Source organism: Nelumbo nucifera, chromosome 2 (assembly GCF_055504915.1).
Source record: "Nelumbo nucifera cultivar China Antique chromosome 2, China Antique-T2T, whole genome shotgun sequence".
NCBI classification, from domain to species: Eukaryota; Viridiplantae; Streptophyta; class Magnoliopsida; order Proteales; family Nelumbonaceae; genus Nelumbo; species Nelumbo nucifera.
In genome coordinates, this window is record NC_142650.1 from 30,958,448 (window position 1) to 31,102,626 (window position 144,179).

At 38.8% G+C, this 144,179-nt stretch overlaps 7 protein-coding genes, 1 long non-coding RNA gene and 1 other non-coding gene across 22 annotated transcripts in view; 1 reads left to right on the forward strand and 8 right to left on the reverse strand.

The window, feature by feature from the left end:
- Positions 1–8,883: 8,883 nt before the first annotated feature.
- Positions 8,884–14,132, reverse strand: LOC104603346 (two-component response regulator ORR23-like). Of its 2 annotated transcripts, none has more exons than XM_010267359.3 (6): positions 13,526–14,132; positions 12,885–13,037; positions 12,104–12,499; positions 11,908–11,984; positions 10,498–11,826; positions 8,884–9,311 (listed from the first exon to the last, which is right to left on the reverse strand). In XM_010267359.3, the coding sequence occupies exons 1-6, from the start codon at positions 13,668–13,670 to the stop codon at positions 9,240–9,242; spliced, it is 2,172 nt and encodes a 723-aa protein (XP_010265661.1). In that variant the 5' UTR covers positions 13,671–14,132; the 3' UTR covers positions 8,884–9,239. The 2 variants fall into 2 exon arrangements, with proteins under 2 accessions (XP_010265661.1, XP_010265660.1); XM_010267358.3 differs by having other exon boundaries at positions 12,095–12,499; positions 13,526–14,131.
- An 11,606-nt stretch (positions 14,133–25,738) lies between these two features.
- Positions 25,739–53,021, reverse strand: LOC104603345 (alpha/beta-Hydrolases superfamily protein). Its single transcript, XM_010267357.3, has 5 exons — positions 52,227–53,021; positions 51,155–51,191; positions 50,678–50,914; positions 50,503–50,550; positions 25,739–26,394 (listed from the first exon to the last, which is right to left on the reverse strand). Exons 1-5 carry the CDS (start codon positions 52,523–52,525, stop codon positions 26,137–26,139), a joined length of 879 nt encoding a protein of 292 aa, XP_010265659.1. The 5' UTR covers positions 52,526–53,021; the 3' UTR covers positions 25,739–26,136.
- On the reverse strand, positions 41,500–41,571 carry TRNAT-GGU (transfer RNA threonine (anticodon GGU)). Its single transcript has one exon. It is a non-coding gene; the product is annotated as a tRNA-Thr (tRNA).
- Positions 53,022–63,422: 10,401 nt separating the features above from the next.
- Positions 63,423–72,054, reverse strand: LOC104603343 (Calcineurin-like metallo-phosphoesterase superfamily protein). 3 transcript variants are annotated; one of them, XM_010267355.3, is made up of 9 exons: positions 71,897–72,054; positions 71,602–71,652; positions 70,138–70,159; positions 69,784–69,898; positions 66,911–66,943; positions 66,306–66,431; positions 64,307–64,413; positions 64,127–64,198; positions 63,423–64,057 (listed from the first exon to the last, which is right to left on the reverse strand). In XM_010267355.3, exons 1-9 carry the CDS (start codon positions 72,032–72,034, stop codon positions 63,693–63,695), a joined length of 1,029 nt encoding a protein of 342 aa, XP_010265657.1. In that variant the 5' UTR covers positions 72,035–72,054; the 3' UTR covers positions 63,423–63,692. The 3 variants fall into 3 exon arrangements, with proteins under 3 accessions (XP_010265657.1, XP_010265658.1, XP_088755325.1); XM_010267356.3 differs by having other exon boundaries at positions 70,073–70,159; positions 71,897–72,036; XM_088899199.1 differs by lacking the exon at positions 71,897–72,054 and adding an exon at positions 71,744–71,831 and having other exon boundaries at positions 70,073–70,159.
- A 12,345-nt stretch (positions 72,055–84,399) lies between these two features.
- LOC104603422 (uncharacterized) lies at positions 84,400–88,413 on the reverse strand. The gene is made up of 2 exons (XM_010267443.1): positions 85,365–88,413; positions 84,400–84,752 (listed from the first exon to the last, which is right to left on the reverse strand). Exons 1-2 carry the CDS (start codon positions 88,411–88,413, stop codon positions 84,400–84,402), a joined length of 3,402 nt encoding a protein of 1,133 aa, XP_010265745.1.
- Positions 88,414–117,663: 29,250 nt separating this feature from the next.
- LOC148802071 (uncharacterized) lies at positions 117,664–123,365 on the forward strand. Of its 3 annotated transcripts, none has more exons than XR_016081957.1 (4): positions 117,664–118,209; positions 118,332–118,435; positions 118,709–118,846; positions 122,794–123,365. It is a non-coding gene; the product is annotated as an uncharacterized LOC148802071 (long non-coding RNA). The 3 variants fall into 3 exon arrangements; XR_016081958.1 differs by lacking the exon at positions 122,794–123,365 and adding an exon at positions 120,058–120,139; XR_016081956.1 differs by lacking the exon at positions 122,794–123,365 and having other exon boundaries at positions 117,666–118,209; positions 118,709–119,028.
- On the reverse strand, positions 120,926–124,240 carry LOC104603342 (respiratory burst oxidase homolog protein F-like). 8 transcript variants are annotated; one of them, XR_016081953.1, is made up of 5 exons: positions 123,494–124,240; positions 123,299–123,394; positions 122,083–122,164; positions 121,401–121,609; positions 120,926–121,266 (listed from the first exon to the last, which is right to left on the reverse strand). XR_016081953.1 is itself a non-coding variant. In XM_010267352.3 (4 exons), the coding sequence occupies exons 1-4, from the start codon at positions 123,507–123,509 to the stop codon at positions 121,084–121,086; spliced, it is 369 nt and encodes a 122-aa protein (XP_010265654.1). In that variant the 5' UTR covers positions 123,510–124,224; the 3' UTR covers positions 120,926–121,083. The 8 variants fall into 8 exon arrangements, 2 of the variants coding, with proteins under 2 accessions (XP_010265654.1, XP_088753121.1); XR_016081954.1 differs by lacking the exon at positions 121,401–121,609 and having other exon boundaries at positions 120,926–121,258; positions 122,064–122,180; positions 123,494–124,224; XR_736208.3 differs by lacking the exon at positions 121,401–121,609 and having other exon boundaries at positions 122,064–122,180; positions 123,494–124,224.
- Positions 124,241–126,952: 2,712 nt separating this feature from the next.
- Positions 126,953–128,478, reverse strand: LOC148802072 (class V chitinase CHIT5a-like). The gene is made up of 2 exons (XM_088897185.1): positions 127,297–128,478; positions 126,953–127,193 (listed from the first exon to the last, which is right to left on the reverse strand). The coding sequence occupies exons 1-2, from the start codon at positions 128,417–128,419 to the stop codon at positions 127,165–127,167; spliced, it is 1,152 nt and encodes a 383-aa protein (XP_088753311.1). The 5' UTR covers positions 128,420–128,478; the 3' UTR covers positions 126,953–127,164.
- A 14,937-nt stretch (positions 128,479–143,415) lies between these two features.
- The window catches only part of LOC104603341 (calmodulin-binding protein 60 E), an 8,023-nt gene continuing 7,259 nt past the window's right edge, over positions 143,416–144,179 (reverse strand). For both annotated transcript variants that reach the window (XM_010267351.3, XM_088898550.1), the window contains exon 7: positions 143,416–144,179. This exon is cut by the window's right edge and continues 124 nt beyond it. In XM_010267351.3, the coding sequence (XP_010265653.1) occupies positions 143,584–144,179 (596 nt within the window). In that variant the 3' untranslated portion in view covers positions 143,416–143,583.

Here is a 144,179-nt window from a genome sequence, read left to right on the forward strand (position 1 = left end):
AGGGTTCGCTTTATTTTATCATAGAATAGGGATTGAGTAATAATGATATAAAAAGCCATCGGGTGTCCTGTAACCACTTGGGGAACCCTAACAAAACCCTAGCTGGTACAATGTTGTCATACTCGGGCAGATTGGATAGTTGAACCAGTGACGGTGTTCTTTCTAGGTCCCTGTTATTTGGCTGAATAGTACTGTTTAGCCAGTAAAACCGTGACTCCCTGAGCCTCCCAGTTCTGTTCTGTTGTCCAGTCCGACGAGTCTGATAACAATCAGGTTCGGTTTCTTAGAATTTTTATGATAACAATCTGATCATAAAAATTTATTTACATTTGTATCAAATATATTGAAGTTTATTCTCAAAATTTTTCTTTCTTGTTAAATTTTTATCCATTTCTACCCTTGATGCCTTCTAGTCATTTATATCACTGAAGGTCATTTGTTTCTACTTTCTGGTACAAATTTCACTTCCTTCCATAAACTTAGTATAAACCACGAGTTCTTCCCAATAGTTTGACCATTTATAATTGTAATTAGAAATTAAATTTTATAAATTATAATAAATTAATATGTTTTTTTAATGATTATAGATTTCTAATTAACTTTTCTTTGATGATGTCAACTTAAAAAATAAATAAATCAAAATAGTTAGTGACGTGGTGGTAAACCTGGTTTGGATTAGATTGCCAAATGGATCAATGTTGAGCCGAGGGCGAGAAGTGCCACATGATCAGAATGAGAGGTCAGGTGAGCAAAGAACAATGATGTCGCATCCTTTGAGGCCACCAAGTGTGGATGGTGAACACAGGGCTAGTGCTAAGAAACACTGCACATCTTGGACATGATGGAACACATGGCTAGTGCTAAGAAACACTGCACATCTTGGACATGGTGGAACACATGGCGAACATTGGCCAAGCCTCCACCAACTGCCAAGGTCAGTGCTAACCCACATTTGCTACAACAATGTCATAGCCCTGCACTGAAACATTTAAATCAATGGCCCCACCTTGAATTAAATGAAGTGACTTCTTGGTGGGGACACTATCTAAAGTCACGATTTTCAGTTTTAGCCTTGTGCTACGACAGTACGGTAACAAAAGTGAATGACCCTCAATCTTCTTCTCCATGTCCCACCTTTGGTGGGCCATGTCATGTCACTTATGCCTCCCAACAGCCCAAACGTGTCCCCTGACCAAGGAGCATGATTCTTTTGAATACCTATATTTAGAGTTCAGATCTGCGCTCCACAACGTCTCACAGTAAATCCCTCCTGTGCATTGGGAACATCTTTCGATGATAGTATCATGATGTTATCATTGAGAGACGTTTTCGATACACAGCGGGGATGCTGTGGGACACTGGGGCGCTCCTTGTGGAGCGCAGATCTGAACTCCTATAATTAAGACATGTCACCCAAGGTGAGGCTCTCTTGGCACTTTTTCTACCCCAACTCTCTAACCACCCTAGTTCACTTATTCCCTTCAGCACTTCAACTCATACCACTAGCTCAACTCGTCCAGCATAATTTGGCCTGACCTATTCATTTGTTGGAGTGCTCCTCCCCAAAAATTCACCTCAGGGCCTTTGAGCATCTGTGCTCGCGTCTCCCAGGCCATTGGGTCCAGCTCTGTTCGTTTAGCTCATCCACGGATGGATTGCTTATTTATTTTTTATATTTTAAATAAGGCTTAAACAAGATCATGCAACATTTAAATGTATCAAACCCTTAACTAATGATTTCATATTACTGTAAATTCAATAGCCAGAAAAAGAATATCGTGGATTGATGTCAAATTTACAGACAGAATGCGATTTAGAAGAGGGGCTACTAGTAAACTATAAGGGATGTAATTCAGAATTCTGCATTGGGCTGCAGTGTATTTAACCTGTTTTTCTAACTTAATTGTTAGGGTCATACTCAGGCCGTTCGCATTGCCACATAGTTGCTACCGTGTCCTGGGCTGCCCAACCTCATTGACCACATCAGTAGGCTAAACATCACGCAGCAAAGTCAATGGGCATACCTTTAGGCAAAAATCTCGTAAAAGAGCAGGGTACATGATTTCTCTACCTCACCAATATGCATCCCACCGAGGAACACGGAATCATCCGAAGTCCTCTCTCAAGTGCTACAAGGGACATGATCAAATGCACCACGGCACTCGGCTATTTAAAAGCATCTCCCCTCAAGGTATGGGCTCTCTTCAACCCTTTTGACTCTCTAGCCTCCCTTTTCTCTCCTATTTTCTCAATCCTGTTTGGCCCAACCAGCTCACTCTCAACAACTTGGCCGAGCCGACTTCTTTATCTCTTATTATCTTAAACCTCGGAGTTCCTTCCCTGAGAACATTCTCTCGGGACCTCTGACTGTATTTGATTGCAGGTTCTACTTTTTTTTTTATCAATATCACTTTCATTAAATCATCAGTAAAAAATTTACAGGAGGAAGACAAACACACTTATCTTCCAAAAGCCACAAAGAGCCTCATGAAAGGAAAAAAGAAGAAAAAGAGAAAAGAAGACACTAAAGTTACAGTTTAGCCCAAAACAGTGAATCCCCTGACCCTATTTTCATCCCTAAAAACACCTCCAATCCTCGATTGTCCCGGATTTCCCCTATTACAACCATCAAAGTTTAATTTCAAGAATCCACTAGGTGGGGGAGTCCAAGCCACATTCATTACTGACTTGGTATGTGTGCAATTTGCAATTTCACCCCACTTCCTCAACATGTCATCCATAGTGTAATCTGTAAATAGTTCCAAAGATTTTAGCCACTGTACCGTCCTAATATGTATGATAGCCCTCAACCTCTCTGGGTTTCTAAGAATATCTTAGAGTTTCTTTCTTCCCACTGTATCCGACATACTGCAGCCCTTAGTCCTCTCCACATTATCCTTCCCCTTTTTATCCGCCACCTGAAAAAGGTAGGGGAGAAAAGGCCCTGCAAGTCTGATGGGGGATTCCAGCTGCATCTAAACAAGGAGGAAGCCCAATCCCAAGTTGACCTTGCAAAGTGGCAAGACACCAGTAGGTGAAAACCAGTCTCCCCATCCGCTTTACATAGAACACACTACTGAGGTGACAAGCAAGTATTCGGTCTCTTCTTTTGGAATAGATCACCAGTGTTGATTCTTTCCAGATAGGCTTCCCAACAAAAACTACCAACCCTAGGAGGTATTGCTCTGCACCAAACCTCACCAACAGGGAAAGGGGGGAAGGTAAGACTGGTGGACTGGCTTAAGACTTTGAAGAACGAAGCACAAGAGAAGATGCCATTGGGGGGTAGGTGTCCAAATTCCAGAATCCGCCCTAGTGGGGTCTAAGACAACGTTATCAAGAAGTGCAATAAGGCTCGAAATACTATCGAGGTCTGAGTCCCTTAAATCCCTTCTTAGACCCAAGTTCCACCCAATCCCAGAAGTTGAAGAGGACGGGGTGGTGAAAGACGAGACTGGCTCATTTTTCAAATAAGAAAGAGAATACAAAGAAGGAAATTGATCCTTTAAAGGGGCGCTCCCCACCCAGGTTTGTTCCCAAAATTTTATGGAGTTACCGAAATTCAAGTCATACCTGATATTATGGGAGAAAACTGGTAGTAGGTCATGAATGGCTTTCCAAGGAGAATTGCTTGTGGTCCTAGCTCTGATTCCAACGTCCTATCCATTGTGCTCCAGCCCATGTATACTTGCCACTATTCTAGCCCATAGCTTCTCTTTCTCCATAGGGAATCTCCACAACCACTTTCCAATGGAGTCATATTCCTTCTCCTGATACTCCCAAGCCCCACGCCACCACAAGACTTACTCCTACATACTATCTCTCAGCTAACTCTGTGATCCCTCTTCTCCTCTCCTGGCTCCAACAGGAAATCTCTCATTAGCTTCTCTAATCTGTTAGCAACCTTTATTGGGATTTTAAACACCGACAGGAAAAAGATGGGTAAATTAGCAAGTGTGGCCTTAATAAGTGTAATTCTCCCACCGAAAGAGAGGTAGTTCTTTTTCCAGGATACCGGTCTTTTTTCAAACATTTCCACCACCGGGTTCCAAAAGCTCTCTCTCATAGGATTATCACATAATGGAAACCCTAAGTAGTTCAAAGGCCACCCCGAAACTTCACACCCCAACACTTCAGCACTCTCCCTGATCTCTCCCTCCTCCAAGTTTACCCCCACTACACAGCTTTTCCCAAGGTTAACCTTCAAGTTAGACATTTACTCAAATAGTTGTATCACCAACTTCAAATTCCTGATAAAACTCACATTATCGCCTTCACAAAATAGAATCGTGTCATCAACAAACTATGAGTGAGGGGGGTTTCCACCCTCCCAACTCTCCAACCTCTAATGAGCCCCATAGAATCTGCTCTGTGAATCAGTTTCCCCAAAACCTCCGCAATTAGAATGAACAAGAAAGAAGACAGGGGGTCTCTTTGTCTTATACTCCTACTGGCTGGAAAGAAATCTACCACTGTTTCATTCACTAGCACTGAATAATGACAACTCCTGACACAACCCATGATCCACTTGCACCATCTAGCCCCAAACCCAAATTTAGTCAAAACTTTCCTCAAGAAATACCAATCCACGAAGTCATAAGCCTTTTCCAAGTCCAACTTACAGACCACTCCCTTCTTCTTATCCCTCTTAAAGTTCTCCACACTCTCATTAGCAATTAAAATATGATCAGTAATTTGTCTTTCACTCACAAAGGCTCCTTGATAGTGTGCAATGATATCGGGTAGTACCTTCTTTAGCCTCAAAGACCACTTTTGCAATGATCTTATACAAGCTATTAACCAAGCTAATTGGCCTAAAATCCTTTGGGTGGGATGCATCTTTCTTTTTTGGAATTAGGGCTATAAATGTAGAGTTCACACCCGGATTGACAATTCCTCTCCTGAAAAACTCTTCAAACACCCGCAAGAGATCATCTTTCAAGATATCCCAACAGTCCTGATAAAAAGCCATTATGAACCCATCCGGCATTGGAGCTTTTGTTCTATCCATAGAAAACACAACCTTCTTGATCTCTTCTAGAGTAAAGCTTCTTTCCAATCTTCTCCTATTTTCCACCTCTACATCTGGCCAATCCAAACTTTCTACCCACACCCTTCTATTCACAGGCCTTCTTGGAATAGATTTGAAGTGCTCCACACAGGCCTTGGCAATCTTCTCTTGTTGTACTAACTCGACTCCATCTATTACCAATTTGGAGATAAAGTTCTTCATTCTCCTGCCATCTACTAGAGAATGGAAATACCTAGTGTTTCTGTTTCCCTCTTGCAACCACTTACACCGAGATTTTTGCCTCCAACTAATTTCCTCCTTGTGCAGACAATCCTCTAGCTGTCTTCTCAAATCTCTTCTGAGATCATTGTCTTCCTCTCCAAATTCTCCCATTTCTTCTTTAGAGTCAAGGCTTTCAATCTTATCCATCAGATCTCCCTTTCTTTCTTCTATCCTCCCAAACTCCATCAAATTCCACTCATTGATTCTTGTTTTTAAGAATTGTTGTATCTCATGGAATCTCATCCCCTCCCATTCCACCAGTGGGTTACAGTCATGCCACCACTCCCTCACTTTGTTAGTAAACCCTTGATGAAGTAACCGTATATTTTCAAATCTAAATGGGGTAGGACCTCCACACCTTCTTTCCTCCTTACATAATACTATGGGCTAGTGATTTGAGGTCACCCTTGGGAGAGCTCTAGAAGCCAAGGTTCCCCAATGTTCTTCCCAATCCAATGAGAACAGAAATCTATCCAGTTTAGAGCAAATGGGTCTAGATTGGAGATTTAACCATGTAAATGTCTTATGGGTTAGGGGAATCTCTTTAAGCTCAAAGGCATCCACAAAACTGTTAAACTTCCTCATGCTTTTTGTCACCCTCTGGTTAACCTTATTGGATTCCTTCGAGAATCTGATCACATTGAAATCCCCACCCATGCACTAAGGCCCATCCCACAATCCTCTAACATCAACCAATTCCTCCCACAACTCTCTCTCTCTATAGTCATTCGGTCCGTAAATATTTGTGAGCACCCATGTATAGTCATCCTCTTGCTGCTTAAACTTCATAGAAACTGAGTACTTTCCGATCAACTCTTCCAGACCTTTCACCACATTCCTCTTCCACATTGTTACAATCCCCCCAGAAGCACCCCACGAGGGAGCAGCCACCCAACTAATTCCCCTGGCTTTCCATACACTCCTTGCCCATTTATCATTAAACTCCATTCTCTTAGACTCTTGTAGCAACACAATATCTGGGTCACACCATCTTATTACCTCTTTTATTGTCGCCCTCGTCCTTGCACTCCCAATTCCCCTCACATTCCAACTAAGAATCTTCATTCCGCTTCTTTTTAAACCCCTTGCCACCTACTACTACTTTCCCCTTTCCTTCTATCTCCATTTACCCCCAACTTCCCTACAAATTCTGCTATCCTGTCTTCTCTCACCGAGTCCACCACCCTTACCCTTCCTACAGAGTCCCCTCCATCTCTATCCACCTGCCCTTTCTTCCTCTCCTCTGGTCCCACCTCTATTCTTTCCTCTCCATCACCTCCCTCCATCCCTACTCTCTCCCCGTAGTCATCTCCATCTCTACCCTTATTCCTTTCCCTCCTCTTCACTAACCCCTCCCCTCTTCCTACCTCCCCTTCCCTTCTCCAGATCAGCTCTCATTCCACTTCCTTAAGAACTCTTTCAATAATTTCCCACACTTTTTCACTCCTATACCTTCCTTCCGGCACCTTCCCACCTTCCTTCCTTCCCGTCTCCCCCTCCTCGGAGAGCCTGTCTGCTAGGTCAACTACATATTCATGGGCTACAGAACATGGAACATGAACGAAATCTAGAACCAAAGACACTAGAGACACATTAGTAGCACAAACCGAAATCACTTGGTTACCTGGGACTGATGGACAAGCTAGAAAAGGGCTGCTCCCTGCCTTCCTCTCTTGTTCCAGAGGTTGGTAAATATTTATCTCACTGAGTTGGTTGGGAAGTACTTCTGTCCTTTGGTCACCTTGGTGATCTTTCCACTCTACCCCTGATTCACCCCTTGATGGTTTGTTCCTGCTTCGCTTCCGGTTCTCCAAGTCTACCCCTTCTGATACTCTTTGCACACTCTGTGGTCTTGGGAGTAAGTTGAACCACTTACAATCGTCACCCTGAAATAAACTTGCAATATTCCACCCATCTATATCACCTCCAGCGCAACTACCTTCGTCGTTTACACTGCCCATGCTAGTACTATCAACAGAATAGTCCTTTGAATCTTCATCACCTTCATTGCACTACGCCCAACCTTCATCCTTCTCTTCCTTCTCTTTAGTTCTTCCCCTAACGTAACTTGGCTTCGGCTTCTCTGAGGGGCGTCACAGGGGGTTAAGCTCCTTCAACCTTCATCGGGAAACCCACTGCAGATCGAGCTTCTTCTCCACTTTCTGGCGCTACGCGTGTTCCCCCCTGTCTCACGACTGGGGACAATGATAGACCATTAACATCATCTATCATAGTCGTGTCCCCAGTCACGTGATTTATTAAAGCTCACACGCCTTTTTAAAACACTGGATCAGGCCCGCTGACCCAAATGGGCCTTTAATCGCACCCAAAACATTTCGAATGGGCTTTGGCTTTGGCCCATTCTTAAGCCACTGCGACCTCACGTGACTTTTAAAAGGGTCACACACGTCCAACCCTAGGCTCGGTTTGGTTTTAACCGGTCTAGGTCCAGTTCTTCCTTGGATTGGCTCCTTTTCCTTATTCAAACAGATCAGATTGGCGCTGGTTACAACCTGTGCAAAAGACCTGCCACCCTCCAGACTATTCACTGCTCCCACACGCATAAAACCCACCCCTGAATGTTACCCTTTTGTTTCTCCAGCCTTTGTTTTCCCATTTTAGTGAAAGTTCTTTTCTTATTTGAATCAACCAATCCCTTCTTACCATGCAGTTCTTCTTCAACCTTCTCATCTCCCTCCCTACGAGCCTCTTTCCAAAGCACCGATTCAGTGGATGAAGCCAACCACAATGAATAACAAAGCCCTTCAACTAGCACCTCTATCTTCAGAGGAATCTCCTCAGGTTTTACACCATTCAATAAAATGGAAGCTGAACAAAAGTCTCCCAAAAGGCACCTGCTAAAGATCCTCCACTTCATCCTTTCGATGCACCACTTCATCCTTTCACCTCGGCTCGTTCAATTTGGCAAGACTTAATCTATTGCTCGTCCACCTATGTGGGTTTGGAAAATGTGGATTTGAATTTGAGAGCAGACATTTTATGCAAAACTCGCACACACACCTTGAATTTGAGAGTATGAGGATTACATACTTGACCTTTTTTCTTTACAATACCAATACCTTGAACTTTGTTAATGACACCAGGGAAAAGGAAGGATTCAGTAGGAGTGCATATATCCTTTCTTGTAGTGCAGTTGAACACAAGGAAGAAAGTAAAGGTACAGGCTACCATTACTGAAAAAATAAAGAATGAAAAGAGATCTGTAATTGATGATTCTGGGACTGTTAATCTTGAGGCAGTAAAGCACCAGAAGGCACAGGCTACCCCTTCTCACAGAAGGAGCTAACTGAAACTGGAGGTGTTGATAGAGGATTGCCTTGCTTCTCCAATATCCATGCTTTCTCTCACTTTACCAAATTGTAACGAACTAAGCAACCAACTCTGGATGCCATGGCCATGCCAAAAAAGAAAGGAAGAGAAAGAAAGGCTTGAATTTATTTATTTTCTTGATAACATGCACCACCCTTAAAGTGTTATAACAGCATGGATGCTGGCTTCCATCTTGTATTTTGGTTCCGAACATCAAAAGTGATATACCTTCAGAGCTTGTACATTAGACCATCCACAAGTTGCCAAAATCCAGTATAGGAGCTATGGCGTAACGACTTGAAATTAATTGCATACAAACAGCTTCGACTTACTATTTTACATAATATAGAAGAGTGGGAACCACCAGAAATAAGAAGGTTGATGGTCTCTCATGCCACTGCTTCATCATCAGGAAATAAAATGAGGATATTGAAAAAAAACAAGAGTAAGAAAATTGGAAAAAGCAAGTAGCAAGTGGAACTACCAAATGGAATTTGATGACATACAGATAAGCAATACATAAAAGCAAAGAGATACATGATTATACAAACTCCTCAAGGAGGCATTTATAATGTTGCAGTCTTTTCTCCTCTATAAGTTGGTAGCTATCAAAGTTTCACATACATGTTCCAAGGGGATAAACATCACAGCCAATGTCTCCATCCATTAGCGTTACCTCATCCCTTTCCTGCACAAATAAATCCAATTTTGTCATCAATGAAAAATGTATAGATACAGATTTTGTAACAACTGTAAAATTTATTTGAAAAATAAATGTTAATACACAATGGGTTCCTTGAGAAGCATACAAAAGGTCGATATTTCTCTTCCTCATTATTTCATCATTTAATAAAGCTCATTGATTACTGTTACTCATAAAGAATTGATTATACAACAGAACAACGTAGTAAAAAGAAACTATTAAAGGTTTTCTTGCCAGAGCAACATCAATTTGTATTCAATACATATATATGTGATATATGTCCAACAGAGGGTAATATTAAGGAGGTCACTCATCGGTGAATATGATGTTGCCACATTTATTTATAGCAAAACAAGTAAATTGTTATAGCAACACCAAGTTAAAAATTCCAAACTATTCTAAGAAACACAACAATTCTTCTGAGAAGCTCAGGTGTAAACAAGAAAATATGCACAGATGGAAAAGAGACATTAATATAAATACTATATTTCATATGTGATCATACAAGACTGACATAGATCATGCACTACAGGGCATGTAAAAAGGAGAATCCATTTTCTGAAATACATGCCAGTCATTTTATTTAGATAAAATTTATGCTATTATGTGTCAGTGTCTCTGGTTTCAAACTGTATGACATGTACTTGTTAACGTCAATAAGTTATTTTACCGAAAAATGTCAATCAGTTCTTCCAATTATATAGTTTTCATCTCGAGTAGCTTGGAAATAACTCTTACTCCAAGTACCATTTTATATTGCACGCTTAAACAAAGTTGACGTAAAAACATGTGTCATGATATAAACTAACGTATCTGTTCACTCTTCTGAATTGACCACATCAGACAGATGTTATATCAGTTTCCTACACTGTTACATGATGACATCCTTGTCTCTTAACTAATCCACTGCTAGGTGGCCTTTAGAAGTCTCAAGTATGATAGCTCTAAAGTCTGATTACATCTCATTCAAATTAGAACTTATTTTTATGTCTGAACTATTTGCATCTAAGGTCTGACTAGATCATCATGTCAGAGTTAAGTCACAAGTAGATCCCTAGAGTTTACTGGTTAGGAATGATTCACAAGGATCATAAATACCCAATTAAGGCTGTAGGAATATATAGAAGAGAAAGACAAACAAACAGTAACCAAGCAAGTTCTTGAAGTTTACCCGTTTAATCATTGCACTAACTAAATCTTCCAAGGAGCCACAATTATTAGAGATGTACTCGCCTTGGGACCTAGATTGCTCCAATAAGTTCAACTTCATGGTTGCGTCCATAACTGACTTCTCAATCTCATTATTCTGCAATATAAATGGAGCACCAGTATTTGATTGGCCAACCAAATTGGCATCTGTGTTTGTACTGCAGACCACACTATTCTGTCCCAAGCTCTGGTTTAAGGGACTCACAACACCATGGCTAGGCAAAGAAGAATTTAAGGATCTGAACATAAGATTTGAGCCATGGGTGTAATCTTGTTTATGGTCTTCCCATCCTTGCTTTGAGGGATAGGTCATACTCTGGCTTATACACGAACCAAAACCTCTGAAGTTCAAGAATTTTGGGTTATCATGTTGAACACTGTTACCAGATGGGCTACCTGCTTGGCATTGTACATCTCTTCTTGAATCCTGCAATGATGCAGTTACTACACTGGCAGTAGAAACATTGAGTGGGTTGCTCCCAAGATGAGAACCATTTGATGAATTATCATCTCTCAAACAACTAGAAGATAAATCTCCATTGTTAAAAGGATCACTTAGTGGCAAAGAGTTTGATGAAAACCCAGTTAATGGAACAGCACTTTGCCAGTTACCATTCAATCTTCCCTGATCTGGCAAGTGGGAAGAAACGCTACCACTAACATCAAAAGGGTCTGCATTCAGTGGAGCCACTCTAACAGAGGATTGATTTGTCAATCCTCCTCTATTTTGTGTCTGTTGTTGGTGTCCTTGTAATACCAAATGATTATTTGCAACACCGAGAAAAGAGTTGCTTGAGCTACCAATGGCCACCCCATTGTCTGAAAAGCTGCTGGCAACTGGAAAAACTTTTGGATCCCCAACTGAACTAGAAAACTCCCCAATGCAGGAAATGCCCTTGCTCTGCTGCAGCTGATCAAGATCCAAAGATGTTGGCATCCCATGGAGTAAGTTACCTTTTTGGTTTCCAGATAGGCTAACCTGCTGGAACTTCCCAAGATCATTGGAGTTGCTGGGGCTTTGAGAGCGACCTAGTTGAATCATTCCAGAAGAAGCAAGCCCACGCAAGCCTAATCCAGCAGGGGTATTCAATCTATTAAGCATCACACCTGGTGGGAAGGAAACAAGCGAAGAATTTGAGAGTTGTGTTGATCCATTCATGGAGTGAAAGTCTCCAAGTCCATCCAGTGAACTCATGCGCAAATAGGATGGATCTTTGACCCCTAAAGCAGCAACCATGTTTGCTTGCTGGTTTGCTACACAACTGATCCTTTTCAGGTAAAGCCTATATTTCTGCAACCATAAAATTTGGTAATGAGTTCTGGAAAAAAAATCATCTCATAAAAATAAGAAAGAAAACAGAAGGTTTTGTACCTGAAGGTGGCTTGCCACATTTTCTCTAGTAAGCCTTTCTACATTCATCAAGTCTAGAATCCGCTTTGGTACAGCCTCTGCAGCAAAAGGTAAAAGGCCAAAAAAATAAGAGAAAGATGGACTTAAGACATTAGCATATATAAGTTACAATGTATTATTGAATATTGATGAGGGTAGAAGGACATACTGTCAATACCCAATTGGTTAACAGCCGCAACAAATTTGCGGTGCAGCTCCACAGACCAAACAACCCGAGGCTTCTTCTGCGTGGATGGATCTTCATTCTCGTGCCCATTTTCCTCAGACTCCTCATCCTCATCCTCATTCTGGTCCTTCCGTTTCCTGTTGAATTTCCCATTCCGTTCTGTGTTTCCAGTTGCAGTTGGCCCTTGTCCACCTTCATTGTCTCCATGATGAGGCTTTTCTTGATGGTTAGAATTATTGTGACCCTTGGAGTCAAACTTCTTTCTCCTGACTACATGTTGCCATATGTTCTTGAGTTCCTCAAGTCGAACCGGTTTCAACAAATAGTCACAAGCACCATGAGTAATCCCCTTCATCACGACATTGGTATCACTATTTGCTGACAACACTAGGACCATTTCAAAAGATCAAAAAATTGATGTCAAAACTCTGCCAGTTGGCTACATGATACAATCCTTAATTTCTACAGAAATACTACAAATTGCTTAAAGTTGAATTTATAAAATTGACACAATAAAGTACAATTTTGATCTCGGTATACAATTAATAATCCAAGAAGCTCAATATCATAGGCTAATTACTTTGAAGCAAAATTCGGATTCATTATACCTACCAAAAAATGCAGATTAATTTTTGGGGGTTAAGTAAACTGCATAAGTTTTATTCAGTGTAAATATATCCCTTCAACAAAAAACCACATATACACACAAGAAAATGGGGACAAAGAAAACATCATTCCATATAAAAATCTGAAACAGGGTCCCTGGGCTTACTGATGACAGGTAGGTCCATTTCGAGCCCCACAAGTTCGAGAAGCTTAAAGCCATCCATGTCCGGCATATGGACATCACTGATAACAAGGTCGAATTTGTTTCTGTTTTCTCTCAACATCTTCAGTGCCGTGATAGCCTGGCTGGTTGTTGTAACTGCAAAAATCATAAAGCACCAATTTTTAGCAAAGCAACGCCACAACCATGTATAAAAAGATAAAATCTAACTAATACAAAACCAAAGACTTATCTGCAATGGCAAAAGGAACATATACCAGAGTTCAACAATAAAATGAAACTAAGCATCAACCCACTTGATAAAACTAAGAAATTACCATAAAGCCTCCTCAGTTAAGAAAGAGAGAAAGCCTTGAAAATCAACTTAGAGAGAGTCTATGATAAAAAGAAGAGAAAAAAGCAGAAAAGAAAAAAGAGAAAAAAAAAATGATTACATCAGAGAGGTCTAAACGAAAAGAAATAAAAATTTCAACCTAGTACTGAAGCACTTAAAATATTCAAACAAAGATAATGATAGAAACACCTGAACTAAGAAAGAGTGAAACATGAACAGCCCATTTACAAAACTTCACTTTCAAAAAAAAAAAAAATGAAAAGGGAAAATAGTAAAGGTTATAAGAATCGACCATTGTACTGGCATCGACGTAGCAGAGTATCTAATAACCTCAGACAAGTGGGATCGTCATCGACGGCAAGGATACGCATGCCCACCGGAAACTGATCCCTCGGTTCATCATCCCCGACAATTCCCAATCTTTCTTCAACCGTCATTCTTCAGTAACAGCTCTCTCCACAGACAAACAAGAACGGAGAAACAAAAACCCAGAAAAGAATCTTTCCAACCTTCAAGCTTCAGCCCTGAAGAGACCCACACCAGAACTATCTCTCCTCAGTCAAGTTCACCGAACTGGGAAATCATATAAGAAGAAACCCAGAGCAGAAACAGAGGCAAGGATAGAGAGTAAAACAAAAGCAGAGTCTAATCAAATGGGTAATCGAGGGGTGATAGAAAAGATTGACAGCAAAGAATGTCTTAGCAGAACAAGACGATTAGAGTCAGCAACGGAGCACGCTGGAGGACGGAGAAAGCGGAGAGAGAGAGAGAGGGAAGGAGGGAGAACTGAAGGCTTTTAACCCGAGAACACAGAAGAAATGAAAAAAAAAATAAGGAAAGGAATACAAAATAAGACAATAATCTCTGTATACATCTCCCATTTTTTTGCTCTAAAAATGCTTGTGAATATAGTAAGTTTAACAGAGACTTTTGGGGAGATTTAACCCAAGAGCATAATTAATTAATTATTTCCTTCTCTCTTTTTTTTTTCATTTTTTTCTTTTACGAATTTCAATGTTTTTGCAGGGTTTAGTTCTGGTGCTTCTTAATCCGGACACCCCCAATGGTCCATAGACCCCATCTTCCCACTATCATTTAGCTGGACCCACAACTTCATTGATCTTAGCCATTGGATTGGTGGCTGGTGGGCCACAGCTAGAAACTAGAATCATTTAACTTTATACAGCCGAAAAGAGAATGGAAATGATAGGGACATATTGTCTAAACTTTTGACAACTTTCTGGCCGTCCGATTGAGATCCTGGTTGTGGCCTTGCATGGATGCATTGGATTCCAATCCGAAGGTTACTGTACATTTTCTTGTGACAAATGTCATGGAACCCACATTAGATTGATGACTGGATGGGCAAGCAAGTGGCATGATATGAGAAGAGGCTTAGAGACCATTGCGCGTGATGGGCCAGTCTGATTAAATTAATTAATTAAAAAAGATTAACGAAAACAAACTCTAGAGGGGTATAATGGTCAAAGGACGGAATCTTCGACATAATTACGCTGAAGGATCCACACAGAATCCTGCCATTATGTTAGCATTGAAGGGTAATAATAAATTGCATTTCTTTTCCAGGACGCCATTTATTTCCTCTAATCATCCAGCGAAGCACTCCCATGCCATACAGTACGGGTTAATTAGTTATTAATTAACTATTCATTAATTATTTAGTGGTTCGTTCGTAAATACTTCGAGTATGAAGGTGCATTTATATTGAACGTACAAGAGCCTACACGTAAGAAGCTGCATCTTGCCACGTTTCGACACCTTATTTGTTGGATGGTCCAACCTGGACTTAATGAGATTCCAGGTTCAGAAAGATAATGTTGGGACGGATTTTGTTGGGAGCTCCGTTTGAAAATTGAAAGTGACATGTCGGCGTTGCGCCGTGTCGGCCGTAAAGAATGGAATGTAGATAAGACACGGCATCTACCGATCCGACTGTATCGGACTAGAATCGGTTATATCGTATCGGAATTTATGGGTTGGTGGACAGGACCAGTCAGAGACCCTGGGAGAAGGCTCTGTTGACGAGGGGGCTGAAGGCTGAAGGCTGAAGGCTGAAGCAGACACGCGTACGCGTGCTTCGCGGCTCTTAGGCCAGTATAAGCGGCCCATTAAGATAATAGTTGTTTTCGCTTTTCTTTTTTCTTTTTTGCCTTTTTAGGTTTTCCCTTTCCTCTGTGATTTGTGAAGCCTTCTGTTTTTTAATTAATAATAATAAATTTGAGTGCATATCGGTTCTGAAAGAGTTAAACCGATATTTTTTTTTTGTTTGTGCCGGTTAGCTCTTTGTTCCCAGTAAGGCTTCGTTTGGGACGGCTTCCGATAAGCACTTCTGTACCTTATTGCTTATTAGAAGCCAAAATCATCTCAAAAAAGTTGGGAATGGTATTCGGTGAAAAAAGAAATAAAACATTTTGGGGGAAGATCTACCCCCGTCTTGCGTAGCTCTTTTGATTTCCCATAAAAAAAAAAGAAAAAACATTTTTTGGCCCAAAAAATCCAGAAGAAAAAAAACCCATGTGAAAACTTCATTTTGGAGTAGGATTGTTCGCGGGTCAGGTTGGGTCAGTTTAATAGATTTTTTTTTCAACCAACCTGACCTGGTTGGGTTACTTAAAGAGCAAGTCGAAACTGACATGCCATTAAGCAAAACCGACCCAAACATAAAGGGTCGGTTTTGGTTGGTTTGTTCGGTTTGGCATTGTTTGCAAACGACCCTATATTTGGTGTAAAATTTCTTACTCAAAAAAAGAAAACAATCCTAAAGACAAAAGTAATTCTCATTTAACTAATGTTTTATTGTTCTTTAATGTTAAAAATAAATAACTAACTAGAAAGAAGAAATTAGGATAGGGATTATCTAATTAGGAAAAGACTAGGAAATCAGAAATTAACTCAGTTTGATTCAGTTTTCGATTGAAACTGAACCGAATTATCGGTTTGTCCCTCTTTACAACCCAAAACCGACTAGTGGTGAAGAAAAATTGACCAAATTGGGTTGGGTCGGTTTGGCATTGTTTGTGAACAACCCTATTTTGGAGAATCCTTTTTACAAAGAAAATCAGGTTTAGAACATTACACCAAATGCTCAAAATGCACTTATCTAACAAGTGCTTATTATTTTAAACTGCTTATTTAAAACCCATTTAGAAGAGAAAAATTGCCAAACACCACCTAAATATCAAGAATCTACTCCATTAATGGTAGGGTTGTTCATAAGAAGGCCCAACCCGACCAAACCGACCAAACCGACCAACCCGGACCGACCCAACCTGAGTCGGCCGGGTTTTCATCAGCACCGGCCGGTTTCAGGTTGGGCAAATTCATAAACCGATATATCGAGTCAGTTTTGGTTTTCTTGTGTGAAAACCAAAACCGACCCGAATCGAACCGAGCCAACTAGTCTTCTAGTTCGGTAGTTCCTACTTAACTAGTTTTCTAGTTCCTACTTAACTAAATTGTTTCTATCCTAGTTTCTATAGTCTTTTACACCAAATAGGAAACCTATTAGGCAATTACAATTAGAATTATGTGTCCTTTTTTACCTAGATTAGAATTTAGAAAGTTTATTGAAATATAAATATTTCAGCCTTCTTTCTATAAAACAGTTTGACTTTCTATTTTATCGATAACTTTTGTCTTCTCTTCTATTTTCTAACTTGGTTCGCCCCCCTCAAGTCCTCATTACGCAATTACAATTAGAATTAGGTGTCCTTTTTTACCTAGATTAGAATTTAGAAAGTTTCTTGAAATATAAATATTTCAGCCTTCTTTCTATAAAACAGTTTGACTTTCTATTTTATTGATAACTTTTGTCTTCTCTTCTATTCTCTAACTTGGTTCGCCCCCCTCAAGTCCTCAACTCAAGACATCATTTGATTTTTGAACTTGGCTCTCCCAACTTTCCCATCTTCTCAAATAAATTTCCTTCTAGTTCTAGGCTTCTCTGTCCTTTTTGTACAGGAGCAAAACCGAAACCGACTCAAACCGATCCAACTTGACTCAAATCGACTAGGTCGGTTTTGCCTATCAGTGGGCCAGTTTCGGTTTCCACCTCAAGTAATCCAACCAGGTCTTGTCGGTTGGAAAAACCCCAATAAACCGACCCAACCCGACCCGTAAACAAACCCTAATTAATGGGTAGAGATTCTATGGTAAGTGATTTTCTGGTTTTTAAATAAGGGTAGGGATAGTGTTAATACAAAGTACACCGATGTATTTGGAAAACGACCAAACAAGTCAGCGCAAAAGATAAATTGATCATGTGTTACTTTTACACTGTTGTTTGTTTGGAAGATCAATATAAATCATGAGAGTATTTTCTAATTGTGTTTGGCATTAACATGAGTGTAAAACAAACAAATATATTTTGGGTTGTCTTCAGATCTGAAACAAGTTGACATCACTCCCTCAAATCTAAAGGACAACGTCTAGATCTAGCTTGGTGTGTATCTTCTTCTTGTTTTATTGCAAGATGGGGATGATGAGATGTCTGGGAGCGTCTTCTGTGTTCTGCGTTCAAACCTATCACAATGAGAACAAACAGTGAGAGAAGAAGAAGAAAAAAAAGAAGAAGAAGAAGAGAAACCTGTCACAAGGAGAACAGACACTGAGAGAGAAGAAGAGAGAGGGAGAGAGAGGGGGAGTGGAAATGACGGTGGTGGATGGTGCTAGCAAATGAACTTGTACGATGAAGTAAAAATTGACGGTAACAGAGATAGAGAGAGAGGAGGAGAAGAAAGGGCTATTGCTTTCACATCAAGTTACTTTGATCGAGTTTTTACACTGAAAAAATTAATGTATTTTATATATCGATTGTCGAAGTAAAAAGGCTTTGAAGGTGAAGTTTTACATTGATGTTCGGTGTGCTTTTACACCCCATCCAAACAGCTGCAAACTGGACCAGAGTGTAAAAGTACACCGAACCAACTTTTACGCCGCATCCAAACGAAACCTTAGGAACCCAGGTCCTACCCTACTAATAATATTTTTGACCATTCGATTTCTTCTAGTCAAAAACTCAACCGGATCTAAGCCCACTATTTATTTTCTGTATCATTGTGGGTCTTGATATCCTATACTTTTTGCGTAAAAATTGATAGGTGGGATGTATGTAGGCAAAGCGTTGCATATCCGTATGAATTCAACGAGGTGAATCAACCAACATAGGAAGAGTAAAAGACCAGGACAGTCGGATCGGTTTTGCCACCGTTTTTCATGATTTCCACGTGTTCTGCACGAGAAGCTAGAATGGTAGGCTTTATTTAATTTTAGTTTTTTACTTTTCAAAGCAAAAGCAAATTGTAGCATAACAATGAGTTGACTCGGATTCAATGGCCTCCTAGATGACAATGCAAAGTAGAAACAGTGAGGTTGGCTCTTATAATCAATGTCCTACTGTCCTTGTCCTAAAGGTTATATATAGCTTGGCTTGAAGTGTTTGGCGTATTGGTCAAATACATAACACAGTGTCGTAGGACTTGGATTATCGGTTGTTACAGTTTTTAGGTGGTTATGTAGTGTCTTAAAAATTGATCCGAAGGATGATCCATTCTTTCTAGGTGGTGTATATGTTGTTCAATCATTTAGCTCAAATGGATTAATCTATTTTCTTTTATGAATTAATAAGAAATCTAAAAGATGAAATTAAGACCACTGAACATTAAAATTTTCATTATACAAAATTATGATTTCTGAAAGTTTTCTTGTAGTCATGACTGATTGATTATGTCAAATAGGTTGGTTTGAGGCTGACACAAATTAGAATCATGACAAGGGGCAGGTGGAATGGTTTAACCAGATGGGTCAATGATGAGTTGGAAGCGTAGTGTCAAGTTCTTAAAAATGTGACTTGGCAAAACCTTTCTTTTGCATGTATGTATTATCAATGTTCAAAATATTTGGTATGTATCGGGTCATATATCGGCTGATATATATCATATCTTGGACTTCCTGAAACGTAGTGTTTCGGGGTCTCATCCGATTCAGGGGGTGAGCAGACATTAAACTGATCCCTTTGAATCAGATTTAAAAAATAAAAAATAAAGAAACAACTACCGATACACTCCAATAAGCCTCTACTAGCAATATTGATATTTTGAACCTTGTGTATTATAATCTGCTACAATTAACAATATTTATCATTTTAAGTTCATTTAAAATAAAGCAGCTTTAAAACATAATCTTATTTTTTTGGATTTCTTTTCTTTTCTTTTTTTTTTGCACTTTTTTTTAATTTTGCAAGTTAAATAGCAGATTTACTGAAATTAGTTAAGAAATATTAGTGTTTCATGGTTAAATTTCTTTTTTGGATATCCATAGCTAATGTTCTATGGCGTCTTATATTTTCACTTTCAATTACATCTAACATAGGTTACTAAGGAGAGTTCTTCATGATTTTTTTGAAAGTATCATTACAGTAAAAAGACTCATAAGGAACCACAAAGGCCTACCTTTTCTTCTTTGAAGGTGGAAGTGTAACAAACCATAATTTAAAATAATAGAATTTTCTAACATTTTATCTAGATTTAAACAAATTTAAAAATTACTAGTGGTATGGTAGCATTCCAACCAAATTGTAAGGTTGAGAGAAAGAGATGGGAACCCAGGTTCAAATATCAAAAGCACAAAGAGTATTATAGGAAAAGCAATTTTAAGAGGCCTACCAGGATACACATGGATACAATGGAAAAAATAAAATATGCATGGATTCCTTAGGAATATTTAAATAAAAATCCCAAAAAAAATTACATCAATAACACTAAGATTGTGTTTGACTCAATAGAAAATAAGAGAAATTATATCAAACCAAACATAGCCTAAATCTAACTTTATCTAAATCTTAGATAATTATAAATAAGGTATATACACATAAAAGCATACTTTAATAACTTACATGGAGTTTGGACTATTGAGTGTGGTGTGATGGTGGATTTCTTTTTAACAAACAAAAGGAATTCAATTTCTTAGGTTTTTTTAAAACCATAAAAATAATAGGACAAGAGTTGATAAGGGGAATTTAATAGAGTAAATTACAGGATAAAGGATTAATGAGAGGAGAGAAAATAGGAATAAGAGTTAATTGATGGAAAGAAATTTGAATTCAAATTTAAGTATCTTAAATCAAGTTCAAAGTATCAACACGTATTGGTCTATATTAGCCGATATGTATTGTATCGGGAGCACCCTGATACGCCCCTATAGAAGGTGTATCGGGGTTCTGACCGGTTCAGGGGGTGGAAGAGCCTTAAACCGCCCCCCCTGAACCAGTTTTGAAAACACCCCTACTGATGTATTGGGCGTATTGATATTTAGAACCTTGTCTTAAACACAAGAAGTTAATGAAAAAGATTGAGAATCGTGTGGTGGTTTGGGGTTTGGGAGTATTAGGAGAAGGAATATGACTCTATTGGGGAAGTGCATGTGGAGGTTTCCTATGGAGAAGGAGAAGCTATGGGCTAGAATAGTGGCAAGTATACATAGGCTGGAGCACAATGAATGGGACGTTGGAATCAGAGCTAGGACCACAAGCAATTCTCCTTAGAAAGCTATTCATGGCCTACTACTAGTTTTTCTCCCTAATATCATGTATGACTTGAATTCCGGTAATTCCATACAGTTTTGGGAACAAACCTGGGTGGGGAGCACCCCTCTAAATGATCATTTTCCATCTTTGTATGCTCTTTCTAATTTGAAAAATGAGTCGATCTCGTCTTTCACCACCCCGTCCTCTTCCACTTCTGGGATTGGGTGGAACTTGGGTCTAAGAAGGGATTCTAGAATTTGGACACCTACCCCCAATGGCTTTTTCTCTTATGCTTCGTTCTTCAAAGTCTTAAGTCAGTTCACCAATCCTACCCTTCCCCCTTTCCCTATTGGTGAGGTTTGTGCAGAGCTATACCCCCTAGGGTTGGTAGTTTTTGTTGGGAAGCCTATCTAGAAAGAATCAACACTAGTGATCTACTCCAAAAGAAGAGACCCAATACTTGCTTGTCACCTCAATGGTGTGTTCTGTGTAAAGCGGATGGGGAAACTGGTTTTCACTTACAGGTGTCTTGCCACTTCGCGAGGTCAATTTGGGATTGGGCTTTCTCCTTATTTAGATGCAGCTAGAATCCCCCATCAGACTTGCAGGGCCTTTTCTCCCCTTCATTTTTCAAGTGGCGGATAAAAAGGGGAAGGACAATGTGAAGAGGACTAAGGACTATAGTATATTGAACATTGTGGGAAGAAAGAAACTCCAGGATATTCTCAGAAACTCAGAGAGGAGCAGCAGATCTGAGGGCTATCATACATATTAGGGCGGTACAATGGCTGAAATCTTTGGAACTATTCACAGATTACACTGTGGATGACATGTTGAGGAAGTGGGGTGAAATTGTAAATTGCACGCAAACCAAGTCAGTAATGAGTGTGGCTTGGACCCCCCACCTAGTGGATTCTTGAAATTAAACTTTGATGGGTGTAGTAGGGGAAACCTGGGACAATCAGGGATAGGGGGTGTTTTTAGAGATGAAAATGGGGTTATTTCTGCTATGTTCTCAGGCTCAATTGGAGTGGGTGACTCCTTTAGAGCTGAGATCTTTGCAGTTATGGAAGGAGTCTGGAAAGCTAAGGAATTGAACATCAATAAACTCATAATTGAAGGGGATTCAGAGGTGGTGATAGGGTGGCTGACTAAATATCAAAATGATTTATGGAAGTACAATAATGAGATGAGGAAATTCAAGTGGCTGGTGCGGGAGATGGAAGTTAAGACATGTTGGATTAAAAGATCGGCTAATTCCCTAGCTGACGGTTTATTTAAACAAAGGACAGAAAGGGATTCATTGTTTTGGGCTAAGCTGTAACGTTAGTGTCTTTTTCTTTTTTCCTTTCTTGAAGTTCTTTGTGACTCTTGGAAGATAAGTGTGTTTATCTTCCACTTGTAAATTTTCTACTGATGAATTAATAAAAGTGTTATTGATAAAAAAAAAAGATTGAGAGTCAATGAGAGTTGTATCAACGATGCTTCAAAGTTTAAACTTTAACATTGATGGGAATAGGGATCAATGCTTCTTTTCGGGTGGCTGGTTGGAAAAGGCTAAGTGTAGAGAAAGTCAGCAAATCGCAGAGGACTTGAATGCCCACTCCCTTGTTTGTGAAGTGGGAGTGGGACTACTTGGTGTTGGTGGAGATAACTATTGAAATATCAGCTATAAATTAAAGTCATAGGACTTCATCAGAAGGGGAAACTTCGGCTGTTTGAAAGCTTTCTCATTTGGTTTCTTGCTTGTCTTCTTTACTAAAACAATTTGGTTGAAAATATTCTTTTACCCCGAATGTGCCATGGACAGGAAGCTCTATCTCAAACAGTGGAATTGGAATCACCTTGGTCACCGATTTTTTAGTCAGTACTACCATCCAGTTTGAACAGATGACATATTTTAAATTAAAAATTAAAAAAAATGGTCAAAAATCGTTGTCCGGATCAAATGGGTCAATAGTTTGATTGCCCAGGTCAACGAATCACTAACCAAGTCAATGGTTTTTAGCCAAAGAACAGATTAGGAGTGAAACGGAATTGATATTCAATGACGATTCAAAAACACTGTTCAAAACAGCCAAAGTAGGGATGATTTGTTTTCAACCTGTTGTTCACTCAACCAGCCAGACCAATTAACCCACCACCTAGTTACAATTCCGGTTCAGGTGAACCCCTAACTGTCCTAACCCACCGTTTTATAAAAATTGTTGACATGATCAATAACCCTTAATTCAAATGGCTGAAGTCGCCAATTTTATCAATTTTAATGATTTGATGTTTTTTGTACTTACTATTTTATATTTTCTTATTGTTTAATATTGTTTTGACATCGTGGTTGACCCAGAGAGTTGAACCACTGACCCATGACCCAGATGATCCAGGTTTTAACATTGGTTTTAATCTCAATGAGTTTGGTCCCCTCTGACTCCCTTAGTCTTCTTAGAAAGCTCTATCCTAGACTTCAAGAGCCTTTACTTAGAATCATAAAGACAGTCACTCTGGCTTTACACCCAAAACAGACGAACCAATCATTAAGACAGTCACTTTGGCTTTACACCCAAAACAGAAACATCAACCCCACAAAATTGCAAGCTCTCTATGGTATGGCCAGTGGGCTTTATCTGCACCCTGCTTTGTCCCCATCTATGCATCTCTATTAACCAAATACTGATCAAAACTCAAATCTTCCCTTCTCTAGTCTAGGAAATGTTTTATCTGTTCATCTCAGTAAAAGGTGTAAAGCAACAGATTGAGCGAATAACGCAATGCCACATGTCAAAGTGAACGATACAAATCGACAGCATGCTGTCATGCCACATTGATCAACCGAAAGATTACATCTGGCATTGGGTTTGTCATCCTGACAAAAATGCAAATTGCAAGATCAAATGGGCAATGGACTAAATCACACAATTCTGTTTGTGTTGGCTTTGCATAGACAGATGCACACATTTGATAGATACATTGAAATATTCTAGCGCCCACACAGGATTAGCATTTGACTACTTGTGTAATCCATTATCAATCTTGTGTTGAAAGGAACTTAACTTATTTCCCCAAGAACTCTAAAAGAAAACAAGATACCCCAATGATCTCCTGATCTTTTTTGAAGGCATCATTGGTTGACTAAACATTGAAGTTCAAAAAGGGTTCAAAGTATTCATAAGCAAAAGCTAGCTCTCATTGTCTTGTTTATGTTTTAGACAATGCTGTTAGGTGATTTAATATTTGTTGTTTTACACAGAAAACTGTTGTTTATATATTAAAATATATCTCTGGAGGATTCATTCTGAGTGTAAGATCTAAGATTCCTCGCTTTTTTAAAGTCACATGACATACCTTCAGTGTGAAATAAAGTAGTGGTTGCAGAGAGGTGTACATTACTTGGTAAAATGCATATATCTTCCTAGTCTACACAATGCTGTCTCCCACAAGGATAAATACTCAATTTAAAAAACAGTTGGGTGACTTCCTACAAGCTTCCTTTATGTTATTTAATTTCCTCAAATCTTGCATCATCACATAGTTCATAGTTCATACCATTGGTTCCATTTTGTGCACATTTATCAAAACCTAACTCACAGTTACCCATGTTGAATTTTGAAGTTATTGGGGGTTGGAGATGGGTCCCATAGTCTGCATAAAGAGTCCTCTTGGTCAGGTGATCCTATTTTTTCTTGTTAAACCCTCAAATTTACTCAGTTTCTTCAGTTGAGGTATTGACACTCCAGAAGATCCTAATTGTTTGATGGACAAGAAAATACAAGACCCCATGAGAAAAACAGACAAGTTGGGTTCTTGAGAGTTATGACAACCCAAAGACAGAATCCATCAAATGGACAAATTTTGTGGTTTATAGTGGGTCCAATATTGCACTGTGAGATTTGATAGGAAATTGCTCTCCTACAATGTAAGAGACATAAATAAATAATATCTTCCATGCATGTGATAAACGATAGAGGTCCAGTCACATGTGTGAGGTGTCCCCATAAGTTTGGCTTTTTTTTTTTAAATGATTAAGAGTGGTTAAGTGGAATTCTGGCTGCTTACAAGGGCATCTTCATTATTATCTATTATAGAAATCCAACTTGATGTGTTCTTATAATCTATCAAAAAAAAAAAAAACAAAAAAATATTTGATGTGTTCTTGTATGGGATATTCCTGGGATTGTTGGATGCCCTGTATTAAGTTGAATTCAAACTAGAATGAATTCTTAACTCTAGAAAGAAAACGTCTCAGGCTTCAATAATTTTTCCCAGCTAAGCATTTGTACGAACACCTTAAATGTAAAATACAGAATATGAAAATTAAGAAGAATACAACTTGGCCGTGTGGGTCCAAAGCATCATAGAAATCCTACCCAGTTGCAGCTGAAAGGCTGAAAGCCTGAAACACAGTGCGGACATGGACACTGAAAAATGTATCAGGTTTTAACACCACCCAATAGGCCACCTTGTTTGAATCATGAATTGCAAGTTTGTTTTTTCTTCAAATTTTTTTTATTTACAATTCAGTAAGTTACGTACCTACCCACCACCACCACACACGAAAATAAAAAAAAAAAGAAAAAACAAACATAAGAAACTTGGAAAAGACAAAAATGATACGAGAAAAAAGTTCTGTAATAAGATTGGCTTTTTCCAGCTAGAAGAGTGTCAGAGTGTCTGCTTCACATATGTGCTGCATTAATTAGAGACATTCAAGGGTTATCAGACATTAGGTGGAATGCCAAAATCTTATTGTATAAGACCAAACACATTGATTTTATGCTTGGTGACGACAAAATGAGAAGACCTGTTGAGGCTTGGTTGTTCTGAGTTCACATGCAGAAGAATACATGAAATTCACATGCCCAGCGATATGAATGGCGCAAGTATAGCATCAAAGATATCACATGGAGAAAAAATAAAAAAAGAAAAAAAAACAAAGGGGAAAGCAGGACAACCATCTGGGGCAGGATGGAACAAAAGAAGACAAATGGAACCTATGTATTTGCTTTTTAAATTTGTAGTCTTTACAAAGCATTCAGTGTGGCTAATGATACATCAAATCCAGATTCAGAACAATATCCTGCATCTTGATATCAAACATTCGTCGACTTGTATGGTAATCACTAATCAGAGAGCATGAGTTGCCTACTGAGCATCAAAATTGGCGCTTGAACCTTATCTGGAGTCTGGACCAGACATCTACATACGATTTCTATCAGTTCCCTTGACACAAACAACCAAAGAAACTTGGCTGTTCAACACTGGATTCATGAGGAAAGCAAGTTCGACTTACCCTCTTGATGATGGCCCACTTTGCAAATAGGAACTGCTCGTATGTAATGCCTCTTCAGGTAATTAGAAAGAACCAGTTATCTTCCAAATCTCAAGCACTTGTTATGTTTTGTGTCAGTTATAGCTGGGTTGGGAGGAAGATTTGGTTTTGCCTGTTGCGCAAGGGAGATTTTTTCCATTGCATTTATGAACTTTCGCAAGTGCTTGATATACTCAGGATATGTTTCTAGGTTGCAATGACCACCACCTTTGATCCATAGTGGGTCATATTTTTCCTTTGCGAGTTCCCACAAGCGCTTTCCATGAGACAAATCAACAATGTCATCATTTGTTCCCTGAAAAATATCCATTGAGAGCAATATATCATTACAGACAGCAAAAATGTTGAGATATACTTGCAAAGAGTTTATGTAAGCCAAGACAGATAACTGCACAAACAAAAAACTCGGCTTAAAGATACAGGGAACAATTGAACGATTTTGCAATATCAAGAGGACAACTATACTGTACAATCAACCTTTAGATGATTCTTAGGTTGGATGATATTGCCACCAAGATGTAAAGTTCTGATATCAAATGATCAAGATCCAGAAAATGTAAAACAAGCATTCCATTTGCAGGCTTTAGGAGTTATTAATAGGTTTATGTAGCAACTCTTGCTTCTCAGTAAAGGGGCTCTTAATCACCATGGTTGGTTGTATCTTGATAATTTTTCTTCAGTAATAGCTACTCCCATATAGATGATGTAATAGATTATTCAATTCTTAAGGCTCCCATTCAGCACTCACAAGTATCACCATAAGTTGCAACAAAGGAAATTCTCACTAATAATATCTTTACCATATAATATTGATACTAGCCTTGGCCTCAAAACAGGTCACCATTTCTTTAGTCCATCAAATTTCCTCTCAACTATATCCTCACTACCCTTACGCGTGCAAAATTGCATCTACAACTGAACTAGTCTAAAACTAGCCTTGATCTCCTAAAAGCAAAAGCTCTGAGAGCACCACATCCAGCCACACATCAGGAATATCTCCCGTACATATATGCTAAATTCATGGGCAAATGTTCCCAATGTGTCCACACAGTGTTGGCATTCAGGAGATCCTGTCTTGTCCAAAGCAAGTTCAATCACTTGACTTTTTTTGAATTTCAACTTTCAACATATTAAGAAGTTACTTTTTTTAATGAAAAATAAAGTATGTTGTATTAATGATGAAAAGGAGATAAACCCATTACAGTAAGTACAGTAGGAAACTGTAGAAGCAGAGAGAATAAACAGTATTTCAGATAATGTAATAATTACAAAAAGAGGGTTTCAGTTCAGAGATTGTAAGATTGGAAGCATAAGCCCAAGAAAATTTTTTTTGCCAAAATGTTTTGAAACAATTCATTAATTTGAGAGGATTTGTCATAAAAAACTCTGCAGTTCCTCTCCACCCACCAAAATATATCCATGGCTTGTTTCTGTTGCAAGACCAGACCTTCAAATGGCCTGTGGATTCATGTCCATCCACCGAAACATATCCATTTTTTTATTGTTAGTCTTGAGTTTCCAGTGATTTTTATTATAGTATGATGCACACTAACACCATACAATGTTGTGGATATTGTTGGAATAATGTTAAAATAACTTAGTTGCAGGTGTTAGGGCCTGTTTGGCTAATTAAAGTGCTTTTTTATTTCGTTTTTTTTATTTCTGTTATGTCTGTTATTGTACTCAGGGGCACAAGGGTTTTTTCCCTTGTTATTTCTGTCGCCCTATATATAGTAAAATAAACACTGGCGCCGCTAGTACTGTTACATTGCAAACCTTCTCAGTTCTCTCCTCTCTTCTCTTCTCTTCTCTTCTCTTCTCTTCTCTTCTCTTCTCTTCTTCTTCTCTTCTCTTCTCTCCTCTTCCACTTATCTCTGGCCGGCTACACTGTCAAGATGGTATCAGAGCGGGAATGCTGATTAAAAGAGAGCAGATCGATCAACCCTACTATCAAGAGAAGATCGATCAACCCAAAGAACAGATCGAACAGACTAGCAGAAAAGAAATCTGATTCTGGACTACAGAATAGCTACAACTGGTACAATTCTCCCTATTTTTTCTCTTCTTTACTCTCCTTGGTCATGTGCCGAGTGAAAACCCTATGAATCTGGGGCGGCTGAATGCTGTCGAACCTGTGTAACCCTAGTTTTCTTGGATCGTGTGATCCTGTTCATGTGTTAAGACAACTGTAGGTCAATGCTGACCTGTCTTCTCAATGGTTTGAGTTGACTATAAGTAAGAAGGATCTCTCCTGCTGATTAGTGGCTGTTAGACATTCTAGAATTCTGGTAGGTGGGGACTGATAAAACTATACAGGTCTGAAATCTGCCGAATATCACCTCAGTTTTTGTCCGGAATTTGTTACTGTTTGTGCTCAATCTGGTTGGTAAACCCAAGTGTGTGGGTGTGAACTGAGTGGAGCATTGTTTTGTGGAGTAAGGAGGGGTCCTAAGTCCGGTGTTTGGGACTGATTAACTGCTTGACCATGTCGACTGAGAATTCTGCTACTTCAGAGATCTCAGGGAGACACAATGGAGTGAGTGGGGGAATGGATATGAGCTTTCCCATGGCTGTCATTCCCTTTGATAGTCTGAATTACCTTGAGTGGTCTAGGGGGATAAAACTCTACATCACTGCTAGGGGGCGAATAGGATACATCAATGGGAGAGTAAAGGAACCGAAGTATGGAAGTGCTGAGCATGATAGCTGGAACCAAGAGAACAATATGGTGATGTCTTGGCTCTTGGTTTCAATGCTGCCACGAGTAAAGAAGACTTTTATGTGGGCTGAAACTACTTGTGAGATATGGGAACAAGCGAAGTCCACTTATTCAGAACAGAGACACTATGCCAAGATATATCAACTACAAGCTGAATCTTCTACTTGCAAGCAGGGGGAGAGGAGTCTCTCGATGTACTATTCTGATTTGACATCAATATGGAAAGAACTTGATCACTATCAGAATGTGAATTGAAAGTGTGATGAAGATGCAAAGGCCTATAAGTCACTTGTATCACAGCAACGCATGTTTGCCTTCCTCCTAGGGCTGAATTTGTCATATGAGTCCATCAGGGTACAGATCTTGGGTAGTAAAGACTTGCCATCAGTCCAGGAGGTGTATGCCTTGGTGCAGTCAGAAGAAAGCAGAAGTGTGATGAATGGTGTAGAAGAGGAGTCAGTTGCCCTAGCGGTCCGGGGAAATTCAGATACAAATGTCAGAGGTGGCTTTAAAAGGGGTGACACTCAGAAAAAATCAGAAGATAAAAGCAAGCTTTGGTGTACTCACTGCCAGAAGACACGACACATTAAAGATACATGCTGGGATCTCCATGGAAAACCTAAATGGGCACAGGATTTGGATAAGAAAGCAACACCGGATCAGGGCAAGAAACCAGGCCAGCAGAATCAAAAAAGGTATAACTCAGCTAATATGGCATCGACAGAGACTAGTTCTTCCGTAACTCAGGAGAGACATCCCGGTTCTGACCCTAAGGAAGATATTATCAACTCCTTCCGTGAACATTTGGAATTGTATGGTAGGACTCTCCGCCAGGTGGATTCTAGGCCTACTCCTACCTCATTTGCGTCTACATCAGGTAATGCCACAGCCTTCCATGTGTCATCTCATACTACTGATTCACCTTGGATTATTGACTCCAAAGCCTCAAATCACATGACCGGTAAGTCAAATTTGTTCCAGACATATAACCTTCTCTCTAGGAGAGATAAGGTAAGACTGGCTGATGGTTCTTTTCTACCATAGCTGGCTGAGGCACCATATCTCTCCCACTTGGCCTTACTCTTCCTAATGTCCTGCATGTTCCGAAATTACCTATTAATTTGCTGTCCATTAGTAGTATTACTCACTCTTTGAACTGCTCAGTCACCTTTTTTCCGTCTACATGTGTGTTTCAGGATTTGACCTCGGGGAAGACGATTGGTAGAGGAAGCATGGTGGATGGTATCTACGTGTTGGAGAATAATGCTGGTCTAGTGGCGACTGAGTCCACAAGTTCGTCGAGTGAGAGTCAGGCCTATTTATGGCATAGTCGTTTAGGTCATCTTTCTTTTGAGTTGTTAAAAGTTATGTTCCCAAAGTTGTTTGAGTCCTTGTCAGTGAGTCAGTTACAGTGTCAAACTTGTCAGTTGAGTAAGCATTGTAGAAGTTCTTTACCTTTAAGAAATAAAAGATCTGAATTTCCATTTCATATTGTTTACTCTGATGTTTGGGGCCCTGTTACTCTACCTACTGCGGCTGGCTATAAGTATTTTGTTACTTTGATTGATGATTATTCTCGATACACTTGGGTTTACCCTATGCGATCTCGAGATGAAGTGCCACAAATTGTGAAAGATTTTCAACGCATGGTATTCACTTAGTTCCAAACAGAAATTCATATTTTCCAGTCGGACAATGCACAGGAATATTTCCATAGTGATCTCACGAAGTTCTTTGCTTCGAGTGGGTCACTTCAGCGAAGCTCTTGTGCCAGGACACCCCAACAAAATGGTGTGGCTGAACGAAAAAACCGTCACCTTCTCGAAGTTTCTCGTGGCTTGCTGATTCATATGAATGTGCCAAAACAGTTCTGGATGGATGCAGTATTGTGTGCGGCATATATCATCAATCGCATGCCCTCTCGGCTACTAGAGTATAAGGCCCCACATCAGCTCTTGTTCCCTACAGCCCCGCTGTCCACCATTCCAATGCGTGTTTTTGGGTGTCGTTGTTTTGTCCACAACCTGTCACCTACTCGTGGTAAACTTGACCCTCGGGCTATTCCTTGTGTTTTTCTTGGTTACCCTTCATCTCAAAAGGGGTATCGTTGCTATGATCCCATTGCCCGCAAGTACTATGTTTCCATTGATGTCTCATTCTTTGAGAGTCAACTGTTCTTCTCGGTTTCTCCTCAGGGGGAGAGTAGGGTTGAGGAGAAACAGGCGACGACTCAGATTCAACTACCTCCTTTACCCGATTCTCCTCCGTTCCGGGTTTTTCATCGTCGCCATAAGAGCCAGTAGAGTTCAAGAGCCGTGGAGCCGGACACTATGCAACCAACATCATCGGATTCACCCGAGGCAGATCTGTCTCATCAGCCAGGTACACTTGCTCCCATTGCTCCTTTAAATGTTGATTCACCTGTCCCCAATGATCTTAATATTCCTATTGCTAAGAGAAAGGGTGTTGGATCTTATACCACTAATCATCCTATCTCTAACTTTGTGTCCTATGAGTATGTTTCACCTTCGTACCATACCTTTCTCTCTTCTGTGGATAGTGTCCCCATCCCTAAGACCGTGGCAAAAGCTTTGTCAAAACCTGAATAGACAGATGCAATGCAGGAAGAAATTGATGCCTTACACAAAAATGGTACGTGGGAGTTGGTAGATCTTTCTGAGGGGAAGGAACCGTGGGGTGCAAGTGAGTGTTCACAGTGAAACACAAAGCTGATGGAACTATTGAAAGGTACAAGGCTAGACTGGTAGCAAGAGGCTTCACACAGGTATATGGAGTGGACTATGCAGAGACTTTTGCTCCAGTAGCAAAGATGAACTCTATCCGGATTCTCCTTTCCTTGGCAGCAAATCTTGACTGGGATCTTCACCAATTGGACATCAAGAATGCCTTCTTGAATGGTGACTTGGAAGAGGAGATGTACATGACCCAACCCCCAGGGTTCTGTGCCAAAGGCAGTGAACAAAAGGTGTGCAGGTTAAAAAAGTCCCTATATGGGTTGAAACAATCACATCGGGCTTGGTTTAGTAAGTTCCATTTAGCAGTCCAACAGATGGGATTCAAACAATGCCAGTCAGATCATACCCTATTTGTAAAAAGAGGTGAAGGTAAAATTGCAGCTCTTATTGTGTATGTGGATGACATAGTGATCACAGGAGATTGGGAGACTGAAATCCAAAGACAAAAAATTCTTAGCCACTAAATTTGAGGTGAAGGATCTAGGCCCCTTACGATACTTTCTTGGAATTGAAGTTGCCCGCTCTCACAAGGGCATCTTTATTTCCCAACGGAAGTATGTACTAGATCTACTAGAAGATACAAGCAAGTTGGGGGTAAAACCATCTGATTCACCTATTGAACCTAATCACCATCTGGGAGACAGTCAGGGAGAGTTTTTGAAAGATGTAAAGATGTTCCAGAGACTCGTGGGGAGACTTCTGTATTTGTCTATGACCAGGCCTGATATTGCCTATGCAGTGGGTGTTCTTAGTCAATTCATGCACAGCCCGAGGGCAACTCACTTTGAGGCTGCAGAGAGGATCTTGAGATATCTCAAGAAGTTTCCTGGAGCTGGTTTGTTGTTCCAGAAACACAATCACTTAAAAGTGGAAGTATATACTGATGCAGATTGGACAGGAGCAGTCAATGACCGAAAGTCTACCAGTGGTTATTGTGCCTTTGTAAGAGGAAACCTTGTCACATAGAGAAGCAAAAAACAAAGTGTGGTGGCTAGATCCAGTGCTGAAGCAAAGTATAGAGCGATGGCTCATGGGGTTGCGGAAATCATGTGGATAAGAAATCTGTTAGGTGAACTGGGTTTCGCAGTAAGCAATCCTACGTCACTCTACTGTGACAATAAAGCTGCCATCAATATTGCTGCTAATCTAGTTCTGCATGATAGGACGAAACACATTGAAGTAGACAAGCATTTTATCAGAGAGAAACTTGAAAGTGGAGAAGTGTGCACACCATATGTCAGCTCGGAAGAGCAACTTGCAGATATCTTCACCAAAGGTCTTCATTATGTGCGGCACAAAGATTTGTGTGACAAGTTGGGCATGATTGACATCTATGCTCCAACTTGAGGGGGAGTGTTGGAATAATGTTAAAATAACTTAGTTGCAGATGTTAGGGCCTGTTTGGCTAATTAAAGTGTTTTTTTTATTTCACTTTTTTTTGTTTCTATTATGTCTGTTATTGTACTCAAGGGCACAAGGGTCTTTTCCCTTGTTATTTCTATCGCCCTATATATAGTAAAATAAACACTGGCGCCGCTAGTACTGTTACATTGCAAACCTTCTCTCTTCTCTCCTCTCTTCTCTTTTCTTCTTCTTCTCTTCTCTTCTCTCCTCTTTCACTTATCTCTGGCCGACTACACTGTCAAGAGATATTAATCAATATTTGTGGAATATCTACTAAATCTTGGCAAAATCTAATTCTACAAGGGTTTGCTAGCAACAGGGGGACCTTGACAGCATACACCTATTTGTTTTGTTGATTGAACCCTAACAAATAAGAAAAATAAAAAAGACACATAAAACTACAAAATGAACAAACATTGCACAATAAACCCAATGTTCTGAAAATTGTAATCATATCGTAACTCGTACAAAAAGCTGAATTGAATGAAATTGTGAATTGCATCATAAGTCATAAGATTATTTCTAGTTTTCACAAACTTGTCAAAAAAATAAACATAGATACTAAAAGGCTATATATGCATATAGAAAAAGCAAATTTACTATTTTTAACCCATGTCTACCATATGTGTACCCAAAACAATAGAATTTGCCACGTGTGCAATAGAAGCCTAATGATATGAGCAAGCTTGACTTGGAAGTCATATAATCCACACAATGGCTCATTAACCTACATATGAAATGAACTAAATATGTGGTCTTAAGTAAGACAAATAAACCATTTTCTAGTAAGCGTTTTAAAACAAGTGTCTAGATGACAAAGGAGAGATGATTCTTAATTGAATTGATTTGAATCACAATGAATCATAGGAATTGTATAAATCATAATATTTATGAATCAAATAACAAGATTCCAACAAAAAATCATAGAATTTGCCACGTGTGCAATAGAAGCCTAATGATATGAGCAAGCTTGACTTGGAAGTCATATAATCCACACAATGGCTCATTAACCTACATATGAAATGAACTAAATATGTGGTCTTAAGTAAGACAAATAAACCATTTTCTAGTAAGCGTTTTAAAACAAGTGTCTAGATGACAAAGGAGAGATGATTCTTAATTGAATTGATTTGAATCACAATGAATCATAGGAATTGTATAAATCATAATATTTATGAATCAAATAACAAGATTCCAACAAAAAATCATAAGATTTTTTGCGAAAGGATGCAAAACTAAGATTCAATGTTAAGGGCCCGAGAGTAGGATCTCGTCACGGGTCGGTCCACGGGGAAAACAAAACCTTGTTCTTCCCTTTTCTTGAAGAACCTATCTTGCCGCCCTAAAAAGGTGATTTGTTCAAGAGATCACCTAACTCTCCTTGCTCTCTTTCTTGACTGAAATTTTCGATGCCATTATTCAATATTCTCAGCTCCTTAAATAGGAGATTACAAGATATAAGAGTCCTACTTTTAGGAAGATTCCTTGCTAATTAAGAAGACTCCCTACTAATCTATCCTACTGAACTGATAAGATAAGACTCCCTTAATCTCTATCCTACTGAACTGATAAGATAAGATAAGCCTCCCTACTAATCCATACTATTGAACTGATAAGATAAGAACACTGAATAGATAAGACTCCTACTAATCCCTACTACTAAAAGCAGATAAGGTAAGAATACTGAATAGATAAGATAGGATGAGAACACTAAATTGCTGCTGCTGAGAACACTAAATTACTGCTGCTGCTGCACTAAATTACTGCTGCTGCTGCCAGCGCCCACATCATTCAAATTGAGAATCATGTCATAAATTATAAAATTTTGACAATATTTCAGGAAACAACAAGACCACTGCAGTTTTGTTGCTAGTTTCTATTGCAAGTTCCAATCTTTAATGTTGTTGCCACTGGTTCTTAAACCATCACTCCGTACCTCTCTCTCTCATGAATGGGATTTTTAGGTTTTCCATTTAATATTTTAGGTTTTTACTTTTCAATATAGACAAAAAGAAGTTGAACAGCCTAAAACTGCCACCAGGTGAATTGTCTAAACAATTAAATCGTTGGATCAGTTAGGTTGACAACTCACCAGGTTGCAATTTAGTCTGTTGCACCCAAATTCTCTGACCAAGACAATAGTTCCTTATGACTTGGCAAGTTTGGGATTGAACCAATTTTTCCCAAGTGACAAGTCAAAACCATCTGAATCAACAATGGGTTGGAAACATTGATTTGCTTTGATAAGCATGGTTGAAAAATTGATAGTCATCTTAAAGTAACCATATATAAGAGGCATAGAAGATCAAAATGAAGATGATACCCAACAACAGAGGGAGAAAAAGAACATAAGCACCCACCAAATTGGTGGGTCAAGACCTAAAGGCCCCAACCCTTTAGCGGAAAATCCATAAACAATTTTGACCCAAAAGCAACCCATGACACTAGAAATACCACCAACCTCTACAGTCAACCAAAGCTAAGAACCACCATTCTTAACAACAGTCGATCAAAGCTAACATTTTTTATATATCAGCAAAAGTACATTTAAGGGAGAAAAAATATGTAATACAAGACTACTCTCCATGGAGACGGGATCTCCTGAAAGTAAAAAATCATGTATACATCCTGAGAGCACGGATCTACCTGTACATGGGGAATATCTCCCTATGAATTTTACATAAAAGAATGGGAGATATTCCCAATATGCAGCTGGATGTCATGTTCTCAGGGGTGTGTACATGATTTTTGCTTTCAGGAGATCCTTTCTCCTCCTCAAGATACTTAGAGAAGTAGGGTAGTGAAAGCATAACAGCCATTAGCTGACAGCAGCCTGCACTACAATATAAATATAGTTAAAATTTTCCCCTGGCTCCAGCAGTCACCATTCTTTTTCTTTTTTTTTCTTGGTATTGCATATTGCACATCATAGGGGAATAAAGGGGTAGAGACAGAGCAAGGTGCATGCGAGACCCACTGACCTTACCACAGAGAGCCTGCAGTCACCATTCTAGCTCTTTTGTTGACAACTACCCTAGCTAAACCATCTGCTAGGCTGTTGGCAAACCTAGGGATCCAACTAAATGAGCAATTTGGATTGGAGGATAATGCTGCAGGTTCTCTACTTTGAGGCTTTAAGATCCTTCTGATTTTGAGAAAAGTTGACTAACCACTACATGACCATAGTTGTCAAGTGTAGGTGATTCTGGGCTATAGTGGGGTGCCTAGTCATTTAGTTGCCAAGGTGGTATAACATGCATATTAATTGAACAAATAGCAATTTCTTTTATTAAGAAAATTAAATTTTCTCTCAAAACACGGCAAATCATCATATCTAGGACAATGGTATTTCATAAATATTAATTTCAATACTTCAAAAATAATACTAAACTAATTATTTAATGGAGCAATTTCACATCAAATAGCAACTAAAGAAGGCTATAATTTAAATGATAAAATTTAAGATAGAAAGAGAAAAATAACAAGGATGGAGCCACTGTTTTATTCAACGTAAGAGAAAGGGAGAATAGGAAAGAAAGCTCTTTATATTTCTACTCTTTCTTTCTTTTTCTCTTATTGAACCCTTGGATCTTTCAAATTTCAATAGTAAAACATTAAAACAAAGTATAAATAACATGATAGTATATAATAGAATGTATTAGTACACATATTAGAAGATGGAACAATGTGAAATAATAAGGCATCCACCTTGTCATCTTTGTTGCCTTGGTGGGCACCTTGTTGCATAGATGGGCACTGTTGCTATAAACAAGGCATTTTAGGCATGGCACCCAGCCAAGAGCACCTAGTCACCTAGGCAACACCTTGACAGTCTCCTTCAACAATAAACCCACTTCACCTCTGTCACATGTTAATTCAGCCATTGAAGAAGTCCTAACAGTTCTGTCCTTAATGACTTTACCATTCCATCTGGGCTTGGATGGCTCAACAAGTTGTCAAATTGATCTCTAAAATTTCTGATATTCTTGATAGGATTAGGTTTTGTTTTTGATAAATTGGATAGACCTAGGTTCCTCAGAGAGCTTCCATCTCAATCAATTCAAACAATCACCAACACCACATTATAAAAATGCCAAATGGCACCAAAACATGGAAAGCAAAAGGTTACTAGAACCAAACATAAAAGCCCACAAGTCCAAAAGTTCACCTCACAAGAAAAAGTCATATACTTCAAATTCGAAGACTCTACACATCCTCTGCATCCTACTTTCTCTTCTCCACAATATATATCAAATCAACATTCTCATGCTTATCAGGCCAAGATTTTACCATTGCACCAAACAATAGCCCCTGAGAGAATACAACTATCTGTAGAGAGAAAAGAAACCTAACCCTTATTGCTAGCCAAACAACCTAATATAATAAAAAAATGAAACATATTCTAGGCATATTCCTAGAATGTTCTTTTTTTTAACCCTATTTTTTATCAAGTTCTTTTTTTTAACCCTTCCACATTGGGCTTGCTGTGCGTGGCAGGCCTACAAGTAGAACCCACTAAACTTCACAATATGAATGGTAAGGAAGTTCCATGTGTATGGAGACCCATGGTTCAAATGAGTAAAACCCACTCATGCTGCATCAATTTCCCTCCTAATTGGAAAAAAACAAACAAACTCAATGTTAAATTTTGAAATAGGGAAGGAGGAGCAAAATACCCCCACCACCCTTGCTGTTTCCTTTACTCCATTGTCAATGCCTTAACCTCCTGTATAGGGGCTCACTAGGATTACTTCAGTTAAGGGGCTTAGGCCTGTCCAAATACTCGGACAAATTTATCCATAGCCAGACTAGTGATAATCCCTCAAGAGTTTAGATCTTTTTTTTTCTGTTCTTCTTCTTCTTTTTTTTTTTTTTTTTTTTGAGAAAGGGTAAAGTAACTTTAGTAGAAAATGAACAAGAGATTACAACAGCAGCCCCACAAAAGGAGCCAAAAAGCTCAAAGCTCTAGAACACATTAAAAATCTAACAGACTTCTAGTCCTCAGCTGAGCTCCAAGAGCCAACGTCTGGAGAACTCTAGCAGCTGCAATCCAAGAGACCAGCTTACCAAAAGAAAAGGAGACTAGACAGTCTGATCCTTTAGCACACTCCAGGAATATTCTTCTATTCCTTCCTGTCCAGATGGTACTAATCACTGCTACAGGAATAGCCAACCAAACACTTTTAGCCAGCTTGGACAAACCATGGAGTTCCCAACTCCAAAGCAGATCCAAAACAGATTTCGGTACAACCCAAGATAAGCCCAAGGCAGATAAAAAATGTCCCCAAATAGCAGAGGCAACAGTGGAATGGATGAACAGGTGATTGCTATCCTCTTCGACTTGGCCACACAACACACACAGCAGATCTTGAATCTGTAATCCTCTTCTTATGGGGCTGGCTACATGAGTTTAGATCATCATCATCATCATCATCATCCAAGCCTTATCCCAACTATATGGGGTCGACTACATGAATCCTGTTTCACCATTCCATTCTATTAATTCCATATCCATTGTTAAATTATCAGCACTTAAATCATTTCTTATAACTTTGACCCATGTCCTTTATGGGCTACCCTACCCCTTTAAGCCCCTTCAACTTGCAATAGATCAATTCTTATGGGTGCTGCCAAAGGTATTCTATACACATGACTGGACCATCTTAGTCTACTTTCTCTCATTTTATCACCTATTGGAGCTACCCATAGGTTCCTTTGAATGACTTCACTTCGGACTCTATCCTCAAGAGATTAGATGCATGTCAAAAAGTCCATAATCTTGATCTGGAATTCTGGATAGACAACATAAAATACCATACATGCGCTTGGGGGAAACAATGAAAGCTTCCAAGGGAAAAGTCTTTTGTGGCATAGGCAAACTGGAATATCCAATATCCTGACAACCACTTCCTTGGGGTTCTGGTCAAATACTGACCTCCCCAAGGATTTACCTATTGACTTACCCCTAATAGTTTGGAGTTGAGTTACTGATTCCACCCCTCCACTAATTTGCCATCAATTTTAGTGAACATAACATTTAAAACTTTTTAAAAGTCCACTTTACCCTTTTATAGCACCTACTTGTATATTATATGGGACAAAAGTAGTCTCATTTATATTTTTTAAGGGGCAATTTTTCTGCCATAACATTAAGGTGGCATTAAAAGTTGAAAATGGGTTCAAGAAAAATAAAATAAAGTACAATAAAAAATTGAAATGGTAAAAGTATACTGGTTTTTGTAGATGAGATTACTATTATCAACTTCAAAAAAGAAATAGAGGCAAAACAAGATATTTTATTATTAAGGGCATTTTGGTAAAATACTTGTTTCCATCTTAATTCCATCTCTTCCATTAACAAATGCCCTGTGGTTTCATGGTCACAGGGGTATAAGTTACCAAATAAATATCAGGAGAGGTTTTAGCAATGGACTAAAACCCCAGCAGAGGTACAATAATTTACCCATATTAAATTATTCAAAATGACAAGAACCCCCCCCCAATGGGCTGATATTACATTCAAGTCCCTAACTATATGCTTTCTTCTAAAAATAACCCTCCCTCATACAAACTAACTCCAACTCTCCCCCTTAAGCTATAACATTTTCTTGCTTAAAGAAATAGTAAAATCTTGGTAGCAATATTCCAGAGCTTCTCTTAAACAAAGCAACTTGAAGATTCCAACATGGTGGCAACTAGCACCTATACGGTTATACCATACCCACAGGATCTAATTAGTAGTTGCGCTTACAATGGCACTTTTGGCTCTTACCCATCACAAGACAAGTCTTCAACTGATATAATAGTACTTATGGTGACTTACAATTCTTTACTTTTTTTTATCAATAACTGAAACTTTCATTAAAATGGTGAAATACAATACAATACAAATGGAGATAAAATGGCATGATTTAGCCCAAAATAATTAATTTCTCCCAACCTCTTGTTTTGCCAATTCGTCATCTATACTGTTAGCTGCCCTTTGGGTCCACTGAAATCTCATATCCATATCCCTAAGAAGTCATTTAATTTTCTTTAACTCATTACGATGGGAAAATCTATGATGCTAGAAAGACATGATACCAGAAAGGATTTGACCAATCAAAACTCAGTGAATTTTGATGAAAACCCACCTGATTGTTTACCACTTTTATGATGCCAGTTGATTGGCTATAAATTTTTCCAGTATCATGCCTTTCCGACATCATAGTCGATCCCCATTATGATACTTCCAAAATTCATTTCCTTTGTAACCAATTGATCCCCAACCGGGAGTCTCCTTCTATAATCAACCTGTGCAGGACCAACTCCTTTACTTTATCTACCCCCTAACAATTGCCATTAGTTCTGCCCTCAAGGAATCCCCATGACCAATCAAACTCAGTAGAAATCACTATTTGCTAATTCAGTCAAGTTTCTTGTGAAATGAAAGAGGGGGAAGATGAAGATTTCAGCATTAGAGAAGGAAGGAGAAGAATAAAAGAGTAGGAGGTCAAGCAGGATTGTGAAAAATTAACCCTAGCCGCCTACCTCTCATTATATTTATATTTAACTTAAAGATGAGATATTACAAGGATGCCCTTAGTAGGGCGGCTACTAAGAGTTGAAAAGTCACAACTTAAAAAAACATAAACTAATGAGCCTAAGGCCCAACAACTTCCTAACTAAATAAAAACAAACCGGACCACTCAACACTCCCCCTCAAGTTGGGAGTAAATATCACACATTCCCAACTTGCATAGATCATGCTCCAGCTTGTTCTTTGCAACACCTTTTGTGAGAACATCAGCGAGTTGCAGATCAGAAGCAATGCATGAAAGACAAACTTCTCCAGAAGTTACCCTTTCTCTGATAAAATGTCTATCCACTTCAATGTGCTTAGTTCGGTCATGCTGGACTGGGTTATGGGCAATGTTAATTGCTGCCTGGATATCACAGTATAGCATCATGGATTCTTCTGCCTGTACACCAATTTCTTCTAACAGAGAACGGATCCAGAGAAGTTCTGAAACTCCATGTGTCATGGCCCTGTATTCGGCTTTAGCACTTGATCTTGCCACCATTGTTTGTTTCTTACTCTTCCATGAGACTAAGTTACCCCCAACTAGGGTGCACACTCCTAAAGTTGATCTCCTGTCATCAAGGCAGCCTACCCAATTTGCATCTGTATAAGACTCTAGTTTCAATTATCCATGATCAGTAAACAATATGCCTCTACCCAGGTGTCCCTTCAAATAAGCAAGAATCCCGTCAATTGCCTCCCAATGCTGGACTCGTGGAGAATGCATGTATTGACTTACTACACTCACTGCATAGGAGATGTCTGATCTTATCATACACAAGTATAGCAACCGACCCACAAGTCTCTGATATCTCCCAATGTCCTTTACTGGTTCACCTTCTGATGCATTGATTCTATGGTTCTGATCAAAAGGGACAGTTACTTTTTTTATTACAAATATAAAATCTCTATTCTCCGCTCAAAAAAAAATGAAGACTAAGACTGGAGTTTTTTGAAAAAAGCCCCTTACCGGATTTGAACCGATGACTTACGCCTTACCATGGCGTTACTCTACCACTGAGTTAAAAGGGCTCATTTGATTTCATTCTTGAATGAGCCACTAGACACTATGAGTCTACCGCATGTACCTATGTATATAATATATGTACATATATATATATATATATATCTGCATAGTGACTCATTCAGGAGCAAGAAATCTTATTCTTATTTACTTGGAAAATCTAGGGTAAAATGGTTACTTATATTTAATTGATATTTATCAAATTAAAGCTGATTACCTTTGTTCCAAGCTTCCCTGTCTCTTGAAGAAGGTCCAAGACATACTTCCTTTGAGAGATAAAAATTCCATGTTTCGATCTTGCAACTTCAATGCCTAAGAAGTATCTCAGTTCTCCAAGATCCTTAATTTCAAATTCTTTATGTAGGTTCCTTTTCAGACTATCAATCTCACTCAGATCATTCCCGGTGAAAACAATATCATCCACATAAACAATTAGGACTGACACCAAAGATCCCCTGCGCTTCATAAATAAAGTGTGATCGGATTGAGTCTGTGTAGCCAAAAGCAATCAAGACCTTTCTAAATCTGTCAAACCATGCTCTGGGAGATTGTTTCAAGCCATAGAGTGACTTCTTAAGCCTGCATACTTTTCCCTTTTCAGTATCATTGTAAAAACCAGAAGGAAGATCCATATACACTTCTTGCAAATCCCCATTTAGGAAAGCATTCTTCACATCAAGTTGAAACAAGGGCCAAGAGTATGAGATAGCAAGAGAAAGAAGTATCTGAACGGAGATCATCTTTGCAACTGGCGCAAAGGTCTCTAAGTAATCAATGCCATAGGTCTGTGTGTACCCTTTGCCTTGTACCTTTCTATACTTCCATCTGCCTTATATTTTACTGTGTAAACCCATCTACATCCAACTATCTCCTTGCCTTCTGGTAGGTCCACAATGTCCCATGTCTGATTCTTAATCAAAGCTTCCATCTCTTCCTGCATAGCCGTTTTCCACTCAGGTTTGGAGAGAGCCTCACTAACACCCTTGGGTATAGACACTGAATCAAGAGAGGAGAGAAAAGCACGATAGGAAGGAGAAAGTCCACTGTAGGATAAGTACTGTGAAACACAATGAGTAGTACACTTTCTCTTCCCTTTTCTGAGAGCAATAGGGAGATCAAGGTTATTTGTAACAAAGTTAGTAGGATCAATGGGAACTGAAACAGTAGCAGGACCAAGAGGAATACTTGAATCCATGTCAGCCAAATCTGGAGTCTCCAAGGAATCGACAGGAAGTGGTGTGAGTTCTGCTGTAGTGGAATCAACCACCTTGTGAAGTCTCTATTGTGAGTAATGCTGAGAAACAGAACGCAAAGGAGGTGGCAAGGTAGGTGCCACAAGGTGATGGTCAAGCACAGGAGTAGACACAGGGACTGGAACCGGGAGAGGAATAGATTGTTGACTCACTTTCCCAAAACACTTCCCCTGAGAAGGATTCTTTGAGAATAAGTACGTGGATTCAAAAAATGTGACATCCATGGTAACATATCGGCTCCCAAAGACTGGATCATAACAGTAGTACCCTTTCTGATTCTCTGCATATCTAAGGAAGACACACTTCTTTGCCTTGGGATCAAGCTTCGAGCGATGAGGACCAAGGATATGTGCAAAGCAGACACACCTTGAGAGGAATATGAAACATCTCCCCCTGAGGAAAAAGGAGACTGAATGAGGTGCTGAATCCAAGTATACGAGAGGACACCCTGTTAATCAGATATACTACTGTGAGAACTGCATCACCCCAAAACCGAACCGGAACTATAGATGTGATCATCATGCTTCTTGCAGTCTCAACAATGTGTTTATTCTTCCTTTCTGCAACACCATTCTGCTATGGACTGTAGGGGCAACTGCTCTGATGGACAACACCATATTCTAACAGATATGTGGCAAGGTATCTTTCAAAATATTCCCTAGCATTGTCAGATCTGAACACCTTTATTCTTGTTCCAAACTGTGTTAGTACCACCTGATGAAATTGCCTCACCAAGGATGGTACCTCATCACGGGATTTCATCAGGTAAATCCAAGAGTATCGTGAGAAATCATCCACAAATAAGAGAAAATAGCGATAGCCTCCCATAGAAGGAACATGGTAAGAGCCCCACACATCCGAATGAATAACATCAAAAGAAGATCTTTTATTACTAGGTTTAAATGAATGTCTACAATGCTTTCCAAGTTGACAACCTTCACACTCCAGACTTGATAGGCTAACAGACTCAAAAAGTTTTTGAAACAAAAACCTCAAAGAAGAAAAAGGTAAATGACCCAAACGATTATGCCAAAGCATAATTTGACTCACAGATCCTGACTCACTATCCCTGCTGACATGATGACTCTGGTGAGGAGGAAGTACATCCAGGAGGTAGATTCCATTCACTTCATAACCACTCCCAATCGTCCTCTTTGAATCCAGATCCTACAAAATACGACCAGGAGAAAATTACTGAGCAATTCAGGTTCTTAGTCAAACTACTAACAAATAATAGATTAGTGCTCAATCTGGGAACATGAAGGACAAAGGGTAAACAAATAGAATCACTAATCTTGACAGATCTCTTCCCAGCAATAGGAACATGGGATCCATCAGCTGCGCAGACCCTATCTCTGCCAGAACAGAGCTGGTAAGAAGAAAAAATAGTGGAGCTATGGGTCATGTGCTCTAAGGCTTCAGAATCTATAATCCAAAGAGGTCCCTCCTTACCTGAAGTGGAAACATAATTTGCAGTGACATGTGAACTACTTGTGTGAGCAAAGGAGCTGGAGTGGACTCCACCAGTGCCACCTGTACCTTGCTATCCGCTTGCGGCTGAACTGGAACTGGTTGTATCCCGCTAGTTCAAAAATAACCCATACCTCTCAAGTTCGGCCCTTACTGCAGCATCTGCAACAGAGTCCAGAGCAGCTGTAGTAGAAGGGGCCGGAGTATCACCAGTAACTACCATGTGCGCATTTCCCTTCTTATTTTTCAATCTACTCGGCACAAGATGTGGGTGAAGCTTCCAACAAGTATCTCTTGCATGTTTAGGCTTCTTACAGTAGTCACAGATCAAATCTCTTTTATCTTCCTTCTTGATTTCACTGCCACCTTGTTTAGATTTTACAACACTTACCATAGCAGACTAATCAGAAATAAGGTTTTACATCATCACATCCCTCCTGCATTCCTCCCCTGACACAAAGGCATATGCTTGGGAGAGAGTGACACTGTCCCTGGAAAGAAGATGTTGTCGTGCAATATCATACTTAGGATTAAGGCCAGCAAAGAATTCAAACACCCTATACTTCTCTAGATGTTTCTGATAGGTAGCTGCATCCTTAGTGGTTTCCCAAGCAAATGTCTCTAAATGGTCAATCTCTTGCCACAGGGTTTTAAGGACTGAAAAATAGGCTACAACAGATCTATCTCCCTGCCTTGTAGCAATAATCTGATTTCTCAATTGATAAGCCCTAGCAACATTCTCCCTCTGTGAATAGGTTTTTGCAACCCCATCCCATATCTCCTTAGTTGTATTTGCCCATAAAAAAATTTTACTTATATGTGGCAACATGGAATTACACAACCAAGTCATCACCATATAATTCTCTTGTACCCACCGGGAGTTGCTAGTTTCGGGTTTCACCTCTTCACTGGTGATATACCCTAATTTCCCACGAGCACCAATGGCCACCTTTGCAAATTGTGACCATTCCAAGAAATTTGCACCATCCAACTGTAGTAATGGTCCCAGCCCCGAAGGGGTCTCCAACACCTCCTCCCACTGGTCCCATTTCACTCCCGGGCTTATTTTCAACTCCGTGGCCCTCCATGCTTCTCAAAAAAGGTAAAGGAAATAACTAAAATTTGCAACAAGATCAAACAAAACACCTTTTGGAACCAACAACACCTTCCTAGTGTCCTGGACTTTCTCCCCACAAAAGATTCCTTTTTTGTGGGATGGGAGAAGAGAGAGAAGAGGCAGCCGCCCTCTCTAGAAGCCTCCAAACCAGGTAGGACTTGAATCGCCCCTTACAAAAAACTCCAAGGAGCCCTAAAAAATTAGGGCGTCACTTCCTAAGTCAAAAATGAAGAGTCCAACAAAAACAAGATTCTTCCCCTTTCTCCAGATTTTCCTAATTTTGATGAGAAACCCTAGACCAGCTACAGGGCACACAGATCCATAAAAAAAATCCAAAAACTGGGCTTACCTGAGAGCTTCGATCAGCCTCTTAAATCACCATGCAATCGGCCGATCTAGGGCTGCATGAGAGAACTTCAAGAACCTTTGGCCCACTCTGATACCAAGTAGAAATCACTAATTTGCTGATTCAATCAAGTTTCTTGTGAAAGGAAAGAGGGGGAAGATGAAGATTTCAGCAGTAGAGAAGGAAAGAGAAGAAGAAAAGAGTAGGAGGTCAAGCAGGATTGTGAAAAATTAACCCTAGCCGCCTACCTCTCATTATATTTATATTTAACTTAAAGATGAGATATTACAAGGATGCCCTTAGTAGGGCGACTACTAAGAGCTGAACAGTCACAACTTAAAAAAACATAAACTAATGGGCCCAAGGCCCAACAACTTCCTAACTAAATAAAAACAAACCGGACCACTCAACAAACTCAAGAAAAGTACCACCACTTGACCAAGTTCATTTCTAAAGATGCCTCCAATACTAGAGGGTCCTGGACTCCCCCTACTGCTGCCATCAAAACTCAATTTTACAAATCCCTCAACCAGTGGAATCCAGAACAAACTATTTCTAGGTTTCACTATTGAAGGGCTAGCCACCTCCAGCCATCTTCTGAAGAGAACATCCACTGAGAAGTCTGAAAACAGCTCTAGGGATTATAACCAATGAACAACCCTGATGGTTATGCATTCTATCACAGCTTCCTTACTTCGTTCTCCTGAAAAATTCTTGCATTTCTCTCCTCCCAAATAGTCCAAGTTGCTGTCGCTCTAAGGCTTATCCACATGATTCTCCCCCTCATTTTTGGCTAGACAAAAGAATTGGAAGTATAGCGACTTGAGGAGGGATCCACCTGCAACCAAACAAAGCCAGAAACCAAACCCAAATACCAAAAGCAAAAGGGCAGGACGGAGGAGATTAGTAAGTGAAAGCAGGTTTCTCCATTTGCCCTGCAAAGGACACACCGATGTGGAGATAAGAAGGAGAAAGGTCTCCTTTTCATAGCAAGTCACAGGTATTAATATTCTCATGAAAAACCTCCCAATTAAAAGCTCCTACTCTCAGTGGAATTCGTTTAGCCCAAATTTCCTTAACTGGAAAGTGATGTGAAGGGGACAAGGGATTGGTCAAAGTCTTGAAAAATGAAGCACACGAGAAAGAAAAGTAAGAGGAACACTAAGGCAACCAAGTCCACATTTTAGCAAATTTCCCAGTAATAACAATATGCTACTAACTTAACAAAGACCCAACCACAAAAATAACAGTATAAGGAACACCCTACTGAAAACTTTAACATATCAAATACTTCAATGACACAAAAACAATTAAACGATGAATGGCCCTTAAACATGACAAAGACTCCCTCTTAATCAAAATTTGTAGCCTTTCAAGAATTCTATCAAACACATGCAACTAACAACTTGGACAATTCAGCAATATGCATCACTAAGGATCTTCAACGATAATAAATGTGCCCATGATCAGAGAACCACTCCTATCCTTTTAGTTTTTAGTTCTGAAGTCTCTCCAACCTACAACTGGACATTTGGACTCTTCTTTCTAGCACTCAAAACAAGATTGTGATAAAAGACTTTGTTTTAGAATATTTATCAAATGCCCCCAACAATCTCAGGGAATTTCCAGAATAATTATTCCTTGATCATCAAAAAGCTGAAATCTACCCTGGCACCAAAATAAAGAGAGAAGTAGGAGGTGCTCACTCAGTTCTTTATAGATCCATCAAAACTTGAATTGGTGGATCCAAAAACTTATAAGGTTAAAATAATCTAGAGAATCTAAAGAGACATATTGGATATAGACAGAAAGCATTAGACAAGAAAAAATCGTGTTCCTTGATTTTTCTTGATTTTTGGGAAGAAATCTCTAGAACTCTTTTCTAGGCATAAAAAAACTACTTGAATTTTTTTTTCCAAAATCCTTAAAAACCAGGTTATTCAAGAATGACACAACCAACCAAAAACAATTCAACAATGACAATCAATAGCGCAAAATTCCTACTTATGGTATTTGTAGTAAAATCACAATTTGTTATTTATAATAAAAAGCATATCTAATAAAATAACAAGAAGAAGCTGAGATTAAGAGAGCAAACTAACAAGTTCAATCCTACTTTTAACACCTAACTTGGTTTAAAATATTTCAATCCCCTTTTTTCCAATGACCCAGTAGTTGATTTGGTCACTTGGCACCTTCCAAATAGGGCGTGCGGGATCAAATATGCGGAACCGAAGGGTCTTTGTCGTATGGCCAGTGGTATGTGTAATATGCAATACCAAAAGAAAAAAAAAATCCCCTTTTCAAATTATGTCATAACCATTCTTTGAAAATTCTTAACAGTCATATGTTTTTATTTCTAAATGTAAATAAATACAACCGAGTAAATAGGAATAATCATTAACAAGTAAAATAAACTATAATATGAAAAGGATCTAGTTTTTTTCTTTTTGCAAAAAGAAAAAATGTAGATTTACAATGTTTGGATAATTGACATACTTATACTAAAGACTAGAAACACTTACTAGCTTAAAATAATTATTGAAACATCTTCAAAAGCCGAAAAAGATTAGTGGATTAACCAATTATGCTATAACTTCATTAGACACAAACTACAGTTTGAAAACAAATGGACAAGACCATAGGACCGACAAACTATGGGTAAAGTATCCACTAGGTAGATTCCATTCGTTTCATTAAGTAAATGAAAGAAAAGATACACTTACATTTTGCAGTATCAGTGAAACACCTAATTATTGCATAATTGTGAAAATTAAATAAAAACAATAAGAAAGTATCATGTGCTTAAATCTTATATTACACAAAAAAATGCTAAAAATACAAGTAAAACGCTGTCAAACATAAAATGGTGAACCAATTCACTACTGAAGCATAGTAGTGGGTAATAGGGCTGGCAATTTTTCAACCCAACCTGTTAACCCACCCACTAATTAATGGGTTGGGTTGTATCCATTTTGTCTTGGGTCATAGCGAGTTGGGCAACCCAATAAAAGGACATTTGATGGGTTGGGTGGGTTGGGACATGGTTATCCAGCGGGTAACCATTAATTTGTTTCTCTCTCTCAGGTATCCTATGCACTACTTTCCAATTCTTAACCGATACCCACTTTCTGAAACTAAGGAATGACCTTCAGTGGATTCCAATGGAATGCATTCCTGATTACAAAAATTGCAATGAATGATAGCTACAATGATACAACCTCTACAGAAACAATCCTTAGTCAAGCTTCTTTTCCAATATCACCCCTCTATAATTCAACCATTTGTGCCTATACTCGATTAGGTACCAAGGAAGAACTCTTATGATAAATTTCAAGTGTTTTGCAGAATTATCATGACTTCTGATTGGAAAATGTATTTATGAAAGAGTTCAAGAATTGGATTGGAATATGATTTGTATGTTGGGACTTCATTGATTGATGTACACGTAAAATGTGGTAAACAAGGCAATGCTCATAAACTGTTTGACAATATGCATGTGAAAAATGTTTTATCATGGAATGCTTTGATTGCAAGTTAAATGAAAATGGAGCAATGCAAATTGAGGATGTGTTGTTCGAAAGAATGCCAAAATGAAGGATTGCTTCTTGGACTACTAGCTATGATATCTGTGTGCACTTTCGTGAGCTCTGAGTTTGAGGAGATGTTAAGGGTGGATTCAGAGGTAAATCCCAATTGGTTCACTCTCATGACATGAATATCCTTCCAGCGTGTGCTAATTCATCTGCAATGGAGTATGGGAAAAAGATCGATAGTTATGCAAGTGAGATTGTTTTGGGCATAAAATTTTCTATCATGTTTATATTTTTCTATAATTTATACTATTTTACGCACTTCTGTTCTTTATTAATAACTTTTATTTTTTTTTTTTTTTGCAATTCCTAGTCTTTAATGGTTTTCTATATTTTTCTGTAACTTATGTTATTTTTCTTCATTTTCTGTGTTTTTCAATAATTTTTGTTATATTTATTTTGCAATACTGTTTTTTCACATGTATAGAAAGGACAAAATGAAAGTTGCAAATTCTGTTTTTTTTTCAAATTTTTATGTAATTTCTATTAATTTTATGCATTTTGTGTTTTTGTTTAATTTCTATTTTATTTCCTGCAATTTCTATTATTTTTGTGTAATTTTCATTATTTTATCTAAATGGGTTGGGTTGGGTTCAGGTGGGTTTGGGACTTTGGGTTGAACCCAACCCATTTAATTCTATCTAATTGGGTCATTAATGGGTTGGTGGGTAAGATGGGTTGGGTTGAAACTCAACCCAAACCGAACCCAACCCAACCCGCCCAATTGCTACCTCTAGTGGGTAATAAGCATTAGCTTTTAAACAGTCTAAACCTATTTGTAGTTTATTGCATGGATGGAATTTATTCAGCTTGTAATTTCAACCATAGAGCAGATTGACAAAAAAAATTCACATCATCTGGGCAAGTAGAGACTTCCTTTTATCGGAAATAGGTAAGCTAACTATTTCATTAATGAAGATGGCAGAATATATAGTATGCCCTTTGTACAAAACGATTCTGTACAGAAAACAGAAATGAGCCCAAAACTCACTTTGAAAAATAATACAAAAAAGACTTTTTTTTATTTTGAGAAGATATAATAGAAATTTCATTAAAGAAAAAGGAAATAAATGAGGATGTACATAAAGATGAAAACAGGGATGTTCTGTCTCAGAAATCCCTGAAAATAGACCAATCAAGCAAATAACTTGGAGACTTACATGGATAACAAGAACAGGACAGCTGACATGCCGTATTTTGTCAATATTCTGAAAATAATGAGAAGAATTAATTATCTAAAAAAAGAAATAATGAGAAGAATTTAATCCATTCAAAACTAAGCATTTTATGCATGAACCACAATGAAAACAGAAAAAATACCTGGTTGAAACTTACTTTAAAAATGTCAAACCAAAATGTCATCTTGACAGGGTACAACACCCGTATGCCTGAAAGTATAGCACTGTGAAGAACAACAGCCCTCAGCCTCTGCAAACGTGCAGCCAAATGTAGTGTGGGTCCACTACCAACCGATTGTCCATACAGAATTATATCCTCCTGCTTAATTCCATAATCTCTCTTCAAACAAGTGTATACTGCCTCTATGTCAAAGTATGTGTTTTGCTCGGACGGCTATCATCATTATCAAGGAAACCACTTGTAAGGATCATCAACTGCTAAAAAGTTTGAATTTGATAAATAGATGGGATCAGGGAGAAATCTGTTCCCCTCTCCCATTCTCTTTTTGTTTCTGTTTCCCTTTCTGCTTGGTGGTATAAAGCTGTCTAGGAGAAGGTTCAGAGCTTATATTAAATTTTTACACCAAATGAACAGGAATAGCAAATAAGTGCCACACATGGGGCTGTGGCTTACCTTGCCGGAGGAGGCTCCATAACCCGAATAATCATAGCTGTAATAGGAAAAAAATAAGAAAAGTCAACATGAAGAAAAGCTTCTTACTTGCAGTGAGCGAGTGTTAAATACATTCTAAATCCCACAAAATAATATCCCCTCAGAATTTGTTATCCAATAGAAGAACCTATCATTTTCAAGATTTTGGAATGCTTGGAAGTTGGAACTACAATCTATCGCCATCTAAAGTCATCCTTGAGAAGCGTACCCACTGTTCCCAACATTATCAGGCAAAAATCATGACAATTAAATATAAAAGTCAACATGGGTATGAGCTTCAATCTGGTACAAATTCATACAAACAATACTTGAATTCTTAAATGGGTTTAAACCCATAAGACCTTAAGCAAAGAAATTGGCTTGGATATTAAGCAAATGTTGAAATTGACTTCAGACGCACCACTGCCATCACAATATCATTCTGGAAAGAACTATTACCTCCATTTCTTCACTAACAATGTTGTTGAGGCTAAAATTTCGGATAGAAATATAGCATACGTGTTATTTTGACATTTTGACACCATTCCCTTACCAAATTCTAGCAATGCAAGAAATTATTCGGACTTTTATTAAGCCCCCTCCCCCCAGAGTAGGCATGAAAAATCAAACCTCAACCAGGGTAAAAAAGAAAATTAAAATAAATTAATAAATATCGCAAATTAGCTAGCTATATGGATATTAATTCCCACTCCACTCTCAAACCTCAGACAAAATGACAATCATCCCAAGCCCAGAAATGCAAAAACAACCAGAGCAAAAGACAAAACCTATAAAACCAGCAAATCTTCGAAACAAAACAAGTAAAATGAGTAGTTAAATATGCAAACAAAGCTGATTAATACAACAAATCCGATCCCAACCACCAAGGAACAGAACAAACCAGAATAAGCAAAAAACATCACAGAAAAAACAAAAACAAACTCAGCAAAACCCGCATTACAAAAACATTAAAAATATATAAAAAAAAAGCATAAAACACATTAACTCAAAGCAAAAACAAGAAAGAAAAGGAATAAAAGAATAAGCGAAGTACCTCATAACATTGACACGCAGGTGTGCTCTAAGCTCAATGAAGAGTTCCTGCATCTGACCCAAATCAGCAGCGTTGCCATGAGAATACAAAAGCGTAAATCTTGCATGTGGGTGTCTCCAAAAGGTCGCGACGATCTTGTTTCCTCCCTTAGTATCTAGCAAATGTACATCCACGTTCTTATCAGCCGAGAGTCCAGACAACAGAAGCCTCCCATTTTCTTCTCTGCGCACATCATAGGTTGGTGGGTCTGGAGGAAAAAATGCGAATCTTGCAGCAACGCTGGAAGTTACATTGCCCATTAAAACAAACCCACCTCAAAACAACAGGCAGAAAACAGCAACGACTACTTCATTAACGATTTGAATGTCTCAAACTCTCTCTTCCTCCGTTTCTGTCTGTGTTTCTCTTTTTCTTCTCTCAGAGGCGAAGGCGATAACATTCCTGCAATTCTTATTCTTCTACACCCAATAAAAATTATTAAAGAAAATCGAAAAAAGTTGGCATTTTACTGCATTTAATGCAATCCAAGTGGCGTCAGATAAAATTAAATGTTGAGGGTGGCAGGAAATAGATCCGATCCATGGGGCTGAGCTGGAACTCCAGGATAAACAAAAACAAAATGCCCAGAAATTAAGAGAGAAAAAGAAAGTAAAAAAAAAAGGGGCTAAAAAGAATGGATCTCGGGCTGGGTGATGGACGGCTAAGATACGGTCAAAGGCTGCCGGAAATTTGATGAGAAATTCAGAACGAGGAGTCAGAGTCAGACATTCTTCGTTTGCTTTGCTCAGCCCATGGTCGACAAAGATGGCGGTCGGCGGTTGGTGGTTGATTAGCCCGCTAAGCCTTGGTGCTGCAGTTCTTATTTCTTAATAAATGCCACTCTATTTTCACCTTATTACCAAGATGCCACTGCTTCGGTGCTTCGTCCAAAATTACAATAATGCCCCATGCGAGTTCCCGCCTTTCCCGGCAAAAAAAAAAAAAAAAAATTAACAACGTGACAATTGGATTGGTCTGACTGACGCTGACAGGTTTAAAAACGAAATATAAGACCTGGCCCATTCTTTCGCAGGATACGGCCCATACAATTGCCAAAGCCCATTTTTCTTGGATTTGAACTAGTCATGATGTCATATTTCATACGCTTGGTTGTAATTAGAAATTACCATATTGTAGTAGAATAAGTTGCAACCTTGCCAAGCCCAACTGAGAACTAACTCCCAATTCTTGTATTGGGCCTTGGGCTCTCTCAACAGAACCATACCTGAAGATGGGCTAGCCTGGCCAGGCTGCCGAGTTCCAGCCCAACAATCTGAACCGCTTCCGTCAAAAGCTCTTGTCATCTTATGAGTTGTGAAAGTAGGTATTGGGCGTTTCATTTTTCCCTTTTGATTTAATGAGTGGAACGTGATGGACAAGATGATTAGGTTCACCCAATTGGGTGGATTACAAGTGTGGCTGCAGAGTTTGGACCCATCCAATTATGGGCCCTGACCCACAATTCGTGCCACACAATGAACGGGCTTCTTTCAACCTCATTATCATCAGCATTGAATGCTTTGACCTTGCTATTCAATCCATTTCACTTTTGTATGAAAATCCGCTGTTTGGAAGTACCAATTTTGTTTTTTTCTCTCTACGATATTTGTGGCCTTTTAAGAAGCTTGTTTAGCAGTTACAACTAGTGATTGAGCATGGCCGTGGGTGGCCTTTTTGTATGAACGGGACACTCCCAATTCTTTTATCTTTTATCACAAAAAAATAAAAATAACACTCCTAATTCCGGAAAAGATTATCATGTACTTATTATTATTATTATTATTTGCTGAAACGTTACCCTCAACATTTGTCGGTGCATCCAAACAGGCCCTGGTAAGCATCAGTAAATATTGTCACCAACTTCCGCGTTTGGTGAGTGGGTAGTGGGCCGTGGGGAGTTCGGATCTGCTCCTCACACAGCGCGCCTCACACCGATTTCAAAGAACATTTCAGCCGTGCATCTGGATCATTTTGTATTTGTAAATTTTTAATTCATGAGGAGATGCTCCAGATGCACGGCTAAAACATGCTGTGAGGTCGGTGTGAGGCTGGCTCTGTGAAGAACAGATCTGATCTCGGCAGTAGGCTAAATTTGCAATTGCATCAACTGGTCACCACAATTTTTGATGTGTGAAAAGAAAAACTTTTTTCGAATCCTTGTTAAAAACAAACACGTATTTAGTACGCATTTGGGAGGGCTTTCACACAGCAGGTTCCGGCACCCCAGAATTCTGTGAGTTCATGCTTGGTAAAAAATTGAAAAAGCCAGAAATCAACTCACATAAATCACAAAATTGACTTTTCTGGTGAAGCTGTTTTAGGTAACTTTTTGAAAGTGGTTCAGTCAATACAGCTCAATCAATGTGGAGACCTGGCAAATGGGCCATTAGTTTGGTAGATTTAACTACCATGTATTGCATTAGGTTATTTGGTCAAATCCATATTTCTATTTTTTACTTTTTTTTGGGTGTTTGGTTTCGTTTATGTTTATGGGTGGCTATTTATTTGTGCTTTTTTATTTTAAACGTGTCCTATTTTTGTTGTTTGATTGAGCTTCACTTTAAATGTTTTTTATTCTTCACCTCAGATTAATACCCATTAAAGTGTGATACATTAACATTTGATTTCAAGAAACACTGGGGCATTGGGGAAAACAAGAATTTGGCTCTCCAAATGCCCTATACACAAAAATCTAAGCGTTTATTTGATAAACTATAAAATCAAACAATTGTTTCATTTTGTTTCATATGCAATAAATGCCCACACCTATGTGACGCTGATGTGATGGCATTTTTTCAATAAACGCCAATGAACAACACACAAACTGCAATCGCACTAAATGTTTTAGCCATCTCACCCCCAAACAACCCACTAATTTCGGCATACAAGTTTTCCTCCACACCATATCTCTTCCCATCCCATGTTTCTCATTCCAGAAAAAAGTTCTACATAAGCATCTCTATCTTATCACATATACTATTCGATAATGAATGAATGAACCAACATAATATACGTAGGTAAAGCTGAAACCACACTATTAAGCAAGACTGTTCTTGCTTTCCATCCACTCAAGTGGGATTTAACTCTTTCCACCACCTCTTTGATACACACATTTCCAACAAAAGCTTTTTCTTCCTGCCAATCTGACCCACACCCATACTACGTGCCACCATTCTACAATGTCTAAAAGGAACATTTTTACTAAAAAAATAAATAAATATTTCTGACTTAATGAAATTTATATTCTATCCCGAACACCGTCCAAATTCTCTTAAAATTTTGTATACCACATAATATGAAAAGATCATCTGCAAATAACAAATGAAAGATCATTGAACAACTGCCATGATAGGACGTTCATCCCCAAAATAAATAAAAAGGGTGACAAGGGATCATCTAAGCCCCCGATTAGGAGTAAATCTCTTTGATTCCTCCCCATTAACTGGTTGAGTTTTACTCGTCATAGCAATCAAATACTTGTTTGAAAATAAAACTTCTACGCCTAACCAATTTCTCCATGTCAACACCAATCCTCCACTTCGTCCTTCTGCACCCACAATCTCCATCAACTTGAATCTCGTTCTCCTTAACACACAGTCACACCAATTGTTATTCATTCTAGTCTCCATCAAGAACATAACTTTGGGTTGATGTTGATGTGTGATCCATTGTAATCCTCATGACCTCAATACTAGCATTTTCTCCTTCATACCCGGAAGGTCCATGTTGATCACCATGAGTTGTGACCATATCATTTATTGCATTTGGCTTCCTAAAAGAAGACCTCTTCCTCTCTCTCCACCATCCAAAATAAAATGTTAACCCACTCAGAAAGAAAAACAAGTTGTAAGATGTTTATATGCATGGTCCACAATTAACTTAATATAATTTAATTTAGTACCAGAACCTCAAAGTTAAACTATGATTACAACAAAAGAGATTGCACCAAAACTTCTAATGAGGAGAAGGATTTGAAAATTACAGCAAAATGCATCACTCAGCTCATTAGACCATTCCAAAGTAAAGCCTTCTCTTTGGGTTTACCATTTTTTAGCAATTCCCGGAGAATTTCAATTCCCCTTAGTTTCTCTTGAAGCTTTATTGTTTGAGAGTACGTACGAAATTTGCTAATAAAAATGTTAATGGATGAAAAATGCTAGTATCCATATAGGTGATCAAACCATGCTTATTGCATAAAGTGGTCTTGAAAATAGGAATGGCAACGGGGTGGGTTCAGGGCAGGGATTACATTCCCCATCCCCGACCCCGACCCTCAAATCACCCCCCATGCCCGTCCCCGATCCCTGGTGGGGAAAATTGCCACCCCTACTTGAAAACTAGATGCAAATATGGTTTGACCAACCAAAATGGACAGAATGGCCGAGGATAAAAAACATATGTGATGTAGGCGCTTATGGAAGGCTAATGGCACTCCGGCGTGTGGTAGAGGGTATGCGGACCCAATAGGGGCGTCACCCAGAGCAGAAGTCGGTGCACGATGTGGGCCCAATGGCACGACCAAACATGGCAACCTCGGATGGTCGTGCGGCAAGGTCGGATTGCATCCTGGTCGTCCACACCCACCTACTCCCAAGCGGTCTCAAGTATAAATAGGGGGTGACCCTCCACAGGTGAGGGACCTAGACTCTTCGTTCTTAAGAATTCACTTATTCTCATCATGACCTCATCGAAGCTATCCCAGTTCAAGCCTCGTCTACCTCTCATCACACCCTCACTAACTTGATTGTCGGAGTCCCCACCTCGGATTAGCACCTAGGGCCTTTGATGTCTTCTCTCTCTTCATAAGACTGACCTACAGGCCCTCAACCACAATGGACCTTTGACTCACTATTGGCCCTCGGCTCGAGAGCGAATTTACCTTGTTGCCCTCAGCCCATCCAAGGCAAAAACAATATTATATATGTCTAATATGATAAGAAAGAATGTAACATGCAAGAAGAAAAGAAAATCAAAGATTCTACTACCTTTGACATCTAGAAAATATATATAGGCAGCCACAAACGTTACTCATCCTCAAAATTGTCATCCAAAACAGCCAAACAAGTATGGAGTTCCACTTCATTTTCCATGAGGATGCTCATCAGGTCACAAGTTACACTAGGTCATTTTTTGAGTGACAAGATTTGTGTTGAACATTAGAAACAATATGCTTGTCCCAATATTGAGAGAGGAAAGGACAACAAACCCATAAATCCTGGAAATAGTAAGCCCCAAGAAAGTTGGATCCATAAGAAATCCAAACACAACTCGATCAAATAAGGTGGTGGTTTGCAAAGTGTTAACCAATTGCAACGTCTAACTTGACAAGGAAGCATGATAAATTTTATGACATAGTCAAGAAGACTATTTAAACTTCAAAACCATATATATTTTTTTTAAATCCTCTTTTCAAGTTTAGAGGTTTATGTCACTCAAGTGGTCTTGAAGAATCTTCTTTTCCTTTAACAGATTAATTTACACAAAAACTCAATCTAATGCTAAAAAGTGAAATAGAAATTATATCAAAATTGTAGTTCTATACCTCTCTCCCTATGTAGTGCTTGACCAACATTTCATCCCAGTCAATCTCATCATATCGAAACATATAATAGAGTGAAGAATAAGCTCCTTTACTTATTAATTTAGAAAAGGGCCGGTCGAGACCTATTACCCAACCAAAAATTCAACATGTCCATACGTAAACATAAAAAATTAATGTTGACAAGTAAATCCAATTGTCATAAACATCCCAACAAAAAGTAAGCTAAGGTTAGGCAAGGTCGACATTATAAACTAATTCAAAACCTTTTGCATCATAAATGATATTTAGTTAATTGAGGATCTAGAGTTGACATAAAAATTTCCTCGAGAAGATTCAAAGTGAGAAGCACAACTATACTTTCTATAAAAGAACAAATGCCCCTTTTTTCTGGAATTTTCGTTAGACGTTTTTTGTCCCCTTTGTCTAAACATACAATGGGCATAAAGAGGGCATATATGTCCTTTACTCTCATTTTAGAAACTGTCCACTTATAATTGTTCAGAAACTGTCCATTAATTATAAATAATGAAAATCAACATAGATGCCCCACCAACTTGGGGCATTCCAATTGGAGAAAGGGTCCACCACACTTCAATATTGGAGACAATAAAACTCGTACAAGTATGTGATATATGATTTTGGATATGGTCAAGAAGAACCCACCCATGCAAGAATTTGAGATAGTTAGATAATATAATTTGTGGATCTAGTTCCCATTTCCCCAAATACCTTGTCACACCACCATCATCATCATCATCATCAACCAAGCCTTGTCCCAACTATATGGAGTTGGTTTAGTGTGTCATTGTTAAAGAAAAGATAAATTGGGATACATGACCCAAAAACTATGACAAATGTTTTAATGTTAGCTACCAACCTAACACAACCTTTATCCAGGATTGGGATTGGTGGTGTAAAACAAGTTCACACAAGTGGAATTTCACACTGGAAGAGTTAAGTTCACACAAGGCTTGTCATATGTGAACATGTAACACTTGCACTATAGGATCTCAAGCTTTGGTTAGAATTTCACACTGGTGTAAAACAAGTTCCCCTTTGTTGTGCTTGGTATAGATAGGATCAATAGTCAAGCTACCAAAGGCCATACTTTTTATCCAGCTATAATATTCAAATGAGCAAAACTGTGAGGAATCTAGGAATCCTAATTAATGCTTCATTTGGTTGGTTCTAGTATGAAATCAACAAACAACCGCATTGAGCATGGCAAAGTAGTGATATTTAGGACAAAAAGAAGCTTCTAGCAGGAAAGCCTCTCTAAAAAGTTCTAGTAAGAACAAAGGTGTCAAATAGATCGGTATGAAGTGTTCATTGACCAATGTTGTTCGAGTCATTGCTAAGCTGGCCCTAAGAGACACGTGGTCACCCAGCCATCGCCCAACCACGTCAGCCTAGCACAGCCACGTCGACATAGCTCGGCCGAGCTATGCTATTATTGTGGCCCCCCATCTTATCCTTTCAGCCACGTTAACTACACGTCACATGGATGAGCACAACTACTGCTAAAGAAGAGTAAGGAAGACAACTCTGCTAGGGAATGAGACTTTATCCCAAATACCTCGACGGCTAACCTCATCTCGATAACCCTGGAAGCCCAATCTGACCAGGACACGGATCTTCGGTTATAAAAAGGTACTCCATGCTCAAGGTAAGTGGCCCCAACTTCTGACACCCGTACTGCTACTTAGCTCGGACCAGCATTCTTATAGCTCGACCCAACCACCTACCACCCCCTACTGACTTGAGTGTTGGAGTACTTACCTGGGGATAACTCCTCGGGCCTCTGACATCTCCTCTCTTGATCGCAGGTCTTGAAGCGCAGCCTCGTCCTTGTAGCTTGGCCCCACCCTACCAACAAAGACCATCTGGTTGCTCTCCCCAGTTCGTGCACCACCTCGGATTGTACAACATCAAATGCATTGGTTATTAACAAGAAAATTAGATTAACCCAACATATGTATAGTTGTCATTGTTGGGTGATAGCTGAACAACTGTCTCGTAGTAGTTTCTTAGGTGATTATCTTTCATATGAAAAAAAAGAGTGATTTTAGTTTCTTTTCCACATCTCTTAGACTACAAAACATTAATTGTTATCAATAACACAAAACAATAAGATACATGAAGGCAGAAGGCATCAAAATAGATCACAAGGAAGCGTTTGGGGAGAGGAGATGTCCAATTTCAAAATATCATTATTGATGTCTGATACTTGATCATTGTGATCAGTGCCTTGGTGTAGGTACAAGATTATACTTTGTTCTAATAATTATTTCGTAAAGCAATAATTCCCATTCTCATTTACCTAGCTACATATTGACCAATTCTCTGAAAAAATAAAGGTGTAAGGCAAGTCACTAGGATCATGTTATGCATGAGGCATAAGCCTCATCATATCTCATTCTCTCATGAAAAAAAAAAGATTAACTAAATTGAGAAAAAAAAGGTATCAAAACAATGAATAAATGGACATATATAGGCTTGGGGCCTAACAACTTGCCACCTATCTCCTGTTTCGAGAATGAGGGCTTGCCATGAATGTGTTCCAACTTCCAACTAAAACTATAGTTGTACCATAAATCAAGGATCAAAAGAATTGAGCAAAAAAGTTTAGGTGAAAATAGTAGCCTTTACACTATAGAAGGGTACACGTTTAAGAGCCTCTCAAATTGATTCAGATAATGGTCATTACATGACAATAAAGAATGGTTTGAAAACATAATAATGTCATAAAATAACATTAATTACAATGACAAAGAGTTCCTAGTATGCAACTTCTATCATTGCATCCTACTGTTGACCAAACTATCCTCTATTTTGTTATGCTTTCTCCAAACCCCCCAATGAAAGTCGTTCCAAAACCCCTTTGATTTCATATCTATTAAATTTTGCATATAAGATGAAATGGTTATTTATCTATTCCAGTTCATGAGTCTGCATTACAACATCCTTGTAAAATGCAGGGAGCTAGGGAGGCAAAACCATCTCAGCTTTCATAAGACATAAGGGGTGATAAAAAACATAGGTAACATAGGACTAAATTAATGATCTTACAATTATAGGCAAGGCATCGAGGTGAAGCTAGGCAATAGTAGGGTGCCCTATCACCAAGTCACCTAGGCAACGTTGGGTTGCTCAATTGTGATTAGACATGTTCACAGGCTGAGCTTCAGGGCTGACTTTACACTGTGTCATGCTCGGGCTTCGAGCAGGCCCATTCAAATTTTGGCAAAAGCCAAGCCCAAGCCTGGCTTATTAATAGGTACAATTGCAACTTGGGTGACCAGGGATCAAATCTTGGAAATAGCCTCTTTATATGTGTATGGATAAGGATATGTATATCTGTCCCTCTCCAGACCCTGCATTGGCGGGAGCCTCATGCACTAGACTGCCCTTTTAAATAAATAACATAAATCCTAGGACAATCCCTCAAGTTCCATAGAAAGCAACAACCATCTTTCACCATTAATTGTTTGTAATCTTCATAAAAAATGTATAAACTTCATTCAAAACATTGAAAAGCAACATATTCATGAAAAGAAAAGGAAGAAAGAAAAGAAATTTCAAAAAATAGAGGGGGCAAACCTCTTTTGTTTCCATTTCATTCCTTAGCTCCTATTTCCATTCCTTTTTGTTGCTTAATGGTTATGGTGTTAGAATGTGGGTAATTTTTCTGAATTTCTAATGTTTTTACCATCCATCATGTCATTTTCTAGATCTATTCATAGGATTGTTTCTTATAAACCTAATATTTGAATTTACTTTTGTTTAACAACCAGTTGGTTATTGGTTTGGTCCATTTATTAGTTTCTGTTTTGCCCTTTGGTTTTTTGATCATTGGTAGTCATGTTATGCTACAGGGACATTAACAATCAAGGGATTTTATTTGTTTGATGTTGGTGGTGTTATTGTTGATGTATCTCATCTAGGGGTATCAATGTATTCAAAAATCAGATTTTGAATTCGAAATTCGACATAATCGAATCGGATTTGGATAATTCGAATATCTAATCGGTTGAATTTGGATATGACCTGATTTGATTCAATAAATATCCGAATTCAATCGATTATTTAAATATTATATATAATAAATAAAATATTTAAATGTCTAATATAATTTATATAAATAATTATTAAATTATATGAATAACATTGAAGGTAGTTAAGTTGAACTGCTATCATAGCAGTGCTATGTAGTAGATGAGAGAACAAGGTGAAAAATGCAAGGCATTTAGATTAAAGCAGGTTTTGTAAAACTTGCTCATCCAATAGGGTGAAGATGACAAAAAGGAGTAAGCGCTGGGTCGTCTTCTTCTCCATGACATATTCCAGCCAATTGGGTGAAGAAGATGATAAAAAGGGTTCTATCTATTTTTATCTCTATTTCTATGCACCTTTCAAATACATGCATTTAAACTTTCATCAATATACTAAAGTATTAATGTTTAAGTTAAAACTTAAATATTGAAATAAGATGAATAAAAAATATCTAAAATACTAATAAGATAAAATATAGATAAGTACAAATTAAATAATAAAAGTAAAGTAATAAAATTTAATAATTAATTAAAAAATTTATTACATTTATAAATAATATTTTAATTTTGTAATTATAAAATCTCTCCCTCTCTCTGACATTTTGGGCCCCATACATCATTATTTGTATTGATGTTGAAATTTGGTAAACACTAGAGGTGGGTCAAGAAAATATAAAATTTTAATTACCAATTTGAGTAGATCTTGATTGATCGATTTGGTTTGCCAAATCTGCTATATAAACTTTAGAAAATGTCTTGAAAATAATTATTAGAAACACTATTAATTAACATGTTTTTGTTAAAACATTACTTTTCACTATTAATTCAATTTTATATAAAATATTTTTTCTGTTATATTTTCAAAAGTTAACAATTTTAGCAAAACTTATTTTATTAGTTAAAATTGATACAAATTAATAAAAATTATTTTTTTAATTTAATTTAATAAAAAAACAACTCTCCCTCTTTCTAATTTCTTCTAGATTTTTTTTTGATTTATTAGAAAATACATAACCCAAGAATAATGCTAAAATGGATAGTGTTCAACTTGGCCCAATTAACACCCGTGCATCACATAGGGCCTGATTAATATGTCTGTATTTATTTGAGTGGGGCTTGGATCAAGTTCAAGTTACCTAAGCTCAACCCAAGTATGTACTTTTTTGTGTTTTTGATAATTAGGTCAAACTCAGGTAGCCCGCTCAAATTGCAGCCCTAATGTCACATTCATCTCCTTTCATATGATATTCATTGTTAGAAGTTAATTTTTATATAAAATAGCTTCAAAGACAATATCATAGATACAATATTGCATCTAAGGAGAGGAAAGATGGCATTTATCATTAAAGGGCATATTGGCAATAATAAAATCTAAAGGTAGCATCCAATTATTTGGAAGATAAATATCTCTAACAAAAAGGCATGAGAGTTATGATGGAGTGCCGACTGCCAACCTGATGCAACCCTCTTCCTTTATCCAGGCTTAGGACCAGCAGTGTAACACAAGCTCACACTAACAGAGGATTAGTCTAGGAAAGAGAATAACCACAGTAGAGACAATACTTGGTAGGCAGCAGAAGCAATAAAACTCGCTCTTTCTTGTGTAAGCGTGGCTACATATGTTCATTCTTCGTATGATACATACCCATGAAGGGTCTGGGAAAAAAATGTCTGAAACAATATTGTACACGAGTCAGCTTATTAAATAGACCAATATCCTTCTTAGAGTGGGCATTTGCGGTTCAACCGTTCAAAAGCAATTTACACTGAAGGATTTGAGAGAGGAATTCAAGAAGGCTAACGTTCAGAGTTGAGACAAAATTAGGGGTCCCATCAAGATGTCCACTCAGTACTACTCCTGTATAGTATATGCTCCTCCTCTATTGCCATTTTATCTCCAATAACTGAAACCCAGGTCTCTGCAATTCTTACTAGTTTTCCATCTAAAATCTCAACTAGAGTGAAGGCTCGCACTGTGCCGGTGGACACAGGTGCATATGTTGAGGTTTCCTCTTTCATAAAGCTTCTCACCCTTGGCACAATGGCTCCATTGAGGTAAATAGTGTTGTCAGCACCCACCACGAGCATCTTCCTAAGACCATTTCCATATGCAAGCTCTTTATGCATGTGTCCAAACACAACCAAAGGGATAGAGAATTGGGTGGTTTCTTTCAGGAGGGATATAGCTCTAGCGAGATCTGTCACCATAAGACAAACGTTAAATTGTAAACACAAGAATCAAATATGAACCGAGAGAAAGTATTTACCAGGATCACCATGATCACCACCACCGAACACCCAGTCTTTCCCACAGATATCATTGATATCGGATCCTAGCCCTGCACACAGCGTAAAGGTTCTAGTATTTAAAGGGGGAGAAGGTACTCTATCATCATGCAACAAATATCGTATATTAAAATTGAATTAGAAATGATGATTTTATATACCTATGGGTCCATTGTGTGCAAGAAATACAATGGAAAGACCCTCTGGTGTCCCTAAGGCAGCTTTATAGATCTTCTTTGCACTCCCATCCATGTCATCAACTCCATATCTAACAGAATGTTTCAAATTGATAATATTCAATTATATTATAAGGGAAGGGGGGGGGGGGGGGGGTTCAGTAAACATCTCTAACAGTCTTGCAAAGCCTTGACCTAACAACAATATGGGATCAGCTACACAAATCATGCTCCACCATCCGACTCTGTTCAGTGCCATCCCAATACCTTTTTTTTATCAATAAAAGGAGATTTTGTTAAAATCAAGTTGAGGTATTACAAATAATGGGGAAGATTTCCCCATCCCACAGACTGATATATAATTTATAATGTTGCCCAAAACATTTAGTGCCATCCCAACACTTTTGCTCTATATAAAAATGCTAGCCTTACAAACATTTTCCAAGTATTTTACCCTGATCAAAATCAATATTTTAGTTGTTATCAAACAAGAAAAGCTGATTTTGATTTCTGACTCCATGTTAGGAATGAAAAGAAATCAGTCACTGTAAAGAGTGAACAAGGCATCATAAACAAGGTGATGCATGGAAAAGTCATAATAAGAACAATCTAACCTCAAGGAGCACCTGAGAACCTCCCTCGATCTCAATCCTCTGGAACCCAAACAGAAACTCAACCTTAGGGGCCTGATGATATTTCAATTCTGTTAAAAGTCTATTCTCCAAGAGGTCCAAGGCAAACCAAAAATGATCAACCCACCAATGACAACTAAAAGCTTTAATGATTCCCAACTGCCTTATGTTCCTTGGTCCTTACTGAACTACCATCTAAACTGAGCTTACCATATTCTCCACCCACATATGAAGGGCCAAGTTTGCCAATGGAACATCCACCAAAATTTGATGTACCCCATCTCTGTGACTTCCAACCATTGGATACCAGCTGTCCTCACGTGCATGGCTAGTCAATGATTGCAATCCTGTTAAAATAGCATCCACTCAGACCCCTTTGAAGTCATCCTTACTAAGCATTCAATGTACCATCCTTACTTTAGCTGGACCAATGAGAATGTTAGCATCCTGGCTCTTGACCTAAACACCCTCTTGTTTCTTTTCTCCAATACACTCCAGAAAATGGTAACTCTGTTCTCCTTTAGAGAAAATTTCCATGTTTGGTTGGTGGGGAAAGAAAGTGAGGCCCAAACAAGTATATTGTTTCATTTTAGGGGAGTCCATAATGCACCAAAGGGGGGAAAGAAAGTTTTCCAAAATGTTTGTGGTGAAAGACCAATGCAAGGATAGGTGGTTGGCATTCTCATCTTAATGCACAAGTTAGGAGATAAATACCACAGCCTTCCCATTAATGTTGGTATCTCATCAATGTTGATAATCTTAAGCATGGATTCCCAACAACAGACTAACTTTTGGTGGAGCTGTGACCTAACCAAACAACTATAATTGAGACCAGGGTGGTGATAAGAAATGTTAAGAAGAGAAAGAGAATGTTCCCTGTGAATCAGCAGTTTCAACCCGTTTATCTCCTCCTAGTTCCTACTTGTTAAAGGACAGCATCCCTAAAAACCTAAAGTAGGGAAAAGACTTACTTTCAAAGTCTCCAAGTCCCCTCTTATAACAGCAACCGCATGAAAGACACAATGGTGAAAAGAAAACTTGTGAGAATATGAATCTACTTTTATGAAGGGAGATGGTGTAAAGTCTAGGAAAGAGGAGTTTCTCCTCACCATAGAACTTCCCAGAACCTTACACTTGAACCCATTACGGTCATACCTGATTTCTTGTCAAACCAAGTGTGGAACAAGCCAACATAAATACCTTAAAACAATTTAATCTAATAAAGAACAAAGTAAATGCAAGTAAGCCAAAAAAATAAGTACAAATAAAATTACGAAATGGGGATCATGAATCTTAAGCCAAAAATAAAATAAAACAAAAATCAAGGAGCTTGCTTAATACATCTGACTAACCTTGCTGACAAAAGCCTTTTCCGAAACAAACTTTCACCTCCACAAGAAAATGGGCGTCCACCAACAACACTCATCTTTAACATAGGAAAGTCCAAACGACTATAACCTACATGCTCTTCACCAAGACTGAACAGGAACAAAAATCATGTATTTTGTAAAATTTCATACAACTCTAAAAGGTCATGCTTAGAAATCAAGACAAAAAATCCCTCTCTCTATTATTTTTTTTTTCATATGGAGAAAGCAATATTGTGCCTATTTCTGAATGTGCATTTAAATTAGCCATATGAATGAATGACAAAATGGGATTATACCAGATAAAAACATTAATACATCTCGAAGTTAAGCTAAGGTCCTCCGTCCTACTCACATGGGAACCTTGTCTGATTAATTAGGTTCCAGATTCCAACAACTTACCTAACTAACCAGACAGTGGAAAGAGAAATGCTATGGCACTGCCAATTGTCAACTATCACGTAACAACAAGCAACATTATAGCAATTAAAAGTTTAAAACAAGAGATAAAGAGCACTAAACATTAAATATGGCATGGTTGTGGAAATTCTCCAGACTCAGAATCTTTACACGACATTGGTGATACTCACCATTCCAGCTGAAGTTGGACATGATCTTTCCCCCTAATATTCAAACGAAAAAAAATAATAAGAATAAGAAATATACATGAAGAACCAGAACTTGGTGAAATATACATAGCATATATAAATCAAATACTGTGAAAATCATCAAATTATTATGCAGAAAAGGTAACAGAATCAAAATTTTCTATTTCTCTTTTCTAATTCATAATAAAAAAAAGAGTAAATTACAAACTCCCCCTCCCCCTACTTAGGGTCATGTGACACTTAACCCCTTAAACAGTTTTTGCACATATCTTGGACATTTGTGTAATAATAGGTGATCCTCTTCCCTAGGATTCTATTAATGGAATAGATTGTATATCCCCATGTGCATATCACTTGCTTTTTTAGACATTTCTAATATCATAACAACTTTGCCTTTCTCATACTCCTGTTTCTATCGGATATAGGAAATATAATCACATTGCTCTCTTATAATATTAATATAAAATCAACTATTTTATTTTGTTCTTTCTGTTTTTCTTTCTCCTATTTTTGACCAGATATCACTATGTCTAAGATGATGTACATCCAGCCTTTAATGTATACTAATCAATGTTTTGAAATGTGGAGGCATAACACAAGGCATTTCACTGCCTGGAGGCATGAGGTGTAGTTTAGATTAAGAGAAGGGGATGGGGAGGAATAAGGAAATGGAAGAAGAAGAGGAACGAGGATCTCATTTTTTCTTTTTTTCTATGAAAGATATCTTGTATTAAGAAGAATGAAGAACATGCATAACACTAGCTGAAAGGGAGGGTCTTGTCGAAGCCAAGGCAAGTGAGCAGCCATGGGGGTCTGGGGGCGAAGCCCCTGGCCCAAACTTTCTTTCCTCCCCTCCCCTTCCCTTTTCTTCTCTTTCTTTTCTCTCTTTCTCTCTTTCTCTCTCTCTTTTTCTTTCTTCTCTCTTTCCTTCCCTTTCCTTTCCTTTCCCTTCTTTTTTTTTTTTTTTTCTTTCTTCCTTTTTTGTATGATGTGTGCACCTATGGACCTGAGGTCTATGCCTAAGAGGCATCAGTGCCTCTGGAATATGCCTCAAGGCATTTTTGGGGCACCTCATGTGGAGGCGCACCTCCAGGTGTACACCTCCCATGCCTTTAAAACACTGATACCAATCAAGGGAATCCAGGTAGTGAACCAAAAGATATAATCATGTATCAGGACCCAAAATGGTGTACCAAGATCCAATTGTTGATTAGAGCATCTGGAAGGTCTACCAATATTTATTTATCTAAGCAGTATACTAACTTCACAAAATCTAACTGGCTCAATGTGATGTATCGGGAATTTCACTTTCATAATGATGTGGTAACCATAAAGATTTATTTTTTGATCAATCGTGATAACCATAAAGATCCAGTTGGCCATGGGTGTTTCAAGATCTAACGTCCAAGATGAAGACTGCAATCACAATATTGAACAGACCAAGTTGATGACTGCAATAAACAAGATCTATGTTCAACACAATGACTACAATGAACACATTCCAACTTTCCAAGTGGCATGCTAAATCCTATTCAATTATCATTCTCATCTATGTTACCCAGATACGACAAGGACACAGCTGGATGTGGCATCGGATGTGAAATTTATACCAGAAATTTAAGTTTCTGACATGAAGTGACACCTTTATACAGGTATCTAGGTATTATAGGTTCTCACATGCTAAGATCCAACAATTGACCAGGTCTTTTAAGTCATTGTCAAGTATCAATCTCCAACCATCTAGTCCATCCAAAGAGATGACCTAAGAACCAATAGACGACAAGTTTTTTTATTTGCACCCAAGTTAAATCAGCAAGTTCGTCTATGAGGACTATGAAATGGTATTACTAATATCTTCATTATGTTTTCACTTTTTCTCTGGTGCTACAGCTAGAGGTTCTGGAAAGTGGAAACCCTGCTAGAAAAAGGATCCCACCTATATACATGCAATGGACCCCCACTCACCATCCATGAAAACTTCTATCAACAGATACCATGCTATGCCAATTCTTCATTGTCACTGTTAATGTCCATATTATGCCATTTTAACTGGGTTCCGTTTTTCTATCACTGTTACTCTCACCATTTCCTATGTCTCTACTATGCTTAAACAACTTTCTTTTATGTCCCATGTCACTCACCTTCTCAAATCACCATCCTTATTAGCATCTCCTCCGCCACCTATTCTACTCACCTCCATTATTCCCACCTTTTGTTCTCCCCTACCAATCCTACCTTACCTTGTCCAAGGTAGTCAAATGAGAAAAAAGTTGTTCGGGGGGAGGAAGGGGGCTAAGTGTCATATGAGGATTTTCTTTTAACTCTTTACATTACCCTGAATTTTTTTTAGTTATCCGGATAGACAGATACATGATACATGAGTGGAAGTAGGTCTGGCAGTTGGGTTGTTTATTAAAGAAGTCTAATCCAGAAATCTACAACATGGCAAGATGGTTTGGGCCTCAAAAGGATAGGGAAGACTTCAGCCTATAGCCCCTTGGTATGTGGCCAAAATAACCATTTCCTTTAGGGAACTTATTAAACTAAAAATGTTGGAAATTTGGACAGACTAAATTACTCAGAAAAAACTCAAACAAAAGGTGGGGTACAGAGCTGATGTGACTGGGGAACCATATGACTTGTCCAGAGGGTCATGAATCCACTTCTCAGTTGAGATTGTTGTGTGTGTTTTAAATTATTAACATCAAGGATTAGAAGGTAACCTTTCAAAATCTCTCCATAGAAGCAACAACTCCAAATCACAAAATTTGTACCATAGGAAATCTGCAAATGACCATTTTTCTCAAGATAAATGAAATAAAAGGTTGAACAGTGAAAAGGGCATGGAAGCTTACTTTTTGGAAAACTGTTGGGTATTCCAAGAATCATGATTTCCCAAAATAACTGCTTTTGCAATCTTAAGATCTGCAATACTTCTTACAAGTTCAACATTCTCATTACCGAAGTCACCTGCAAGTCCTCTTTTTGTCAATAACAAAATGAATGCATGAAGAATCCCACCTATTATAATGAACAAAAGATACGTGCAGTTTAAGGGCTGGTTAAATTTTCTCAAAAAAAAAATAATAATGGACAAAAGACAACCCAGGAAGATACAAAAGCTATAAATTCAAAAGACAGAACTGAACCAAATGACAGTCCTCATGGTATATCAGGTTGATAAATGGCATGCAGTGGATGACACCTGCCTGTAAATAGTACCAAATCTGGCTGCATTCCATAAAAAACCATGTCAGATCAGTAACATGTGCGGTTAAAAGTAAAGAAGCTAAAGAATCAACCCTAGTGAGTGAGTGAGAGAAAGGGAGGGGGACATGATAAGGAAATAGACTATGAAGTATTAATCACCATTGGTGCAATTGAGCAACTGCAAAATCAAATTGTAGAATGAAAAAACATCATCTTGTAGATTAGATTACATTCAGTTCTACTTGACTTAAGTCCAATTAACTTGGGTACAACTTTTGGTATTAGCCATTTTGCATCATGCACCATTGTTCTCACTGCTATAAAATGACTTACGATTTTCCCAACTCACCATGTGAACCACACATTTCACAAGTTCATCCTTTTTTTTTTTTGAGATGATCAATTATTACAATTTTTTATGCATTGCCACCACAACAATGACTGCCTTCTTAGACAAATAATTAGAGACATAAATTACTTTAACCATGAATTGAGGATAAAGGTCCACCTAACAGAGCCATAAAGAATGGCCAAGAAAAAGAAATGCCACAATTTGGTTTAATTGTCTGTCACTCTGTCTAAAATGACATGCTCCAGTTAAAAGCAATATATGTTTTAGACACATTACTTGGGTAGCATCTTGCTTATTTTTTGCATAGTGACACCATGTGACATTACACTGCATTATTTTTCCAGGGTAAAACTTCTCCGAACTATTTTGATACAATTTTCTTTTTTTTCTGGTAACTGCAAATTTCAATCATATTGTTCCAATTACAATTTGATTATTACATATCTTCCTCTGTATAATTGTTTGCTTGTGGTGTCTTGTGATGTTGTTACAATGCTAAAATATTGCACTTCTTAATGCATTTAAGTTCATTTTTATTTTAATTTTGTTTCTTTCTTGGTTGTGCAATATAATCTTGTTTTTCTCCTTCAATACTCAAAAGGGCGGTGATGGCATCCTCCTTAGGATGATAACACTGATTCAATTCCATAAGCTGAAAATCATGAGATTAGCACTCATAATTTAGGGACTTGACATAATGTATTCATGCTTCATTGTAGGAATACCCCTTCGCAGATATTGAAGATTCTAAACACACGTTCTTAATTCTTTAGAAGGGCCTAGATTCCTAAAATAGCATCTGTGATGTCTTGTATCAACTCCCTGATTGAGAAATTCCAAACAGGCAATCTTAGACTTCAAGGGACAACCTCAACTGTCCTCTTATTTAGGACATGTTGACGACCTTATTCAAGACCCATGAAATGTATACCACAGTTCAACTTAAGGTTAAAGATTAGAAATTCAATCTATACAGACAATCATTATCACAACTGGCAAATTTTTAAAAATAAGTCTTTTCACAGAAACAGCTCAACGGAAGAAATCTATAAAAAGAAAAGCTCAAACTATTAGGGAAATTAAGTAGAAAAAAGAATAAGGAGAAAGATACCTGCAAAAACTGAAGTGCTCTTTCATCTTCTTGTAGGTTCCAATCATCATGCTATAACAACCAAAAGTTAATTTCAATAACAAAACTGTGAGGTATCCATCAAATGATTCTCAAAAACCAAATTTGGCATCCAAATGAATACCAATTAAATCATAAAGTGTAGATGAACCCTAGAAAGTGGTTCTGAAGCTAATCCATTTCTAGCAATTGAGCTTCATGATAAGACAGATAGGGTTTCTAAGAGAATTTCCAATAAGATTGAGAGAGTGTGTATTTGTATGCCGACTATACTTACAACATCTCCAACCACTGCGATTCGAACTGAGCTAGGCATGCTTACACGGTTTCGTTGCTTCGAAGAGGAAGAAGTGGAGAGAGAAGCGAAGAAACAACTGGTAGTTGACGCGTGCATTCTCACCCATGTGCGCAGCATAACCCTCTCCCGCGCTTAACTCAACGAGAATCGTTATTCGAGTTCAGGTGATTAGCTTCGTTAGATTTGTTAACTCTTTATTAAATAGATTCTAATCTGACGCCACTAATCAAGCCATATCAGCCTTAGGTGTCTTTTTTGAAAAAAAATTGGGTCATTTACTAAATGATCACATGGCCACTAAACCATGGTCCATGGGACGGGCGTGGGCCAAAGGTTCTTTTCAAAAGAATCCAATCAACCCATAACACTTTTTTAAATAGAAAATAAAACTGGTCGAATATATTACCCAAACAAACTGATACCAATGTTTTAAAAAACGAAATTGAAATCGTTTTGGCCACCGGTTTTTGGGTTAATAGTTTGATTGTTTGATCCGAATAATTGGTCTATTTTAATAAAATAAATTATAAAATTAAAAATTAAAACAGCCAAAAACTATTGAACGGGTTAAACAAATTGATAGTTCGACCACGCGAGTCAATGGGTTATTGTCTGATTTAATAGTTTTTAACTATAAATTAGGTTTAGGGTAAAATGGAACCAATTGCCTGAACAGTTCTCAGGCTGAATAGTCTAGATCAACGGTGGTTCAAAAACCATAACCGATGTAAATAAAGTGGTCGTTCATGTTTTATCAAAAAATTTTTATTTTTATTTTTTATTTTTCAACTAAATTTACATTAAGGTCAAAACCATCATTTGTCATCAACAAAATCAATTTATACCACCCTTTGGGCTGATGGGTTGAGACAATGAGTAATTTGGGTACGAGGATCTCCCAATCTTCCTAAACATATGAAGCAAAATGAAACAGCTATTTGGTTTACCGCTTATCAAATAAATGGTAGAAAATTGTAACACTTTGATTTTTGTGCATGAGGCATTTGGGGAAATGTCAAATTCTTGTTTCCCCTAATGCCCCAGCGTTTATTGAAAATAAATGCTAATGTGACACACTTTAATGAGTATTAATCTGAGGTGGAGAGTAAAAAATGTTTAAAAGTCAAGCCAAACCAAACAACAAAAACAGAAAACATTTAAAGTGAAAAGTATAAATAAACGTTTAAAGTGAAAAAGTATAAATAAACGGCCTATCCATAAACGCCCATAAAACCAAACACATACTTGTTTATTACACATGTAACACAACACACAATTCCATATAATCTAAACTAATACATTTAACTTGTTTAATTCTACACTAAATGACACATATGACTTGAATTAACACGAAGCCAACACAATTAACCTATTAAAATTAAATAATAATGGATTTAAATAGTAAAATAAAAATTCAATAATCCATTATTTAAATAAATTCATAAAAACTACTCAATATTATTTCATCCAAATATACATCTATGATCTAATACTTGAACACAGGTCATGTCAAATGTTATTAGCCTAGCCCAAACCCGTAAACATGGTGAAAGCGAAATTCGATGCCAACTTTTTACCAAAGCCGGTTGGCACCTTTAATAAGTGAATTAACTAGTTATGGATTTTTACCCATTCCATGCCATCCATACAAAGGGGCAGCAATTAGAGATGTTTATGGTTTGATTTGGAGATCTCATACTATAATAATATAAATCACGGTTTAAGAAATTCTCAGACCACCATTTTAGTAAATAAACCAAATCCACAAACCATTTATTATGGTTTGATCCAGTCTCTTGTACAGTTTGGGCTATTTTATTGGGCTTAACCTAATTAAAAAGTCCAAATAACATGCATACCTACATAAAAAACAACTATAATTCAAATATCAAACTGAAATATATTAACAAATGTTACCTAGTAGGCTAGTACTATTACATAAATTACATTCACACTTTTTCAAGCATAAATATTTCATTGGGCATCAAATTACAAATTACGAATTGAAACAAACAGCAACAATGTATGAAATGTTAAATGAATATGTCCGTACATATGTATTATATATATATATATATATATATATATATATATTATATAAATCGATAAATGTATTATTAATAATTTAGTTCACGATTTGGTCTAATTTTTAAAATTTAGAAAACCAGACCAAACCAGAAATTTACAATCTAAGGAATTCTTAAAACCAAACTGTGAACTAATGAATGCCTCTAGCAACAATGATCTACATTGTTTGTCAATGCTGGTGCCACTTGAAGCTACTATACGTTTCCCATGCAGCTCATCTGAGGTCAATCCAATGAAATTACTTTATCAAGAAACAGTGGGTCTGGCATGATAGATAAGAGTTAGTCAGGTTAGCCAAGAGACTTGCCTAGTAACCACGTAAAGCAATTCTAAGACGTGGTAGAGCTGTGCCTTGGAGGACATAGGCAAGTCATTCTTGGCTACCAAACACTCTTAGCTTCATGTAAGACCACCTTCCTTTCAATCTGTCATCCATGAGTGGTCTGTGAATGCTCAGGCTCTTTATTCCCACATCACTTGTATCCAAGAAAAGTAGGTCTGGCATGAGAACAAAAGTTTGTCAAGTTAGCCAAGGAACTTGCCCATGAACCATGTAAAGGGGTTCTCTGTACACTTGAGAGACCCCCTTCCAAGGACATAGGCAAGTCATCCTTGGCTACCAAACAAACTCTTGCATTCATGCAAAACCTCTCTTCATCTCATCAAGTCCTGTGCCATTCCACGGGATCGATGCAAATACTTTGGATCCTCAGCTTCTATTTGAAGGCCAAGAAATTAAAGTTGGTCTAGCATGAGATATGAATCGGTCAAATTAGCCAAGAGGCTTGCCTATGAACCGTGTCAATTGTTTCAAGGACAGCAGAGGAGCTCAGATCTGCTACCCATAAAGACATTACCCACATGTACCCATAAAACATTACAATCGTCTTCCTATAGATGAAAACTAAAATGTTCCTGTTGTATAGCAGTAGTGTCTTATAGATAGGCTTGGGAGGACATAGGCAAGTCATTGGCTATTAAACCGACTATGATCTTCATGCAAGACCAGTACTCTTCTTCTCAATGCGTCTTCTATCCTCCAATGAGATGCCAATACTTGGTCCATGGGTCCCTATTTATAGCAAATGAGGAGTGGAGATTAGATTCCAATTGCAACAAAAATTAGCACTCAAAAGTTTGCAAGGCCATTTGACATGTACTAGTGGGGTGTCAATGGGGCGGGCAATCGGGCCGGGTATTTGACATTTTCCTACCCTATAGGGGACCGGTTTGCTATAACTCACTGATCCAACTATTCTGACACAAAAGGGAAAAAAATATATGCAATCTATATCGGGCATAAAGTCATGAAGATTTTTAAATTCTGTTAATATAGATTTCAGGTGTTTTTTCCCCATTATTTTCTTATTTATCAATAATTTTATTTTATTCTTCCTTAATTTCACGCCCTAAAACTACCCTGCCCTACTTTAAGTATATTCTAGGGGCAGAGCTGGTTAAAATTTTGTGAGAGGCCAAAATGAGTGCAAATCGGGTTGCCCGAACTGAAAAGTTGCAACTGCATCGGGCTTGGATTTATTTGTGCTTGGGCCCGTTCAAAATTTGACAAAAAACTCAACCTAACCCAATACAAGTTGCACCCTCCATTTGTCCAAATTTAAAATTTAATCTGATTAGAATGATCCGAATTTGATAATGGGATTGAATATAAAACCACCCCAATCATCCAACAAGAGCCAAATATTAACTAGTGTAAAGGGTACAAAATGTAAGAGTAAAGATATAAGTTGATATTATAAAATTAAATTAAATTTTTATGACCAACACTAAAGCTAAGACAATCATCTACTTTATAATAGTATATATAGATATATGTTTGTATTCATGTAAAACTAATTTTCATGCATTAGTTTGAATACTATTTTAAATTCATTAAAGGAGCTCAGAGATCTGCTACTCTCAAAATGCTACTTATACCCATATCTATATTAAATTCATGGAGAGATGTGCTTAATATGCAGTTGGATTCCTATGGTTGGAGAGTGTGTGAATGTAGGTAACCGTTAGTGAGTAGTGTGATAGTGTCCATTGTCTAGATTGGACTCTCATTAAAAGGTCATACTATATACGTTGAAGTACACTGCACTCCACTGCAGAAATTTGAAATTACAGTTCCCCATAGTCTATTAGTAACCCTCTTATAAATCACATCTTACTCATGGATTTGGCATCGATTCATAGTCAAAATTCATCCCACTTGTATGATGGGACTAAGAATTCTGAGGTGGGCTGAACAGTCATTCTCCCAATTGTTTTTGTCATTTTATTCATGATGTAGGCTATCAAAGCCATTTCTAGCTTTTTTTTAATGTTCATTATATTTTAGCAATTTTTAGTTTAATTTATTAGCGGTATGCAATATCCAAGTATGACATGAATCCAATGGAAAAGATTCACATCAACTCTAATTCCTAATGGATCAAATTTGGAGCTAAATAAATCCAATTAGAATCAAGTTATATTGCAGTATTAGGCTGAGTTTAGGAGTATAGAGTGCAAAACCTCATATTTTGTATGTATTTATGCTGCACATATTTGTATTTACTCTTTCCAAACTGATCCTTAGTTAAAGCCCAACCAATACCAAATCCGACCTATTGTTATCCCCAGCAAGTGTTGCTATCTTCTCAACATAGGTGAGTCTAAATGAACAAGATTAGTGTCAATCGACCAATTTTGGATTGGATCCAATCCGGTCCAAACTTTAACAAATTGGATTTGGACAGTCTATTATAATTATTGGATTGGGCCAATCCAAAACAAATTGGTCCATATTCTTATTGGTTTGAATTGGACCTAAACCAAAATTCCAATAATATGATCATGAGGCCAAACCCTTGTTCAATTTGAAGCCGATCAAAACTGAAGCCGACAAAAAATCACTTTTATGAAAATACTTTTACGAAAACAATTTTACAAAAGCACTTTTATAAGAATAATTTTATGGAAAGTACTTTTATGAAAGCAAGCACTTTTACAAAAGTAGTTTTATAAAAGCACTTTTATGAAAGTACTTTTACACGAAAGCACTTATATGTAAGTACTTTTACGAAAAAAAATTTATAAAAGTATTTTTACGAAAGCACTTTTATGGAAGTGCTTTTATAAAAACACTTTTATGAAAGCACTTTTATAAAAACACTTTTATGTAAGAACTTTTACGAAATCATTTTTACTAAAACACTTCTACGAAAATACTTTTATAAAAGTACTTTTACAAAAATACTTTTACAAAAGTACTTTTATAAAAATAGTTTTACAAAAATGCTTTTTTAATACCAAAAGGGTATATTTTTATAATTTTCAGATTTTTTTCATTTTAATATATTTTTATAATTTTTTATATGTTATGTTTTTTATATAATTTTTAATATTTCATTCGATTTGGATTGGATCCAATTCAATCCATTTACATTTTAATAAATTTGATTGAATTTGGACTGAATTGGGTCGAATCTATTAGTAAGAAAACTTACATTGGAATGGATCCGTTTGGACCAAATACAGGCCAAATTGATTCTTCTAAGCAAGATAGTGTTTTGATATATAAAAAGAAAGCTGGGTCACATTTCTTTTTATAGAATTGACGTGGCACCTCCACACTGGCTTTGCAACTTGCAGTATTCTATTTGGACCTTTAGCTCTTTCAAGAGCCATCACTTTGTTCATTTCTCTCGTCACCCTTCATAGGATCTTCTGAAAAGCAAAACCGAAAGGCGCGTGAAACATGGTGAGAGCATGTCATCCAGACAGCGCATCAAGAACATGAACCTCTTTCCATAAATAAAAATATAGAATATAAACATGATAAAGAGTACATTTTAAATCAAGGTTTTAAAAACGGATCGAGAAACAGTGGTTCAACCATTTGGATCAAATTTGATCTGTAATAAATTAATTTTTAAAAAATAAACCCCCTGTTATACTAGTATTAGATTCATATTCCAATTTATAATTTTTGTTCCTGTGGTTCTATTAAAATTGATTTTTAAAATTTAAAAGCCTATATTAACACATTAATTATATTAGGAGATAGGGGACTAGCTAGGGGAGAGGTCAAAGGGGGGGGGGGGGGGAGAGAGAGTGTGTCATTGATTGATCAAAAACCTGTAAATTAACTGCTGCCCAGGTTAAACAGTTGAACAGTTTAACCACCCAAGTGGGTGAATTTTTTTACAAAATCAACATATATTTTTCGTAAAAAGTGGTCCAACCCACAATCAGACCCAAAATTATGATCAATTTCCAAATCCATCTGATGGTCCAGTCCGAATTCTAAAACAGAAGTAGAAATATCTTCCCATAAACTTAACATACAAGTAGAAAGCTATTCAACGATGGGTAAAAGCTTTAAACAGATCCAGGCTCCCTATCTTCATGTTTGAATTATAACCCGACTCAGAAAAGAAGATGCCAAAAATTTCAAGCAATATCACTTTATGACCGAATCTAATCGTTATTCTTGGTGGAAAACCCTAGAGAGATGATATGGTCTCTTGCCTGCCTTTTCTCTACATCTTCTCACTTTTATTCTGTGCCACAACCATCACCAATATCATTTAATATGTCCAAGTCAATGCATGCTTTTTATCATTTAATATTTCATTCTCTTGATGCATTGAACCTGCAGTTTTCAAACCATGCATAGAATTAATTTCACTTTCAAAATAATATACGAAGCTTCTTCACCATAAAAGGCACCAAAATGAGATCAAATTTAATTTTCACATATCTAGCTTCATATGCTTTGATTTTGATCCTCTCTACGTGGAATAAAAGAAAGGTGACCTTTTTAACTACAAGAATAAGTAGTGATCTCTATACATGTTTGTATAAATAGAATTTTCAGCCCCAACTTGTTATGACCTCTTTTTAATACTATTAAACAATTGATGAGTGCGTGGGGAATATTGATTAAGAAAGCAATACATCAATTGATGGATTTATGGGCGCCTAATTACATGTTCTTTGAACCAGAGATCATTGGCTAGTTTATGGATCTTGTAGGATGTAAAGAGGAGTTAGGATCTCTTGTCCACATAAACTCTGCCCATATTTATCCAGTTACATATAGAAAATATCTCATTCTCTGAATACTATTATGTAAAGGGAGATGTTCTCAATTCATAAGAATAATGTGTTGTAGATAAACGTGAACAGGATTTTCATTAATTAGACAGTTTGGACTACCTGTCAGACTGCGGTTGTAAAAGATCTGAGCTCGTTCGTCTGGAGGAAAAAATTCAGCGATTTTAGCGTTGGATGTTTCTGAACTGATTGGTCTCTAATGTTCCTGTTTTTTTTTTTCAATGTACCTGGGGTTGAGGAACTTTTTTTTTTTTTTTAGTTTCTCATTGATAGGCCAAGCTTAGTGGTGATTTAATTAATTTGGTTTTGGGCCTTTGTTTGGTGGGTTCTTGGGTGTTTTAATGTCTTTATGACAACATAGATTTTCCCTAAACTTATATACCTTTCTTAGAACAAGCAGCTGGGCTTCATACGCATGAACTGAGAGCTGGTAATCTCGTTTATCTTGGGTGGTGTGACTTACATTGGGCAGGGAAGCATGTTCAATGATAACCTTAAGGGGGTATTCATTTTTTGGATTTTGAGAGGAATAAAATTGGTCAATGGGAATCAAAATCCCATTGACCAAAAAATCTATATTCTTTTTTCATATTTATTAGTAATTAAGCAGTGCAATATTTGTACATGAAAATTTTAAATTATAAAACAATTATTATTATTTGGGTTCTTTAACAAAAAAATAATGGAGTTTCATGAATTTACAAATTTCAATATGTATATTACGAAAATAACGAGCGGGACAAGAAAATCATTTTCTTGGACCAAATTGCCCCTTTTATAAATCTGCAAATTAAATTACTGTTCATCGTCTTCCTCCTCCCAACACTTAGGTATAGAACTTGGTGGGGTAAGCCTTCTTCTCATCTCATCTCCTACTCTCTCTCTCTCTCTCTCTCTCTCTCTCTCTCTCTCTCCCTTCCTTCGTCTTCCCCTATCTCCACCCACCGCTATAACTCAAGCCAATAGCCAACAATGATCCTTCGGTCTGTCACTATTGCCACTGTAATGCTGGAAATCCAAACTTATCCACCATCAATCTCTCTCTCTCTCTACATCAACCGAACCAGTCCCCTCATCGCCCTACTCTATCTCTCATCGTCGCTGCAATTCGAATCAATAGTGACGCTAGAAACCGACCCTATTAGTTATCCTCTCTAGCTTGTTTTCCACTGGTCCCCTGTGATCTTTTTTTTTTTAATTTCCCACCTTTTCCTCTATCCTATGATAGCATAGTCGCCCATTCATTATCAACACCTCCCTGTACTCCAACTTCCTCATTTTTGCTTGCCGCTACAACCCAGATTAACAAAAATGATAGAATTTTTTTCTCTCCCCAGTAACTCGATCATTTACCATCAAGAACTGAGTATAATGTGTTCTTGTCACTATTGGTGTCGTTTAGAGGAGGGACATGAGATTCAGGAATTTGGTGGAGTCAAGACGCTAGTTCAAGATTCTAATGGTGGTTTTGCTATAGCGAGAATGATGGGGAGAAGAAGGGGCAACCATCGGACTGATTCAATGGTCACCATGCTTGACGGTGCCAATGGGAAAGAAGAAGAAGAAATATAATGAGAGAAAGGAAGAGAGAAAATCAGAATTGGGGAGGTAATTTGGTCCATAAAAGTTAACTTTTTGCCGCTCACTATTTTTGTAATTTGTTTGTAAACGTATCTGATTTTGTTGATTCAATCAACTTTTATATTTCTGTAAAAAACCCTTATTATTATTATTATTATTATTATTATTATTATTATTAAATTTTGTATTTCATTTTAACATAAATAAAAATAATTTTTATTTAATATGATGAATATACAACATTAGAAATGTTCCCAAATGTTTTTTATAAAATTTTATACTTTTTCATTATTTGTGTTCTATCTTTTTTAAATATTTATTATTCAATTATGACATCATGAGTTTCTTTGAAAAGTTGAATCATTGACCCACCACCTAGATAATAAAATAGCTTTGCTTTTTTATCAGTTTTAAATTATATATTTTATCTATACTATATAAATAATTACTTATCACACTTGATTTTTGTTTGACATAATTAATATATAATTTTTTATATATTCTTTGGATTACTTATACTTTTTTTTTATTTTTTAAAGATTTATTATTTAATGATCATATCATCGACTAATCTATTTGACCCAAAGTACTAACCCACCACCCAAAAAGAAAAATAGTTTGATTTCTAGGTTGACATTAAATTTTGTACTACATTTCCATCATTGATAAAATTATTTCTTATGTATAATGCTAATTTTTGTTCAATATAACGAATGCATAATATTAGAGATATACCCAATATTTTATTTTTTATAAATATATAACATTAGATATGTGCCCAAAATTTTCTCTATTTTTTATTTTAGTATTTTTTTGTATTTTCTATTTTTAAAAAATTTATTATTTGACTATTACATCATTTTATTTCTAAGTTGATTTTAAATTTGACATTCCATTTTCATCATTAATAAAAATACTTCTTACATTTCATACTTATTTTTTGTTTAGTATAATAAATATACAATATTAGAGATATGTCAAATTCTTTTTTTGTACTATATATTTTATTTATTTATTATTTAATTATGGAATTATTTATTAAACTATTTGACCCCAAATGGTTGAATACGTGAATTGCTTACCCACCACTAGGAGGGAAGAAAATGATTTTGTTTTCAAATTACTTTTCCAAATATTTATTTTTATACTAGTAAAATTAATATTATAGATTTAATTAGTAGAATTTAATGGTAAGAAAAATATATCTTAAATATAGGATTTAATGAGAGAATATACCTTAGATATGATATTTAATGAGAGAGAATAGGAAAATAGTTTTATATCTAATTGGTTTTAAATTTTATTTTCCATTTCCATCATTAAGAAAAACAAATATTATTATTCATACTTATTATTGTTTAATATGTTGAATATATGATGTTAAAAAATGTTTCCATTGTTTTAATTTAAATATTTTTTATATTTTATCTATTATTGAATTTTATTATTTAATTGTGACAACATGGATTGGCCCATTTAACCCAAAATGGTTTAATTTTTTACTACCTAGACTAAAATATTACTTTTTCTATGTAGATTTTAAAAGTATAAGTTTTTATGTTATTGAAATTATTAGTTTATTATGTATGAATTTGATTAATAGAATTTAATGCTGTGAAGAAACAAAAATATGTTAAATATATGATTAAATGAAGGTGAATGCAATTTAATACCTTAAATGTTGGATTTAATAAGAGAGAATTGAATGAATTGAATATATTAAAATTACCTCTTTTCAACTCATTTAATATCAATAACAAATTATCCTATTTGCCCTCATTTTTTATCAATAAATTTAAACATGGAGGGGTAAATTTTGTCCTCAAAAAATTCTAGAAATATTATTGATCCTATTAGTGCTTTTTAAAATAGTATAGATGTGGGGACAAGGGAGAATTTACTTTCTTGAGTATCACTTACCTACCCATCTCCTAGGTAGGTAAATAACTTTTCCACTTAGGGGGGAAGTTGCCAACACTTGAATGAGACAAATAATGCCCCTTTTAATAATGAATTTTTATGGCTAAAATGGCTAATGCCTTATTTACATGGGAAATAAAAGAGTATGGGGAAATGCACTTACCCAGTTAAGTTTTTGTTGAGAAACATTTACCTGGGTAAGTAACTTATCGAAAAACAAACGTTGCCTATGAAATGTTTGAATTTGTTTATTCTTTCTATTGAATGAGAGAAAATTATTAATAGGCGTTGGAAGGATAAGTTGCTTTTGTGGCAACCAATATTCAGAGGAATGATATTGAATTTGTTTCTATGAATGACCCTCATCTTTGGCGAGATGCTTATTACTATTTTCTTGGCTGCCATTGTTTCTGTTTATAAAAAGATAAATATTTAGTAATAAAGTTATTATCATATAATATAGGGAGAATGACGGTTCAGCCCAGGGTCAGAATTTGTTGGCTCAAAGTACTGTTGGGGTAGGTGCAGGCTCGGAATTGATGCCAATTCATGGGCGGGCATTGATGTATAGAGTGTGGATTGTTGACATTTTGAATGTTTATAGCTCTACAATGGAAATCAGAAATCTGCATTGGGCCTGTCCGTACCTTTCCGTATAATATATTTGATATTATGAAATAATATTCAATAATAATTGATGTTTAAAATGCATCTAATTCTGTAAGACATGAAAGCAGGTCTTATCGATTCAGACCTGAATTTGTGTTTCAAATCCTCTAATAAGACCCAAACTCAGATGTAATTGCATTTGAAAAATCAAAGTTTTCAGAGCTGACGTTTAAAAAGTATTTTCAAATGCCACCTCAGAACTGACTATGAGGTCTTGAGAGTCCTGAAACAAGAAGGGATCTTGGTTGCTGATAGAGATGTATTTAGTTCTGATCACGCATTGGCTTGTTGGTTCTATCTTCTATGGTTGTCAATGGACCAGATATCGGTTTATTAACAGACAAAATATATATGAAATAATCGCAAAAGATAAAAAATGCATAAAATATAGTGAACAAAATATTTCTTTTAGTTTGTATACGGTTGAAATGCAAATTTATTTGCATTGATGCAAAACCGTGGTAGTGCATGCAAATGATTTCAATGTAAATTATGATTTTTTTTTTTTGATTTCAAAATTTTACCTTATTTTGTTTGGTTTCAATACAAACAAAGTAAATTAAACCCAAAACAAAATTAAATCAGAATTTGCATTATTTTTTATCATCTGCACTCCCAAGCATTTGTACTAGTGCAAATAAAATTGCACTGTAACCAAACACCGCCTAGAGAATTTAAAAAATATGAATACTAAAACTAGAAGCTTTAGTCAGTTGCATTTGTAATAATTATAATTAGCTGTTAAAATATTAATACAAATAAAATAAGCTACACATGTGACAAAAATGGTATTAAAATTTTTGTGAAATTTCTGAAAATTATCTCTGATTCAGAAATAAAAAAGAGGTGATTTTTCAGAAAATTAAAAACCTTTCAGCAGATGACTTCCACACCGACTTGTGACAAATATTCTTACATGGTCTCTTTATTAGGTACAATATAGTATAGAACAGGAATTCAAGGAAGACCAAAAGAGAGAATTTAAAAATTAAAGAAAAACAAAAGTACAATTCAACACCAAATTTGATGGACAATCCAATCACGGGAAGAGGAAATTGAATTCTTTCCCGTTATTACTGATAACTAGAAGCCATGATTAAAGACTTACACACGCTTCAAGCATTTCCATGGTTAACAAACTGCGTTTTGATTTCAGTGAGTCTAACAACCACCTGTTTCATGTTAATTCTCTGGTCAGGTGACTCTCTAGAGCAGTCCAGAGCTAATTCCATGATGGATGAAAGACCATGTTGTATCACCATCATATCGTTTTCGCTTCTGTTAAGAAGATCTGTATCCACAATGTCCATTACTGCATTAGGAAGTGAAGCTTTCACCCATTGCTTTAGGCTCAACTCTCCAGCAAACATGGTATCTGTAGGCTTCTTTCTTGTAAATATCTCCATTAACATGATCCCATAGCTGTAAACATCACTGCTTGTTGATGCTTTTCCTTCTGATCCGTACTCTATTTGTGCAATTTCATACATCAGGAAAGTAGAAAAACAATTTAAAGGAAATGCATGTAATAATTCTTCAATTACTGAATCTACATGATTCAAGAGAAAAGACGACAACAAAGTAGATGGGAACAATAAGAACAACCTCATGCTTCACACTTCATCACCAACATTTTTTGTAAACCAAACAAGTGGTTGAACTAAATGACTTATTTCTTTTCCCTTTGATAGAAAATATTTAATAATAAAATATTCAAGGGTAGTTATCAAGGTTTACTCAATTGGATCAAACAAGGGTAAAATGAGATTTCACCTCAAAATAAACAAAGCACAAACAATAAAAATCTCCTCGCTGTTTAACCAAAAACAAGATAACAGTTCTCCCACAGTAGTTCATGCAGCTTAAGCTAATTTTACATTTTTAGAAACTAGAGTTGATAGAGGTTTCTATATTCAAAAGAGCTGGTGGAAAAGCCATCCCAATAAGAGATGGAAGAGGATTTTGTATGCTTTTTTCAAGCTCTCATCTTCTTAATTAAAAGAAAAAGAATAATAATGAAAGGGCTAAATTAAAATGGCAAATATAAGGATTAAAGACAACATAAAAGCAAAACTCTTACCAGGAGCAATGTATCCTATACTGCCAAGAGTCTGGGTTTGTACTGCACTCTTGTCTGTAGCTAATATCTTTGCAATACCAAAATCACCCACATGTGCCACAAGCTCCTCATCAAGGAGGACATTGCTTGGCTTCAGATCACAATGCACCACTGGCTCTGAATAGTGGTGATGTAGATATTCCAATGCCAAGGCAACATCTCTCATAATGTTTATCCTTTGCAGGAGATCCAAGGAATGATTGTCAGAATATAACCATTTCTCAAGGCTCCCATTTGGCATAAACTGCATCACCAGAGCTCTGAAATTGTAGTTGGAACAAGTAGTAATTAGCTTGACAAGATTTCTATGTCTTACATTGAGCAGTACTCGACATTCTGCACGAAAACTCTCAAGTGTTCCTTCAAGCTGCAAATTCAAGACTTTCACGGCAACTATCATTCCATCAGTCAACGTTGCTTTGTATACTTCAAGTATGTTTGCACCATGGAAGTTGGTGGTTGCTTGAAGAATCTCTTTGTATGTAATTGTTTTATGTGTCGCTGGAGCTGATGGATCAACCTCTAATGGAGCATGTGCCTGTTTCATTCCATACTTCACCAGTAGAGAGCAGGAGACAAGGAATGTGATAAAGGCAAATGCAAGAACGATTAAAAGAACATGTTCAAGTTGATGAGAATTTGTTCTGGGCTTTGCACAGGCTGGGATTTGATGATCTTTTGACACACCACACAGTGCTTCATTCCCCAAGAAAGATTGCACTGTAAAGTTTGCAAATGGTCCTCCATTGGGAATTTCTCCTTGGAGCCTATTATATGAAAGATTCAAACAATTGAGAAGCAGAAGTTTCTCCAAAGACGTTGGAATCTCGCCTGATAGACTATTGTAAGAGAGATCCATGGATTCCAGACTAATTAAATTGCCCAAGGGTTGAGGAATGGAGCCATGTAACTGGTTTCGTGATAAGCTCAAATGATTTAGTCTTTGGAGGTTGCCTATGGTATATGGAATGCTACCAATCAACTGATTCCAAGACAAGTCCAGTTCTTCTAGGGAATTCAAATTTCCCAATTCCAGAGGCAGATTTCCATGCAAAGAATTATGTGTCAGATTCAAAACTAATAGACTTTTTAGAGCCCATAGACTTGAAGGTATTTCAGAAGTTAACAGATTGAAGCCTATGTTGAGGCGATATAGATCACTAAGATTTCCCATGCACTTCGGTATCTGCCCAGAGAGCTTATTTCCCTCAAGATTTAGTTCCCCCAATCGCACCAGAGAACAAAGATCATTTGGAATGGACCCTTGTATGCTGTTATATCTTAGGTCTAGCCTTTGTAGCTTTCCTAACCTTCCAATTGTTGATGGAATGGTTTCACCAATTTCATTGCCAAAAAATTCAAATGTAATTAAATTGCTCAAGTTTCCAACTTCTTCAGGAATGCCACCCTTAATCTGACACATATCTCCCATGAAAATTTGAAGAGAATTGGAGAGGTTCGCTATTGAATTTGGTAAGATGCCATTCAATTGATTTTCCCCTATAATCAAATACTCCAAGTTTCTACAACTTGTTAGAGTTGTGAGAAATGTAATTTCTCCACTCCTAGTTGCATGGTTAGTTAATTGATTATCCCCAATATTGAGAATTCGGAGATTTTGCAAATTCCCCAGGGAAGTAGGTACTGGACCAGTGAAGAAGTTATTACCCATGTCTACAGCACGCAGCTGAGAAGCATTTGAGATAGAATTGGGTATTGGTCCACTAAGATTATTAGTATCTAGATATAGTTCTTTAAGATTGGGAACCAATAATCCAAGGGTTGTTGGAACATACCCTGAGAGAAGATTATGAGTGAAGGAAATCACTTGAAGACTCGATATGTTAAGAATCTGTTCTGAAACTGATCCCATGAAATTGTTGAAGCTCAAACTCAAGATTTGCAAATTTTGAAGACGACCCACTTCTTCAGGAATGACGCCCATCATGTTATTGTGTTCCAATTCAAGTACCAGCAGGTTTGAAAGGTTACCCACAGATGGAGGAATCATACCCGTGAAAGAATTATAGCGGAGATACAACCCCTCGAGGCTAGACAAGTTCCCAATTTCTTCAGGCAAGGCTCCTGTAAATTTGTTCTTAGACAATGACAGATATCTCAGCTTTGAACATTGGCATCCACTAGATGGAATTCCACCACTGAGTTGATTGCCTCCAAGATCAAGGTATACAAGGTTAGGAAGGAGACGCCCGATATCCATTGGGAGGCTACCGGATATGCTATTGTTTGCGAGCCAAATGCCTTTTAGAGATGAGATATCAAATATGGAAGAAGGAATGGAGCCCGTCAAATGGTTTTCAAAAAAGATTAATTCCTTCAAGCTGAGTAGATTACCGAGCTCGTTGGGAATACTTCCTTCCAGGTTATTGGATGATAAGTCAAAGGTCTCAAGAAACGATAGGTTGCCAATGGAAGGTGGGATAGTGCCAGTGAGAATATTACCTGCAAGAGATAATAGACGGAGCTTAGTTAGGGTTCCAAGCTCTGTAGGCACAACTCCACTGAGCTTGTTGTTTGACAGTGACAAGGCTTCAAGTTCCCGGCATTCCGACAAGCTAGCCGGAATAACTCCTTCCAACTGATTCTGTCCCAGGTTTAGTACCTTCAGACGGTGTAAATGGCCAAGCTCGTAGGGTAGGTGGCCCTGGAAATTGTTGTTGCTGAGGTCAAGCACTGTGAGGAATGAGAGGTTGCTCAGCTGGGGCTCGATGGTGCCCACGATGCCCATAGAGGAAAGATTCAAGACAGTGATTCGTCGACCAAAATTGTCACACGAGACTCCAATCCAATTGCAGAAGGAAGACTCTGAAATCCAATTGTTGGCCAAGATATTATCAGAATCAAGGGTCATGCGAGCTTTGAAGGCCAACAAGACAGACTTCTGATCAGTGACGTTTGGCGAAGATGCAGCCACCCGTGCCATGCATGAGCATGAATAAACGAACAAAGCTGTTACCACAAAAGACACCAATAAGCCAGTCTTCTCCATGGCACGAGATAGAAGGAAATAGAATGGAGATCAAGTATCTAATTAGTATCTAACTTTATATGATCTAAGGGGTTCGTTTCATGGCTCCATCGATCAGCCATCAAATTGAGAGCCCACTTTTTTTCCCGTCATTTTGCTATTATTTTATGATTTATTCAGTTTACTAATTTCCAGCTCCCACTTGTTTTGTTCTTTAGCAAAAAAATTTCCATGCAAGAGAGCTGGGTTACGTTCTCTTTTTGTCTCAACGTAACCCATCATTTCATCAGATACAGTGAATGTATAATTGACTTAATAAAAAAAGAAACTAAACTCCATAAAAATTTCCATGCAAGAGAGCTGGGTTACGTTCTCTTTTTGTCTCAACGTAACCCATCATTTCATCATATACAGTGAATATATAATTGACTTAATAAAGAAAGAAACTAAACTCCATATAAATATTAGGCCCTGTTTGGCGTGTTTTTTTGGGCAGTCTTTGGATGGTTTACAAGTCAGATAGATTGATTTTTGGTCTATTCCCATTTGGTTCACGGAAGATTTAAACCATCAAAAGTTAGAGTGCCGAAAAGACGTGAAAAGCCCATTTTACGCTGATTCCAGGAAGCTCTGAGTAAAGCTTTTCACGTCTTTTGCATTTTATTCTCACGTGGAAAGATAATAAAGGACACACGGAAAGACGTGTATTTGACAAATTAGCTTGGGCTACTCAGATCTTCACGTAAAATTTCAATACGTCTTTTGACTGTTATAACTACTAAAATTTCTTTATAAAAAGATTTATTAAAAGGCTCCTTAATTTTAGACCTGTTCATGGGCCGGGTCGGGCCGGGCTTTCACTTGTCACTAATGAAAATATACTAGGCCCGAGCCCGAGCCTGGCCCGACCAACGGGCCTATAACTTGGGCCCGAGCCTGGCCCTGGTAAAAAGCCCGAAGCCCGAGCCCGAAGCCCGACCAAATTGAAAAAAAAAACAATTTTCCCTATTCAAATTAGAATTAAAATTTCAGATAAGTATTTTTTTTCTATTTAAATGAACAATGGGCCTACAAGATGGTATTTTTCCCTTTCTTTTATATTTTAAAACACAATTTTACATTCTTAAATCAAAAAAAATTATTCAAATGGACATAATCACATAAATAATTTTAAGTTTAATATTAGGTTGGGTCGGGCCGGGCTATTTTGACAAAACCCGAGCCCGGCTCGAATTTATTGCGGGCCGGGCTTTTTGGCCCGAATTTAAGCCCGCGAGCCTATAAAAATGTCCAAGCCCGTCCGGGGGTCGGGCCGGGCTGGGCCGGCCCGTCGGGCCACCCGGCCCATGAACAGGTCTACTTATTTTGCCGTTTACTTGCCAATTATTTCAGCTTTGTCTTTTTCCAAAGAAGCTTCTTTACATAATTAATGAACAGTAATATGGTAGCCCTTCTCTAGAAGATTCAATCTTTTTGAGGAAATGCGGTCCCGTGGGTGGGTGTAAAGTCATTTTAATTTGCTTTCCGGATATTCGAGGAAATATTGCAGTCGCGCTTTACAGTATTGATATATATATATTTTTAGAATTTAATTTAAATAAATACAATACCTGAATTGTAATAATACTACAAATTTCTAAAAAATAAATAAATTGCATTTTAAGTTGACTTGATTTGTCAGTTTCCGACTTCCATGTAATAGCTATAAATGTATAATACATTTATTTTAATACTGTATTTACTTATATATTACTTATTTGCAATCGGTTCATTGTTCACAATTTCACATGTATAATTAATTATTTAGTTCTGGATGCATTAAACTTATTAATTTTGATAGTGGGCTAACGCTTAAATGTAAATTACAATTGGGTCATGGTCAGCATGTTAAGTATGTATATATTTATATTGTGGTTAATTGAGCTGTAGACTTAGGGTTAAGACACTTGAAATGATAGCCCGAATGAATAGATTTGATCTCGTCACACTACTGGATTGCTCTAAGTAAATCCAGGATTGAAATAATGTTTCAAAGTGAATGGTTAAAGATCATATATTGCTGAAATTTGTTACAGAACATTTTGCTTGGGTTCACATATAGGGGGCCTTCTTTTTTGGATTTTAAGAAGGGGGAAAGTTGGTCAATGGGATTTTGGTTTCCATTCATCAAGAATTCTATGTTAATTTTTCAGAGTTATGTGGGTTTTAGGGAAAGTTTATTTTCCTAAGTACCACTTACCTAGGTTCCTAGGTGGGTAAATAATTTTCCCACCTAGGGGGAAAGTTCCTAACACTTGAATAGGACAAAAATGCTCCTTTTAAAAATGGATTTTTATGGCTAAAATGATCATTACCTTATTTAGCTAGAAAATAAAAGAACATGGGTAAATGCACTTACCTGAGTAAGTATTTCCCAAGAAAAATTTATCCAGGTAATTGCATTTACCTAGATAAATAACTTACCAAAAGCGAACAGGGCCATAGAACCAACTTGTCCAACAAGTGGGGGCCGGTTACATTTAGAACTTATATCATGTGAGGTCTACATATTGGTAGGGCTGTCAATGGACCAGATATTGGTCCAATCCAATCCATCTAACATGAGTCCATTACAAATGAACCGAGCTCAATCCAGTATGATAAATATTTTAGATTGGACTTGTCCAAATCAATGTCTTATTGGACCGTCCAATTTATTCAAATTGGTTTTAGTGCAGCTTGTGTCAACCCAAACCTAGTCCATTGAAACCCTCAGTCTTATCTTCTATCAATGGACTGATATCCAATCCAATATAAATCCATATAGATGGATCAGGTTCAATCCCTAAGGAGAATGAGCCTTATAATATTTCCACTCAATCTATTATTACTTTTATTGTTTTTATATGGAATGTAAATGATTTCGTTTTTATTACTTTTAATAATTTTTACTGTTTATTTTTAAATTTAATTTTCCATTAATGTTAGTTATTTTAAATGGAATTCATATGTATTTTAATTTTTAATTTATGAACTACTAAGTTATATTAATTTCTTAATTTTTAATAGATGTTAGATAAAGGCTTGCTAAAGTTTAATACCTTTTTCTAATTCAAACTGTTGGAATGCCAACAATTGGTGACTCACTCATGCATGGTTGGTTGTTTTTGTAATATGATGTGGAATAAAAAATCAAAAATAAAAAAATAGGGAAAAAACACCCTAGTATGTGTTTTGTTTAAAATGTAGATGACATAGGCAAGGTTGGCCGGACCTCTATAAAAATCTTATGTGTCATTTGTGTTTTTTTCTTTTCTTTTTAAGTTTGCAATTTATCTTATTTGTGTTAACTTTATTTGCATTGCAATACTTGAAATATTGAGATCTTGCAAATTTCTCTTTATTATTTTTTATCTACAAGATACAAAGACAACTAATAAAAATTGAGCACTAACGTTACTACATTAAATTCACCCACTCCACTAATTGCTTTACTTTTATTATTTTGTTGTTTACATTTATTGTTAATTTATATTTGGACAATATTTACTTTTCTATAGTTAGTTTTGTTGATTTGATAGTTGGTCCCTATTTCATCTAGGTCTAGGTGTCCATAAAAAACTGAAAAACCCAACTGAATTGGAAAATGCAATTAACTAAACTGATCGGTTTAGTTTCGGTTTGGTATTTTTGAAAAACCTAGAAAAAGACTGGTTTGATTTTTGGTTAACCTAGAAAAAAAGCGACGGTCAACTAAACCAATTGGTATATATATTTATATGTATGTTTTATATATACTTTTAATATATGTCACATATTTTTTATATATTATATAAATATATATGCATTATATATAAATATATACACATACATATATTATATTTATAATAATCTATTTATAAATATATTATATATTTTTATAATATTTATAATATATTATATGTCATTTATTATTTATAATATAATATTATACATATATTTATATAATATATATTATAAATATAAAAAAGCAATGAACCAAACCGATCAAAAACTGAAACAAATAGATTGGAGCTGTTGTAATCTCTCTAGGCTTTCTAATGGTTGGAGTTGCTTGGGACGTAAGGGGGTATTATTGTCTAGACTGAGTGTAGGGTAATCTCTCTAGGCTTGATTGTGTATTTTCTTAAGTGTGAGAAAGGGGGGTATTTATAAATTTTTTAGAAGGGAATGGTGAGCTGAGATGGGGAGACAAGGGAGATCAAAGGATAAAGTTTAAAGGGTTTTTTGAGGGAGATGGATTGAGAGAATGGACTATCAAGACAGCTTTGGAAGAGATCATCTCAATCAATCAAGACAATAAGTGGAAATTTTCACCAATTTACCTAAATTGGACATTCCAAGTTTAAGTGATTGGCTTGATTGATTGGAGGTTCTTAACTATTTAGATTTTAAATTTTAAGATGGTTGTAGAGGCTGGGAGAAGGATCTGGTTGTGGGATGCTCTAGGTTCGAAGTTGTAGTGAAGAGGATTCCAAATGGAAGGCCTGGATCGAGTTTAGCTTTGATTCTCAAGATGGAAGGGCTAACGGTGTTAGAATTGGACAATCTTGGTGTCATTAGACTCGAAATTTCAAGATCTATCCATATACAAGGTTGGATTTCAGATTTTATGTGGCATAGGATTCAGGATAAAAAATGACCCTGATCAAACAATCAAAATTGTTTTTGCTTCAAGTTTTAAGATGAATGGGTAAACAATGTTAGATTTGGGTGACCTTGGTGTCATCAGACTTGGATTTCTAGGACCTACATACCTATAGTATTGGATTTATGATTTGACACGAAATGAGATTAAGGATCAAAATGACTCTAATCAGACGATTGGAATCAGTTCCGGTTTTGGGTCTTAAGATAAAGGGGTAAATAGTGGCAATGTTTGATTTAGGTGATTATTGTGTCATTGATTTAGATTTTTGGGATCTATGTACCTGTGGTTTTGGATTTTTGATTAGACGTGAAATAATGTTTAGGTTCAAAATAACTTCGACTAAACAATCAAAATCGGTTTTGGGATTTGGGTCTTAAGATGAAGGAGTAAACGACATCGGATTTGAATGATTTTGGTGTCATTGGGTTTGGATTTTTGGACTCTATGTATCTATGGTTTTTGAATTCTGATTTAACATGAAATAAGGTTCATGATCAAAATGACTTGGATCGGATGATCGGAATCGGTTTCGGCTTTGATTCTTAAGGCAAAGGGGTAAATGGTGTCGGATTTGGGTCATCTTGATGTCATTGGATTTGGATTTTTGGGATCTACATACCTATGGTCTCAGATTTTTTATTTGATCTAAAATGAGGTTTAGGATCAAAATGACTTCGATCGAATGATCGAAATCAGTTCTGACTTATGGCTTCAGGTTTGAGACCTACTTGAAGTTTGAAGTGCTATAAAAAAAACTAAAGGGCACAAAAATAAGGTGTCTGCATTATTTTTTTGCATATTCTGAATTTGTTTTGAGTTTTTTGAATATTAATGTGAATAATTGGAGATATCGTATTTTTTTAATTTTGTTTTGACTTTTAATTGTTCTTGCAAAATGTTAATAATTGAAATACAAACACTATTAATTCTTTTCTTGTTACATAATGCATATTTTTTACTTTTGGAATAATATGATTTTTTTATTTTTTGTTGCTACTTTTTGCATAAAAATAATTAATAGTGTGTTGGTGTTAATCATCATCATCATTATTTTTATTATTATGAAAGTATTTCCAAAATTTCTTTTTTGAAAGTACTTAATGATAATTGCTTTTGAAAGTACTTTACTCTTTAGATGTATTATATACTATTTTGTAATAGTATTCCTTATTTATTTATGTTGTTTTTCATTATTTTTATTATATTATTAATTAATGCAGATATTTTTAAATTTATTATAATTATTATCATTATTGTTGTTGTTGTCATTATTTTTATTACTATTATTATTAATATTATTCTTGTAATAGTGCCATGTGTGAGCCCACGTCGCAATCCACGATTCCACCTGCATTACATGTGGATCAATATGTATCTCAAAATAGTGATGTGGCAAATTCCTTTGAAATAAATAAACCAATTTTTATATGGATTTATGAAATAGGGGCTAAAATGTCATTTCAACAAAATTAACTACGTATTGGAGAGTTAGCTCGCCAAACATCCTCACCCCAATCTATATATACTAAAGTAGAGCTTGCCACATCAGATGGCCTCTCTTTGCTTCATTGCCCCAACCAAGCAATTCCATAGTGGGTGCAAAGTTCACTCTAGAAATCCATAGAGCTGCCAGTTTAGCATGATAATCTATCTTTTTTCTCTCTCTTTTAGGAAACCAATAAAACACATATAGTAAGCACCTATTTTTTAGCAAAAATATAAGAATCCTTTGTATAGTTAATCCTTACTCTAATTTATTCCTATTCCCCATTAGCCACTTGGAACCATTATCCCACACTTTATCCTAAATTATCTCGAATCCATATTTATCCTCTACCCCTCTTTTCCTCCATAACTATCGAAAGAAATTTGAATTAGGCAAATTTCTTAAACTACACCTACTATTTAGCTAATTGACTAACTCTACCCTTACTGTTTAACTATTGTCTTAAACCAGCCATACTATTTCTAACAATTGTTATTGCCGTTAAACCATAATGGAAAAGGATGAAATATCCTTTTTGCCCCTTAAGTTAAGAGAAAAATTCCCTCCCCGACCTCTTCTTGCTCTCTCATTTCTCTCTCTATCCCATTGTCTCTCTCTCTCCATCAACATGATAATCTATTGGACCCAGTGGTGGTGAAGATTCTCATCACTCTCTCTCTCACCCTTGCTCCTTACCACCATTGATACCATTTCCAACCACTGCCACTACAACTCAAACCAGTGGCAACAGTTGTTCTCCTGTTCCATCTTTTCTTTCTCTTCCACTCTTTTCCACTCAATTTTCTCTCATTTTCCCGCTTTTTCTTTCTTTCCTATTGTCTCTGTGGTTCCTCTTCAATCACACACTCCCTATTTCATATCTTCTCTCTTACTGTTCTCCCATATTTTGAATGTTCAATATTGAACCAGAGTTGTAACCTCTCTCTCTCTCTCTCTCTCTCTCTCTCTCTCTCTCCCCTATTGTCCTTTTCCACTCTCCTTCCTATTTCAACAAATGGAGAGATAGAGCACCACCGTCACGGAACAAAGCACGTCCAAGCGCAAGGAGTGTGATGCCCAATTTTGGGTTACAATGTGCAAATCGGAAAGGGGTGGTCACGATGATATGCAATTGCAACCAACTAAGTTCTCGAAAATCTATGCGAGAGAAAGAGATAAGAAATGAGGTTTAGTTTGATGTCGATGCCCAATTATGGGTTTCAATGTGCATATCGAAAAGGGGGTGGTCATGATGATGTGCAGTTCTGACCAACTAGGTTCTCGAAAATCTTTGTGAGAGAAAGAGAGAAGAAAGGAGCTTCAATTTGATGTTGATGTCTGAATCAGGGTTGTAACGTAGATTGGAAAGGGGATCTAGATTGAGATCTAGTTCTTGATCACAAAATTCCAATGACCTTCAAATGATGCCGAAGGAGTGGCATGAGTCTCCATGAGTCTGAGATCTGGACTATATCTGATCACAGAATTGATTCGGTGAGGGATACCATACCTGAGATCCCATGAGGGAGATAGCATGGAGTCTCAAATCTTAGATCTAAGAAATACTTAGATCCGATATTTGGATTGAATCTGACCGCCGAAGGAGCATGGAGCCCGAGTCTTTCATCATGGAGTCTGGTTATTGGATCTGAAAATTTTTGATTAATCTCTGCTAGAGCAATCGAAGATGAACTCTCATATCTTCATATCTACTTCTAGGATTGTTAGGGTTATTCTTTCTACTCCCAAGAGCTCCAACTACAACCTCATTCAGAGGAAAGGTGCCTTCTTCAGCTTCATTTTTTGGAAGGGATGAGGTTACAGTGGTGGCAAGGCCTTGGTTGACAGTCACTGTGTGGGGAAAGAGGTGAGGAGACAGATTCAAAAGTGTATTTTTGGAATTTTTGCAAAAAAAAAAATATTGGTCACGTGATGTCGTATGTGATTGAGTGTGACAAAAATTTAATGGAAGGGGAGGCTTTAGTTAATTGTTAGAAAACTTAGAGGTACTCTAAGACAATAGTTAAATAGTAAGTGTAAAGTTAGTCAATTAGCTAAATAGTAGGGCTACTTTAAGAAATTTGACTAAAATTTAATTCTTATTTAAAAATTATAATGAAATTATGTAATAACAATATAATATATAATTTTATGGATTATTAAATTTAATAAATAATAAATACTTTTAAAATATAAATAATGATATTCTTTAGATAACTATATAATATTGTAAGTAACTAAATTTTAAATCTTTAAATAACAAAAAATTTCATAACTTATCTTATTTTATAAACTATTTAAAAAATAGATTAAATAAGGAAATTGTATAATAACTTTAAAAAATTTTTCAAAAACAAAAAAATAATTATAATATATTTAATAATATTTGATAATAATAATAATAATATAAAATATAAATAATTTAAAAAAATAACTAAATAATATTATAAATAACTAATTTTTAAATATCAAAAAATTTAATAACTAAATCATATTTTAAACATTATTTAAAAGGAAAAGAATAGATTAAATAACAAAATTATATAACAACTTTAAAAAAATTATCTAAATCACAAAATTGGCTATAATAGATTTAATGATATTGGATTATAAGATTATAAAGTATAAACAATTTCAAAAATTTTTAGTATTATTTAAATAGTGAACAATAGATTAAATAATCTAGAGGTATTGGGGAGCTGGTTACTCAAAACTTACCAACAATTAGAGAAAACCGGCCAACTCAAGTTGTTTAAATCAATATTTTAAAAACAGACCCTCTCTTGCATATGGATCGTGAGTCACTAATTCAATTGTCCATGCAAACACTTTATATATTTAAGTAAATATATATTTATATGCATATATGAATGTGTATATGTGTGTATGTGTGCAAATACATATTTTATTAATCAATAGTGTAGAATTATATTTTACATATAATATATGTATTATTTTATATTTTATTTGTGCTTTTTAATTCAATTTTTTATTTTTTATTTATAAAGATATTAAAAATTGCACTTTGAAACCAAAAAGGTTTTTCTTTTGTAGAAATAATAGGGCAAGGCATCCATGACACCTTGGGACGTTGGAGTGCAAAGTTATGACCTCTGAAAGTTTGGACATGCATTAAGTGTGCAGCCTGCAAGCCAGTGACTGGGTTGAACATGTCAGCAATTGAATTATCTAGGTTGGGCGGTTTTTGACCGAAGGGTGATTTTCAATAGAACTGGACCCAAAATCAAGGCAGTGTAATGATTTTAATGCTTCAATCAGCTAGGTCAACAAGGGCTTGAAAACATTGATATCAGTTTGAATCATCTTTCAATTTGGTTAGTTGGTTCAAAAGATTTAAACTTAAAAAATTAAAATTAATTTTAAAAAATTACAATGATATTATTAAAAATGCATTAAAAACTTTAAATTTATAATACCAAATATTTTAAACTAAGAAATATGGGAATTTTCCCACTTTTCTATATAAAATATTATTTAAAATATAAAAAATATATATATTAATATATATTTATGGTTGGGTCGGTTTGATTTTGGTTGGTTTACAAATGACCAAACTAAAACTAAATCGACTTTGTCAAGTTGGGGAATAGCTAAACCGAAGCCGGTTGCAAATACTAGAAAGTGACCAACTCGGGTCAAGTTGGGATGGGTTGGTTGGTTTGGTTGGTTTGATGAACAACTCTAGCTGAAATTAATTATTGTTATTTTTGCATTGCAAAAAAAACTAGTAATAATAGTATATAAAATATAAAAAATTATTAATTATTTCAAAAGTTAAAATGTAAAAAATTGTCTACTCTTCTATATTTGTATTGTTTAGATTTCTCTTAACAAGGTCCATGCATGGCATTGGTACATTAATAAGTATAAATGGTTTGGGAAAGGTATTGCCAAATTGTAGTAACCCCTTAGTATGTGTTTGGTATAGTTTCTGTTTATTTAATAAAGTTTTACTCTCGATTTGTCTTCAAAACTAAGAAACTTAATAAACTGTTTATTGACAATTAGGCACCACATCAGCGGAATAGTGAATAAACGCTCAACCGTTGGGATAAACGTTAAAATAAATCTTCTCCCATCGTTAACATGCACATAAATCAAGACACACTTTTGTGAATAATCATGCATACAGATCAGCATGATGGGATACTGTTTATCAAATAAAGGGAAGCAATACAAAACACCGCCTCAATCATCCAACATAGCATAAATTGTTTACGTATACCCTTATGAAATTTACAATAACCTGTATTATATATTCAAATGCATCTGATATACAAACTTATAAAGGACAATGATATATTTGAAATACAAAGAACAAACAACAAATAAACCAAACCAAATTAAAGAAGAACAAGAACAATAATAAGAATAGGAAGAACTCCTTGTGTTGGAAAATTTTCAGCATTAGACGGGGTATATATATTCGAAAACAGCATCCATCCACCTAAAGCTTCTAAATAACCATCTTCCTCGGTGTTATCAACTTTGTTGGGGATTGCCGAGAATGTTTGGACGTCTGGAGGAAGGGCAACGACCAGTTTCTCCCGTGGCACCCCGGCGTTGATCCACGATCGGAGGCCGGATCTAAGCTTAGTGTTGTTCATGGCTGAAGCCTTATTCGTAACGCCATCGTAATCAGAGCACACGGGCATTATAAAGGCTACCTTCCTGATGATTATGTCGTTCGGGGGTTCGGAGAAGGAAAAGTTAGCAAAACAGTGGGTGCTGAGAGAGAAATGAAAATGGGCTTCAGGAATGGCTAGTGCCAACTTTGACATGTTCACATAAGGGCCAGGATAAATCCAATCGAAGTGAAAGCCATCGAACACGTACTTATCAATGATTTCATTGATGTACCTGATGAAGACAGCAAGGTCATCAGGAATTGATTGTCGAGTGGAGAGAAAAATCTTTAAATTCGGGTTAATGGAGCGTATGCTGGAAGTATGGGTGAGCAGCGATTGAAAGGTCAAGGACGTGAAAGTGGTGTTATTTAATCGGTCGATGGAGATGGAGGGGATGAGGTGAGTCAAGTTTGAGATGTCAACGGTGGATGGAAGATGCGTTCCCGTCTTCCATAATGGCCAAAACGCAGCCCTGATTGAACCTGTGGAACTCAGTAGCTTGTGTTGAATTGGCCGCTGGACAAAAGATGGGTTCGGCGGTGGAACAAATGATGGCTTAGAGTTCGCCGGTGGATGAGAGATGCATACAATGTATATTATCCATGCAATGACGATAAGGGAAAATACTTTGGCATTCAAGCACATGATTTGATTAGATCTTTGGCGGCATATACAGATTAAAAAGTCTAATACTCTACCGATTTCAACAAGTGCCGTCAGTGTTTGACACCGATCGTTTTATCTAAAACCTACAAACATAAATCAATGACAGAAAAGATAGAAACTTACTTAGCTTATTTGGGAAAAACTCCTCCCTCTGTTATCTTCTATCAGGGAGGAACACAGTATGACTTGCTATTTGATAAATTGGGTAAATTATTTATAAGATTCAAATATTATGTGTTCTTTGAATTAGTCTCATAAGATGCCGATGTGACATTATTATTGATAGTTGGAGAATCTCAGTCAACCACACTTAAAAATCAATAACATGCCAGCCATTACCAAAACGAAATCCAGCCAACCGAATATTAATTGATTTGAAGCAAAAAATAAAAGAAACATCTGGTGAGCGTCTTCTCTCTTGATTTAAAAAAAAGAAAACAATTGATTCTCTACCTCCATTCTCTACCTTGTTTATGATTCCAGTATATTGGCCAATATCATATATTTTCCATATCAAATTCGAACCCATAATTTGATCTGAAAAATTTTTAAATTCTGGTTTATGATTTTGGTGCGGTTTTTTGAATTTCAGAGATCATATCAGACTACGGTACGTGTCCATTCGGTCAGTTCGGTTTTAATTCGGTCAACTCATTTAATTAAAATGTAAATCTATTTTATATTTATATTAATAATTATTATTAAAATATAATTACAATATTTATGATTAAGAAACATATATTATATATTATTATTATTATTAATATAAATATTAATGCTAATATTAACATGAATATTTATAATTAAAATATAAATATATGTGTATATTTTGGCTAATTAGGTTTTTGGTTCAGTTCGATTGCATTTTTTCTGAAACCGAACCAAAAACTGAAATAACTAAACCGAATTTAGTTATTCAGTTTGGTTCTCGATTTGATAACCGAGTTTGAACACCCCTATATCAGATCATAAACTACTGAATTATTAAGGCCTTGTTTGATTTACAAGAATAGGGGTCTGAAATTAGAATCAAAATGGACTATTCCGATTTCAGCTGTTTGATTGAGTAGAATTGAATCCCATTCCTATTCCTGCTGGAATGGTATTCCCCTATTTGAGGGAATGGTGATTCCCTACCCCTTCCTTGAGAATAAAATCTCATTTTTATTAATTCTAAATCTCATTTTCGTTCCTATCTGAACCAAAAAGATAATGGAAATACATCATTCTGATTCCGATTTCAACTAAGAACCAAGCAGACCCTAATATATCGTTGGAGATTCAATCCAGTTCTTATACCAACCGATAGAGATCGGTCCTAAACCGATCGACAAGGAGAGTAGATTCCAATTAAGATGCAATGTATCAGGTTGCTCTAAAGTTGGAGTGCGCTAATGCGTTTCAACTTTCTCTCTGGATGCTCTACTGAATAAGCGCCGGCTTTGAAGCCGCAATAGCTTTCATGTGTGAGCATGAACGGATTGACCACCGAGCCCAGCTTCAGTCAGTACAAGCCCATGCTTACACCGTTCGAAAAGCCTCTCCCATACTCCCAATGCAAGATTGTAAGGGGTGGTGTAACAGTCTCTCCAACATGAATGCTTTGTTTTTATAATTTAATTTATTTTTGAAATTGTCAAAGTAGAAAATAAAACAAGAAAAAAATATATTCTTGAATAGGGGTGGATTTGAGTCGAGTCAAGTCGAATATTTGTTTATACAAGCTCAGCTCGCTAATAAACTATCAAGCTCGAGCTCAATTCGAGCTAGAGACTTGAGCTCAAATTCAGCTTGAGTCAAAAAAGCTCGGAAGTTCAAATTCAGATCAGCTCAATCTCGACTGTGAATTAAATGTTTTATAAAAATAAAATATATATATATAATTATGAATTACAAAAAATTAATTATTATTATTATATATAAAAATTAAAATTTTATATACATAATATATTTATATTTATTATAAATATATGTATGTATGAATATGTAATATATTTATATTGATTAGACTCACAATCTTCACGAGCCAAGCTTTACTAGGCTCGAGTTCGACTCAAAGCTCAGTTTAGATCGAGCTAAATCAAGCTTTTAATGAATTGAGCTCGAACAATCCGTAAAAAGTTCAACTCGTTACCACTCCTGAAATGCCCTTAAGTTGAAAGACAATACATGTTCTTTGAACTACCAAATAATAATTTTTAAACCAAAACACAAATTTTATTGTTTAGAAGTTATTGGATTTATAGGATATGGTATTAAATAACCAGAATTTCAAGAAAATGTTTTGGTTTAAATTTTGAAAACAAAGTATACACATATAAAATCAATTTATACTAGTTTTGTTTTTGAAAGTCACAGGTGACAACAAGAAATGCAGTTCACGTTGGAGATCCCCCCTACCCCAAATTCTTTGTTTATTACTCTGCATAAAAGCTTTGCCTCTTCTATATATGACCATACATATTAAATGTCTCAAAGTGGGACAATCCTACCCTTGAAGCTGTTAATGGCCAAGCAGGAATCATCTTCTACCAGGATTCTATTTAAATATATAAAATCTTGAATGCACGCTTTTCGTATTCCAAAAATGCCCATAAGCTCAGAACCTTCTCTCATTTCTTTTATCCTCTCACCCTTGTTAAGATGTGAAGAAAATCAAAGAAAACAAATGTAGGCCAACTTGTTTTGATTGGTAGAGACAGAGAAGGGAATCTAACAGAAAAGGAAAGAAAGAGGGAAAGTGAAGGGAGTTCAACAGTTGTCAAATCTAATAAGATGAGGTTGCCTCTAGATCTTGTGCTAACTTCGATTTTACAATATTAATAAACTTGGGTTATAGCTAACAATAACTATACTAATTGTGATTATAAAAATGGTTAAATCAATAATAATTTATGAAGCAGAATATGACGTTGAGCTACCATAACCAAACTCAAAGAGGTATCTTATAGCTATATTAGTGTTTGGATTGGCTTAGTTGTCACTTCCATTCAATATTTGATAGGTCTTCCATTACATTTGGTTACTCAAGGGGTGTAAAACAAGTATGCAGAACAAAGAATTGTAATGTAGTGCGATCCGAGCATTCTTATTTGGCGAAAATCTGGCTCCTACCTAGCAATGGACGGTACCTGAGAAGAAGAAGAAGGTGAAGGATTCTTGGGGAGTTCGCCCGGTGGGAACACTCCGATGCTTAAGTTAGGACTCTGAGGGAGTTGTAGAGAATGTAAAGAAAGCTAAGAGTGCAGATATCGCTGAGTCAAAAAATTACCTTCACCCTTGGGGATTGGGGCCCTTTTATATTGCAACTCTGTCAAATCAGGCGTAACTGCCCCTATCAAGTCAGGCGTAACTGCCTCTGTCTCTCTGTTGCAATTACTGCCAGAGCTGAGGTGGCGGGCGCAGGCAGCCGTTGCAAGGTACAGACCTGTCAAGCGAGAGACATCTTTCAGAGATGGCAGGCACAACGCCGCCTGACGAGGGACGTGGGCACAGGCTCCAAATTCGGCAGGTACGGTTGTCAGGCTGATATTTTCTAAGTCACTGAGCTATCTTGAGCCGAGCTGTCGTCTGCCGAGCCACTCTGTACCGAGGTACTGGTGATGCGCCGAGATGCTTCCGCTTGAGGCGAGCCCTTAGAGACAAGTTAGGGGAGTTGATGGTGCTGGCCCGAAGTGTTTCCACTTCGGGATACTTAGCCAGAGGTCGGGGTGTTCCCTTCTCGGGGAGGAAGAGCTCGAAGCTCATTAGGAGGAGCTCGGGTCTTGAGAGGAGCTCGGGACCCCTCGCTTGGGGGGAGCTCGGGTAAGCTGGGTGTTACTTCCCAGCGAGTTGCCTCGTCCGCCGAGTTGTCAGGCTGGGCTCCGACGAGTTTGTTACGTTGAGTTATGTCCAGGCTGTCACGCGGAGTCGTCACTTATGCCAGGTCATGTCCACGTGTCCCCATGCTACGAGGTCGGGCCAAATCACCCTCCATCAATTGCCCCCCACTCCCCGTGCTGGGGTTTCTGACCCAGCGCGGGGAGTTCACAGTGTGCCGGGTGGATTTGGCTCGGAGCTCAGGCCGTCTTGTCAGGCAGCTCATTGGTCGGACTGGTTCATCGCTCAACTCAATCAAGAGTAACCTGGGTCGCATACAGTTCACACGCGGACGTCACACGATCTATGGACTACGCAGACGTCAAAAAACACGTTAAACCGATTTTGCCTGGGGGATCGTGTAGCCGGTTTTCTTGAGAGCCATCAGATCATCTTGATCTTGATTGTCAATGCCCGAGCATAGCAGCTATAAATAGTGGGGGTCCTGGGTCATTTTCCTCACCACAAGTATTCTACATTCGCCTTGAGCTCGTGTCTGAGGTCTCCAGCTCGGGTCTTTCAATTCGTCCAGTTTTCCTAGTCTGGTTGCGTTTCTTTGGTGAGTCCCCCGAGCTTCTTTTTTCTTTTCAGTTCATTTCTTTATCATGTCTAGCTTAGATAGTCTTTTGGTTGAGCCCAAGGTGGGTACCTCGGCTCAGGGTGACTGTACCGAAGTCCAGTCGTCTCACGAGGTGCGAGAGGCCTCGGGTAATCTGGCGTCCACCTCTCACCGAGGTCAGATGCCGGATAAGTTCGGTCCTTCCATCATGACCCTAGAGAGACTCCAGTATCTTATCCAACAGTACAATCTCCCTAGGGAGTACACTTACAGCTTGCCTGCAGGTAACTTCCCTTGGGAGCACGGTTTGGATGAGATTGTGATCTTAAGGGAGCAGCTCATAGCCGGGCTCCGCCTTCCTCTTCACCCTCTCATTGTTGAGGTCTTAAAACACTTCAACGTCACCCTGGACCAGCTCCACCCGAACTCCATCCGTAACGTGGTCGGGACCATTTCCCTCTGCTTTGACTACGCCCTCCCCCAAGACTTAGATATTTTTTGCTCATTCTGTCAATGAAGAAGAGCGCTTCAAGCATTCTCCCCGAGCACAGGCGGGCCTACTACCTGTCTCCTCACCCGGGCTTCAAGTTACTACACAAGTTTCCCAGCAAAGTCCCAACCTGGAAGGAAAACTACTTCATAGTCCGGAACACCGCGGGGTGGCCCTTCCCAACTCATTAGAGGGTGGCTATTCAGGATCCTGACGTTACACTGGATAAGAAGACAAGGGAGATGCTCCAGTCATGGGCTGAGCTTTGGTTTGATTACAAAGATTATATCGCTGAGAGCAAGCTCATACAAGCCGGCTTGAGCCCGGGTAGGTTGTTTTACTTTAGTACCTTGCCTAAATAGCTAGTACTTTCGAGTTTACTAATGTCGAGATCTGTTGCAAGACCCATGGAAGAAGAGAAGCTAAAGGGGGAGAGGCTTTTCCGCCAAAAGAAGGGAAGAAAGAAGTGAACTACCAAGAGAGGTCGCGTCGAGTCTCCACCGGCCCCCACCTCGGAGCCCGGGCTTCCGCAGGCCCCAACTTTTGAGCCCGAGCTTCTTGATGCCCCTCCGATCATTGACTTGGAGGAGGGGAACATACGACCTCTGGATCCCAAAACGGCGGCAGAGCCTGTTTCTAAGGCAACAGTGGGGCCCGAGGTCGCTACTGAAGCCGTTGATGTTGCCGTTGAGGCCTCTGCCTAGCCTATTCGCGCAGCTAAGATGGCAATTTCTAGCTCGGGGAGTCAAGAGGGAGCCCGGGGCATCCTGATCCCGCAGTGCAGCCTTCGGAAGAGTAAGGGAGTTGTCTATGCCGAAGAGGTCTCCGATTGGGCCAAGCTCACTCTTGCTCAGCTCGGAGCCCGGGCTGCCACCCACTCTATGGTGGTGAGTTCTATCACTTCAATTTTTTTTTTACCTCTCTGGTGCTAACCGACCTTCTCTCGTTAGGTGAACTCCGTCGTGCACACCCTGACCCTTCAGTCTGAAAAGAACCTGAAGCGGACTCTAGCTGCCGAGGACTCAGCTCACGCGGCCCACACTGATCTGAAGGCAGCTCGTGGTCAAATCCATCGGCTAGAGAGCAATGCTACAGCCCAGAAGAACTTCATCGAAACACTAACGACAGAGAAGGAAGAGTTGGCACGCGAGAGGGATAGACTGAGGAGCGAGGTGAACGTCCTCAAGGCAGGCAAGGAGGCCTTAGAGCTCGAGGTGAAAGGCCTTAAGTAGGATAAAGGAGTCCTGGAGCACGAGGTGGAGTTACTCAAGGCCGATATTGAGGAGAAGACTGAGATCTTCAACCAGGCCATAGAGGAGACCAAGGTCCAGGCCGCCATAGACTATGTCAAATCGGACAAGTTCCATGCCATTTTGACGGAGGCCTATCATATGGGCTTCAAACTTAGCACGTGGTTGATAAGGCATACATACCTTGAGCTCGACACGAGCGCCATCACCACCTCGCGGATCACGGATGATAAAGCCCGCCAGGCCACAGAGGACCCGGATTTCGAAGAGGAGAGTGGCGACGAAGAGGCAAATGCCACTGACCTGGTTGAAGCTCCTGAGGAGGTCCCGAGTAGAAACGACGAGTCCCCCAAATAGTCTATGCAGTCCTTGTACTTTGAGCCTACGAGCTTAGTTTTAGTTTCTTTGCTTTTCTTTTCTTTTTTTTTTTACCGAGCTCATTGTATGGAACTCTTTAATCAATGAAATCAGTTTGTTTCCAAGTATAGTGCACTTTATATTTTTGCTTAAGTAACTGCTTTATCCGAACTGTTAAGTGTCCGAAGTAGGGTTTCTCATCTATCGTCACCCCGAACTGTCTCCCAGCAAGGTGATTTTATAATGTACACCGAGGTGAGCGACATAGTAAGGCATGTGCCCGACTTGTCTACTCGGTCACTTGAATTGATAGTTGTCCTTAGCGGGTCCAACCCATTGTATACTGAGGTGGGCTATGCGTCGTAGGGTTCGTACCCGAACCGCCTGCGTCCTCAGCATACTAAGCCCACACCGATGTGGCGGTTAAGTCATACATAGCGCCGAGGACCTTAGCTAGCTCCGCTTTTTATCCCTTAGGCTAGGGGGAGTGACTTATAGTCCACTCTTTCGGGATCCGCCCATGCCGAATAGGCGACTGGGTCTTACAATGCCGAGGTCATCATTAGCTCGGCATAATGGCTCTTTGGCTCTGGGAGCGACTCGTGGTCCACTCAGTTCGGTAATTTATAGGTAGTATTGCCTTAAGTTGATAATATTCCATACCCGAGTATTTGTTTCCCATATAGGGTTTCAAGCTCGTACGTTCCTTCCCCGAGCACCTGTTTTACTTGGTTTGGTCCTTCCCAATTTGGCCCGAATTTACCAACACCAGGCTCAGGCACCATAATTTTACGAAGGACCAGGTATCCGACGCGGAGGTTCTGCTTTTTGGCCCTGGCGTTTTAGTACCAAGCTACTCTCTGATGGTAGGCCGCGGTCCTAATGTATGCGAGGTCCCGTACCTCCTCAAGTGGGTCGAGGTTGGTGCGTAGCTCGTCTTCGTTTGCTTTGTTGTCATGCACTTCTAGTCGTAGCGTGGGAACATCGATCTCGGCTGGGATAACTGTCTCGGTGCCGTAAGTGAGGTTGAAGGGAGTCTCTCCTGTCATAGTCTTCACTGTGGTCTGGTAGGCCCATAGAACACTGGGTAGCTCGTCTCCCATAGTCCTTTATCTCGGTCTAGGCGTGCTTTCAGTCCGCGGAGATCAGTACTCGGGGTAGTCTGAAACGGCATACTATACTCTTCCAGAAGAAGTTTTGTACATTCTGAGTTATAATCGTCGCGAGAGGTTCAACCTCAACCCACTTAGTAAAATAGTCGACTGCCACCACTAAGAACTTTCTCTTCCCTGTTGTTGGCGGGAATGATCCGAGTATATCAATCCCCCACTGTGCGAAGGGCCACGGGCTGGTAAGATATTTTAGATCGACGGCAGGCTAGTGGTGGATGTTGGCGTGCTTCTGACACTTGTCACATCTTCTGACAAGCTCGATTGCATCTACCTTCATCGTTGGCCAGTAATACCCCTGTCGTAGCGCTTTCTGGGTGAGAGCTCTGACCCCCAAGTGTCCACCGCACAGGCCCTCATAAGTGTCGCGGAGTATGAGCTCGGCCTCGGAAGGTTGCAAGCAGCACAGATAAGGGAGCGTGTAAGATCTTCGGTACAACCTCTCGTCTATTATGACGTGCTTGGTTGCCTGACGCTCTACCCTTCTGGCGGCATTACGATCTACAGGGAGGGTTTCGTGTAGCAGGAAGCTCACGAGCGGATCGATCCAACTCGGCTCTGCTTGAACGACGAGAGCGACCTCCTCTGCCCCCCCCCCCCCCCCGAGAATGCTAGGCCGTGGAAGGTTCTCTATATACATGGTTCTCATGGTGTTATCACTGGTGCTGGCTAACCGGGATAGGGCATCAGCCTCAGCGTTCTCTGATCTCAAGATCCGTTGGATGAAGTGTGACTAGAAGTTGAGTAGAGTCCCTCTTACTTTGGCTAAGTATAAGATCATGGTTGGTTCGTAAGCTTCGTACTCACCCGTACTCTGGTTGACCACGAGCTGAGAGTCACTGCAGATGATAATGTGTTTGACTTTCACTTCATTTGCCAGAGCCAGCCTGGCTAGCAACACCTCATACTCCGCTTCATTGTTAGATGTCGTGAACTCGAAGTGTAGTGCATACTCCAGTTTCACACCGTTTGGCTCGTACAAGACGATCCCAGCTCCGCTGCCCTACTGGTTTGACGAGCCATCTACGGGAAGGATTCAGGGCTCCTCGTCCCAGTTCTCGCTTGGTCTAACTAGGAAAGATGCCGCACTAGTTGCTACCTCACGGTGCTCGAGCTCAACCGGCCTGGGAACCTCGGGCTCGCCAAAACTAGAGGCCTCGTGTTCAACCAACCTGGGGACTTCGGAACTGAAAGTACATTCCGCGACAAAGTCTGCTAAGGCCTGGGCCTTGATAGTAGTCTACGGCTTGTATTGGATATCGTACTTGCTGAGCTCGATGGCTCACTTCGTCAACCTACCGAAGACCTCGGGCTTGAGTAAGACTTGCCTCAGAGGTTTGTTGGTAAGGACGATGACAGTATGAGCTTGGAAGTACGGATGGAGCTTCCGGGCTGCAATGACTAGTGCATAGGCTAGCTTTTCGATCTCTGGATACCTTGTCTCAACTCCCTGCAACATTTTGCTAACATAGTAGATAGGCCACTGGACTCGATCTACCTTCTTTATTAGTACTGAGCTGACTACCTTGTCACTTACTGAGAGGTACACCTCCAAAACATCACCGTCCTCGGGTCAGGTTAAGACCGGTATACTGGCGAGGTACCTTTTGAGCTTGTCGAACGTGATCTGGCACTCTTCGGTCCATTTAAAGCCTTTGCTTTTAATTACCTTAAAGAAAGGCAAGCAACAATCTGTTGATTTGGACATGAAGCGGCTCAGGGTGGCTATATGGCCATTCAGCCTCTGAACCTCCTTCAATTTTCGGGGTGGTCTCATATTTATGATGGCCTTAATTTTATCCGGGTTGGCCTCTATGCCACGCCGGTTAACGACGTACCCTAGGAATTTGTTGGACAGTTTTGTATGCCCTTAGCTTCAATTAGAATGATGTACATTATGAGTTTATTGTAAATGAATAAAAGTACATATTTGATTCATGTTCCCTTGGTATGTTTCTATGTAATACCTTTAAACTGGACACTTAATGAGACTCGTGTTAGTTTAGAATGTTCACAGCCAGTGGGTCGGTATGGGGAGACCTATCCTGATAAGGCTGACACTGATGTGCCACCAAGTCGGTTGGGGTGGCCTATCTCAGCTGCCAGGGTGAGACCCTAGGCACATGCAATGTAGGATCAATTGAATCTTTGAACTGGACCAGGTTTCAATATTTCCCTGGACCTTGGAGATTAATGGGAAAAACTGGAAAGTTACACCCGACCCCTATACTCGATTATGGTATTGCACTAGGTGTCGGATTGGGTTGTCTTTAATGTACCAATCAGTGAGATCCTTAGCGGGGGTCAAAACCTGGGTATGTTGGGACAGTATGAGAATTCATCTAAGTGGGTGATCATAGTGACAGGATCATCCCCTTTGTCAAACAAAGGTAATAATCGGGGATGCACTCTCTCTGATGGAAACCTAGACTGCCGGCAGCCGATTTCAATCGTTGAGATTTGTTTTGCAAAATATATTTTATATGAGATATAAAAGTATATATATTATGGTTTCTAAAATGTTTGCAAAAGGTTTTAATTCCTAGGATCCATATGAGTAGAGAATGCAACACTGTTCCTTGCAGCCGAGGGAGAAGTCCTCTCTTGTCGGGCAGTGTATGATCATTATGGGCTGAGAGGTTCAGTGTAAGACCATTGAGGATAATACCTGATGGACTAATCTTGCATCTGCCCACAGTCCCTGGGTGTTACAAGGTGGCTTGGCCTAGGGACCACTTAGGGTAAGTGTTGGGCCCATAGAGCCCATTTGATGGGTTTCAGGGGGTGCATTATCCATAACAGTGTATTCGGTCAGGCCTTGTAACAAAGGCTGGGCTGAACCCATGTGGCTGGTGTGTAGACCAATGCTTGGGTCCCACGCCATACAAGGAAGCCCAACTGGGTAGCAGTTAGGAAGGCTAAGTGAGCACTGAACCTTAATGGGCCTAAAGCCCATTTCAAACTGGGCTATTTAATTAGTTAAATATGGGGCAGATTTTGAGATGGATTAGCAGATAGGATAGCGTCTTAACCCTATCCACTCAGAGAGTTCAGATCTAAATGTGATTTGGATCTGGAAACCTCCTAATAACATTAGGAGAAGGTTGATCTAATCTACAGATAAGATAAGGGCTTATCCTTATCACCTAAAGGGATGTCTGATCCAAATATGATTTGGATCAGCAACTCCTAATTGGATTAGGAGCTGATCCTTTAGGGTTGCAAAAGAAGGAAGGGGCGCCAATCTTTAGAAGACACATATTCACATCCTCTCTAGTGCTGAAATCACAAGCAGCCCTGCAGAATTCTTTCTTGCCACCTACCTTGCTAGTTCGATCTCCAGTTAAGTGGGAGAAGTCAAGATTTGATCTTGATATCAGTTCTTTGTGAAAGGACTGATAGGAAGTTGTGCTCACGTGCCATCCTGCTATTTCCTGCGAAGGACTAGGTTCTTGGAGAAGAACTCTGCTGATTCTGCTCCATCCTGCACTGCGCCATCTTTAGTGGGAGGAGTCTTTGGATCCTTCCTTGGGCGTGAACACCTCCATTAGGAGATATTACTCCTCCATATCAGGTATAATTCTCTCCTATTGATTTTGTTCAGATCTGGTTCAGTTTATGGTTTAAGATTGATCCTTGAAAATATGATTTTCTAAATAAGGAATTCGATTCCTAGTTGAAAGGGGGAGAAAATTTTTTGAAATTCGCCCACCTTATTCTGCAAGATTTGGGCGTCCATACGATGGATCTCTCATCCCTTCAGAATTTACCCGAGGTGACACCGAAGACACACTTGTACGAGTTAAACTTCATGTCAAACTTACGCAAAATTTCAAAAACAGAATGTAAGTCTTGTATTAAATCATGCAAAAACTGGGTTTTGACGACCATGTCGTCTACAAAACATTCCACTTTTTTACCAATTAGTGGCTCAAATAATTTATTTACCAGTCTTTGAAAGGTGGCCCCAACATTTTTTAGTCCAAAGGGCATGACTTTGTAACAGTACAGGCCTAGCTCAGTTACAAAAGCTATTTTTTCTTCATCGGCTGGGTCCATTCTAATATGGTTGTAGCCCGAGTAGGCGTCCAAGAAACTCAGCAACTCATGCCCTGATGTCATGTCCACCAGACGGTTGATCCTGGGGAGTGGGAAGCAGTCCTTTGGGCAAGCTCGGTTCAGGTCAGTATAATCAACGCACATGCGCCATTTACCATTAGCCTTTTTTACCAGAACGGGATTGGCTACCCAGCTCGGGTAATGGACTTCTCTTATAAAGTCGGCTGCGAGGAGCTTCCTGACCTCCTCATCAACTGTTCTCCAGCGCTCTGGGGCTTAGTTGCGTTTCTTCTGTCTAACGGGCCTAACTACATGATCAATATTAAGCTTATGAGTTATGATGCTAAAGTCAATGTCGGGCATTTCTGTCGCGGACCATGCGAAAACATCTAAATTTTGAAGTAAGAAACTTACCAGTTGAGATTGTAAGGGCTTCTGAACTGAGGTGCTGATCTGGAGTGTTCGAGTTGGGTCCTCTACCGAAGTTGGAATGAAGATCGTCTCTTCCGTGGGTGCAACTCGCTCCTCGCCTTGCTCCGTAGGTCGCTCCAGCTCAAGGTCGTCGGACACATTGGTTTTCCCTTTGAGGGTGGCAACATAGCACTTGCGAGACTCAAGCTGGTCACCTCGCACTACCCCAACTTCAAAGTCTGTGGGGAACTTCATTGCCAAATAATAAGTGGAGACCACCGCTCGTAGGGCATGGGTGATTGGCCGACCTACCATGGCATTGCACGGGGAGGGAGTTGCGACCACTAAGAAGTCATGGTTGAGCCTTACTATGCTGGGCCAGGTGCCGACTTCCACAGGTACTGTTACTCTTCCCAGGGGCCTGACTTCTTCTCTACTGAAGCCTACCAAGGGAGTGCTTGCGGGCTTTAGGTTGCTCTCTTGGAGCTGGAGCTTGTCGAACGTGGCCTTGAAAAGGATGTATGCCGAGCTGCTAGAGTTGACGAAGATGCGCCTAACTTCAAAGTCATTAATCTTCACTTTTATGACGAGTGCATCATCGTGGGGGTAGTGGACCTCGCGTGCATCATCCTCCGTGAAGAAGATTGGGTCTTCTGTCCTTGACCGCTTCGAGGGATTCTGCTCTTCCTTAGCGGCCTCGCGAACTGATGTCCAAGCTGCAACCGAGGTGCAGCCCACAACAATCGAACCTCTGACTATTACATGGATAGTCCCCCGAACTGGTCTCTCTTCCGGGGGTTGCCTCTGTGGCTTCTCTGCCTGCCTACTGCTGGATTCGGGAGCATCTCTACTTTGCTCCCCCTGCCGACCTGCTTTATTATTATTATTATTATTATTATTATTATTATTATTATTATTATTATTATTATTATTATTATTTTGTACAAAATTTCTTAAGTATCCGCGGTGGATGAGCTCCTCAATCTCGTCGCGGAGGTTTTTACAATTCTCGGTACTATGACTGTGGTCTTTATGGAAGTTACAATACAAGTTCTTATTTCTTACATTAGGGTCCCCTCTCAGACGGGGTGGCCACTTCACATATGGGGCGTCTTTGATTGCCATCAGGATCTTGGCCCGCTTCGCGTTCACGGGTGCGTAGTCAGCCTGTTCTACCAGAGGAGCTTGGAAAGGATGACCTGGCTTTGCCCCTCGAGCTAGGTCTTTTTTCTTCCTGTTGTCCCCTTGGCTCGGGGGCTCACTTTCCCTTTTTCTTTTCTTGTGCACACCTTCGTTTTTCTAGTTGATATCTTCTTTTGTCCCTATGAACCGATCCGCGAGCTTGAGGAACTTGATCACAGTCTTGGGCTGATTAACAGCCACGAGCCACTTGAATTCTTTGTGAGTGATGTCTCTCTTGGTCGCGGTGAGCCGAACTACGGGGTCCAGATCGGGTATCTGCAAGCAAGCGTCATTGAATCGCTTGATATAGCTCCAGATGGACTCCCCTTCCCTTTGGACTAGGCCAAGGAGGCTCCCCTGAGTTCTCGGACACCGTTTGCTGGTGACGAAATGAGAAGTGAAGACTTGCACGAACTACGCCCAACTTTTTATTGACCCGGGTGCGAGATTTCGGTACCATGTGCGGGCCACTCCCTTGAAGGTGGTGGAGAAAGCCACGCACATGCAGGACTCATTGGCCCTTACCAGATGCATTTGTGACTGAAAAGCGTCTACATGGTCATTCGGGTTGAACGACCCACCATACTTGTCCAAGGGGGGTAGTTTAAAGTCCTTAGGCATGGGGACAGCAAGGAGTTCTAGAGATAGCGGGGATGGAACTGAGAGGAGCGGAGTGACTTTCACTTCGCCCGAGCTTACCTCTTCCTTGCCCTTGAGCTCGGGCAAGTTGTGAGTGTCAGTTCGGCAAGCTCGGCGGCGCCTCCTCTGCTTTCTTGCGGGCTTCGCATTGGTGCTGCTATCTTCTGTGTTGTCAGGGATAGTCTTCGCAGGGAGCGGCTCAGACTGTTGGTGATGACTACGGACAGAGAGGTCTTGCTTGGAATCTGTGGCCAAGACCTCGAACTGGTTCTCCACGAGCGGGGGTCCGAACTCCGAGAGCCGAGGTGATGCGAGTCTGGTAGGTTGGGACCCTCCCGACCCGACTGCTCGCAGCGAGGCAGGGGTAGCTGATCTCTCCTTCCTGCCGTGGGACGAGACTTGACTCTTGAGAGGGTTTTGAGTCTAGGAGGTTTCTCCCCGACGATAAGGACGCTCGTTCTGACGGCGGGGCCTGGCTTGACGGCGGGGCCTGGCTTACTGCGTGGCCGGATGCCGAGGAGGAAGTGGTTGCTGAGTCTGAGGTAGCAGAGGAAACTACTGCTGGTAGTGGTACTGAGATACTTAGTGCAGCACTTGCTGCTGATAGAGATGAAGCTGCTGGAACTATTGCATTTGGGCTTGCATGGCTCGCATGCATTGCACCAGGTCCTCGAGTTGGTTCTGGCTGGTCGCTGGAGGGACAATGGAGGGTTCGGTGAAAGTTGTCCCAACTGAGAAAGGAAGAGGAGCATTTACGGGTGCCACTGTCCGCGGCACGTTCAAATTGGGGATTCCATCAGCGGAAAGGGGGATGGTGAACTATCATATGCACACCGCAGAGACTGAGAGTTGTTCTCCGTCGGTGTTCATCTCCGTGCTACGTCCGGCATTGCTGGAGGAAGACATGAAAACTGGTCTGTAAGTTGGTGGAAGAATGCTTTTTGAAGTGTTTCCCACATACGGTGCCAAATGATGTAGAGCGATCCGAGCACTCCTAGCTGGCGAAAACCTGGCTCCTAACAGGCGACGAACGGTACCTGGGAAGAAGCGGAAGGTGAAGGATTCCCGGGGAGCTCGCCCAGTGGGAACACTCCGATGCTTAAGTTAGGACTCTGAGGGAGCTGTAGAGAATGTAAAGAAAGCTAAGAGTGCAGATAGCGCTGAGTCAAAAAATTACCCTCGCCCCTTGGGGATTGGGGCCCTTTTATATTGCAACTCTGTCAAATCAGGCATAATTGCCCCTGTCAAGTCAGGCGTAACCGCCTCTGTCTCTCTGCTGCAGCCGTTAATGCCAGAGTTGAGGTGGCGGGTGCAGGCAATCGTTGCAGGGTACGGACCTGTCAAGCGAGAGACATCTTTCAGAGATGGCAGGCACGACGCCGCCTAACGAGGGACATGGGCGCAGGCTCCAGATTCAGCAGGTACAGTTGTCAGGCAGATATTTTCCAAGTCACTGAGCTATCTTTAGCCAAGCTGTCTTCTGTCGAGCTACCCTATACTGAGGTACTGGTGATACACCGAGATGCTTCCGCTTGAGGCGAGCCCTTAGAGACAAGTTAGGGGAGCTGATGGTGTTGGCCTGAAGTGCTTCCACTTCAGGATACTTAGTCGTAGGTCGGGGTGTTCCCTTCTTGAGGAGGAAGAGCTCGGAGCTCATTGGGAGGAGCTCGAGACCCCTCGCTTGGGGGGAGCTCGGGTAAGTTGGGTGTTACTTCCCTGCGAGTTGCCTCATCCGCCAAGTTGTCAGGCTGGGCTCCGGCGAGTTCGTTATGTCGAGTTATGTCCAGGCTGTCACACGGAGTCGTCACTTATGCCAGCTCATGTCCACGTGTCCCCATGCTACGAGGTCGGGCCAAATCACCCTCCATCAAATTGCATCCTCGTAAAATAATGCATTCGAAAGTTTTGGGACTTAGGAATTAGGATCTACTGCATTTTATTTGTGTTGATTTTAATTATTATCCATTACAGGTAAAAGTACTTGGCTGCTCCGCTCCTACCCGTTGGAGGACATGCATCCTACCAAAGGCATTTTATACAATAAATTTTAGATTAAGATTAAGGTTTAGGAATTTAGACATAGTAGGGTTATAGGGTTTTGAATTTAGATTTTAGGGTATAAGATTTAGGAGTTTAAGGATATAGGCTTTAGTGTTTAGGGCGGGTTTAGACTTTAAGTTATAGGGTTAGGGATTTTAAGGTTTAAGAGTTCATAGTTTAGATTTTAGGGTTAGGGTTAAAGTTTGGGCTTTAGGTTTTAGGGTTTAAATCTAAAAACCAAGAGGTGGTAGGTGTTCTAAATAGAAGTGCAGTGTAAGTGCACCTTGAACAAGTGCAGCAGTTGCCATCTATGATGGTCAAGGATGAAAATATGGATACGTAGATTATATGTTTTTATAAATGATTAATTAATATTTTAATTAACACTAAATAACAACACATTTATTAGTTAATTACAACTACAAAAATATTATTTAAAAAATATTTGAGAGTGTAATGTATGTTGTTGATTTTTTTCTTATATTAAAAGTAAAATAACAAAATAGTAAATAATTGATTTAATAATTATAATATAATAGTTGTACATAATTTGTCTTGGACTTAAATAAATAATAACATAATAATGGTTTCATGCCTGTAATAATTTGCTAAATTCTATATAATGTGCCTTGGACTTTTAATTGATGTATTATCAATAAAATTATATGATATTTATGTAATTTGTTATATTAATTGCAATGTACTTCTTCATATGTACCTTTAAAATATGTCTTCTTATTTACTTATATTTTATTAGGTAAACTATAGAGACCCCCTTGTACTATGGGGTCAATGACAATTATCCCCTAAACTTTCATTTGTGACAAAAACCTCCCTGAAATTTTCACGTTACAACAAATACCTCCCTTCGTTATAGTTACATCAGTTACTTCATAAAAGATTGTCATTCGGTTGTTTAAAGTTTATAAATTCCCAAGCTACCCTTTTCGTATTTATTTGAACAATTTATGATTCAACTAGTTCTCTGAATATAATATTGAAATCATCTCACTTGCTCTAATAGATCCTTGTAGATTTCTAGCTAGATTAAATATTCAAAAGAAATCATGAAGGTTTCTATCTAATAGATACAAATTTCAGGTTTCATTTGTTTTTTCTTGATTTATTGGAGAAGTGAGTGGATAATTTTTATATTTTAAGTTGAATAGAGATATTCATGTAAGTGAAATGAAAGAAGAATTTAAAGAAACTTATTTTTCTATATTAATGAAATGATTCTTGTAATTTTAGCTAATTTCTTTTAGAGAAAATAAAGCTACTTTGGGATCAATTAGGGTTTAAGAGAAAAGGGCAAGAAAAAGAAAATAAGGAAAGTTTAGATTCATATTTTGGTAACTTAATGCATGTAGTCATTTAACTAAATGGCCATGGAGGTAGATCTATCAACTCCTTGAATCCTTCAAACGTACAAAGATAGAGGATTCTAGGCTTTTGCCTAAAACAAAGAAATTGGGACATTAGAGTTCAGAGAGATAGAACTTGAGAGAGAGAACTCAGCAAATATAATTAAATTATTAATTATTAATTTAATAGTAATTGAATTATTGCCATGATGGGGCCGTTGCTATTACCAACCGCCATTTGGCATTTGGCGAAATTATTAATAACAATACTGTTGTTAAATCTATATATATATATATATACTTATTACGATTGGGATGTTCTCTTCGTGCAGCAAATGGAGTAGATTCCCACGTGAGAATGATCGCACAAGAGAAAAAATTAAGCGTGTCTCACTACTTTCATTGCATGAGTGACACACGCCTCACTATTTCTCTCTCTTGCTTCGACACACTTCTTCTTTCTCTCCCAGCTTCCCTGTCTATCTTCCCGCTCTCTCTTCTCTGCCTCTCTTCCTACTTCCTCGCTCCCCTCACTCTCCTCCCTCTCCTCGCTACCTCTCTATTGTCCTCCTCTCACTTCTTTTGAAAACTCCCTTCTATCTCCCTATCTTCCCATCTCTTTATCTCGTGTAACAGGAGTGACTTACTCCTTTTTTTGATGCGATAACTCAATGCCAACAGTTTCCCCTTTTCTTGATCTGCAACTTCTCCTTAGGGTTTTCTCGCTTTTACATTGTTTGCAGGAGGTGGAGGCGTGACGATCACAAGGGGTTGTTGAGAGGAAAGGGTTTCTTAACTTCTCTGCAACATCCGTTTTTAATGCCACCAAAACTTGCCAACAGTACAAAACTAAAAATGCATGTAATATCTCCCTCCGTCTCTCTTTCTCTCTAACTCTAACGAGTTGGTTTCTATGTGTCTGTGTTTTTGTAGGTATCGATTTCTATTTCTCGGTAGAGGGTGGTTTTCGTAAGTTGAAGCTATTTATTTTCTCCCAATTTTGGGTTTACAGTTTGTGTTTGTTGGTTTTGATAACCAACCAAATCTCTGTTTGCTGGTTTTGATGGTTTGTGTTTGCTGGTTTTGGTTAGGTGAATCTCGTTGGTATAATGGTATTCGAAGTTTCTTGTCAGGGTTTGCATTTGATGGGAACCATTGCAAAATCTGGAACTTCAAGTAACTTTGTTTTTAATTGGTATAGACAAGAAAACATTGTGATGTTTATTGTTCAGTTCTGGATTGTACCAAGTCATATTTTTCTTTCTTATGCAACTTTTGTGAAGAAAATGGGCAGTTTTGGAGTTGGGTTTTACTCTGTGCATCTTGTTGTTGACTATGTTGAGTCATCTGTACAGATAGTAACATTTTGACGTTTTAACTAATTAATTTGGAAAGTCTTTTTCTTGTCTCTCACTTGAATCCTTTGCGGACATGGAAAACCAATATAAATTTTCTTTATTGTTTTCAGGTGTATATGGAGTTCATGGCTGATGAGCCATTTGCAAATTCTGAAGATGTATGGAATAAACCACTTGGACGTGGAAATGAGGTCAAATTGCATCCTAGAGAGTAAGCTAGGAAGTATTTGGAGGAATATAAATTAAAAGTGGGTATATTGATTCCTAGATGGATAGTCATCTTCTCTTATTATACTATAGACTTTCTTCCTTAAATGTTGCCAATTATAGTTCCTATTTTGTTGCACTTTAAGTTCTTTAACATATAGTCAATCTTCCGAGTGAAAGAAGTAAGATTTGGTTTTATAAACATCTGGTTTTCATTGGTTCATTATTTTTTATGGCTTCATGTGACAACAATTCGAACATGTGAAATTCATCAAAAAAGAAAAAACAATTCGAACATGTGAATTTGTCGGTGTTCTATTGTAGCATGCGATCAATAGATGCTATGGAATCCTTTGGGTAGAAGATGCTATGGAATCGATCGTTTCATGATCTAAGTATTTGATTTGCCTCTTTCATCATATGGTTTGTCTCTTTCATCATATGGGTTAGTAGCAGTTTGGGTGTAGGCTTGTGGTCTGCTTGAGGCCTAATGGGCCCTCTCTACCTCAACAACAGGTATTACATATTAATTTTAAGGAGGGATTAAGGGTAACTGGGATTTCATGAAAATAAAAACTCTACATGCACTCTTAAAAGCATATGCATCCAAATGCACATTGGGAACATCTCTTTGTGAATTTTATATACTTGCAAATTTGGTTTACCATTTTTAGAAGCATGTTGATACACATCCTGATAGTACCAATGGATAATAGGTATGTTAAGTGAACTTTCTATCCTTATTATAGGTGCTTTGAGGCATTTCTCTCTTGTAGTCCATGTACACCAAGGAACTTAAAAATGGAAATGAACAAAAAGTGTTTGGTTTGTAATTTGTATACAATATACTACTAGCATTTTGAGTATCACCTCATGGTATTATGTTTATTTCTTTCATTTGAATGCATATGTATTCATAAGGGTGTGTTCACATGATAAACTGAGCAGGTCCAGTAGGTTATGATTTATTTTTATTTTCTTTTTTCATGTCAACATGTACAGAAACATTTGTTTGGAGATTGGATGGACCAATCCCGTCCAAAATATTAGACCTGGTCCGTTGGTAACAAATTTATATTAGATTTGATTGGATTAAGCCAATATTTGGTCCATTAATATAAGATAAGAATATGTGTCAATGGACCAGGTTTGGGTTGAAACCAATTCTATCTAAATTAGGGGTCTGTTTTGGTTTATGGTGCTATATTCAGTAAGAGAATTTGTTTGTTTTCTCATACAACATTTCTTGCAGAAATCTGAAGAGTTTGGAATTGCTTGGAATTGTGACGTAAATAATTAGCTTACATGATCCCTTGCTGTTTCAATTTGAAATCCATTTAAAGTGGTTGGCCTCCTACATATGCAATTCATAAATTAAATGATGGGAAGGATATTTCTATGGTTTTTCAACATGGTATAGAAATTTGAGATTATAAAATATGGATTTAGTAAACGATGCACACTTGTGTGCTATAGCTAAAGCATTACTTGGGTAGTTGGTGATAAGCACTTTCATAAAGTGATTTTATGTCAGTTTCAGTTTTGATTGCTTTCAAATTGGACAAGGGTTTGACCTTTTTCCCTCATTTCTGAAAACACCCCTATTTTGGAAGGCCTTGTATTTTCAAAACTGCTGCCATCACAGTTCAATTTTAGGAAGCCCCTTCTCAGTCCTGTCCATGCACATATCTCCCTCCTCTTTTTTGAAGATGGCCTACTACCGCAGCCCAATTTCTTATGTAATCCATAGAGAATGGTAAAAACAGCTCATGAGTTTTTAGCCAGGAAGCTGTCCTACAAGTGAAACATCTCCACATAAAGTATGCAACACTGCTTCCCTTGGAGTATCACACTTGCACCCGAAAAGAAAAAAGAGCCTCTCCCAAATACTAAGAGCAATACATGAGATTAGTAAGTGTAAGCAAGACTTTTTTTTTTATAATAAAAGAAAAGATTTCATGAAAAGAAAAAAAAAATATTACAAACTGGTCAGGTGTTAAGGCAACACCTAGAAACATCACAAGATAGGGGAAAAAAACAGAACAAATCCAAAATAAGAAGACTCGCTGTTTTCAGTTAGAAGAAATAAGAAGAGGGAAGAGGAAAAAAAGAAGAAAGAGTTGAGAAAGCCAAAAGTTCTGGCTGGAGGCACTAGATTTTGTTTATATAGATTAGGGTGACCATACAAAAAAAAAGAGGGGGATGTCAATCATCCCTAACTTGTCACAAAGACCATAATGTCACAGAAGATACTGAATTCAATGCAGGTTAGAATATGTTATATACTTTTTCTTGGTTGTTTCATCTGCTCTAAGAAGCCCACTTCTCCCAGCAACAGTGGCTCACAAACTTCTGAAAATACCCTCTTGATCTCTTTTGTCCAGTCACCTAGCCGTCGGATGTGGATGTTCAAGTAATCATCATCAGGAGCTGATGTAATTGAAAACGGGTGCCTGAATATCTTAACAACATAACATGCAAATTATTCACATAGAAAGACATTTACACCAAATATTATCAAATAATTATATGTCAAAGTTTAGAAACAATATTGAGTAATACTAAAATAATTTCTGGGTTGGGTTGAAGTGTTACTGATATCTGAGAGAAGATGGTGACCATTAAATAAGAATCAGTGGCCAAAGGTTGGGAAAATTCCAAAGGTTTTCTGCAGAGTGAGGTTTTTCTTTCTCCTTCCTTTGAACTCCCTCCCCCCGCCCTCTTTAATTCTCCCGGAGGGGAAGTCGGCTAAAGGCTATCAAATTTGTTTTGTGAAGATGGACTTCAAACTCTAAAACCCAACTCTGAATTGCAAAGTAAGGGCCTCTATTAGTGACTAAGCATTTCAACTTGAGAACCTATGTGTACATACGAGTTAATAATCTTGTTTAAATAAACCAGTGCAGTTGCAATATCAAATACTTTATATGCTCTTAGGTTGAAAAAATAAGGTGGAGTTTCGACAAGATCACAACCAACTAAGTTCATCCCAAAAATATCATTAGGAATTCATATGTTGTTCAGCATCCTTATTCCATTCTAAAATCTCATTAGGAAAAGAATAAGCAAGAATTCAATAAGTTTAACCATTACAGTTGCATCAAGAAAATAAATTAATAAAAACAAATCAGTGCTTTAATTTGCAAAATAAAAGATACCAAATGACTCGAATATGAAATAGCTTGGATACCAAAACAGATATGCAGTGTCTATATTAATTGATTATGTGCAAAATAAGTGATACTGTTGCAAAGTTACCACTCAAATGGAGACACACCCGGGCATTGGACGAACATGTACTGGCCACTTTCTATACTGGAATTGGGCAGGCTTGGACATTTGCAAAGCGAGAACATTACCTGGATAAATGGTAACCTGAACTTTTTAATTAAAAAAACCAAATGGGTCAAATATTTGCTTTGAAAAATAAAAATATAATATATAAAAAAAAAAGTAACGTATAGGTAGTCATCAACAGAGGCATGTCCCAACGGGTGCCTGCCCATAGCATCAATCAACAGCAGGGATCTAGCTTATGCATAATGCTCCCCAAATATTAGGAATATACTTGGCCATAGATGATAGAACCGGTTGAATTGGCTAATGGCCTTTTTTGGAATTAAGTGATGTTCAGGTTCAACTTGGAAAAGTAGATCCTAGATCCATGTGACCAACTGATTCAAATAGAGGTACAGTCAAGGGGGGATATAATGCATAATCAGTAAGTATCTTTAAAATTTCAGAATTATTAAATTTGACCGCAAGTCCACAACCTCTAGTAACTGCGTAGTCTGTCAATCACTAGGAAAAGATAGTCACATTAGTATTTCCACCCATCAAAAGAAAAGCCAATATAAGATACTTGATCAAGCTAGACCTTTTTATAATCTTGAGATTTACAAGTCTACAGTGACTTTTATCATTTATATTGTTATAAGAACAATGAATTTGTTTCTTTCCTCACTTTTTTTTTTCTTACGAATTGCAGAAACATTCACACTGGCAACCACCAAAATATGTACATCATATCACTCAGTAGCCCTAGAACAGGGGTAGCACTTCTCATTCCGAATTTGGACCAGTGCCTCAAAGTCTCTAATAAGACCCGCTACTATCTGTCACCGGTGAGTTGGACGAGAGAAGAGAAAGAGAGGGAGATAGTGAGAGAAAGAGAAATTTCAAAGATGCATTCATTCATTGGCCAATACAGTAAATGGCCAGCTAACAACCTGTAACCTATTCTGAGCATTTAAACAGTCTATGATTACTTTTTTTTTAATACGTGGCATCGGGTGTATACAAATGTAAGGAGTGGTGTCATCCGCGTGATTTGTCGCATAGGCCTGTTGGGCCTGACTTGCTCCGCTAGGTCTTCTCCTCCCTGGGCCTAATAACAGTCTCAAACACTTGGCACACATTCAGATAGCTCTGAATTGGGCCCACTTTCGAGACCCTGGCAAACTAACATGCTATCAGGATAAGTGATTGATTACCTTCAGTAGACGAACAGAGTAAAAGCCAGAGCGGAAGAATCGTAGGGTCCTCTCTCCCGCATAAAGCAAAACAGGAACAGCTAGATACATCCACGCCTGCAAGTTTTACAAACAAACACAACTCAAAAGTTAAACCACCAACTAAAGTGCATATTACCAAAGAAACCAGTAATGAATTGTTAATTTAGTGATTACCGTCTTGAGGTACCATTTGTGGACGAGGTAGAGAAAGGTGCCGTGAACAACAAGCAATATGTAGACGTAGACAATGGCAAGAAAGTGGTGCGAATACCAGAATGCATTGAAACCGGTGAGGATTGATCCTTCTGGTCTAGATATGTTCTTGTCTTTTTTCTCTGTTGTTGTTTTCTAATATAAATATTATTGGCTCTATTACCTTAAGGCAGCCACCAGACGATTCGAACACTTCCCGAGTTACTTTTGTGCCACTCCTGACGATTAAGGCGTCGGCGTCACAGAGTGATATGTTGATGCAGAGCTCGTCCTGGGTCAAGTTATAAGAGCAGTCAACGCGAAAGGCGGAGGAGAGAGAGGAAGGAATGGATAGCACATCGAGATGGAGAAGAAGATTGTGGTTTCTTCGAAGAGGGAGTAGAGAGAAGGAATGGATATCACATTCATTCTCTCCCGACGAAGAAATGGGAGGAGTGATTCGAGAGAGAATGGAAAGAAAGAGAAACGAGAGGATGAAAAGAGAGGCAGCATAACAAGAAATTTTACAGGGAGGCGGGGGATGGAAGAGACTGGAAGGTGAGAAGAAGCATCTCGAAGAAAAATGCGGAAGTAATTCGAGAGAGATGGAAAGAGATATTCGGCCACGTGCGTGTCATGCAATGCATACACGCACGAGCTACTTGCCCGTGAGATGCGAAATCTACACGCACGAGTAGATTCCGTTTCCAGGGAAACCACCCATTCTAGTGTGTATATATATATCTAAACCAGCGTAGGGGCCCCGCACCGTCGACTCGTTGATCCAGTTGGCCAAAAATCGTTAAATCGCTCAATAACCTATTGACCTGAGCATTCGAATTATTGACTTATTGATCCATTTAATGGTTTTAGCTATTTTTTTATTTTTTTAATCGACAACCATCTAGCAATTAGTTTCGTTTTTTCTTAATTTCGGTCAGTAACTTATTGTCAGTTAACAATATTTATCAAAAATAGTAAATAATTATATTATTTAATTAAATAATCATTAATGATAGTTTTAATAATGTTATTTAATTATTTTAATATAATAGTAATTATTAAATTTATAAATATGATTTATTAATAATATTCATTAAATTAATAATTATCAAAATTAAATTAAATTAACAGTATTTATCTGTAATAGTCAGTAATTATAAATTTTTATTAAATAATCAATAACACTACTTTTAATAACATTTTTAATTATTTTTAATATAACAATAATTACTAAATTTATTAATAGTATTTATAATTTTAATTTAAAGTAAAAGTAAAACAAATATCTTCTTATTAACAATATTTATAATAACAGTAATTATTAATTATAATCAATAATTATATATTTATTAAATTACTATAATAATTAGTAATTATTAAAACCGGGTTACTAAATTTATTAATAGTGTTTTTTAATAATAATATTTATAATTTTAATTTAAAATAAATTTGAAATAAATATCTAATTGTTAACAATATATAATAGTAATTATTAATTATAATGACTAATTATATATTTACAAAACTAATATAATAATTACTATTGTATTTATTAAGTTAATGTAATAATCAGTAATTATTATTATAGTAATTAAGATTATTATTATCTATAGGAAATGGGTGCTGGTGCGCGGGATCTACTCGCACGAGTAAATTCCATTTCCTGGATGCAAAGAGCACCCGTTTCCTTTTAATATATATATATATATATATATATATATATATATATATATATATATATATATATATATATATATATATTAAAAGAGCAGTGATGGAACAAAGCAAATTATACCTTTTGAACCAAACCAATATTGACCAATTTGTGAACTTAACAATAAAACTCATCCAACACTATTAAATTCAAACCAACATTGAACTTAACAATAAAACTCACCCAACACTATTTTCTCCTCCGTCGACTTGAAATCATCATAAATTAAAGGGAAAATTTTCGATCAGTACCATGTATTTTGGCTTGAGTGACAATTTGGTCCCCAAACTTTAAAATTCAACCACCAAGTATCCGAACTTTCAAAATGTGACAATTAATTCAGTACCTAAACTTTCAAAATGTGACAATTTAGTACCTTCCATTAACCAGTCTTTTAATTAGTCGTTAAGTGATATTTGAAAAGTCAAGAATGTCCTTCGAATGCCATCTAATTCTCTTTATCAATCATCCAAATGTTGACAAAAAATCTAAACAGTCCCAAATCCTAGACTCTTCTATTTAAAAAAGTTGGTGATTGTTTAGAAGAATCTGGAATTTGGGATTGTTTATTTCATTGTTAATGTTTGAATGGTTGATAAAGAGAATTAGATGACATTTATTTATTTTTCAAATGTCACTTAACAACTGATTGATGGAATGATTAACGACAAGTACTGGATTATGATATTTTGAAAGTTCAAGACTATATTATCACATTTTAAAAGTTTCGGTACTGAATTGTCGCATTTTAAAGTTTGGGGACCAAATTATAATTCTATTTTATTTAGGAATAATGATTATTCAGCCCATCTTAAAATTTTTAATCCCATCGTACAGGTAGGATGAATGCTGACCATGAATTGATGCCAAACCCACGGGCAAGATGTGATTTATAGGGGGAGTGTAATTTCATAATTCTTGTTTCATTCATCATTTGGATGAGACATTCATGAAGTTCCATTATTGAAAGGAAGAAAGATGATATACAATGATTCTCCCTACATCCATGAGGTCTGGAATATTTGGAGTAGTATGTATAATGATACGGGTAACATTGACTATGCCATCGGCAAACGACACGCGGTGCACCTCAAAGGGCACTCTCGCCATCTCACAGGACCTTGCGGGGCATCAATGTCCATTTTTGCTTTCATCAATGTGGGGCCTTAATTACAAACGTTATGATCTCAGCGAGCCTTCCCCAATGCATTTATGGTAGGATAACGCTCAATCACGTAGTTCACACATCTTAAATGTCTCTCGCTTTATGGCCCCTCAACATGCGGAGCAATTATGCAGCAGCACTCACCACACTTACACCAAGGATGCCGATTATAAAAGGAACCCATGGTCACAGGTGCCTCTCTTTACATAATCTCTTACTCTCAATTACTCTTGCTTTTCTGGGACATCGATCTTTCTTGAGCGCCTTCAGCTAACTTGATCATTGGAATCGTGGCCCTTAGGATCACATCCTAGCGACTCTAATGTCTTTTAATTCTTTATAGGTGAGACCTTTGGCTCATCACCTTAAAAGTGATGAAGTTGCCGTTGTCCTTATCTTTGACAACGTTGTTCGTTTTTAGATAAATTATATATCTGGTAAAAGGTTGGGATTTATCGGAATAAATGTATTTTTCCATGTTCTTTTATTTTTCAGATAAATAAAATAATAACCATTTTAATCATAAAAATTGTATTATCAAAATGGACAATTTTGTGTCAGATTTCCAAAAGGGAAGTTAATTTATTCATCTAAGAAGCAGGTATCATTTACCCAATAAGAAATGAAAATAAACTTTCTTCAATTCCTACATAAATTTCCCCCTCTCACGTAAATCACTAATAAGTGTCTCTCGAAAGGTTTTCGAAAGGTTGACCAAACGAAGGGATTGGAGGGCAAGAGGATTCTGAAATCATAGTTTGGTGTAGCTTTTTAGTTTCCATTGTCCCACGTCCTCGAAGCTGCCAACCATGAAAATACATCTCTCGTTAGATTTCTTCCGTAGCAACAATAAACGAGTTCGTTTAGTTAGTTAAAGATATCGTTATAATATAACGGGCATACCTTCTTTCGATAGGGTCCAGTCCTTATCATATCCAAGGGCCCAGAAGAAATATCCACCTAGATTTTTGGCCCGGGCGAACTCGACCTTGTATCTGATGGATGTGGCATTATCATACCCAATCCAATCGGCTCCCGCATAAGAGTAAGTGGAGACCGTCTTTTCGTCGAACACCTCCGTCGCACCATTGGCCGCGTTGAAATCCACCACCTCATGGTAGAGCAAGACCCCACTATCGCCAGGCCGGCTAGGGCCAACACCGACTGCCGGAGCTCCGATGCCGTTTGCACTCGGGTCTTTCAGCTTCCAGGTACGACCGTACATGGGTAGGCCCATGACCAACTTACTCAGCGGCACACCCGCGTCGATCCACGACTGGACGCCGTAGCTGGTGCTGATATTGCTCGTCGAGTCGTAAAGCAGCGCGTGCGAGCCAGTGGCGGAAGTATCCCAAGAGCCGTGGTAGTCATAGCACATGGGGTTCACGAAGTCAACGTATCTACGGATAGCGTCGGCTGGGTACGCCCGCTTGACGTCGGACAAGAAAAAGTTCGAAGCGAAGTAGACGGCAGCGGAAAGGAGGAGCCGTGGCCGGCGGGAGGTGTGGGCCTCGTTTTCGAAGGCAGTACGCCATTCGCGGAAGAGAGCGGCGAGGTTCGACATGTCCTGTGCGTTAGCTGGAAATTCCCAATCAAGATCAAGGCCGTCGAAGCCATACTGACGAGCGACCATGATGGTGGAGGCGATGAAGGCGGCACGGATAGAGGAGTTGCTAGCCATGTTGGCGAAAGTGGTTGGGCTGGCACCGCCTCCTCCAAGGGAGAGAAGAGCCTTCGCAGGTGGGTTCTTGGCGTGAACGGTGGAAGTGAAGTTGCCCATCCATTGAGCGTCTGTCGACGTGATGGTTAGCTGGTAGGTTGTGGAGTCCAATCCGACGAAGGCGTAGAAGAGGTGAGTGAAGTATGAGGTCTGGATGGAGGATGGAGGGTCTGTATCGGCCCGCCATGAAGGCCAGTACCCACCTTTAATTGCTTGAGCCTGCACACTGGAAATGTGGGAAGAGAAGACGGCGACAAGAAAGAGTAACACAAGATTCGTGCCTGGAAGTTCGGGCAGGCGAGACATGGTTTCGCCGTTGAGGATAGTGAAGAGGAGAGGGTTGGTGGTGGTGAAGGAATTAAGGCTTGCCCTAGTTCATGTATATACGCGAAAGACGTTAGACTAGCCATGGTTGGTTTGACTTTTTCTTGTTTTATTAGTTCTTTTGACCATTGAGAAATTATTAGGAAAGAATCGAAATATACGAAACGGATAGCATAGCAGCTAAATGCTGAAAAGTCAGAAGATCAAAAAATGGATTCGTGTCTTGACTCTTCTCGTCCAGCCAATTTTATGATAGTTTGCAATTACTCCGTTTATACCAAAATCAATTCCCGTTGCAGACTATTTCTGCTGTGGACCAATCAAGATAGGCCGACTTCATAACTCGTTATACTTAAAAGCTTAAGATGTTAGATGAATCACAAGATAGGCCGACAACGATGGAATGTTAACACTAGATTATTTGATCAAACAAGCTATAATGCCATCATAAAAAATCGTTTAACCTAAAAGCTTAAGTTGTTAAGTGAATTTCCTTAATAGGTTTTTATCTCTAATACATATTAGACTATTTAAGGGGATATTATTTGGTATGAATTATTTTTTACTTTTTGTGAGTTTCAGAAAAATAAATAAAAACCATCTACTTTGAAAATAATTTGGTTCTTAAGACTAAAATACAAAAAAGCATGTTCTTGGTTGTATGCATTTTTTTCCTTAAAAATGGAGATTATTTTCTTCAATTTATGGTTTAAAGAACATGTTTTCATCTAGTGAGTAATATCATGTTTCATAATAAAGAAAGTCTGCTATTAGCACGAGAGTGGATTTTCTCAGGCAATTTATCTGTAGTGCAAATTTTATTTTTGTTTCAAAATAAAAAATATGGATTGTTTAATTTGAAATAAAACTAAGGCTTCATTTGGATGCGGTGTAAATACAAAAGTACAACAATGTATTTGGAAAACAACCCACCAGGTAAGTGCAAAAGATGGACCGGTTATGTAAAAGTTTTGCACTGATGTTTGTTTGGAAGATCAGTTTAAATTATGAGCCAATCAAATAATTCTCCAATTACTAAAGCTAACAAGTCGTTGGTGGCCAAGAACAATGGCGAAGTTAGCCTCACACAATTGAATCCCATTGATACAATCCTCTTGGATATCACATCCAAAGGCTGTCCGCTTAGGCCCTCTGCCACCATGGCTTCGAGGTGCGTTGCCCAATTCACACACACTAGCTTCACTCGTTGCCCATCTTCATCAACGATCCACCACGAATTGGTGTAGAGAGGCAGAGCAACCACCGGAGAAACGATCAGAAAAGCAAGAATGACAAACGACGAAAAGAGCAGACCCAAAGTCCTGAGGATGGCGGAGCCCTTTTTCAGTAAATCCTCTCTCCTCCACCGTTGATGGACGACACCCCGAACATTGGCGTCTCCTGGTTCTCGATGTCAATTGGCACAGTGGTCATCGGAGGAGGATAGACGATTGGATTTTTCTATGATGGATCCTGTGAATTTGCCATTTGCCTTTTCCTAGTGGCATAGTTGTGGAAGTCTGTTTTTCGGTTCGGAGGACTGGACTACGACTTGAGATTTGTCTTGTGTAAACTGTGAAAGTGTATGACGACGATGAGGGGGAGTGGAAACAACAGTGGTGGATGGTGTTGGTGAACGAAACGACGATGAACACAAGCAAACTCGACGGTGCCAAGAGAAGAGCCATTGTTTTTACCGTTTTACATCGAAAAAATCGATACATCGAATATTGAGGTAAAAGGTGTTTGAAGGTGAGGTTTTACATTGATATTCGGTGTATTTCTGTGCTCCATCCAAATAACGGCAAAACTGGACCGGAGTGCAAAAGTACATCGAACCGGCTTTTACACCGCATCAAAACGCAGCCTAATTTGTTTTTGTTTCCCAAGATAAAAACATAATTCAAAAATGCCTTTCAATTTTTAATTTGCTGATATGGTAAAAACAAATGAAAATAAAATATTCATATTTAGAAAACCCCCTTAGTGCCGTCAATTTTATCTTATTTTAATGACGTTGAACATATAATGAGGGGATAGAGTAATTAAGGCTTCATTTTAGTTTTCAGGAATAGGGATCTGGAATATTTTGATTCCAATTGTTTGACCAGGTAGACTCAAAATCCTATTTTCATTCTTGCTGAAATAACATTTCCTCATTTGAGAGAATGATCATTCCCTACCCCTCATTTCACCAAACGGACCCTAAATATTAATATAAACTCCCACCAAAGCATGTTATATACTTATACTATTCTTAAATCGGACTAATTATCCACGTTGGGTAAAGTCAACAAGCCAATCTCCCTCTCTATATAATAAGAAATTAATTAATTTGGTTGACCCAAGTATTTCTTCTAGAATTTGGTTGATCAAGAAATGGTCGTTCTCTAACAGTTACCCTCGTAATTGGGAGATGACTCAACAAATTAACATGGAAGTCATATATGTGGTTGTAACTTGTAAGTCATTAGAGTTTAAAGATATTATAGATAGAATTATATTGCAACTTTAACTAGGGCTTTGGTCTTAGTGTATCCACCAATTGAAATTGAGACATATGGAATGGAAGAGGTCCCAAAAATGATAAACCTACTTATTGCCCATTGGCTACCATTTTGTACCAATTTAGAAGCTCTAAATGTCCGGGCCTGTCAATTTAACTTAAAGGCTGTGTTTGGTTGCAATACAGATTTATTTGCATTAATACAAAATTATGGTAATACAAATGATTTGGGTGTAAATTCTGATTTATTTTTGTTATAAATTTTATCTTACTTTATTTAATTGCAGTATAATTTAAGTAAAATAAGACCTGAAGCAAAATAAAGTAAAATCCAAAATAAAATTAGGCCAGAATTTGTAATACGCCCATGCATTTGTACTAGTGCAAATAAAATTCTACTATCAAATGCAGCTTAAATTGCAAAGTGCCAACCAGCTGGTTGGTAAAGTCTCCTATTGGTTGTAGCAGAGACTTGGGATCGAATCCTGCCTGCACCTAGGTTTAGGGGGTTATGGGTTGGGGGATAGGCTACCCCCATTGTGTAGCATTTCAGAAAGTATCAAAAAGAAAATGCAGCTAGCTTACATGGTGTTTGTAAGTGTGGGCGCTTTTTGGGACCAATTTTCAAGAAAAAACGCCCATGCTTCCAAGACCCGTTTTCACAAAAAAACACTTCTACCATGTAGGCAGTGAGCAACACTATGCTGTTTGGTAAGGTGATTTTCATCACCATTTTTCATATATGTATTGATAGGTAAGCACCACATAGGATACACATCAGTCAACCATTGGGGGAAACAGTTCACCGATCATGCATTGGTGGGGTTCCAATTTTCGAGGCATGCCCAATTTTTTAATAATCGGCTGAACCAAATAATGAGATACATAGGCATTTGTTGAAGCGCCTATGTGAATCCAATGTGGCACCGTTATTTTTTGAAAAATGACCGCGATTCCAAACATCCCCTTAAATTTTTTGCATTAAATGGGTATTTATTTTCAATGCTTTTAAAGTTAGGTATTTGTTGAATGACAGACAGATGAGCTCATCATTCATTAATTGAAGCGCCTATGTGAATCCAATGTGGCACTGTTATTTTTTAAAAAATGACCACAATTCCAAACATCCCCTTAAATTCTTTACATTAAATGGGTATTTATTTTCAATGCTTTTAAAGTTAGGTATTTGTTGAATGATAGACAGATGAACTCATCATTCATTAATTGAAGCACCTATGTGAATCCAATGTAATACCGTTATTTTTGGAAAAATGACCACGATTCCAAACATCCCCTTAAATTCTTTGCATTAAATAGATATTTATTTAAAGTTAGGTATTTGTTGAATGATAGACAGATGAGCTCATCATCCATTGGTGACATTTAAACACCTTCAATCTAAATAGGTAGGCTTGACCTGCAATCTCATCTAGAAGCATAAGCTATCTGAGGTTAATGGCCTAATATTATATTCCGGTATTGATTGATAATATTAATATAGACTCCCACTATTATGATCAGATAAGAATTCTCAAAACACACCAATTACCTTATTAGCCACATGAGTTCAAGTCAATAAGTTGATGTCCCTGTCTATTCCTCTATATCTAGCTGTCTGTCATTAGATAGTTGAGATTATCGAAGTAACCAATCTAATAGAATTTGGTCAACCAAGAAATGGGTTTTGTTCACGAGTGAGAAATTGAGAATCACTAAATAAACTAACATATGGGCAGCCGCCTGGATCTCCTACACTTACGCTTTGTACTAAGGTGTTCACTAATTAAAGAAAATTCATCAAAATTCAAAGGGGGCGGGGGAGCCGGAGATTTTGATTGGTCAAAGTTGTTCCGGTATCATACCATTTTCACTTTAGTGATAATAATTCTGATCTGATCTTATCTGCTCCCAACCAAAAGCGCTTCCAATATGATCTCACATGTCACATCTCACTAGGGGTGTAAATGGACCCTAGATTAAATCTGAATTCAAATCCAATCCTAATTTTTAATACTCAGATATATTTTTGGGTGGGATTGGATTAAGGTGGTGTTTGATTGTATTTTTCAGACGTCTAAATCTAAAAATGTTGTTTTTCAGACGCCACCTTTGTTTGGTGTTGCATCTGAAATAGGGTCTGAAAACTTTTATCATATCTAAAATTTTTAAACTCAGGCCCGTCACTTAATGCGTTCAGACACGTTTCAGACGTGGCCAAAAGTTAAAACTACCACTCCCCATTCGACCTCTCTTTCTCGTCTTCATACATCTCTCTCTCTCTTCGCCCTGTCTTCCACCACCACCACTGCTACCACTTAATGCGTGCATGTACATGGTACCGGAACCTGGCGCCCGAATCAATAAGAGGTTGGGCGCAGTTCGCGCAAGCCTTCATGTTCCACTTTGTTACCAGCAAGCGGTGCCTGCGAACTGAAGAAAGCCTCCTCAACATAGTGTAGAGAGAGGGAGAGTCCATCTGAAGCTATATCAAGCAGTTCAACGATGCTTGCATGTAGATACCGTGCCTAGACCCCACCATGCGCCTCACAGCAGCCAAGAAAGGCATGACGCACAAAGAGATCAAATGGTACATGGCCGTCAACCAACCGGTGACCATAACCATATTTCTTAAGCTCGCGGACAGGTTTATAGCCACCGAAGAAGAGATCAACCAGAAGGGTGAGGGCGCTCCCAAAAAGAGGAAAAGGGAAGGAGAGCCTTTTAGTCAAGGGGACAGCCGAAAGAAAAAGGATGCATCTCAAGGGGCAAAGCCGGGCCAGTCATTTCGAGGTCCTGTAGCAGACCGAATGAATTACACCCCACTGAACGCAAAGCGGGCCGAAATCCTGATGGCGATCAAGGATGCCCCGTATGTGAAGTGGCCACCCCATTTGAGGAGTAATCCCAATGAGAGAAATAAGAATCTGTACTGCAATTTTCACAGAGATCACGGTCACAGTACCGAAAATTGCAAAAACCTCTGTGACGGGGAGCACGGTAATAATAATAATAATAAAACATGTCGGCAAGGGGAGCACGGTAAGGATGCTCCTGAATCCAGTAGCAGGCCGGCCGAATAGTTGCAGAGGCAGCCTCCGGAAGAGAGGCCGGTTCGGGGCACCATCCACGTGATAGTGGGAGGTTCGATCGTCGCGGGTTGTACTTCAACAGCAGCTTGGACGTCAGTTCGTGAAGCCGCCCAGGAAGAACAGAATCCTCCGAAGCAGCCAAGGACAGAAGAGCCAATTTTCTTCATGGAAGATGATGCGTGAGGGGTCCACTACCCCCACGGTGACGCACTTGTGATAAAGCTGAGGATCAACGACTTCAAGGTCAGACGTGTACTCGTTGACTCGGGCAGCTTAGCCGATATCCTCTTCAAAGCTGCGTTCGACCAGCTTCAGTTGCAGAAAAGTGACTTGAAGCCCGCGAACACTCCTTTGGTGGGCTTCAGCAGAAAAGAAGTCCGGTCCCTTGGGAAAATAATAGTACTTATGGAAGTCGACACATGGCCCTGCGTAGTCAGACTCAACCATGATTTCCTGGTGGTCGCGACCCCCTCCCCATACAATGCCATAATAGGTTGGCCAATCACCCATATCCTATGGGCGGTGGTCTCCACCAATCATTTGGTTATGAAGTTCCCAACAGACTTCGGTGTGGGGGTAGCGCGGGGCGACCAGCTCGAGTCCCACAAGTGCTATGTCACCGCTCTGAAGGGGAAGACCAAGGTGGCCGACGACCTCGAACTGGAGCGGCCTACGGAGCAAGGCGAAGAATGAGCCGCGCCCATGGAAGAAACAGTTGCAGTCCCGTCCTCAGCAGTAGACCCAGTTCAGACACTTCAGATCAGTGCTTTCATCCAAGAACCCCTACGATCCGAACTATTAGGCCCGTTAGATAGAAGAAATGCAACCTAGTCCGGGAGCGGTGGAAGGCGGTCGACGAGGAGGTCGAGAAGCTCCTCGCAGCTGACTTCATAAGAGAAGTCCATTACCCGAGCTGGGTAGGCAACCCCATCCTGATAAAGAAGGCCAACGGCAAGTGGCGCATGTGCGTCGACTACACCAACCTAAATCGGGCTTGCCCAAAAGACTGCTTCCCACTCCCCAGAATTGACTGCTTGGTGGACGTGACCTCAGGGCACGAGTTGCTAAGTTTCTTGGACACCTATTCGGGCTATAACCAAATCAAGATGGACCCGGCGGATGAAGAAAAGACTGCCTTCATCACGGAGTTCGGTCTATATTGTTACAAGGTTATGCCCTTCGGGTTGAAAAACGTAGGGGCAACCTTTCAAAGGCTTGTAAATAAGTTGTTTGCGCCATTAATTGGCAGAAAAGTAGAATGCTATGTAGACGACATGGTCGTCAAAACCCAATTTTCGCATGAATTAATACAAGACTTGCATTCAGTTTTTGAAATCTTGCGTCAGTTTAATATGAGGTTTAACCCAAACAAGTGTGTATTCGGTGTGACCTCGGGCAAGTTCCTAGGATACATCGTTAACCGGCGCGGCATTGAGGCCAACCCAGATAAGATTAAGGCCATCTTAGATATGAGACCACCCCGGAAGTTGAAGGAGGTTCATAGGTTGAATGGCCGCATAGCCGCCCTAAGCCGCTTTATGTCCAAATCGGCGGACCGCTGTTTGCCGTTCTTTAAGGAAATCAAGGGCAAAGGGTTCGAATGGACCCAAGACTATCAGCTCGCATTTGACGAGCTCAAGAAATACCTCGCTAGCATGCCGATCTTAACCCGGCCCGAGAAGGGCGACGTTTTAGAACTGTACCTCTCGGCAAGCGACGAAGTGGTCAGTTTGGTACTAATAAAGGAAGTAGATCGAGTTCAACGACCCATCTATTATGTTAGTAAAGTATTGCAGAGAGTAGAGACGAGATATCTAGAGATAGAAAAGCTAGCATACGCACTGGTAATTGCAGTTCGGAAGCTCCACTCGTACTTCCAGGCTCACACTATTATCGTCCTCACCGATAAACCTCTGAGGCAAGTCTTACTTAAGCCGAGGTCTCTGGTCGGTTGACGAAGTGGGCCGTTGAGCTCAACGAGTACGATCTCCAGTACAAGCCGCGAACTGCCATTAAGGCCCAAGCCTTAGCAGATTTCATTGGCGAGTGCACATTCAACTCCAAAGTTCCCAGGCCGATTGAGCACGAGGCTCCCAGTTTGAGTGAGCCCGAAGCTACCAAGCCGGTCGAGTCCGAGCCCTGTGAGGTAGCAGCCAGTGTGCCATCTCTCCTAGTTTGGCCAACCTCGAGCTGGGATGAGGAGCCCGGGATCCTTCACGTGGATGGCTCCTCGAACCAACAGGGCAGCGGCCCAAGTGGCACGAAACTGGAGTACGCGCTACGCTTCGAATTCGCGGCATCTAACAATGAAGCGGAGTACGAGGCGTTGATAGCTGGACTAGCTCTCGCCAGAGAAGTAAATGCCAAGCACATCGTTATTTGCAGCGACTCCCAGCTCCTGGTCAACCAGGTCACCGGCGAGTACGAAGCTTGCGAGCCAACCATGGTCGCCTACTTAGCCAAAGTCAGAGAGGCCCTGCTCAACTTTCAATCACACTTTATCAGGCAAATCCCAAGGTTGGAGAATGCTGAGGCCGATGCCCTGTCCAGATTAGCCAGCGCCAGCGACATTACCATGAGAACCATGTACATAGAGGACTTGCCTCGGCCTAGCATTCTCGGGGCGGGGGGGGGGGTGCAGAGGATGTCACTCCCGTCGTTCAAGCAGAGCCGAGCTGGATTGACCCCCTCGCGAGCTTCTTGCTAAACGGGACCCTCCCTGCAGATCGCAATGCAGCCAAAATGGTGCAATGTCAGGTAGCCAAATACGTCATGATAGACGAACGGCTATACCGGAGATCTTACACGCTCCCCTACTTGTGTTGCTTGCAACCTACCGAAGCCGAGCTCATACTCCGCGACACTCATGAGGGCTTGTGCGGCGGACACTTGGGGGTAGGGCCCTCGCCCAAAAGGCACTTCGACAGGGGTATTATTGGCCAACGATGAAGGCGGATGTTGTTGAGCTCGTTAGAAAATGTAACAAATGCCAGAGGCATGCCAATATTCACCACCAACCCGCTGCTGACCTCAAGTATCCCACCAGCCCGTGGCCCTTTGCACAGTGGGGCGTCGATCTACTCGGGCCATTCCCGCCAGCAACGGGTGGGAGGAAATTCTTAGTAGTAGCAGTGGACTACTTCACCAAGTGGGTAGAAGCTGAACCCCTTGTAACGATCACAGCCCGGAATGTCCAAAACTTCTTTTGGAAGAACATCGTATGCCGCTTCGGGTTACCTCGGGTATTGATTTCTAACAATGGCAAGCAGTTCAAGGACATCAAATTCCAAGATTGGTGCCAAGACATGGGAATTCGATAGAATTTTACTTCAGTCGCACACCCTCAAGCAAACGGTCAAGCAGAAGTCACGAACAGAGCCATCCTCCGCGGACTAAAGGCGCGGCTAGACCGAGCTAAAGGGTTGTGAGCAGATGAGCTACCTAGTGTTCTATGGGCCTACCAAACCACGGAGAAGACTGCCACGGGAGAAACACCCTTCAACCTCACCTACGGCACTGAAGCAGTCATCCCCGCAGAGATCGAAGTTCCTATGTTGCGACTAGAAGCATATAGTGACCAGAAGAATGAAGATGAGCTCCGTACAAACCTCGATCTGCTCGACAAAGTAAGGGACCTCGCGTACATTAGGACCGCAGCCTGTCAGCAGAGAGTAGCTCGGTACTATAACGCCAGGGTCAAGAAGCGGAACCTCTGCATTGGCGACCTAGTTCTTTGTAAGGTTATGGTACCTGAGCCCAGCGCTGGCAAGCTTGGGTCTAACTGGAAAGGTCCTTATCGAGTGAAACAAGTGCTCGGGGAAGGAACGTACGAGCTCGAGACCCTCGAAGGGAAACAAGTACCTCGGGCATTGAATATTGTCAACTTAAGACAATACTATCTATAAGAACTAAGTAGGCCACGAGCCACTCCCAGAGCCTAAGGGCCAGAATACCGAGCTAACATGACCTCGGCACAACAAGACCCAGTTGCCTCTATGGCATGGGCGAACTCCAAGAGTGGGCCACGAGCCACTCCCCCAGCCTAAGGGCTAAAACGCCGAGCTAATGAAAGACCTCGGCAGCATACAAGACCTAGCCGCCTCATCAACATAGGCCAAGTACCCTACTATGTCACTCACCTCGGTGTACATAAGGCTACCCCTACTAAGTATCAGAATATAGTACGGGACCACGACAGTCGAGAAGTCCTACTTCGGGTACATAGCTCTAATAGCTTGGGTGTTGAGATCGCCTTAGCAAAGATAAAAAGTGCACACCATACTTAGGAGAAAAAGAAGAACTTTCATTACCATTTCAAAAAAAAAGAAAGAGAAAAATGATAAAGCAATAACCAAGCTAAGCAGCTCGGGAAAGTTTGACAACCACAAGGCACAACCGCCCAACCAAAGATCTTTGAAAGACCGGGTTTATGGCACCCGGAAGCCATCAGAAGTCCAGGAAGAACACCGCCTCAGGGATCCGCCTCCTCATCCTCATCCTCCGGGGAGTCAGGCTCCTCTTCCTCCGCTTGATCCGCCGTCTCAGGAGACAGGCCCTTCATAGTGATGCCGTTGAGGTTGAGCCCGGAGAACTTCTTCCGAACCAACCACCGGCAGAGCTTAAACCCGGAGCGGTACGAACTCGAGCTATATTCCACCTGGAGGTCGTGGTATTCCTGGGAGTCTTTGAAGTCCCAGACCGCCTTCTCTCGTTCAACCTCCACCATCTGGTCAAAGTTTTGAGTCCAATCTAGAAGAGTGGACTCCAAGTCTCGTACCTGCTGCCGAAGAAGCTCCCTCTCCGCCGCCACCCTCGACGACTCCTCCCAGTAATGCGTGCTCTCTTCAGAAAGCCGGGCAATTTGGGCCTTCTGGTCGTGGACGAGCAGCTCCTGAGATTCGCTCCCCTTGCGAGTGTGATGGAGCTCGCCCCAAATCTGGTCGAGCTCGCCCTGGAGCTTCTTATTAGTAGCCCGCTGGTCGACGGCGTCGACAGGGTGGATGCACGTTTGGAGAGCCATGGCATGGATGGCGGTATTCACCTGCCAGCAGAAAAGATCAGAGGACAGTGAAAGGAAGCAAAATGAGAAGAAGAAAGGAAAGAATCACTTACCACCATGCAGTGGGAGGAGGCGAACGCGGCAAGGTCCCCGAGCTCCATATTTCCCCAGTGAGAGACCTCGTCATTGTTAATCGCCTTTCGGCTCCTCCGGCGAGCCACAAGGTAGTCGTTCACCCCTTCCCAGTTCCCCACGGGGAACAGAGGGTAAGGGAATGGCTGGAGGAGGTTACAGGGAGTCGTCCCCTGCTGAGGGTGCTCGTCCCCTTCGAGACCAGCCCTACTAGTTACCTCGGGAGGAGGTGGTGGGATCTCAGGCGAAGGGGAGGATAAAGTCGTCTCAGCAGACCCAAACTCAGTACCCCCGAGGTGGGAGTCCGGTCGGGGTGCGACCTCTTCACCAGGCGCCTCTAGTTTCTTGAGAGAAGGCGGCGCAAGTCGATACCAGACATGATGGCTGCCAAGAAGAAATCACAGTATTAGTTCGGTAAGAACGAGATATATATATATATATATATATATATATATATATATATATATACATACGAACACAATGTCGTGACAAAAACCACGTGACCTAAAAGGACAACCTACCTGGGCTCAGGCCGGCCTGCACGAGCTTCTCCTTGGCCAAGTAGTCCGAACAGAGGAAGCCTACTAATGCCCAGGACAACATCATTTTCTGAGTTTCAGGGTCCAGCTCGACCCCAGAGTCCTGGATGGCGCCCCTCCAAGAAGTAGGGAAGGGCCACCCTTCGGGGTTGCAGACCAAAAAATAATCATGCTTCTAGGCGGGGATTTTCTTCGGAAGCTCATGTAAGAGCTTGTAGCCACGACGGGGAGAGAAGTAGTAGAGACGTCTCTTCGGCAGAGCCCCGGGAGTAGCGTTTTTTATACAAAGGATGGCGGAAAAGATGTCCAGACTCAGGGAAAGACAGTATTCACAACACAAGGATATCGTCCCAACCAAGTTTCGGATGGCATTGGGATGGAGTTGGTCAATAGTAACATTGAAGTGGTTTAGCACCTCCACTATCAGGGGGTGCAGAGGGAGACGCATGTCAGCCTCGAGTTGTTCCTGGTAAATGACTATGTCATTGGGGCCATGCTCCCACGAAAAGTTACCAGTGGGGATGCAGTAGAGGAGGTCCCTAGGGAGGTGGAAGTAGCTAATCAGAGCCCTAAGTCTCCCCTCTGTCATGGAGGAGGGGCCGAAAGTATCGGGCTCCCTTCCCCGCAAAGTGAAAGCTCCTTCGCCGGAGAACTCCCTGGCCCCCGGAACCACCTCCCAAGCTCCCCCCGAGCTCAAGGGAGCATCATCATCTTGGTCATCGCCATGGTGATGGACATGGTACGGGTATCCCGACATGACTGACAATAAGGACTCACCGAAAGGGGACGGGACGAAATAAGTTGAGGAACTCGGCTAGACTTGACAGGTGCGCGACCTTAGAATCCGAAGACAGCAAGATGGCGTGAGGGCAAACGAGGCCCAGAGGGCCCCCCTATTTATAGCCCCCACGTCTCTGAAGCGACGGCCAAGATCTAAGCAGATCCAACGGCTCGCAGGTGCACTGACCGCACGCCTTCTGAAAACTGAAGGTGATTGGCGGTTTGTCGAAGCGACGGCCCAGATCTAAGCAGATCCAACAACTTGCAGGTGCACTGACCGCATGCCTTCTGAAAACCAAAGGTGACTGGCGGCACATCTTCCACGATTAAGGCAATGACGGCTGCACAACGCTCGAAATTGGAAGCCACTTCTGCACATTTTGGGAATCCGAAAAGTTAGAAAAGTCAAAAAATCTCTTGATTCTCACAGACGCATTTAATGCGAGTAGTCAATCAAGTTTGGATTTCGGTCAAATCAGTCCACCACACGTCATGAACTCCTTGCGCAAAGGCAATGCTCTCAACACAAGGAGTGGGGGGCAATTGATGGAGGACGGTTTGACCCGACCTATGAAACGATGACACATGGACAACTGACTCAGCGCAAGCAACAACTAAGCATTATAGCCTAGTGACGGGCTCATAAAGTAGCTCGTTGTGTCGTACCACAACAGGAGAAGCTCGCCACGACGAGAGCACTGGGTTCCCCGAGCTACTTTTGAAGGAACACCCCGAGGCAACTTTAGCTCGCGAATGAACCGCCTAGCCTACACCCCCTCGCTAGGGCTGAGGCACCCCAAGTTGCCTCCGAGCTCGGGGTCCCTTAACCTTTCCTAATACCCGAGTTCCTCCTAGTGGACCTCGGGTCACTCCCAGACAGGAACACACCGATCCGCCTATAAACACCCGAGGTGAGGACACCTCGGGCCAAACAGCTCGGCTTAGCTTGCCACAAGCAACTCGCCACTTACGAGCTAGCCCGGCACTCCCAGATCTCCTGCCCGACCACCGTACCCGACAAATCTGGGGACAACGGCCGTGTCCCTCGTCAGACAGCATCGTGCCTACCACCTTTAGAAGGTGCCTTACACCTGACAGGCACGTACCCTGCAGTGACGGCCCCGCACGTGCCACCTTAGCCCTACCAATAACGGTTGCAGCAGGTTGACAGTGGTGGTTATAACTGCCCTATCAGAAGCCAAGGGGCAAGAGGCAACGGATTTCAGCTATAAGGGACTTAATATCAAGGAGGACAGGTATGATCATTTTAATCTTCTACACCTGCGCTATCTACACTCTTAGCCTTCGTCTTCTCCTTGCTTCTCCTACAGAGTACTAACTTAAGCATCGGAGTGTTCTCGCCGGGTAAGCCCCCGAGGATTCTTCTTCTTCTCCATCTCAGGTATCTTCTAGGAGTCACGTGAGTGCCAGTTAGGAGTGACCGGATTGCGCTCCATCACTTAGGAACAGCCCTACTAGGCTCCTAGCTACTAGTTGAGGGTATTTGTTTCGAAGCTTCACTCTCGCTGATTGTTGGTTAATTGAAAAGGCTAAAGTTGATGGAGGAGGATTTGCAAGCGGTTCTGGTCACCCTAGAGAACAAAATCTGGTCCCAAAAGAAGAAAACTTGGATATTGATCAAATATCATATGGCATGAACGACACACCTCCATCAGCTCCACAATTTTCAACCACTTCGATTATTTCGGTTTTTCTTTAATTTCAATTCAATTTTCCCTCTTAAAATTTTGATTAATTCGATTCAATTTTTAGTCAAATAAACCAAGTGTTCACCCCTGGCCCTGTTTGGTTATGCCTACACTCCCTTGATCCAAAGTAACATGATATCACACATTATGTTAGGGTTTCCTCAAACCTCCAAAGTTTTAACATTTTGTGATTTGCCCCTCAACCAAACCATGTCGCTTGATGGTATGGTTGCTAGGCCATTCAGTAATTCGGATTAGCTGAATGGAATAGCTATATAGCAAGCTGTGGAACCAAAATGATAACATACCACGCCATTGAATGGTTCTAGGCCCCATGTGTTAAAAAACAGGTGTGGGGTGCTATAATTGATCCCACACCCTGATGAACAACTATTGCGTTCAGCTAACCTATCTCTCCATTCAAAGCCCAATAAACAGATCCCACACCCAGGCTATAGTTTAATTTTATAATTAAAAAGTCAAATTTTCATTTTCATAGGGCTGCAATAGATAGGATGAGAATAGGATATATCTAGATCCAAATTTGATTCTTTAATATGTGAATTTTGAATTGAATTTATCTCTTGGATTTATATCAGATTCAAATTGAATTCAGATTGCAATTGGATATTGAATAACATTAATAAATTAAACTAAAAATGATTAAATATTATTTATTATTAATAAAATGCACTACAAATTATTTACAAACAAAACAAATTGGCTTTGATAATGTATATATCATGAACAAAACACATTGAAGATAATTTATGAAACTTGAACCCATGAGTGACAGAAATACAATATCCAAACCAATTTTACTATATAAATTTTAAGTGCATATAAGTATATTATATATTTAAATCCAAATAAACCAGATCATATACGAATACAATAATATACAGATGGATCTATATTTGATCCAGTCATAAACAAATTGAATTCAAATCACCCTTAACCGGATTGGGTTCAAATATAAATTTGGGCAAATGCACATTTTTTGCAACCCTAAAATTTCATCTACTTCTTCCTTTGCTATTTGATATTTTCTCATGATTAGGACGTCAACATACAGAGGACCACCCTAGCCTTCAAAAACCCTACAATTTGGATGCACCACTCTTTAACCTACACCGGGGACAATAATATGCTAATTCCCGAATGGAGAACAAAGAGAATAAAAATTGAGAAACAATTTGGAGCAAGTATGATAAGAATCAGAAATACAACAAACTTGAGCAAGTTTTCCATTAATATGATACATATAACATCAAGGCCATACACACCCACCCTGAGACTCCTGGCATTCTCCTTCCCCCTGCCTTTTGTTTATGTACATTCTATTTGAAGTTTTTCAGTAGAATTGACAATTAGCCCTATCAAGGTTTCCATTCAGTCTAACTCGACTAGCTGTGCTCTCCTCTCTGCTGCCCTTTTTCTTATAAATATCCCCCACCTCAATGCAGCTTTTAGCTTAAGCCAGCCTACAACAGCCTTCCCAGAGCTCCGACTCTGTTGTTGTTCAAATTCTCTCCGAGGTTCATATGGAGCATCATAGGAATAGCAAGCCTCATCTGAATGAACAAAAGCAGTTCCTACCCCAACATCAACCTCCGTATTGAATGTCCTAAGCAACCGCTGCATGTCATCATTCTCCAACATCTGTGAACTCCTCAGCCGGATTTCTTCAGACAAGAAATCTTCCAGACCCTGTCCTTCGTGAGGATGAACAAAATCTCCTGATAGATAAGAACCTCCAAGTGATGATGCTCCAACAGAGGAATAATCTATGTTGCCAGTAAATGATGGTTGAGGGGTTGTGAGTGTTAGGCCCACTGTAGGATCTGATCTTCCATATGGGAATTCAATCAGTTGATGGCCAGAGGGTTGAATGTTGTCATTTTGGAAATGCTGAGCAGATGGAGCATGATTCTGTGCACATGCGGAACCCAAAATGTAGTTATCTACAAGAGGGTGGTTGTTAGTTC

Bases quoted from the DNA above. Each gene is read 5' to 3' on its own strand.
- LOC104603346 (XM_010267358.3), bottom strand. From the start codon at position 13,670: ATGACGGTTGAAGAAAGATTGGGAATTGTCGGGGATGATGAACCGAGG. The intron at 11,985-12,094 runs GTATGTCCTTCT...CTTTTGCTGCAG, and splicing joins TAACCAATTGGGTATTGACA to AGGCTGTACCAAAGCGGATT. The intron at 9,312-10,497 runs GTAAACTTCAAG...TTATTTGTGCAG, and splicing joins TTAGTGCAATGATTAAACGG to GAAAGGGATGAGGTAACGCT.
- LOC104603345 (XM_010267357.3), bottom strand. From the start codon at position 52,525: ATGGGCAATGTAACTTCCAGCGTTGCTGCAAGATTCGCATTTTTTCCT. The intron at 50,915-51,154 runs GTAAGCCACAGC...TAATGATGATAG, and splicing joins ATGGAGCCTCCTCCGGCAAG to CCGTCCGAGCAAAACACATA. The intron at 50,551-50,677 runs GTAAGTTTCAAC...CATTATTTTCAG, and splicing joins TTTGGTTTGACATTTTTAAA to AATATTGACAAAATACGGCA.
- LOC104603343 (XM_010267355.3), bottom strand. From the start codon at position 72,034: ATGCTGCGCACATGGGTGAGAATGCACGCGTCAACTACCAGTTGTTTC. The intron at 69,899-70,137 runs GCAGGTGTCATC...GAGGACTTGCAG, and splicing joins AGATTTGGTACTATTTACAG to GTGACTTCGGTAATGAGAAT. The intron at 64,414-66,305 runs GTTAGTCAGATG...ACATTCTGTTAG, and splicing joins AAAAGGCTTTTGTCAGCAAG to ATATGGAGTTGATGACATGG.
- LOC104603422 (XM_010267443.1), bottom strand. From the start codon at position 88,413: ATGGAGAAGACTGGCTTATTGGTGTCTTTTGTGGTAACAGCTTTGTTC. The intron at 84,753-85,364 runs GTAAGAGTTTTG...TTGCACAAATAG, and splicing joins TATAGGATACATTGCTCCTG to AGTACGGATCAGAAGGAAAA.
- LOC104603342 (XM_010267352.3), bottom strand. The intron at 122,165-123,298 runs GTAATCAATCAC...CCATTTATCCAG, and splicing joins ACTCTGTTCGTCTACTGAAG to GTAATGTTCTCGCTTTGCAA. The intron at 121,259-122,082 runs GTGTGTCTCCAT...TAAGATATTCAG, and splicing joins CATGTTCGTCCAATGCCCGG to GCACCCGTTTTCAATTACAT.
- LOC148802072 (XM_088897185.1), bottom strand. From the start codon at position 128,419: ATGTCTCGCCTGCCCGAACTTCCAGGCACGAATCTTGTGTTACTCTTT. The intron at 127,194-127,296 runs GTATGCCCGTTA...CATGGTTGGCAG, and splicing joins CTGGACCCTATCGAAAGAAG to CTTCGAGGACGTGGGACAAT.